The 144,179-nt window shown below is 39.9% G+C and overlaps 5 protein-coding genes and 1 long non-coding RNA gene across 8 annotated transcripts; 3 read left to right on the forward strand and 3 right to left on the reverse strand.

Annotated features, from left to right (window-relative positions):
• The first annotated feature begins 359 nt into the window (after positions 1–359).
• Positions 360–31,560, forward strand: ipmkb (inositol polyphosphate multikinase b). Its single transcript, XM_042397975.1, has 6 exons — positions 360–1,741; positions 14,848–14,933; positions 16,634–16,730; positions 19,065–19,237; positions 23,156–23,237; positions 24,247–31,560. The coding sequence occupies exons 1-6, from the start codon at positions 1,504–1,506 to the stop codon at positions 25,038–25,040; spliced, it is 1,470 nt and encodes a 489-aa protein (XP_042253909.1). The 5' UTR covers positions 360–1,503; the 3' UTR covers positions 25,041–31,560.
• A 3,818-nt stretch (positions 31,561–35,378) lies between these two features.
• Positions 35,379–44,429, reverse strand: naglu (N-acetylglucosaminidase, alpha). The gene is made up of 6 exons (XM_042398373.1): positions 43,931–44,429; positions 40,435–40,582; positions 39,972–40,118; positions 39,592–39,677; positions 38,570–38,826; positions 35,379–38,330 (listed from the first exon to the last, which is right to left on the reverse strand). Exons 1-6 carry the CDS (start codon positions 44,341–44,343, stop codon positions 37,126–37,128), a joined length of 2,256 nt encoding a protein of 751 aa, XP_042254307.1. The 5' UTR covers positions 44,344–44,429; the 3' UTR covers positions 35,379–37,125.
• A 4,121-nt stretch (positions 44,430–48,550) lies between these two features.
• LOC121886746 lies at positions 48,551–50,526 on the reverse strand. The gene is made up of 2 exons (XR_006092829.1): positions 50,293–50,526; positions 48,551–49,865 (listed from the first exon to the last, which is right to left on the reverse strand). It is a non-coding gene; the product is annotated as an uncharacterized LOC121886746 (long non-coding RNA).
• A 2,083-nt stretch (positions 50,527–52,609) lies between these two features.
• Positions 52,610–59,147, forward strand: tfam (transcription factor A, mitochondrial). Its single transcript, XM_042396989.1, has 7 exons — positions 52,610–52,871; positions 53,889–54,031; positions 54,260–54,330; positions 54,542–54,691; positions 55,463–55,558; positions 57,343–57,399; positions 57,490–59,147. The coding sequence occupies exons 1-7, from the start codon at positions 52,786–52,788 to the stop codon at positions 57,763–57,765; spliced, it is 879 nt and encodes a 292-aa protein (XP_042252923.1). The 5' UTR covers positions 52,610–52,785; the 3' UTR covers positions 57,766–59,147.
• A 1,830-nt stretch (positions 59,148–60,977) lies between these two features.
• Positions 60,978–69,455, reverse strand: zgc:171971 (uncharacterized protein LOC569690 homolog). Of its 3 annotated transcripts, XM_042396986.1 has the most exons (11): positions 69,347–69,455; positions 69,151–69,255; positions 68,816–68,923; positions 68,510–68,732; positions 67,678–67,724; positions 67,398–67,552; positions 67,166–67,290; positions 64,331–64,430; positions 63,963–64,249; positions 62,529–62,681; positions 60,978–61,483 (listed from the first exon to the last, which is right to left on the reverse strand). In XM_042396986.1, the coding sequence occupies exons 4-11, from the start codon at positions 68,696–68,698 to the stop codon at positions 61,343–61,345; spliced, it is 1,197 nt and encodes a 398-aa protein (XP_042252920.1). In that variant the 5' UTR covers positions 68,699–68,732; positions 68,816–68,923; positions 69,151–69,255; positions 69,347–69,455; the 3' UTR covers positions 60,978–61,342. The 3 variants fall into 3 exon arrangements, with proteins under 3 accessions (XP_042252920.1, XP_042252921.1, XP_042252922.1); XM_042396987.1 differs by having other exon boundaries at positions 68,510–68,717; positions 69,151–69,436; XM_042396988.1 differs by lacking the exons at positions 68,816–68,923; positions 69,151–69,255; positions 69,347–69,455 and adding an exon at positions 68,253–68,344 and having other exon boundaries at positions 68,510–68,600.
• A 20,342-nt stretch (positions 69,456–89,797) lies between these two features.
• LOC121887483 lies at positions 89,798–97,017 on the forward strand. The gene has a single exon (XM_042398279.1). It carries the CDS (start codon positions 90,985–90,987, stop codon positions 95,749–95,751), a length of 4,767 nt encoding a protein of 1,588 aa, XP_042254213.1. The 5' UTR covers positions 89,798–90,984; the 3' UTR covers positions 95,752–97,017.
• The last annotated feature ends 47,162 nt before the right edge of the window (positions 97,018–144,179 follow it).

The following is a 144,179-nucleotide window of genomic DNA, read 5'->3' on the forward strand; positions in this document are numbered from 1 at the left end:
GTGCTGTTTAAATAAAAAAGAAGTTGATGAAACGAACAAGTACTGTGTGCGGTCTTCCTCCAACATGTTTTTGGAAATTATTATATTGTTCCTAATTTCTTTTCCTTTGTTTCTTGTAATGATGCCCTTAATTTGATCATTTAAGTGTATCTGATCTCACAAGGTAGGACGAAATATTACAAATGAGTAGAATGGAAATACTGGACTGAACTGTCAAGGTAACTGAGGGCACACAATGCATCTCTATTAATCTCTATTTCACACATATACGCTCGCTGGGTCATGACATAAGCACTTTACAACAGTGGCAAACCCAAATCCCAAACCAATACAAGAGTGCTGAAAAGTGTTTGAAAAGGTATGTTTTGCGACAGTAATGGGAAGTGTCGCAAACGTGTAGGAGGCTTTGTGCGCTGTTCGTTACGTAGAGAGGTAACCGCCTACACTGACCTGGATATCTGTGGCTGAGGAGGACTCCACCGACCTCTTTTAATATCATGGATTTAAAGGCAACAATATGTCGGTTTTGTGCTCATCGTCAGTGGATAGGTCCCGGTTGTACGGCGTGTGTGATGTCCCGGTGCTTTGCGATATTGTGACGCGAGGAAGAAGGGCTTGTTTAGCAACTAAAGAGACAGTATCGATAAGTTAGCAATCAAAACCTGGACTGGATAGCTTCTGTATGCAAATTCGGTATTTAATTGTCTCCGTTCGCCCCGCCTGCTTCTGCATTTGCTGACTAGAACTGGATATCTCTCCTGACTGTGTCGTAACATCAACATTACTAAGAGACAACAGTATTTACTCCTCTGAAGCGAGGAAGTGCAGCTGCGTCAAGGTAGCTGAACTGCACGAACATAAGACCGGAGGTTGGATGATTTCCCTTCACAGTGAAGACGCCAAATATATAAGTTTTGATTTGAAATAACCATGTGTTGGGTCGTATTAGTTAGTAACTCTAAGAAAAGACGACAGCTGAGTTATTACTAGCAACAGCATTCTCAGTCTTTAGCATTACCGTGGAACGCTGCATTATCTATACGGCTCAGTCGGTTTTATTTTGGAATATGTGAACGGAAATAGGGCTTGGCTCTGCTGGTTTTGACACTGGTAGGAAGTGGGATGTGGCCAGGATGTATTTATGCTGCTGTTCAAGATATGAAAATCATTGAATTAGCGCTTGTTCGGGAGCTCTGCTTCACCGCCGTACACAGCGGGCGACACGACAGCGTGGTTGTCCGTCAATGTGCTGGTTGTCGTTGGTGGAAAACAGCGAACACTAGCGAGGCTGCTGTGCTGCTTTCATCTGGGTTGAACCATTTCCATGAAGGCTTCTCAACCTCACGCCCAAACAGTTTGTTGAATTTGTCTGCGGGGCTGCATTCTCTGCTTACGTAATAACAGTATGTGAATCGATACAGTCACATCATTTACTTTATTATTTTATATTTTTCTTGGACAAAGACTTTGTGCGTTTTTTGCCCCCTTTTAATTTAAAAAAAAATGTCAACAACTCAGCATCAAGTGATGATGGAGTCCTCTCTAGCTCTCGGCAGACTGGAACTGACCCCCAGCTCTGCCGCTGTTGGGGTCAGCCTGACCTCGCGGCTCCCCGGCGGCCCCCCCGCCAAAGAGAAGAGCGACCAGCGACCTCAGGGGCCACAGGTCCAGGCTCACCTGAACGGCTGCGTCCCGCTGTCACATCAGGTGGCGGGTCACAAGTATGGAGTGGATAAAGTGGGTAAGTAAACTGGACAAGACTTTTGTGACAGAAGCTTCTATCAGACCTCCTGTCGCAAAACATGACTTCCTTTGAATCTGGCAACTGAATGTGCGTTTGCTTATCACGCCTACAGATGACTGAACCCACCATTCAGTTTCTTATCTATATAAACACACAACCTTTAGCATACTGTTTGTTCCGTCCACCCATGGTGTGTAATTGGAAAGAGGTTGTGGGAACCTAAAAATGAATTATCAGTAAGCTCTACTGTATGATACATCTTGAACCAAACTGTGGGTGACAACTTATCAATTTAGAAAGTGTTTGTGCTCTACCAGATATGTGTGCTGTCAGCAAGAACACTTTTGGAGATTTTTTAAAAATGAAAATTCAGTGTGATGATTTTTTTTTCATAAATGAGGGAGCATGCATATGATGTAGGTTTCATGCAGCTGTGAATATGGGCTAGGTTATCTTACTCTGTCACTCTCAGTAACGATAACAATGTCACTACTTAATGTACACCAACTACCTCCTCCCGTATTAGTCCGTGCACTACATCTACAGCTCTTAATTTGTGCTCATCTGTGGATCAGTGGCTGTTGAATCCCTGCTCCATGCTCTTTCTCCAGTCTTCTCTCACGCACGCTCACGCTCGTGCGCACTGTACACCTGATGTTATCAAAGCCTCCATTCTCTGTTATCAGGTGAGATGTTGAGTTGAATTGATTGTGCATGATAAAGTTACAGTGCAGTCTCAGATGGATGAGTCATTGCTGGTCAGTCAGCTGCCTTGATGACTTCCCTGCAGTCAGTCAGGACAAAACTGTCCCTCCACAGAAATGTTTTGGCCGAGGTCTTCTCTTTTTTTAGCAACCTTTTAGCCTCCTCTGTAGTGTATGCATTGTTTTCTATTGTGTGAGCTAAATTTACTTTCTTTGCATTTGGTTCATCTGTATTTACTGTGTTTAATTACAGGCCTACCAGCACTTAAAATCAAGATTATGTGAACTAAGAAGTAGCTTGTTTATTTGTCTGAATTTTGGTATTTGCCATCCATGAGGTCAGGCTGTGGCTTTTGGTGTGGGAGGGAGTCAGAATACGTCTGTCTTCAGCATGGTGAACAGAGGGAATCAAACTCCAGAGTTCAGGTCCAAACATGCTTGGTGTATACAACCATTATATAACTTAGTTATTAAAAACTTATTAACAAATATGATGGTAGTATCCATTGTCATGCTGCATTTTCCGGCTCCACGGTTGGTGATCATGTCTTGTTCAGTGTGGTTCAAACAAAAATCCAGCTGTGTGTGTGAAAAGTGAACTCTGCTGGGTCTCAGGTGGCTTCCAACCAAACTCTGGTGCGGTTCGTTTGTGGTGTGAAAACAAAGTAGACCACAGGATTGTGTGTGTGATAGTTCTATGTTCTAGCATGAATTCAAAAGATGCACTACCAGTTAATCCATGTACTGATCATGAACTGTTAAAGAAGTGATCTGATTTAGCACTGCTGCTACTGTATATATTCATGTAAGATCATATGGTAACCACTGTAGCATAACCGCGTCAGCACATGAGTTTGGGGATTTTCCCCGACACATCAGAAAGTGAAAATCAGCTGAAGTGTAACCCACTTCTCTTGCTCAGTGACATCCCCTGGCCGGAGAAAAATGATGATAATAATAATAATGATAATAATAATAATAATAATAATGATGAGAGGAAGACAACCAGTGTGACAACATTTAATCAAGCCAGAAGTCATTTTTAAATCAACCTGTCTGTGTTTAACTTGGATAATTTTCACACTAGTTCAGTAACCGTTCAAAACATGCCTGTTCCGAGTGGGCAGATTTCTTATTATTTCTTGAGAACTATATATATATATATATCAATCAATTAAAATAAGGATTTGATACATTAAATAGTTTAAATCTAGACAGAAACTTCACCACTAAGACTAAAATGAGGTTGAACTGTATAAGCAGTTCATGGTCTTCCACTGGTTGATTCTGCTGCCAATTAAATTTGTCTGTGCTTCTATTGGCTTTTTTTTTTACTGCCTGCGTCTCTGTTTTTTCCTCCTGTGTGTGCGCTCGTTCTTCTCTCTCAGGCAGTTTTAATTGAGGGGGATTCATCACAGCCCAGAAGCCCCGCCCTCCTGTGCTGTGAAGGTGTTTGTACCAAAGTCCCCGCTGCACTCAGACACAGAGACGAGCAGCTTGCTGTTCACTTGTTTATTCGGAGTTTATTAAATGTGTCTCGTGTCCAAATAACTTCACACTCGACACCGCGCTTCCTTTGGCCCTCGGCAGTACACCTGCCAATTGTGGAGTTGAGTCTGAGCCTAGAAGCCCCGCCCCGCTGTGATGTGATGGTGTTTGTATCGCTGCACTCAGACATGGATTGAGTGGCTTGCTGTTCGCTTATTCATAGCTTATTAATATTAAACGTGTCGCATGTTTGAAATTACACCAAAAGAGCATGTGTCTCCACAGTAAACCACCTGTTGAGTGTTTGATGGTTGTTTATTTGTGCTTTAGAACATGACCACTGTGAAACAATCAGAAAATAACGTATTTCTGTCAATCACTAGCTTATATATTTATCATGCCACATGTCCAAATTGCCCCAAATTCAACACAGCACTCCGTTTTCTCCCCAGCGATGCACCTTCCAAGTGTGGAGTCGATGTGATGAACGGTTTAAGAGATGCGAAGGACACACAGACATACAGATAGAGATTCCTTCCTTTAATGGATAGATGAAGACAGTTTTGGTTTCAGCAGCTAACAGCAGCACTGACCTGCTGGAGGAAATCTCTCCATCTGTGACTGTTCGCTGTGGAGCAGAGCTGCAGAGCTGTGGTCCGCTGCTGCTCATCAGTGGACAAGTTCAGTAACGGTGCACGTGATACAAGCCCACAGAACATCTACGAGCGGAAAAGCATCCTCACAAGAGAACATTTCTGCTCTGTGTGCACAACTGTGGTCCCATGAGCACAGGGCTGTGACGAGCACAAGCTCAACCCTCCCCATGCGCCCGCAACTTCTCAACGCTCGCTCATCAGGCTGACTTTTGAGACTTTGGAGGCAGGGATAGAATAGATGGTGGCTGTTTGATCAGATTGGCTGTTTGGTTTTATCACTGACACAGTTGAAGACAACTGATAACTGCAGGAAAAGACAGCCGCAGAGTTAAAGAGCTGTGAAAGGTGAAGAGGATTTCTGTTTTTTGTGGCTGCCAGCAGCTCTTCCTCCCACAGACAGTCACAGACAGAGTCTCTCCAGCAGGTAAGTTCTGCTGTTAGCAGCTGTTAGCTGCTGAAGCTAAAACTGTCTCGATCAGTATATATTTGAAAATGAGTGCAAGCAGGCTAGGCGGTTTCACAGACTCTTCACACCCAAAGGTGGAGGCTGGGAGAGGTGGGCGTACCATCTAGGCTATATAAATATCATGATGTAGAGAACTCCCAAATGGTCCACTCCACGTCAGCATTGGCCCCGCCTTTTCAGGGATGATTTAAAACAAAAGATGATAGGTTGAGCCATTTTTATAATAGAGCACCTGAAGTACCTCAACTTGGGGTATCTGCTGATACAGAGTACTGACCATGAATGCAACTGATAGCGGAAACACAGAATTTAGTAATGACACTGACAAAGAAACTATATATAATGTGGTTCAGTCATGTCATGGTTGAGACCTGCATCCATACCAATCCTGTGTATTGGATCGGTGCATCTCTAGAGTAAAGATGGGAATCAAGAGTCACTTGAACTAGATTCTAATTGTCTAGTTACTCAAAATTGTTGGACTGCACCACTCTCAGTTCTTCTCCTCATGCCTGCCACTAATGAATTAGTTGATAGACAGAACTTTAATGTAAAATTGGCAAACATGCTCAGGCTTCAGCTTCTCAAATGTGGGTGTTAAACGAATTTCTTCTTAATGACCTTTAATAATGGAGACTGGATCTGAAGTGTCAAAGTTTAAGTTGAATTTATTTTCTTGTACAAGAAGGAGCGTTTCACAGTGCAACACACAAGTGGGGTTACATAGAAAAAGGCTCATCATAGAGCATTCACAGTTGGTTTATATATCTTACAAATGGGCGTTTCAGCTTTCTCTTGTTGCTTACAGACATATTCCACAGATAACGTCATGACATTTTCTCACTTCTCTAATTTGGTGGCCAGCTGAGGATCCTCAAATTAAGATGACACCCTTCTAACCTGTCTCTAACCTTTATTCCTTTCTGATTTCCTCTCAAGTATACAGTACTGGCCTCCAATTGTTAGCTTTACATGACTTTCATTTGGCATACACTTTTTTCAAAGCAACAAGTAAAATGACAGATCACAGCTTGAAATGTCTGTGGACCCCTGCATATGCTGTAAGATCCCCTAAATAAAGCAGTTTACTGTAGTCGGCTGTGGCTCAGGAGGTAGGGTGGGTCATCCACTAAATGGAAGATCAGTGGTTTGATCCCCATCTCCTCCAGACTGCATGTCAAAGTGTCCTTGGGCAACATACTGAACCTCAAATTGCTCCCGAAGGCTGTGCCTTTGAGTGTGTGTGTGTGAATGTCCTGATGATGCCATGGCAACCTCTGCCATCAGTGTATGAATGTGTGTGTGAATGGGTGAATGTTGATATGTAACCTAAAGTGGTCGGAAGACTAGAAGGGCACTATATAAATGCAGTCCATTTACCATTTTTACCATTTACCATTTTGCTTAACAGAAATTAAGCAATAAAATGTCATTTCCAGTACAATGATTCGTCAGAAAGTTTTTGTTAAAGGAATTGATAAAGAATCAAAATCATAAACCACATCAATAATCTGAATGTGTGCAATACTGGCAAGGTATCTCTATAATCCATGAATATTTCTGTGATGATGTTTTTGTCTGAATGTCTCCTCCCAAATGAAAGTAGAAAGAAGCATTCAGTGAAGCATTGTTACAGTATTTCTGACAGTAATGTTGAATGATCTTATCTTAGTTTCTCTCTGGGCTTGGTAATGACTAATCATTAACACAGGTTGCATCAGTTGAAGCTAACAGGCAGGAAAAAGTAGTATTGACACAGTATTGAGACTCAGCCAGCAGTAACTTTTAATCTCCACAAAGAGTGTGAACATGCTCTGGAATCCTGTTCAGCTTGTATTGCTGCTGCCTGAAAATGATCCTTCTCTCTTCTCCTCCCCCTGCTCTGTTTGAGCGAAGCAGGAAGCTCCAGCTCTGAAAAGTGAAGCCAATGCGAAGTGCCTTAAACCTGCACTCTAACTGCCAGCAGGGGGCAACTCCACTGGTTGCCAAAAGAAGCGTGATTGTATAGAAGTCTATGAGAAAATGACTCTACTTCTCACTTGATTTATTACTTCAGTAAACATTTTCCCAATAAGTTTATGGTCAATCGCTAGTTTTAAGTTTTCTTCAATACAGCATGATGTTCATTTTATAAATTACGGTCCCATTTAGAGTAAAATAGACGATAAAGCAGCGTATGCTTTAGTGCGTGGCTACCTTGTGATTGACAAGTCGCTGCCACGGCGACAATGTTGGCTACGTTCGTTACATATCATAACCCTAGATAAGGAGTATAGACGTAGCTGTCACTAGTTTAGTGTGTTTTCAGTTGATGAAAGTTAATTGTAAAATTTTACTAGGTTAAAAAAGTCTTGTTCAGTGTTTGGTTGTACTAAAACACCCTCTAAGGACTCAGATGTTTAGTTTTTCTGCTAAGTATATTTTGTCTTAAGCCTGTTTTTGCTAGCCAAAATTAACATTAGCATTATCACAGTTAACCATAGGCTGTAAATGCACTGTGCTAACCAAGCTAGCAGCTAACGCTAGCAGCTCCACCCTCTTGTCCAAATATGGTTAATTTCTGGCTCCAAAAATGGCAACGGCCAAAATGCCAAACTCAAGGCTTCAAACCAGTGGGTGACATCACCGTGGATACGTCCATTATTTTTTTTACAGTCTGGTTTACACAGGCCTACAGAGCAGTTCAACACAGTCTTGCTCTCTTTGAGCTGCCTGGCTTCACTGAGCCTAACGTCAGTGATCCAGTATCATGAAGCTGGTTATCAACTGGTTCTGTTAACTCTGGGTTTTTCCAGTCCAGCTCTGAGCACACTCATGTAAAAGAGGCAGTTCAAAAATACAAGCATTATCATTAGAATCATGAGCGGAGTACACAATACAAGATGAAACTCTGATAACTGTGGATAGGGCTGGGCGATATGGCAAAAAATATGATCACGATCATTTTTTCCATATTGATCATTATCGATATTTATCACAATATATAATTTGATAATGCTGCCAGTTTGAAGAGTATCCTGATAATAAAACCAGAGGGTTCATTAGTTGAACTTTAGAGTAGTAAACATTTAACTTTGCAAACATGCTTTATCTGTATAACCTACAATAACAAATTAGCTTGCCTCGTTAAAACGTTTTTATTCTTTTCCAGAGGACATCCTCTTCATTTACTTTGCGGTAGGAAATGGGCGTGTACTTTGATGTGCAAGCCAAAAACTGCAGACTGACTGGCTTGCTGTCGTGTTTATTTCTGCTGTGTGATAGGCTCTTAGATCTATCCATATCAAGTTAAAAATGTCCTTTATCATTGTAATCAACATTACTTTCACTGTTATCCCATATCGAGATCATTTTATTGCCCTGCTCTACCTGTGGAGAAATTAGGTATTTACAGAGTTAAAATACACACAATCTAATCACACATCTAGATTAGATAAGAGGCTGTAGAAACTGAAATAACATCCAAATATAAAAGTAATATAAGGTGTGAAAATGGTGTGAAAGTGGTCATATAAATAGATAGGTGTGAAAATGGTCTTATATGTCTTTTTAAATACATGTGGCATTTTCAACATGTTCAAGAGTATTTGGCTTTTTGTGACTCATGGTAAAAAAATCTATTCTGAATATGTGATACACATAAAAAGTAATGTAAGTCTGTTTCTGCCCCTAAAGTAGAGAGGATATTAGAGAGGGGAAAAGTAGTTAAAGGTTTACCTGACCTAAATATTGCTTTTATAAGTTACTGAGAGCCTTTTTTCTAATATAAGACAACAGTATGCATACATTTTAGTTTCAGTTATCATCACAAGTTGCCACACGTTATGAAATAAGAGTGTAAAGGCATTTACACTGTCAGGAATCCTGTCGGGAATGAAAGAAATGCAGCTATAATCTCCATTCATTATGTGCTTAAGATGTTGCTTTGCCACATTGTGCCCTCTGTCTTGGTCAGTGCTAATAAGCAGGTACACGTGTGGGCCGCTGCAAGCTGTGGTCATGGTCACAGTTTAGGCACAGCATGGCGTTCTCCAGAGTAGTGCTTAAGTGCTACTTTTACTTCCTACGAACATGGTTGGGTAAAATTTGTTCTTGTCTTATTGAGTCTGAAAAGAAAGAAAAACCACCATTATTTCATGATCTAGACTGACAAAAACATCTACTTTATTTTCTTAAAATGAGGCATTTTGTGATATTTCTTAGTGAAAGGTCAGATCAAAAATGATGTTGTCATGTACAATATGTTTTAACTTATTTTTACTGGAGTTAGACACATTGACTGATACTGTTTGGTCATGTTAGATGGACTCTATGCATTAAATTCTATTAGTGCAGTGATTACACTTTGCTCTACTGTACTTTGTGAAGGTTAGCCCACTTTTTGGGTGTTAGCTGTTGGACGTGAAGGACACGTATGGAGGTGTACCATGAAGTGAGTCCAAGTTAGTCTTTAGGTTACCTGGCTTCACACAGCCTAACACTGGTGATCCTGGATAACTAACATCACAAAGCTGGTTATTGATTAACTCAGCTAACTTGATTTTCCAGCTATGAGCCTGTTCACATGAAAGAGGCAGGGTTCTTAACTACAAGCCGATCACATGCACCATGAGTGGAATACTTTAGGTTCTAGCATGCTCCCTGTGGAAATCCATACACCATCTCCCCTGCAGGTGTGTGCACACTGTCATGTGTGTTCTTGTAATCATTTAAGTAATCAAAACTAATCAAATGAATCACATTTAACACCATACTTACTAACTCATGCATGAGCGTGCAAGAGGACTGTAGGACTTGCAAATGTTAGATACTTTTTGACAGTCATTTGTGAAAAGAGATGCACAGTTGGTGATCAGTGTGGAAGCAGTTCTTGCAAATTGCTTTTGTGAGATGGGCCCCTGGCCCCTAGCTGAAGCTCAAGTGTTAGATTTAATTGCTGAGATAATTAATAGTGTGTGCTGACTTCTTCTAATAAAAGGTTACAGTGGCTATACTTATTATTTGCACTGATCTGATTGGTCAATAGTTAACATGTTTTGATCGGGTGTTCTGATTTGAACCTGCTCTGGTGCTGGTTAGCCACAGCATAGGTTACCATGGTGATCTACCCCAGTTAATAGTGAGCCAACTTCATGATACCAGAAAACCCACAGACACCAAGCTAACTATTACAGACCCCTCAGATATATTTTAAATATTACATGTGCATCAGTGTGTGTGTGTTTATACTCAACTTGAAAAGCTATTTGATCATTTTTAATTGTGGGCCCTTTTAGATAACAAATGTTTTAAGATAAAACTATCACCTTGGGTTTAATAAGTTAGAAAAGGCCCAGTGGTTATGAAACTCAGTCAACACTGACTTGAAAACTGTTTCCATAGGAGCACTGTTCTGCACTGGTCTGCGTGAGCTCGGATCATAATGTAGTTATAGTGTCTGATGCAAGACAGAAAGGCAAAGGTGAAAGTCCGGCTTTGTGCAGACCTAACCTGTCCGCTGCTTCATATTGATTCTTCATGTTGAAGGCGGGGCATGACTCCAAGAGGTCTACCTGGAAGCTACAATTTTCAAAATAATTGCCAGTCAGTTCTGCATTAGATTCTAAAAGAACCTGCAAAGGATTGTTGGCTGTGGTTTGAATGATATGGGCTGGAAAACCAGTACTAATAACGTTTGATTTTAATAAACACATAACATTTGATAAGGATCCCTTTTAATTTGGTTCTTAAAGAATAATAATGAAGACATATTTTGAGCAGGACGTTTTTACAGCGTTGTATCAGCCTGCTGATTCATCAGTTACACTCTAGTACAGTGTTGTCAGAAGCAGTAGAAAAGATACAAAGATAAAACCCAACCCAAACTATAATTATCCTTTTACTGGTGACCAGTGCTGGTAATAAAATCTGTTAAATCATTTTTTTCTATATTTACAATTCAATTTAACTTAACTGTGCCATCATAAAAGTTCCTTATATTATATATCTAGATATGTAGGATAAACACAGACACTCCCATCACTTATTAGATATAGTTATATACATATAAAATACCAAGTTTTCATTCTGTCTCTTTCATGTCATCAATCAGGACTAGAGTCTCATCAGGTCAGCTGACTGTGTGTATGGTTTGTCACAAGTGACACCCACAGCGTGGTTAATTGACAAGCTGGTCAGCTGATGATCTCTCTTGCCCACTGACTGGCTGGAATGAGCAGGAAGTTGAATGACTTACTTATTGTCTAATCGGTTGAGTTTATGTTTACTCATAGGCTAACTCATCCTTGAAGGGAAATTACTGTCATTGCTGTATTTACCATAAATGCAGCTCTATAGGTCATGCTAACTCTTATTTATTTATTTAACTTGATTTCATCAGGTAGTCTCTCATTGAGATTGAGACCCGAGAACAAGAAACATCCAACCACACAACCAGCATTCAAAAACAACACAAATAAGGCCATAAAACCAGAATAAACTTTCGTTGTAGAGATTTGGGGAAACAAGGAAAGCAAAATGATCAGGGCCGAGCCTCATGCAGCTTTCCAAATAAACATGATTCATTTTGATAGAATAGTGTTGACGTCAAATTCAGTTTTATATTTGGATATATTTAGACTGGGGCAAACTATCCAACACAAATGTAACTCTTTCTCTCAGCTACCATTGTAATGTGAGATCACAGTGGGTCAAGAAAAAACATATAAGCAGATGAAAGTCTTTATTGCTGGTGGGTCACATATATTGCAATTCCTCACATAGCACATAGCATAGCATAGGAGAGCAATGAGCACTGGTTTCCTGAGGTATGTTGTCTTTCAGGACTGTGCTGTTGCCTTTGTACCTCAGCCTTCATTTGTGATTTCTTCTCATCTGCGTGCTTTGGTTGGAGTAAATATGGCCAGCTCTCAAAGTGAGCGCTGAGTCTATTTTATTTTTTTTTTCCTCTGAAAGCCATTCACATCACACAAATTTACTTCCCTGTGAACTACATCTACAACAACCTGCTCCACAGTGATACTATTCATATGTTGTACTGTACTGAAAACATGTGTTTTCCATTGAGCAGACTCTGCTGGTATTTCAGGTGAAGACAATTTTTTTCCTTTTAGCTGAACAGCTCTGCTCAACTGCTGCTGAAAGATTAGGAAAGCTCACTGACTCACGTAACTACAAAGCAACAGGGTCAGTCAGAAATTCCTTCAATATTGTTCGGCACCTTTTGTCAGTAAATGAAACAGAAAAATGAGTAAGTGGAGTGAACATGAGTATACAGTATACTTCTGCAGTGGTGAAAATGATTTTAGTACATTTTCAAGTACAGTTTTGAGGTATTAGTACTTGACTTGAGTATTTAAATTTTACGCTATGTCAGCCAAGTTGAAGTTTATTTTACTATCATCATAATAAAAAATAAAAAAAACAGTTAAAATGAAATGTATTTTCTTCAGGACCAGAGTATAAAACATGACAAAATGTCAGACCAAACATAAAAACAACAACATCTTTAATTGTATGTGTACATCAAAACAAGTGCAATAAAAGATCTGAATATATCCAAATAGCCTGTATGTTTCAAATTAGTAGTTCAGTAGTAGTTGTAAATTAGCTCCACCTCAACCTGCAAGAACATGCTTATGTTAATGCATCAATAACAATAATAATAATAATACTTTTACTTTTTCGCTGCTCCTCCTGTCATTTAAAGAGGGACATCCTTGTATTTTAAAGTGGATCTCTATGTTTTTTTTTCCTTCTTCTATTATATTTTACCTGCTCAGTGTTAAATTTGACTTTTGTGTGAAAATGAAGGAAGTCAAAAATGTTTCTCCTGGTCTGAAAGATGGAAACATGCTAAAAAAAAAAAAAATAAAACCATCAGGAGAGCAAGACCTCATAAAAGCTCATCAAATGTGCTGTTGTAATGTCAGCTACAGGTAGGTACTGCTGTTCTCTTTAAGACATGTTACATTTTGGTAAATTGGCTCCATTAAAAGCCTGCTGAATTAGCTATTAGCAGTTCCTGTTCGCAGTGTAGCCATGGATGTACAGACAACTATCACTGGATTACTTTGATACAGAAGAAAACAGAGAAATCTTTCATTTCCCACCTCCCACTGTGATGTCCATCCTGTCTGAATGGGGCTTGTGGATTGGACTGATGGTGGATAGTGTAGTGCTTATGCTCCTGTAGAATTATAGTGACACACACAGGTTTGATCTTCCACTGTCTTTAATAATAATAATAATAATGCATTATATACTTATACTTATATAGCACTTTATTTTGATACCCAAAGTGCTTCACAGTGAAGGAGGGAAATTCACCTCAACCACCATTCATTTAGAAGCATTGCATCAGTAGCTGTACAGTAAAGGGATGGCACTGCCTCTTCATCGGTCTCAGGATTGCGACTGATGACCGTATAGACACAGGCCAGATGTCTACCCCCAGGCTCACATCACCACCCCACCCCTCCCTCCCTTCCTTCCTTTGCGTGCTGGTTATTTTTACGTGTGTGTGTGTGTGTGTGTGTGTGTGTGGAGGTTTTGTATATTGTTAGGCATTTTCATATGTGTGTTTGTACGTCTGTGTGTTCTTAGAAGAATGTAGAGATCAGCCGAAGAGCAGACTAATCCTTTCCACTGCAGGTTCATTCAGTCTATCTGTAATCAGCGTGTGATGATGTAACAGAAGACTCATCTTTTCCTCGCAGCATCTTTCTTTTTACACTCAAAGAAGCCTTACAAGTAAAGGAAAAGATATGGCTAACTTTAGGTGATCTTCCTGAAAATATCAAAAATTTAAACTCATGCCAAAACGCATTCAATAAAACACAAAACAATGAAAAATGAATGAGTTATTGACCATAAATTACTGTAAATTCTCAAATAATGGACAGTATTTGGGTAATGGCTGGGTCTCCATTAAGAATAATAACATGTGGTGTGGCCTGCACAAAGAAATAATTGCATTGCATTTACATTAAAGTCACATCAGCAGATATGTGATATAAGGACTTTATGAGGCAAATCAGAATCCCTCTCTAGGAATCATGCTTTACCTATAGCAAAAACACTCCTAATTCAGTGGAAAATTTTGACTTGTCTGTGTGAAATGAGACTATTGTCCTGTCCAATCACACCTTTTGACAATGCCTATGATAAATATGTGCAGCTTTTTTCACCTGATGTAGTGTGGAACTAAATTAATTGTGTATTATTTTTGCGCTGGAAGCCTGAATAAATTTGGATTTATTCTGCTAAAATTGTTGGTTGTGACAGACTCAAGTCATCACTGTCGAACGTAAGAATGTTGAAATGGTTCTACTACTAGTCCCAGTCAGGAGTAATGTCCTACTCTGAGATACGTGAAATACAGGCCCTGATTTACATGTTCATAAATCAGATTGGATTTGCAAACAAAGGCTGATGTTTGTCCAGCAGTGTAAATGTAGCCTGGCTGTTGGCTAATGACCGCAGAGTTGAATTTCTCATTGACCGCTCATGGAGATCTACAATATATCATTGTCCTATCTACATTAAAGGTTAACTCACTCATATGTCATTCAGTTTTAAGCAATAAAAGACTGGACAAATTTGAAGATCTTCCTTTCATAAGCACAAATGTACAAAGGTACACATACAGTTACTGTGAAACCACTAAATTTCCAAAAATGAAGCGAAATGACTGTGACTGTCCTTTTGTCAGCTGTTATTGTAGTGTTCTTTTATTATTTTAAGCACCAGAATCCTTGTTTTGATCGTCATCTTTGTGTTCGTTTGCAGGTATTTTGCAGCATCCAGATGGAACAGTCCTGAAGCAGCTTCAGCCTCCACCAAGAGGTCCACGAGAGATGCAGTTTTACAGCATGGTAATACACACACATGAGAACCTGAAGCTGTATAGTCTTACACATACTCAACATAGATTTACTTCTAGCATTCTCACAGTATTTATATATTTTACCATGAAGGAGAAAAGAGAGACAAAAGAAAGAAAAATGAATAATAATGAATTTCAACAACAAGGCAGTTCAAAGTGCTTTACATAGAGCATAAAATGCATCAAGACAGAATATAAAAGCAACACGAGACAATATAAAAGACAATTAAATACAATTACAAAGTGTTCAATTGGAAATGCAAAGAAAATAGAAGAAGACAGATAAAACAGGAGAGTAAAAGTTACAGTGCATTGTAAGATATTAACCCCCAAATTTGGTTTAAAAGCAGTGGGAAACAGAAATGAAGTGAGAGTTGCAGCAGACCTGCAGTTTTCAGGGACTTTGTTCGAGATATGTGGAGCATAAAAATTGAACGCTGCTTCTCCATGTTTAGTTTTGACTCTGGGAACAGAAATAAAATAAAGAGTACAGTCTAGACTCAATGTGAAAAGTGCCCTGAGATAACTTCTGTTGTGATTTGGCGCTCTATAAATAAAATTGAATTGAATTGAAGTGTGTAACTGACTTGTTTAACAGCACACTCAACATAAAGTGTAAGACACATTCCGACACTCACATGCCTTTACAGAACCTCAGCACGACCACATACAGTACATACCAAACATAGACTGATATTTATCTGCTGATTTTTGACTTGTCGCTGATAGATTATAACTTAATATGAACTCATATAAATGACAGGTCATGCTGGCAGAAAGTAAAAACACATCTTTAAAAAAAAGAAACGTGGGATAGGCTCTGGGATCTGGTGTCGTCCTCAGGATAATCATGTGTCAAAGACGAATGGATGGAGAAATTCTTAATAATCAGTATAGATATCAGACATGCCGTGTGGTTCTACGCAGGCACACAGAGCAACATGTGTGTCTGCTGCTTTAGAGCTTCAGTGTTTGCTTTACAGCTTAGCAACGCTGTCAGCCTCAGCAACTCTCAAACAAACAGGAGTGAGTCATGGCATCATGTCCTGTCTCTTGACCAAACCAATAAAACTTAATCCCAACACACATCACACACTGACCTGGCACCCCACACAGGGACAAAAGTCCTACACAAGCAATGTATTTATTTTATGCTATATACATAGTTCAGAATAAGAAGACATATTTAACAAATGAAGCTGCCTGTAATACTTTATTTTATGCTGAATATTTAAATTATGATTGCTCAGTGTTTTTAGAATTGTGTTCTTATCAGCTCATAAAGATAAAAAATTAAATCATACTTAATATATCCTGTGTTAGCGCTGAAATTATAGGAATTTATTGATGCCTTCAACAATCATCCAACAAACACCCATCTGTTCATATGTTGAGTGCTTCAAATAGATAATCCTTGCAACTGTAATATCTTTTGGACTGTTGGTCTGACCAAACAATACTTAATACATCACCTTGGGCTCTTGGAAGTTGTGATGGAAATGTTCTGTATTTACTGACATTTAATAGACTAAACAATTAATTGTATAATCCAAAAACTAATCAGCAGACTGAAGAATTAATAAAACAATTGTTTAATAATAAAAAAAATGTATATATATCTACAGTATCCACCTGTATATACATTATAGTTTGATGATGATGATGACTGTGTGTGTATGTGTGTCCTAGGTATATGCAGAGGACTGCTGTGATCCATGTCTTCTTGAGCTCCAGAACCATCTGCCCAAATATTTCGGCACCTGGTCCTCTCCTGACAGTCCCAACGGTGAGAGACTGGACTGTGTGTACAATAAATGTGTGCATATGTAACGGCTATAGTCCTCCCAGCTGTAGAGAAGAGAGAATAAAAAGAGTATGTTGGAGTCAGAAGTATTTCCAAACTGACGTGTTCAAAGACAGGTAGGTTAGTTGTAGTGTATTAGCTCTATGTATGCGGGATAGGTCCAGCCCCTGCAGCTCTCCAGGAAAAATGATTTACAGCCCCGTAGATACACTATAAGGCAAGACGGGGACATACATTCATCTGTAAAAGCCAGACACCATGATGTATTGTTATTTCTCCTAAATCAGAGGTTTTCAAACTGTGAGGCACGATTTACGTTAAAAATCACACTCCCTTGAGTCATAACTCAGTCATATCTAAACACACACAGACATGATACATGTTTTTAGATGCAGTGTAACTCCCCTGTGACATCATCAACGCTGATGTGTATTGTGAATAAATATCCATAAATCTGCTTAGAAATCTTAGAAAAAAGATATCAAAACTTTCCTGAGAATAATCAGGTTTTTCAGTTTGGGTTTTATCCAGTGATAGTTGTCTCTACATCCATGGGTACAATGCAAACATGAACTGCTACTAGCTAATTCAGCATACATTTAATGGAAACAAAAGGGAGATATAGCCCTTTTAACATATAGTGCCAAAAGTTTAGGGCTTCAGATGTCAGCATTGAAATCATCATAAATGCCAGTGTGCCAGTTCCATTGGCAGCCATACATGCCTAAGCTGTAACATAAGCAACGCCATGTTTGACAGATGAGATTCTCCACACTTTCCTCTTTCCTCTTTCATTTTGATAGAGGTTTATTTTTATTCCATCAGTCCATAGAACTTTGTTCCAGAGTTCTACCACTTTCTTTTTCTGTCTTTGAGGCTCACCGGGGGTTTGTCTGGTCATCAAATGTTCTCTTGATCGTTGACAAGGAAACATGTCCGCCAACATCCTGGAGAGCATTCTTGACTTGCTTTGCAGTCATTAAGGGGTTTTTCTTCACCATGCAAATTATTTTCTGCTCATCCACAAGGCCTGTGCTTCTCAATCTACATTTTTTCTAGTTTTCCTGTGCACACCTGCTTTTTTAGAACCCAAATGTTGGTTTTGGCAAACCAACTATCTTTGATATCTCTGATAGGTTTTTGCTTTTTTCCAGTCTCATTATTATCTTCTTCACTTGCATGGTCACCTCTTTACACCTCATTTTGACAGACAACTGTCAAAAAGGGGTGGCTGTGGCTCAGGAGGTAGAGCGGATCGTCCACTAATCGGCGGTTTGATTCCCGGCTCTTCCAGTCTGCATGTCGATGTGTCCTTGTGCAAGATACTTAACCCTGAATTGCTCCTGATGGCTGTGCCATCAGTGTGAATGTGTGTGAATGATTAGATTTCCTCTGATGGGCAGGTTGGGACCTTGCATGCTAGCCCCTGTAGCCATTCAGCGTATGAATGTGTGTGAATGTAATTCGTAGTGTAAAAGCGCTTTGAGTGGTCGGAAGACTAGAAAGGCGCTATACAAGTACAGTCCATTTACCATTTACCATATACAACTCCACCTCAATTAAATGTCAACTGTCAACTCTGAGCCACGTGTGAGCTCTTTTGTGCTGAACCAACATTGAAATAACACACAGCTGCCCAACAAACATTTAGTAGCCAAGTGTCAAATTACGTTTGAGGCCCTAAACTTTAGGCACTACATGTTTAAAAAGGCTATATCTCCCACACAGTTCTTCCTATGTTGATGTAAACCCACTGAAATTAAAGCTGTAGTCTCCCGTCTTGTTGTTGATAAAAAAGAGAGAGGATACTAATTAAAGAAAGAGAAGAGAGAATAAAAAGACTTGTGTGTTGGCACTTTAATGTAGTATCCATTATTTTATTTCAAATTGAATGTACTGAAGCAGAGAACCTAAAGATCAAAAGATGTATACCTGTCCAAATACTAACTGTCTGGACTATATTTGCCCTGTGTTGAAACCAGCAGAAAAATACTCAATTATCACAACTCTGAATTGTGCCGGGGATAAATATTATCCAATATTTTGCCTGTATCACACAGAGTGAGGAGGAATTCACTGCAGGTTTTATAGGCTGTTGAGTAAAATCCTCCCACATCACACTGTAAACATTTCTCTGGTCAGACATCTAATGTTGAAAAAAATCATAATTTTCTGAAATACTGCAGTCAAGAAAGAGAAATATGTTGTGGGCAATTACAATTTTGTCATGAAAAGCCAACATCAGTGTTCTATGATCAAGCTAGTAATAGCGACATACCACTCATCATCAGTGTTGTGTCTTTGCCGCTGATTCAGACCTGTACCTGAAGCTGGAAGATGTGACTCGACGCTTCGTCAAGCCGTGCATCATGGACGTGAAACTGGGCCAGCGGAGCTACGATCCATTCGCTTCGCAGGAGAAACGAGAACAGCAGATCAGGAAATACCCACTGATGGAGGAGATAGGCTTCCTGGTCCTCGGCATGAGGGTAAGTGGGACCTGTTGTTGTGTTTCTGTGGATCTGGACACTTGTCTGTGGTCTCTTTGTAATGTTTTAGAAGTTTGATTAATGCCTCTTATTGCACTAATCATTGAAACAGGCCTATATCATAAAGCTCTCTCAGGTGGAGTTGAGCTGTAACCTCAGAAAATATTTTGGAATGTCATTACTTAATTAGCATATATTTCTAAGAAGTATCACATTATAATTTCTTTTTTGAGTTTGATGATTTCAGACCAATTGCAGCACTGAACCACAGCTATTGAGCTGTTCTTCACCTGGATGGCACAGATAGTGTGTAATCACACACAGATAGTGCAGCACAAATTTGTGCTGTAATACTGAATCTCATCTGTATTAACTGAACCATAATCAGCAATATCAATCAATTGTAGAATGGATTTAAGTATCAAACAAAACCTGATGACACAACCGTATACTGTTTTTCCAAAAATTGTATAGACAGCATCATGACAGCAATTGGGGGGGAAAAAAAGTCTGATTAAAAGCTACTGAAATAATTAGTCAATAAAAGATCTGTATGTAAAAATGAAAACAAGTAAAAGAACAGAAAACCGTCAGGAAGTTTAAAAAGCTTATCCTAGTTTTCCCTATGCTGTAAAAGTATTTTTTGTTTTATGAAGTTATATATTTCAGGGTATATTCTCCTCATCATGTATGCTGTAGTGTTTCCTCCCAAGTCTCCCACATGGACACAGGTTAGCTAGTTCCATGTCATCATCCATCAAGTCTAACAATCTGCTTGCTTATTGTAACTAACTGAGATAATATATGATAACATCAAAATACCCTGGTAAGACAGGAATATGAGTGATAAATAACACCTTTCATACACAGAGTGATGAACAAAATGAAATGAGTCGATGTTTAACCCGTGATGTGTTAAATATGTGGTTTACTGAGCATAAAGAACACACACAGGACCGCATCGTCCTGATCTCATTACCATATATGTAGTTTGGGTAGCTAACCTGCCCTGATTGCTCTTAATTATGAAATAAACACACACACACACACACACTCGACCTCCTCCCATGTAAAGAGTTCTTTTACTTACGAAGCTGTTTGTTGAATCTGTTGTTTTCTCCAGGCTGTGGAGCTGTAAACACACATAATGATAGAGTCTCATTATTGGGTCCACATGGGGGAGACAGAGAGAGGACAGGAAAGAGAAAGAGAACGCCTTATCTGTTAGAAAGGAAGAGAGTCAAATAGCGAAACGTTTATCACTTTGATCAGTTTCCATTGCAACCTGCCGTCAACATCATCATCATTAACTGTCCCGACGTGGGTTTTCCTGCCCGCTGAAATACACAAACATGAAACAACAAACAGAAAAAAAAATTTCATCAGTCTCATTTTGTTTTCTATCTATATTCAGAATGGTTAGAAAGTTATCGGTATGCATAGCAATGTGGAAAGCAGGACTAACTAAAACGACTTTAACAAACTCGCTGGCATTCCACCAGTTGAGAGTCACTGCTCTAGGATACTGTGGCCGTCAATTTTCATTGTTTTCTGATGTTTTATAGACCAACAGTTGATCAAAAAAAAATTATTGACAGCTTAATCACTAATGAAAATAATCTTTAGCTGCAGCTCTAGATAAAATAAATTAATCATCTCCAAGGCCTGTTTGTCAAAGTTATCAGAACAAATTGGTAAGACAATCCAGCCCTGGAGTTCCATACTTCTACATTCATCTGTCTGTTCCTGATGCACAAAGAAAGAAGGTCTGTTGATGTTTGGTACAAACCTAAATTAAGAACATCATGTCTGATGAAAACCAGCTACAGTGTGGAGCTTTATGTGAAGCAGTATTTAACCAAAGGCAAAGATCTCTGTGTGCACAGTGAGGTTCAGGACAGGTACTGTAAATTACCATCAGTTATAGAAACAGGCATGATTCATGTATAATGTCTCCCTGAAGAGAAAAGACTCTGATTGCTATGTGAGGTAGGTGAGACTGAAGACAAAGTCCATTTTATGCTTATGGCTCATTATATGATGATTGAAGAACTACACCGTTTCGTAAAATGTCCTTAATTTCTGATAAACTTTTCTGGATTTATAATTATAATTATATTATATTGATTATTACATGGATTTTTATGATTCGTTTGAGGAAATGAGTAAAATATTTATAACTGCCAACTGCATGATGAAATAGCCCATTGACTGGTGGGTTGTCTTATCTCATCCTCAATGTAAATGACAGTCTGTATATGACTGCAGGTCTCCAGCCTTTGCAAACCCTTCATAAATGTACCGTCAGCTTGTGGACTTAAGCTAAGTGCTCTGATGTTTGCTCATATGATCTCTATGGAGACCGGTGGAGGATAATGTACAGCAGGTGAACGTAATGTTTGTAGAAGTTACATGTAACTTAGCATATTAAAACCTATATATCTTTCAAAACTTGACTTTAACCTTTGAGGCTAATAACTGATATCGATATTCTAAAAATAAAAAAATCTGATAATCAGCCAGTGTTCATTTCCTAACATAAATGTATTACATAAACATTTTTGAGAAGGAGTCCTTCAATTTCTTAAAGAATTGGAACCAAGATATTATTATTATAACCTTTTATTTAAACAGGGAATCTCACTAAGATCAAGGTATCTTTTATAAGTGAGCACAGCATAAGAAACTAGAACAGAGATAAAACGGACAACAAAACACTGCCAATCACACACAAGTACATACAGACAACACCAGAAACAACCACAGACATCTATAAAAAGGTACCAAAATTAAATCCATCCAATTATATAAGACTGTCAAGTTTTAAAGTCCTTTGTTTTAGTCCCTTAGAAGAGACAGAGATGCTTCACCAATAGAGTGAACTCTGTAAAGCTGAACTACTTTAATAGAACAGGGGGTCTGGTGATACAGTTTGGTACTGAACTGGGAAAACTCCCATACGTATCTCTGCTATGTGTTTGTTTAGACAGAGAGGAGACTATTTAGTGGTAATGATTTTCTCGATGGAGGAGTGATAGTAGGGGAGGAGAGAGATTAACAGGAAAAGATAAGAAGAAGTGATTGAGGAGAGAATCTTCTTGATAAGTGTGAAACTGTGAAGCCCTTAATAGGATCAGTAGTATGCCCGTCATTTTTAGATTCATATTTTAAATGTTACAAAAGTTCCTTGAACACTCAAAAAGGTATAAAGTGTAAGTATTTAACCTGAGCCTTATTTTGGTTTGGTTGGTTTTTGTTCTCATGGAGATCAGCTATGTTAAAATGTTTCTGTACCTCCATTAACAGGAAGTGCAGCAGTTGATCCAAAAAGTGAATGAAACACATCTGTCGTCCTTGTAGCAGTTACAGGTCTTAATATAGGTGTGATGAACAGTGAGCGCAGGTATCCATCTCAGTCGCCTGTAGTGTTTTGAGTGTATAGTATATATGTCAACTTGTACCATGATATTGCTCAGCATGCAGCCAGGCTTCTATTAACCTTTAACCTGCAATAGTCGATATTCTGGCCTATCTATCTCTTTAGCCAGTACAACAGGAGGTCAGTTAGATGTGGTGGAGGCAGGTGTTGGTGTAAAGTAGCTGTGTTGTTTGGCCACTAGGTGGAGCCAGTGTTGCGGTTCTTGAGAGAGAACCAGCAGTCATTCATCATCATTCTTGGGTTAACAACTATTTTGCTACTATTTATCTGTTGACCTTTGCATTGTGAGGGTTGCTTTTGCTTCTCTTCATCATTAATTTAACAAATCTTCTTAATGAATTTATAAATGCTATGAGGATGTATCAGAGTTGAGCTGGGCAATAGGAGTGGTTTTATTTGCTGTTGGTTCACAGCAAAATTTATTTTCACAAATACAGCCCACACAAACTCTAAATGTTATGTATTTTCTTGTATTTTAGGTGTACAAGCTTTGCAGTGACACATTTGACTCGTACGACCAGCACTATGGCAGAGGACTGGTTCAGGACACTATTAAAGATGGTATGTAATTGTATACCTACTGTACAAGTATAAGTCTCAGCAAGGGGTTAATAAATATACTTATAACTGATTTTTAGTTTTTAGTTCCTTACTTCAAATAGGAAAGTGTGTGGCTGCCAGTATTAAAGTTAAATCATTTAATCAAATAAAAATGTTATTTTCCTTTTATGTGTGCATGATGTATATCAAAATATGTTTTGTTTTTCTTCATTTTCATGTATGAAAATGTATGATTACTGCAAAAATGTTAATAACAACTCAACTAATAACTAATTAATAATTTTCACTGTTCTCCCAAGTGTAACACTGACTGAAAGAGAGATGACTTCACTGGATCCTTCCATTGCGGAACATTTTATTTCAAGCTAAAATCAAAGGTTCCCGACTTTAAATGCAAAAGTCCAGTTTGAAGTTTAATTTTAGTTTTCACATGTCAATCCATTTGAAAATGAAAAGTCACACATTAAATTTCATAATCCTCATGTCAATGTTACGCTTAGGAGTATGCGGAAAATGATTATTCAGTGTTTTCTTTTTCATTCAGGCAGTAATTTCCATTTTCAAACATGAAAATAAAAATTTAATTTTGAAATGTTAGTTTAAATTTTTATTTAAATCACTTGAATGAGAAAGTGTGTCTCTACTTTTGACTGGCACTTTATGTCAACATTACATTATTGTTGTGAGGTAACACACCACACTGTGCTGTCAAACTTCACACTGCACAAAAATAAATGGAAACCAATGGGTGCATGGAACCGCTGCAAAAATGTAGCACACACATTCATAACTGGTCAGCAAAAGTGTAAAGTATACTTTATTTAAGTCAAGGGGCTAAAACCTGCACACATACTGGTATCATCATTTAGGCTTAGACTTATTGGATATCGTATGAAATGCTTTCATAACAGACTTTTTTTAGAAACATCTCTCCTCTCCTCTCCTCTCCTCTCCTCTCCTCTCCTCTCCTCTCCTCTCCTCTCCTCTCCTCTCCTCTCCTCTCCTCCAGGCCTCGCTAAATTCTTCAACAATGGTATTTGTCTGAGGAAGGATGCAGTGTCAGCCAGCATCCGCAGAGTGCAGCGCATCCTCCACTGGTTTGAGTCCCAGCACCAGCTGGCCTTCTACGCCAGCTCCCTTCTCTTTGTCTATGAGGGCCTGCCCTCCTCTTTCTCCTCATCTTCCTTTTCTTCCCTTCTCACCACCCCAACGATCAGCCCGACTGCAGGTGACGGCGGTCGGGGCGGGGAGGAGAAAGGGAGACAGGAAGGGGCGGACCAGAAAGAGGAAGTGGCTGAGTACAACAACAACAATATTCAGGTGGCGGTGCCCTGGGACTACAGCCTAGCCACCATTTACACCAACCACAGGAAAGGTGGCCTCCACCACTGTGCCAAGAGTCATCTCCATGGCAACAGTGGAGACGGTGACAGTGTGGAGACAACAGTGAGCTCAGTTTCTGGAGATAACATATCAGCGCTGTGTGAGGAAGACAACTCCGCATGGAAACGAACAGGTGAGTCACAGCAACCACCGAACGGAAACGGAAACAAATCACAACTGGAAGGGAAGGATGAGGATGGAGAGAGGGAGGACAGCAGCAGCAGCACAAGGAGAGAAGAGGAGGAAACGAAAGGACGAGGAGGCGACGCAACAGATAGAAGCGGAGGAGACGCTGAGGTGGAGGTCAGAATGATCGACTTTGCCCATGTTTTCCCGAGCGAGAGCCATGATCATGGCTACATCTACGGCCTCAAACACCTGCTAACAGTGCTGGAGCAGATCCTCTGTGATGCCACCTAGATTTTGACTTATCCTGACCCTCTCTTTACCTCCTGACCTGCTTAAAGTGAACCACTGTCTCCTCCCTGTCAACACTCCCTCCTTAAAAGACAGAAACCTTAGAGGAGAGAGGGAAGCATCAAAAAAGTGAATATCATCATCATCATCTCACCCGATTGTGATGGTCCATTAGTCGTGTGTGTGTGAGTGTGTGTGTGTGTGTGTGTGTGTGTTTGTCTGTCTGAGTGGAGGTAGTAGAGGCTGACAGCTGTGTTTTCCCTGTGAACAGCAGTACTCATGTACTAATCGATCCATGAAGGCATTACGACCCTGTTAGACACATCTGCTTCAGCTGCTTGGTTTACTGATGCTCATACAAGCTCTACAATGTCACCTGACTACCTGTAGTCCATTTGAAATGATATATTTTTATACCATGTTCACTGAAAATAACTGGAAGGTTTGTGTTAAAATTGTATCTCAGTACACCTGAAATCAGGAGTAAGCCAGAGATCTTTGTATACCGTATATGGGTAGTAACTATCCCTTTAATATCTCTGGTTGTATTGGACCGTTTAAGAGAAATGCTGCAAATCAGTGAGCAGTACAGTTTTATGGCAGTATTAGCTTTACAGGAGTGAGGTGTGATCAAATACTTAATTTTTCAGATGCGATTCACAAGCTGAAAGAAAAGTTGACTATATCATGATATGATATATATAAATATATATACAATTAATACTGTGATACAAGATTTTATTGATATTGCCCCCCCACCACCTTCAGTTCCAGTGCTTTCAACTTAATCACTTCATCAGTTAATAAAATATGTTCAGTTGTCAGGGCGATGGATCTGTTGACATGTAAGCTTAGTAGCTGTTACAGTTTCATCCATAGACATCCAGTCATCCCATTAAAACAAAGGACGATTTTGACAAGCATCAGAAATGGATCTGGTGTTATATGGCCAGTACCAATCCAACCAAAACATTCTTGGATCAGGCCAGGACTCCTGGTCCTGTGGATAGGCTCACTCTCTTCTGCTCAAAAGGTTTTCATCAGCATATGCAGTTTGCTCAGTTGTCAAGGAAACAGATCTGTTGACACGCTCCTTCAGTAGCTGTTATGATTCGGGATTGGGATCATGTTCACAGGTTTTCCCCTGGAGTTTTTTGATGGATGGCGATCCGTTTCCACAGGATCAGGACTTAAGCCGATCTACTGGTTTTATATACTGAAACTCCATTTTTCATTTTCAGTGAATTCAAAATCAGACAGAGTTGGTGCATTTTGGTTAAGATGAGGTGTCATCACATCATCAACTATTTCACCATGCTGTCTGCCTAGAAAACTACCTAAACTTCAGTAACTGTTAGAAATAGCACAATTCAACTTTATTCTGCTACAGCACAAACATTTTTTTTATCTGCTGACAGTCAACCATAGTGATTAACTGGATTCGATTCATTTAGGTTTAACGTACACTGTTAAATTACAAACAAACCAAGACCTGGAAACAAAAGTCCCTTCAGGAGTCCATTGAAAGCAACAAGAGTTAGATAAGGGTTCAGAACGGCCTCTCCAAGCTTAAACTGACACAGATTTGCTGTGAGTTTGTGAGCATCAGGCAAACCAAGACATCTGGAGAATTTAATGTTTAAGGTGGGCCATCATTTTGTGTTTTTGTTTAAACCACTGTCAACAGGTATCTAACTCAGGTAAATTTACTGTAAGAATGAATACTTAATATTACTACTTTTATCCTCTCAGCAAGATGATCCTCATGCTGTCTGGTTGTTAAGTTCAAAAGGATTGTTTTATATAGTCTTACTCAATGTTTATCTTATCTCATGATTAACCTTATCTCATCAATTTTGACCTTCGAGTCATGTTTTTGACCTCTTAACCTTACAATGACCTTACACACATTGTATTGTCTTTTACCATGGCTGTTTTAATTGCTGTTGTACATGTTTGGCTGCCAAATAACCTCTCCTGTCAGAATCCTGTGCTCTTGCTGTGTTCTGATTATGTGATGTCCCCCTCTGTCTGCCCTGGTTTGAGGAACGGGATTATATCACTGATGTCATACCTTGCACTCCCCATTTAAAAAAAAACAACCCTTTATTCATATCAAAAGGTAATACTGCTCATGAGTATGTTGGATTTTAATCATGAGTTATTCTATCATTAAGTTATTGTAATGTAATGTTGATTTGTAACTGGGGAACAGTAGGAAAACTCTGGTGAGTTGACTGTTTTGGAGGTTTTTGGGTTGGACAGAAGTGACATGTTATACTATATGACACATGATGTGCTGTGATGGGTTAATATGATATTATCTAATATGATGCGACTTTTATAACAATTTTAAGATTGTAGTAATAAGAAACATGCTGTTTTAGTGAGAGTCGACTGACAGACTCAGCAGAAAGTGACAGAATGATGAAGAGAAAGACAGCGACTGAATGGTTTTATTATTTGTTTTTTTGGCTCGGTGCAGATGGGCAGAAATGTGAGATTACTGATCGCTAGTAAAACAGAAGTCAGCACATCCGTTGTACACTAAACTAAGCTGGAGACACCCTCAGTAATAGGGTTTTTTTGGTCACATTTGGTAGGGTTTGACTAATATGGGTTTTTAGGCTGATACAGACTGATGCTGGATATAGTCAGTATATATTGCACAATTCTGATATTCTCATACCAGGCATGTCAAAAGTTTAGTGGAATTGTATCATGAATAAAGCTCTCCAGTTAACTGATAATATTCCTGTAGCTTTGATATGATGTATGGAAGCCAAACAGCCCTGGTTGCTACAAAAAATCCACTGTCCTGTCTTTGAGATAGTGACTATTCTCCTTTTCTATATGTTTGGTAATATGCAGCCCTGAAAGACATATAGACTGAACCCTCAGTAGGTTTTACAGTTAAACAGCACTGAAGATGTTTAGATCCTCAGTCAGTCTGTGAAGTCTATATCCTATAATCCTATATATTGGTCTAACCCTACTTTCCAGTGTGATGATTGCAAATGAAATGTTCTGTCTCTCAGCTTTGTCTTCACACTTAAGACAGCGTGTTTTTGATTATTTGAATACCTAAGAGACTCAACTGTGAGTTTTTAAGATTGTTTGCTGTACTTTTTTTTTTTTCATTTATCCTCCTGTAATGGTAAGCAGTTCTTTCTCTGCCACTGTCTGCTCTTAAGGTTTCAGTACCAGTTGACTGACTCCACAACCTGCTCTCGACACTAACGTTGGAGCTGCTTTAACATGTGAGTGTCACTGCCCCAGCATGCCACGAACCATATGCACAGGCCTCTCCAGTTTATGTAGCGTGTAAAACATGAATATAATGATAAAATAATGTAACTCCATTAGATGTATTATGATTTTAATCGGAATCAAAAGAAACTGCGAACTCTTAAAATATAATATTTTCTCTAACATTCTTACTTTTTAATAAACTTGATCGTTTGTTTGGAATAATCAAGGTGAAAGTCTAGTAGAGTCTTTTAAAGGATGTTTACGGGAGTTTAAGGTTTTTTTTTTTTTTTTTTTTTTTTTTTTTTTATCACTGCCTTATTTTCTGTTGATGACTCCATGTTGTCTCTGTGTTTTGAATATTGACTATTGATCATTCTGGCAGCTTTGTGAATCTCCTCGCTGTGTTTCCAGCTCATTGTATCATGGCAAGCTAACAAAAACCATATCATGCATTTTTATACAGGGCATTGTCGATAGAATTGGTTTCATGATTGACTGTCAGTGATGCCACTTTTGACCATTCAATCAGTGTGAGTCAGATAATCAGGACATGTTACTGAGACGTGGAGTTCAAGTGTAGGCGGGCAACAAAATGTTACATACATATACTGGAAGCGGCTGCTTTTTACACAAAAATACCTGACCAGCATTTAATCCATTCATGTTTAACCCATTTATTACAAATCAGCTCTACTTTCCATTACAGCCATCTATTTTATACAGCAGACCACAGCGTTTTACATTGTTCAAAATGTTATTCCTGCTTTTCAGCCTGCCATTGGTATCCATTCCACACCATGTCTGATTTTTATTGTCATTTATAAATGAAGATTGAATTATCATAAAAAAAAATAAATAAATAAAAGCAGACATGATGGTCACTATGGAGTCCTTTACACATTGCTCATATGACATTTCAGTCCTCAAGACTAAAATGTAATATGAGCAATATGTAGAATAATTTTTCCAAAAGATGTAAGGATGATAAATCTCATTATATTAGTGTTGGGCTGATAAACCATCAGAAAAAGACAGATTGATGAAAACACAACATGGACATGCAGTTTCAGTAGAGGTGTAACTGGTTTGGGTGCATCACCTGCTTCTCTGACTTTCCACCACTGATGATCAGAATGCAGAATGTTAGATTGACAATGACAGTGATCAGATGAGATGGTCAAAGTGAGTCTGTGGTAGGTTCGGCTGTACTGTACGTTGCTTTCTATATATACTCTACTAATTTGTTTACATTTCAACTGCTCTCCTCATGGCCAGGAAAGGTCAACTAGAGGCCAGAACATGATTTCTACTCTGTAACTCCAGGACTTTAAGGATTGTTGGGTACTGGGTTAACTTTTTTTCTTTGTTTTTTTTTTTATTGACTATCATGCACTGTAGACTAATGAAATAGCCCATGTATGACATCTGTTGTACACATTTTCTTTCTCCTGAAAACAAAATGCAGGACTAGCTGCTCTTTATTAAAGGACCATAAAGGTGGTTTGACATGTTTTAGACCATTAACTACAAACCATGTGTTCTTTACATTCCCACCAGCCATTTTCAATACATACTGCATCATCTCATAATCAGTTATGTCAAATCCACTGTTTTTATCATCATCTCTATTGTTAAATTGCCTGCATCAGATCTGTTCAAATCATCTAGTTATCATACTCAGAACTATTTGAAGAAAGTTGATGGAGGCTGTTATGTGTCTTTTCATACATGTGTCATGAGAGATCAGGCTGTTTTACTACAGTAATGGCAAAGTGAGTGCAAATCAAGTCCAATCAGACACTGAATATCCCAAGTAAGTTAAAGTAAATGAACAGAAATTAAAATTACAATGTAAAATAAGTTACTCTAAATCAGATGAAGATAACAACTGATAATTCTAAGTTGGATAATTTTTGACATTAAGTTAAATTGTCAATCTTAGTTCCAGAGTGATATGCTCATTTCTTTTCAGTACACTTTGAAAATTACTTCACAGAGATTTGACGTTATTGGGATATAGTCATGCAGTTTGAAGTAGAGGCTCTTTTGTTCTCATTTCTAGATCCTCTACCACAGAAAGGTCTCTGGATGTCAAAAAAACAACATTTTTATGTGAAGAAACATCCAAATTCTCATATTTAACACTCCTCTAAGAAGATTCACAAAAAAGAAGAGCAACCACTGTAAATATTGCAGAAAACTTAAAGTAACTGCAATATAATTGTCATAGCAATGAAGTGAAACCCATGGCTGCCTAATGGGAGGAAAGCCATCTAAAACCTGATGGAATTCTTTTTAAAATGGGCCTCAGTAATGTGAAATCTAGAAAGTTAATGGACTAAAACATGCAAAAGTGCAGCTCCTTAATGGGTACCAGTAAGAAGAAGTGAGGAGGGTTAGGAGGACACTTGTGTCTTCCCAGCCAATCAGAATCATTTGCTTTCAGTTATGACGACAGCTTCATCTGAAACCATTTCACATCCCACTTTGCCGTCTGTTTGGTTTCTTAACGCTGCATTCATGGCATGTGGGAGTAATCATTCACTACATTTATCAGAGATCTAAGCTGCATTCACCAGTTCACAGTTGAGATGACTTCATTTTCAAAAGATCCATACAGTCTTTGACACAAATGCAGTGTTAAGGAAAGAAAACAGTATCTTGCACACATTTTGCTGAAAAGCAACACAAGTCATATTTGAAAAATCCATCTCTGGTTCTGATTGGATGTGATATCTTTCAACCTTTTTCTTCTGGGTGACAACTTTTGATCCACTTAAGTGTCTTCATGTGATGCCTGATTCAGGTGTAACTGTACAGTCAGGATGGCTGACTGGAATAACATTCATGTGTGTAAAGGCTGAACAGTGTGAATGGTGTCGCTGGGCTGCCATCATAAAAACAAAAACTTTTTGAAGGATAGAAATGTGGCAGGTCCAGTTCAGCTTCTCTACCAGTGCTGGATTTCTGTGAAAGCTCGGCTACCTGCTGACAGAGAGATGTACAACTGAAATCCAGCATATGGAGTTGTGTGAGGAACTGAGCCTGCCCTGCTGAGCCCTGTAATGGAACTGAGCTCTTAAAATTCATTGTGGATTTTGAAGAGTGTTTGAATTTTGATATACTGGATTTAATATGTCTTATAAATGAGCCTAAAGCTGAACAGAAATATAATCAGTGTACATAAGGAGAGGAACTCAAACAGTTAAAGTCCCTCTACAACTACAAACCTGATACTCATTATTTTTCAACAATAAAAATATTAATCAAACTGGTTTTTGTCCTTTTGTATGTTTTTGAATGATTTTGTTTTGCATTTCATTTGAAGGTGCTAGCTTTCAAAGATAGAGCCATAGCAAGAATACTTACATTAAATATTAAATAGCACACATCAATAAGTTCCATCTGGATTTATGATAGACACACCAGTCAAAAAACATGGTTAATGTATGACTTAAAACCTGAGAGGGGAGCTATATGAGTGTATTTCATTGCAAAAATAACACTAAACATCATTTTGAGAAATTATAAGTGTATTACTTTTTGTATCTTGGTATGTTGAAGTACCTCACCTTAAATACTCACGCATTATCAATATTCTACCTGGTTGATGTGACATCTTGAAACCTATTTCCCAGTGCAAAGTATGTGCATGTGTGACAAGCATCAATGTAGTCTACTACTGTAGTACTATTGTCACTAATTTAATCACCTTTTTAAGATACTTAACATGTGAGTGAGAAAAGCTATAAACATGTGTGTAAGTTAATATAGAATTAACTGCAGTAGAAGATTCAATAATGTTTTTCAGTAATAAAATGGATTCCCAGTTACTGAGCTGCAATCATTTATTTCTGCTTTTAAAAACAGGCCCATATGATAACTTTGACTGTTAAGTGGATACAGTCTGTAACATCTGAAAGTTCTGCTTCATGCCATCAGTTGATAGAATGCATATGACCAGTTATGTAAAATAAACAGAGGTGGATGGAGCCTCAGTGCAGAATCTTCAGCAAAGAATCACATTTAATTTATTCCAATAAGCATCCAATCATTCCTTTTTAGGAATGGATGATATGGATAAAATCCTTTATAACCATATATGTAATTTCATATTGTGATATATATATATATATATATATATTAACAATTATTACTATTTTATTAGAATATTTCATGCAACATGGCCTTTTTTTGAGGACATTGGAAAATTCCTCTGAACTTCTGTGAATCTAGAACCAAATGCTTATTTTTTTTATTAGCGCAACATCTTATAACATGAGTGAACAAGACAGAACATAAGACAAAGACATGACAGTAAAGACCACAGCGAACGATGTTAGACTAGAATATTGTCTAGGTTAAAACTGGAGTGACAAGAAATGCTGTATTGATGTGAGTTGGGAGGCAAAATATCCTGTGTGCAGGTATATGGGTGGGTGTGAGTGTGTATACATTGGGGAGGTGTGCATTTGTCAGTAAGGGAATTTTATCAAGGTTCAGTATATTAAATAATTTTATAAGCCTTGAAAAGAAAATAATTACAAATAATTCTTTTATATAATTAGAAAATAACAATCGTTGCCTTGGCTGCATCCAGACCCTTGGGAGGAGGCTGGCCAATGGGAGCACCCCATCTCCCATCCTGAGCAGCCTCCAGGCCCTGCTGGGGGGAGCCAGGGCCCGTATGTATCAAACAGCTAAAAGAAAAAAAATTGGACTTACGTGAATGATAAAAGTAAAAATCATTACTTTTACTCACAAACTTAATAATAAACACTATTCATCAAGCTCCATCAGTATTTGAAAATACTGCAGAAGTGTGTTCAGTTGGTTCAAAGTAGATCCTAGATGACTGCAGTGCAGAAACTCTTGTTTTCTGTCTGATGGGACTAAATATAAATGGTCATGATCAGTAATATGTTATTGAAGCTGTAAGCCAGAAGTTTTGAGGTCCCTTCCTTTACAGAGGTCGGGCATGGTCTGGCCTATGGGCAGCTAACTTTTATTTTCCCTCCGATTGAGTGCCTTGGAAAGAATTGCTTGTGAGTAACAAAAAGACATATCTGTCAAATTGTATCTCAACATCACAGCATCTCCCCTGATGATGTGTTACTCATTAGCCCAGATCTGAACAAAAGTTTGCTCTCTTTCTGTTGAGCTTCAGTTCACAGACGGATACCTTGACATTTTCCTATAGAATGTGCTGGTACAACTCAGAACTCATAGCTCGTTCAATGATTGCAAGCCATCCTGGTCCAGAGGCAGCAAAGCAGAACCAAACCATGATAATGCAACCACCATGTTTCACAGATGGGTTAAGGTTCTTATGTTGGAATGCAGTGTTTGCTTACACCAAACTTAATTCTTCTCATTCAAGCCAAAAGGTTCGATTTTGGTCTCATCCATCCACACAACATAGCCTTACAAACCATAGAGAGCAGCAATGTTCTTTTTGGAGAGAAGTGGCTTTTTCCTTGCAGCTCTGCCATGCACACCATTGATGTTCAATGTCCTCTTGATGGTGGACTCATGAACATTTACTGTAGCAACTACAAGAGAGGCCTTAAGTTTCCTAGACGTTACCCTGGGGTCCCTTGTGACCTGCCAGAGTATTACCTCTTGGTGTGATCTTTGCTTTTGATCTTTCCAGCCTGGTGAGTATCAACAACTCTTCTTCTAAGGTCCTCAGAAGTATCCTTTGTTTGAGCCATGACACACTTCCACAAACCGATGTTGTGAAGCTCAGACTTTGATAGTGAAGACCCAGATTTCTCTTCTTTAAATAAGGCAGGGCCTTCCAGACTCACACTTGATTGTCATCTCATTGATTGAAACACCTGACTCTAATTACCCCTTCAAATCAATTGATAATCCTAGAGGTTCACATACTTTTGCCACACACAAATATGTAACATTGGATCATTTTCCTCAATAAATAAACAAACAAGTGTAAGGTTTTTGTCTCATTTGTTTAACTGATGTCTCTTTATCTAGTTTTAGGACATGAATGGAAATCTGATCACGTTTTAGGTCATATTTATGCAGAAATAGAGCAAATTCTCAAGGGTTCACAAACTTTCAAGCAGCACTGTATGTGTCAGCTCTGTAATAGATTGGTGAGCTGTCCAGGGTGTATCTTCTTACTCAAAGCATCCTGGGATAGTCGGTTTAGAAAATAGATAGATGGATATACTTATCAGATGAATGCAGTGTTAATATCATCACTGAGCACACATACAACAAAGAGGTGGAGAATGAAATGATTGTATTAGTCACATAGCCTTAAGACTTTTATGACATGCCTGAGTTCAAGAATCATACATTTAATGAATCAAAATACAAAAATATCATTTATACAATAAAGAAACTAAATATTGTGCAACATAGAATGTTTGTTGGCACAGTATGAATTTCAGCTGTGCTCATGTAATGACTAACACACTTAAAATATAATCATTATCTTCCCAAAATATTTCAATTGTCCTTGAGTAAAACTACATTTATCAAAAAGGGAAATCTTATCTACATTTTATAGTCATTCAAAACAAAACCAATATAACTCATAAAAATAGACAATATTTAAAGTGATTGCTGTACATGTGAAATGTCTGAGTTTAACACCTATGAATTTTCATATAAAAATAGATTTTTAAAGAAAAAAACCCTAAAGGGACAGCAGGAATTACAGTAAAGGTCCACCATGAGCCAATATGTCAGTGTAATTACTCAGCACTAAACAAATCAATGTTCAGAAAACTTTTACAGAAACACATTGGGCCTCATTCACAAACCTGTGCTTAAACCGTACGTACAAACGTTTTAAGCACAAATCTGGGATTCATCAGTATGTTCTGATCTGAATTTGTTCTTACTGTGCAAAGAAATTTAGGACCTCCAAATTTAGACCATGCATACACACAAATCATAAATGTGTAACAGTCTTAAAAAATAATAGTCAATATTTATTCAATTTAAACAATACCTTAAAACCACAATTATTTAAAAAATGATTGGGCCTAAATATACATTTAAAAGTGTAAGATTGCTAATAATACACAATTTATTTACTAATTATAAAATTAATAGCTAAGACATTGTAATCCATAAATCATCATCATAAATGTAAGAAAATTATTAATATATTAAAATTGTCCTGTTCCCACTCCTAGATGGCAATGGCTTATATATCAGAATTTCCATACTAGAATGTGACATCGATTCATTTCCCCCATCAGATCTGGTCGTGATATATACAGCTGGTTAACCAGCAGCCTGTTCAGTGTTCCTTTCAGCCTGACAGTTTAGTAGCGGCACAGGGAGGGATACTCTGCTTTCAGTACATCACGGTCTGTTATAGACAGAGATGAAACATGATGCACACCTGGTGCAGCTGTAGAGATTTATTTAGATCAATTTCACAGATCTACATATTTACCAACTTTTTATTTTGTTATGGACACACTGCATGGTAGTGGTGCAACAGATGTGCGGGCTGTATACAGGCTTCACAATCAGGCTCCAAACGGTTGTGTCAATGACATGTTTACCAGCCAAATCTGCCTTTTCTGGCCTCTACTTCTGAAACTATTGTTTGCATTTCACTAGCAGTAAAGTTTTCCTACATTTTTACCATCATGGCCCTCTTTACAATGAGTGACAGCTCTCTCCATTGCTGCACCACTCCAATAGAGCTTTCCTTATATAGAGAAATGGGGGGCACACGCCTTTCCATTTAGAACGATTCTGATTAGCTAACATAAGCGTGGTAGTAGGAACAAAATTGGCCGGTGCGCACGTGTCATGAATCCAACGTTAATTTTACGGTAAGATCATTTCTACAGACATATTAGTGAATGAGGTGTGTAACGGTCCAATTTCACTGACCACATGAGCATGAAATTGTAAATTAAGTAGAGAATTGTTATACAAGATCAAAACCATCTGAATTGTTTGGTAACTGTGCTGCTAGCCTAGTTGTTCTGATGCTACTTAGTGCATTGTCTAAAAACATAAAGTATGGTCAGTCACTTTGAAGAGTAAGGCACAATATTCATATTTCAAATGTATCTAATTAATGAATACATGTTCCCAGATGGCCAAACATTTCAATATCCATCTACTACCTGCAGTTACTGTACAGTGCAGTGCCTGTAATTTAAAGGAAATGTTCAACATTTTGGGAAATGTGCATATTGCCTTTCTTTCTGAGTGAGGAGAGACGATAGATACTTATCTCCACAGTCAAGACATGGTTAGCCTAGCTTAGCATAAAGACTGGAAGCAGGGGGAAACAGCCAGCATGGCGATCTCAGTAAAATGGGGTTTTCTGTGCATCCTCCAGCAATGTTCAGCTGGATCAGGGGTTTGGGGATAGCAAACTTCAGAGAGAAAAGACTGGAGAAGAGTCTTCATCAGAGTCAAAAAACTCTCTAATTAACACATTCTATCTTGTGGCCACAAACAGAACTCCAAATGCATACTAATTTAATGTTTCTCTGTCTCTGCTGGATGTGTTTCCCAAATTGTTGAACTAATCCTTCAAGACTAAATCAACATGTTCACAGTCATCTGTGAACTACCAGCATGTCTTCATTGCCTTCATACCCTACTTTCCTTCTCCTCATTTATAAAGGATCAGAGTGCATGTTAGGTGTAAATCCATTTTTTCTTACAGTAAGCACAACTTTCCACCACTGATTTTACCACATGTAAAAAAAAAAAACATGATTGTCTTCATTAATGTTTGGGATATCCATGGAAAACTGGAGGTGGAGGAAGACATTCTTCTTGCTGCAACTTGAGTCGGGTTTTTCCAAAATGTAGTCTCTGCTCACTATAGTCTCTTCAAGGCCTGTGGGTAGTACTTTAGGAAGATCCTGCGGGCAATCTCATACATGTCTCCCTGAGGCTCGGTAGGGTACTTTCGGCTGTTGTAAATGAATCCCTTTTCTACCTGGAAAACTGCCTGGTTGAAGGAGTCCTGCTTAAATGGCTGTCCACTGTCCAGACACTCCACCAGTGTGTGGACAAACAGGCCCCATCGCTGGGCGTAGTAGTCCTCCATGAGGCCACCCCACTCTTTGCTGGCGTAGTCAATGATCTCACCACTGGGACCCCATAGAGTGAGCTGGTTTCTGGCATTCATCTCATAGAGCTGTGCCTCCTTCTCATCCAGGGCTAAGGATCGTGCCCGCTCAAGCCACGTCCCCAACAGGAAGTTTCGATCGCTACTCAGCAAACGATTGAGCTCCGGCAAGAGGTCATAGATCAGCACCCCACCTGCAGTTAGCAGCTCTGGCAATTTCTGGTTCTGGAAAGCATTTGCAATATCCTGGTAAAATGATGTTGTCAGAACTTGTAAAACCTGCCGAGTTACATCCACAAGATCATACCGGAAGGTCTCCTTGGACATGAGAGATGGAGCTGCCTCAATAATCAGTTTCCAGGCTTTGTACAAGTCAGCTGTGTCATACCAAAGGCCAGAATTCATGTGAAATGAAGGCCGGCGCACCAATGGGCTATGGTTGTGATTTCGGTAATGTGGCACAGTGCAGTTATAAACGCTGGCAAACAGGAGCCTCCATGCGGCGGTTAAGTTCTCTTGTGTGCTGCCATAGCGGCGTACTGCATACAGTGACACCCACTTGGCCAAGTTGACTGGCTCCTTACGCCAAGCCAGTTCGCTCATCAACTCATATATCACAGGATTCTGTTCAATGCCCTCAGGTGTCATGCCGATGCCGACCATGGTGGAATTTGGGAAATGCAAGGCTTTGAAGGGTCCTGAATTGATGCTCTCCACGGTGCCAAAGAAACCACTGTTGCCCCCAAAGTTTTGCAGCATGCACCAGATGAAGGGCTGTCCATAGAAAGACTCAGTGTAGGAGAAAATTGGCTCGGTCTCTGCAAACAAGTCCAGTACGATCATTCGTCCAAGGGGCACTCCATGTAGTAAGGCCTGAATTTGGGCTGGTTTCCAGAATGCTGCATCACTGAAGAACAGCCAGCCTTGCATCAGCCAAATTGCCTGAGGGTCGACTGAGGAGAAAATTAGACATGGATGAGAGATAAGAAGGGGACAGTTCTCAAACATGGCTGAAAAATGAAAAAAACAGTAGGGAGCTCAAGGGGGGCTGTCTGGGTAAGAGAATTGGACAACAGGTCATCTGTAGGTCATCAAACTGGGGCAATTATTGTACTTGTAACCCAAAATATCAGCATTCAAACAGTTTACAAGCACTGTCGGGTTTAAAACTCAAGAACCTAGAACTTCTCACCTGCAGTCATTGATGCAAAGACAGAGCGACTGACAGCGGACAGGTAGGTGGTGTCAGAGGAAGGTGGAGTCATCTCATTGAAGGTGTCAGTGTTGTAGATGTGGTCCGTCCCAAACTGTTTCACCACCTGGGACAGATAGAGGGATCCGATCTGGAGGAAAAGTGGGTCCTGGGGGTCCAAGATGTAGGAGCACGAGAAGCTGCAGTTGAAATGAGCCCAAGGGCCCAATCTTGTTACATTTGCTTCTGGATACAGCCTGAAATTAAGAAACAAATCAGTGAAGCAAAAGTTTTGACTGAAATATTGCCTTCTGCATGGTTAGCTGAAAATAATCAGGGAGCTGAGACACAGACATAAAGCCATTAGAACATGCGGACCCTAGAAGGAGCCTGAGTTGGAGTCCCAACTTTATTTTCTTGGAAATCTCCTTAAAGTTGCAGTATGCCTGAAACATACTAGTAGTAAAGTGTTGTCCAAACATGTCTAAAGGCAATGTGGATAACAGAGCAAACTTTCACACTTCCACACACTTGGGTAATGTGTGCAAACAGACATTCAATTTGTCAAGCACTTTGTTTGAAGCATACTGACACCTTTAGACTCCTTAAATAGATGAAACCTATGGAAGTAAGCGTAAATGATTATACTAAGAAGCGACCTGCAAACATTTCAGAGCCACTTTTCAAGGGTTGAGAATCTCACACTCAAAAGATTCCCTTAAGATGTATTTTTCACATATGCATTATTTCAATATATGCAGTGAAGTGTGGGGATAGCATACTCTATAGGATGTGCTAAAAGACTAATGTGCAATAATAGATATAGAATATTAGAATAAATGCAAAAAATAAGAATTTGAAAATAAAATATAAAGATAAAATATGAAAAAAATATAAATATATGTAATATAGGTATTAAAATGTCTTAATTATAGTACCATCTAATAAGTACTTTTTGTATAGGGCATAAAAGAAATTGTAATTGCTTCTGAAATGTTGAAACATTGACAATTTTAAGTCACCTGAGGATTCCCTTGGGAATGTTCCCAGAGAAGGCCGGCAGCACTGGAATCATGCCAAAGGATCTCATTCGCTCCAAGATTTTAAACTGTAAAAAGAGAGGAAAGGTTGTGTAGTATCTGAAAGGAGCCTGTGAGCAATTGTAGGACAAAAAAATGTCATCAGTGAATATTTCAAACACACCTATGATTTCATGCACAAAACTAGTGTCTATAAAATGGCCTTTAGACATCTAAAGGAATGATCTCATATATACATACATACTTTCAGCCGATTCATTCTCAGATAAAACCACTAGGGGGTACCAAAGTCAGAAATGTTCAAATTCTATACATAGTTGCTTTATTGCATTGATAAACATAAACATAACACATTTCAGTACTTGGAGGTAGAGCTGGTTCACATGCCAGGACTGTGGCAGAGGTCCACCAAACTTGAACATGTTTCCCATTCGGTTCCAGGCAAGAAACGCCGGGCCAGAGAAGAACTCTTCAATCTCCGACTGGTTTAACCCAAGAGCACGGTAAACCTAAAGAAAAATAAATAAAAAATTAGAAGTCTATAAATCAACGTTAACATACTGCTGCACATATCAAGCTCTGTATCATGTATCTGCTTCTAAGTTTCTCTTCCTGCTCATCTTAATGACTCCATGTCCTCCCATCTCTCAGAATCTGACTCTTCTGAGAATAAAGCATTTGAAATTAATTAATCTCTCTCACTGAATTTACAACAAAACCTAAGTATATGACTTATCTAATTCAAAATCTAGCATTATAGTGAGAAAGAAATATTTTGTAAAAAAAAATATCATCACTTTCAGCCTAACTGCTGTATACTCTTACCTCTTGCCACAAGGCCTCTTGGCCGGTGAAAGCAAGCGGAAGATTGATTCCATTCAGCGCCATCCAATCAATCTCTCTCTCCCATCTAGGCCAGTCCCACCACACAGAGGAATAGCTAAAAGTGCAGACGTTCTGGTAGTAGCGGAACCTACATAAGCACGCAAACATATTGCTTATTGTCAAGATGATAAGACTTAAAATGATATATATATGTCCAAAGGACATAAAATACCAATAAATACCAAAAAACTGAAGCTACAAGACAACAAAGAGAAACTACATGACAAAAAGAAAACATGTCTTTTTAGCATTAGGCTGAAAAATGCAGCCTGTAATTCAAGCAGCTGTGAAAAGTCAAATATACCATTTAAGGGGAAAAAGCTATTCTGCTTTACATGCTGTCAGTTTTGCACCTTGTTTCGGTTTCTGCCACTCATGTATTGTCACAAGATTTGAATCAGAGCATCTAAATTTCTGCTGATCTTTCAAAAAAAACATGAAAGTTGTTAAAGAACACTTCCTTCTGTTTTAAATGTGTTTCCGAGAATCCTCTAAGACTCTCCTGGATCAAAAATTCTTCTGTGTGCTCCATCACTTTTAACCATATTTCACATTTAGTGATTCTATTTCCTAATTCAAATGAATATGTCACATATTTCCCCAACTCTATGGAAGTGCAATACTGAAGCACTAGAGTGCCCTTTAATACTTTTTTTTTTTTTTTTTTTTTAATTATTTTACAAGGCAGGTGTATAGCAAAGGTCCCCCTGTTAAACTTACACAAAGTACAGTCTGAAACTATGTGAAAAGTGAAATGTACTGGAAAAATGTAATGGACTGAAATAAAACAATAACTATAAAGTAAGTGCTGACTTTCAGTTTCCCTCAACTTCCTCAAACATGCTTTCAGCTAAAATCTTAGAAACCTTACTCACGTCACTGCTGCATTTCAAATCTGGAAGTACAGAGACAAAACTATAGGAAATGTGTCATTGTCAAAATATTTACTGACTGCACTGGTTGACTCCATTTGATAAAAGTCACAAACACTTCTCAGTTCCTTATTACATATTTTAATATATAAATATGTGCTTATTGCTTGAGATTCAACCAAAAATACTAAAATACCAGGCATTTTGACCAGCAATTTCAATTAAAACTGTTGCAATATGATGTAGCTAAAAAAAATGTTAAAATGACATAGGTAGTGCTGTCTTTAAACCAGCGCAATCTAAGTTTAGTTACCTGCGGCTGTTAACAATTGAAGCTGCTAACTGACTAAAACTTGCTCTTTACCACTAAGACATAGTTATGGGAAATCCAAACTGTGCCATACTTGCCATGGCTTTTTCAGTCTAACTACTGTGCACATGACATAACTGGGGTGAGCTGATGCGGGTCTAATGCACAACAGATAATTGAAAGGAAGGGTCCTTTAAAGGGCCTGGCCGCAGCACAAGTGTCCATAGTGCTCACAGTAAACAATGAAAAGTAATGTGTGACAGCGCTCCATTTGTCATGCACCCATGGGTTTGGCTGTGCTGTGTTGGAGTGGGAGGAAGCTGGAGGTTACATGCCCCCCAAATACTGCTCTCATAGAATTCAAACACATAGAGATACCATGGAAATGTCTCTCAAAAAGTTTGATAGTGTTGTCATGAAAACGCTTTGTGTTTCATTTCCTGAAACTCACATTTTCAGACATTCGTTGCTGCTGATAAAATCCAGTAACTATCTCTGCCCCTCTATGACTCTTGTGACAACTGGTCATTGGTAGTTGATTTAATAAGGAGTAGCTTCTCTTGCTAGTGAAGCTCCGTGGCAGCCATGGAGAGAGTTGGCACACATCCAATGGATGCCATGGTGAAATGGATATGGTGGGAAAACATGGTTTTCAAAGAAGCTGTTTTGCTGATGTCAGTGAAATTGGACTGTCAGTGAATTCCACTATAAGGAGTTCTATAGGGCATACATACGAGCCACAAAGATGAAGCGCTGCATTTATAAATGCAACAGCCACATCAGTCATCATGTGCCCCACCAGAAGAAGCATACTAACAATGTGACATAAAATGTTGTTTTTTTTTATGGAAGATCTGAATTTAAGGAAGGAGCACAGAGTCGTCATGCAATTATATTTTCATGATTCATGTAACTAATATTTTTATAGCTTATTGCCTTCCCTCTCTTCCAAAAAAGGGTACACTCAAACTTCCAGACAAGAAACAATTGTGGGAGAAATATTGAGATGTTTTACTAATGTATAAGTAGCAGAGCAGCAACAATTAGTAAATTAATTGGTTAGTCTACATATGATGTAGACTTATGTCTTATGACTTTAGATCAATAGGCAACTACTTTGATAACTGATTAGTCATTTAAGTCATTTGTCAACCAAAAATGCCATTTAAAGGTTCTAGCTTCTCAAATGGGACAATTGGCTGGTTTTCCTTAAATTACATTTTAGTAAATTCCATATCTTTGTTGGTCGAACAAAACAAGACATTTGATGACATCACCTTGGGCTCCAGAAACATTTACACTGGCATTCACAGGCATTTTAAACAGACCAAACAATTAATTGAGAAATTAATCTGCAGATGAATCAATAATGAAAAGTGTTATTAGTTACAGCCCTAATGAGTAGCAATACCTTAATGTGAGAATACTTAGCTGACACACTACTCTGTAAGAAACATTTTAACAGAGCTGCAACAATTAATTGATTATTTGCAAACTATTTTGATAATCAGTTAATCATTTTTAGTCATTTTTTAGGAAGAAAATTGACTAATTCTCTGATTCCAGCTGAAACCATTCTGGTTTCTTTAGTCCTCTATGACAGTGAACTTGAGTATCTTTAGGTTGTAGACTATTGGGAGGGACAAAACAAGACTTTTGAGGACATCATCTTTGGCTTTATGAAACAGTGACTGACATTGTTACCATTTTCTGACATTTTATAGACCAATCAACTAGCCTACTTGATTAATTGAGAAAATAATCAGATTAATAATATAATGAAAATGATGATTAATTGCAGCCCTACATTTACATTTTTTATCTGGTCAAAGTAAGCTATTTTATAATATTTCTGTACTGTTGGGTAGTTTAATCTATAGAAATACTTAGGAATATTTTTAAAGCTAATCACAGGTTTTGTATGTAAAATCTTGACCTAAAAAATAAATGTAGCCTATTGTACAAAGCACTTCCTCTATGAAATGTGGCGGAGGAGAAGTAGAATAACTACAGTGGAAATACAAGTAAAGTAGAGGCACCTTAATATTGTATTTAATTACAATACTTGAGTGAGTGTACTTACTTTCCACGGAAACTGAGTTGGCAATGTGAAAAGTTGAACATTTTCAACAGAATTTAAATAAAATACACTCTGACTGGTGTACTGGATGTATGCCGTATGAATGCGTGGATGATAATGGATCTTTAAACCGTGGATATGTCTGTCAGTATGCAGACATTGTGAGTCACTGACCTATGCGGTGTGTTGATGCGCAGGACGCCGGTGAGCTTCGGCAGGGGACGCGGCAGATCCAGCTGGTCACCAGACCAGGAAACATGGCAGTTGCAGAAATATTTCAAATAGTTGTAGATACCAGAAGCCACGGCCACTCCGGTGTTGCCTGTAGCGACAATCTTGTTATTTTTGGTTGACCTGAGCTCACACACATCCAGGCTGTCGTTGGACAGGCTGCTGTTGACTGACACTATGAACTCCGTGGATCTGTTGCCGAGCAGGCGTTTCAACAGCTCGACCACTGCTATCCCCTGTGTTTTGCCGCTGGCTTTCGGTTTGATATGGTCCAGAGTGGGAAACTCACAATGTGCAGTTACACAAAGACACAACGCGACGACCAGAACCAGACTGCAGCCGTTTCTGGGTGGCATTTTGAAGCCAGATTTTCCCACCGCAGCACAGGTTTAAAAACAACTTTATTTCTCCATTTGCAGAATACCAGGAAGCGTTGCGTTACGGAAAGACTGGTGGCCAATCAGAAAGAACGCCGCTGCCTCAGTTATAACTCGCAGCCAATCAGAAGATGTAGTTTCTGTAAAAAAACACACGTTTTACGAGAAAGCATTGTCATGTGATCAGTCTGTCATGTGATGATATCTTGCGAAGTGGCCTGATTTCAGGTACAAGATAATTGTCATATGATCGTGTAATAAAAGGAGAAGTGTTTTTAACTTGGTGAATGATTGACCTCAGTGCTGGAATCAGTTCAGCACACAGGGTTCACAAGTTGGTTTGTGGGTCATTACCTTGTGTTCTGGTGACAAAGACAGGTGACTTGACAATGTTTGCAGTAGTGTAAAAATGAGCATTAGGCTCTTCTGTTTACTGGTGAAATTGTTTTTTGTTTGTTTGTTTGTTTTGGCTTATATCTACTCATTACTCAAAGCCCCCTCATATAATGTGGTCAAATATTCCACAATAGATCTGTAGTGCAATTAATTTCATAAGAGTTTTGCTCAATAAGCACAAAACACTCTTGCATCAAGTGACACCTCTTACATAAAAGCTGATATTACAAGATCTTGTCAGAGGTTGCAGACTAACACAGAGATAATGTCCAGCCCCCCCCCCCCCCATGATAGACTGTAAATTAATTACATTTACTCAAGTAATGCACTTAAGTACAATTTTGAGATACTTGTACTTTTTTCCCCACTAGAGTTATTTACTAACTAGTCACTAGTTGTTTTGCAGATTAAGGTTTTACATGCAAAACATATGATAGCTTATAAAATCTAATGCATTGATTATAACAATAAATATAGCCTACTGATTACACATCAATGCATTAATATATTGTGATGTTGTAATATTCTGACCCCCATGCAGCAGAGTGAGTACTGTTGCTTTTATACTTTCAAGTCCCTCTCCACTCAAAAATGTGCTTTTCGTCTTCTCGTTCCTCCAGTTTGATGTTGTTCTCTACTCTGTGCAGAATGATGTGTACTGCCTGATCGGTGTGCATCATCTGGACCACCTGCTTAAGTTTTCCTGCTGGCTGGCCTCCTGTGGGCCACTCATCTCTTTGGTTCTTCCCTTGGACTGCCTTCTTCTGCCTGACTGTAAGCCTATTTATTTGAACATTGATTTAGTAAAGTCCTTCTCCATCTGTTCTTCCTCAATATCTGCATTTGGGTCTGCATTTGTCAAGTAAATGTAGTGAAATAGAAGTGTTAAGTATTAGAACATGGAAATAATCAAGCAAAGTACAAATACATCAAAATTTTGGGGACCCCTTTTACCCTGATGCCAGCTGTAGAAACCACTGAGACACTGCTGTTATTTAAGTAGCCCTACGACTTACTTACAACCTACTGCCATATTGGCTTTATGTTGACAAAATAGTATATTGCCAATAGCTACTGCTTTACTCTATCCCATTTGGGTTATATTTAATTTAACCAATTTGAAAAATGAAAAAATTAGGAAGACGAGAGACGGTGTTGGTATCTACATTGTTTTTTTCCTGGTCGATATCTGATATCAAATCTGAAGTATGAGAGTTCACCTACCCATCTGTGACTGACCGATGGTCACAGTTTGGCTGTGCTCATGACGTATGTTTGTGGGTTATTATCTGTGTAGATTGCAAAGTGGGGAGCATAAAACAGATAGTCCCTCTATTTTTCACAGATAGCCCACTTCAAAGCAAGGAACACGAGAAACTGCTGGAGTGAAGCCTGTAGTTCTTCTCGACAGGAGAAAAGTCCTTGAACCCTTAGTCTTCCATTCTGGCACTGATACAGCACTGCACCTGGCCCTTGTTTTGAGGCATCAGTGTGTACTACAAAGGGCAGGTCAAAGTCAGTGTATGCTAGTGCAGATGGGTTGGTCAGTGTGTTAATAAGCTGGTAGAGGATACCCTGGTGCTCCACTGATGGATCAAGTCTGATGGATCTCCATTAGCCCCTCACTGATGACTAGCCTCTCCAATGGTAAGCTGTTGAATTTAGATTCAAATAACCCCCATGAGTCAGAGCAATGAAGATCGACTGGGACTTAACATTTGACAGGCAATTTCACCAGAATGGATGATGGCCCCTCTCAGACCGACCTTCACCATAACATATTCTTCCTCAGGTCTCTGGGTCTGCACAAAGCTCACTAGCCTCAGCTTTGATACTGTCCATTTTCATGGCCCCAGCGAAGAGATTTGTGAGGATAGACAGTACTTTGGGTCCACTCTGGTGTCCAATGATGAGCTCTTGAATTACAGTGAATCCAATCAATGGCCTGTCTAGGTGTAAACAGCTCACCAGGAACAGCACAGGAATAGACAGGTCTGGATCATTGTTGCCTTGTAGGTTGACCATTACATTGACCCATTGCATCATAGGGTATTTCGTCTCCTATAATGGCCAGAACATCCAATTCTTTGTCAATGAGCTCACTGAGAGATCAGATATCTTGGCAGGGTAAGTATATTTCTTTCCATGTACGATTAAGGATTCTCACCTTGGCTCCAGTGTCTAATAGAATGGTGACAGCATAGCCAGCCATGCTGCATTTGAGCAGGGATTTAGATCCATTTAGTAGAGCTACTTTGTCTGTGATTGGCTGAGTTTTGTTGGACAGCTGGGGAGAAATAACTGAACTCACCTCAGCAGACTTGGACACCAGGACATCACTGCAGCAGGCTGTTGCTTTTCATATATACTGCAACCTCACACAAACCCACAATAGCAACTGTGGTTGTTAAAACAACAGGATAGTGTCTGGACTAAGGCAGTTAATAATTCCTCTCAAATTCTACATTATAATATGATAAAAATTATTTATTTATTTTTTACAAAAAAGTAGTAGTTTTGACAAATGAAAACCTAATTTGAAAGCATAAATTATCAGCTCTAGAGTCACCAAAATGCAATTTACATCTTGTATTATCACAGCTAAGTGAGCACCAATGACACTGCAAACTCACTCAACTTCCCTCCAAGCGAAAAACTACACTGCACCATTGCTCATATTATTTGTTGCTTATCAATATGCTCAAATATCATTTCATTGGAACTAGAATTCATACTAGCCCAAAAGTAAGCCTACTGACTAGTGATGTAACAGAATGTAGTTGATCCGTGATCCAAACGGATCGCCCCCATGGTTCGGCACGCATGTGAACCGCAGATTAACTGCAAAATTTAATGTCTCATTGGAGACAAAGTAAACGAACTGCTGTAAGTACAAGTCATAGACAGACAGGGTGTTGCTAACAGGGATTTTGAAGAGCAACGACCAAACCAGCATCTAGCGGGTCTGAAGTGACATCTGCAGGTATGTTTACATGCCATTTAACACCTATTCCTAACTGGATGCGATGCGAATGAGTGAGCGAGTGTGCGAACATCACATTGTTTCAATGTTTCCCAAGATGTCTTAACCTGCTCCGTGTGTCAGACTGAGCGACATGTTGCTTGTTTGAAACACTGCTTGCCTTGGCTCTATTTCTGTGCAGTTTCGCACTCTTGTTCCACCTCCAACCTATTTTCATTGGTCAAAATCGACGCTGACATCCTTAACATTTCTGTTTCCATTTTCACTTCAGTGAACAATCAAAACGGATGAAGAGAGGTTCTTATGAGGTTGAGAAACAGCACATTTTGTACGATCCTCAGCACCCTTTTTATTGGTCTATCTTAAAAAAAGATGATGTTTGGAAGGAATTCGGGAAGCTGTTGGGAGTTACAAGTAAACTGTCCTCCAACTATATAGAAACAAGGCTGACAAAAGGTAACTTACCATAGCAAGCTAATGCTAATGTTAGCTGCTTGTTAGCAGAACAATACTAGTGCAACCTAGCTGAGTTTCAGAGGAACACACAACAGTAAAAGGCAATGTTGACAGGCTTTTTCAGGGATTGTATCATTAGTTGACTGAAAAATAGCAGCGTTGGCTAACTAAATAAGCTACATCAACATTTCTGAAACAAAACTATAGTCTCAGAACAGTTTATAACTGTTGGGTCCTAATTTGAAACTTAATAATGTTATGCACAATACAGCACTACACATTGCATTATGTAAGTTAATGTGGCAATTTCATCTTTAAGTTTTGAAAAAGATAACAAAACCATGAAAACAGTTCATGAATATAAGCTTTTATTCTTTAACTGCACAGGCCTATATTTCCTTTGGGGAAAAAAATGGAAAAAACTAAAACAAAGCAAAACTGATGGCTCAACAGCAGAGAAAAAAGGAACAAAAGAACAGTGAGGCAATGGAACCCAAACCAGCTTCCAGTCATGTCCTGATGGAGCTCTAGCCAGTTTCCAGGCAGATTTCAACTGGACATCAAAACTCTGACACAAGCATCACTTCCTCTGACTACTTCAGTCTGAGCAGGAAGAGACATACATCTACACCAGCCATTAATCCAACAATAAGTGAGCTATTTGCCATCCTAAGGAGTTCAATACCAAAAGATGACGAGGACAAAAGCTTTTTGATGAGCTTGGCACCTCAGCTCAAAAACATTGTAACTGATAAAGGACAGCTTAAAATACAGCTGTTAACCCCTATTGTAAACTGGGAGGAACAACAGATGGCGCTCTCTACTGCCTCCTCACAGCGATATGGCCCCAGCAACCAACAACTACCATACCCTCACCACCATCCAACCCCCTATTCTTGGCCAAGTAACCCTGAGTAACCCAAAATTTTTATTCTTTTTATTTCTTTCATTGTTAATATCGTAATTTGGAAAGTATTTGCTTACATTTTACTGATGTTTCAAGAACTATAACGATGATTATACTGTGCCTTTCTGTGTTCTCTCAAAGAGGGCTCTTTGTTTACGTGTTATTGACTGTTTCAAGAAATTACAGTTACTTTAAGTGTTAACCACTGGGTAGCCTAATGAAAAATATATAGCATATGCCGGATGGTTTAAGTGTTTAACACGTTGATTTTGAGAGGTGAGTAATGGAGGATGGAAAGGATTTATTAACATTTTACTGATGTTTCAAGAAGTGTTATAAGATGATTATACTGTGCCTTTCTGTGTTCTCAAAAAGAGGGCACATTTTACTGACTGTTTCAAGAAATGGCAACTACTTAATTGTTGACCAGTGGGTGTCCTAATGAAAAAGATATAGCACATGCCAGAGCAACAGCAAGCCGTTGTTTAGGCTTGAAAGGCTCCCTGAATGTTGTTGTCTGTCTTCTTAAATCCTCCCCAACAAAGAATAGCAGTGTCTCCATCTGGCTAGCACTTATACGGAAGTAGTTTAAGAAAGCTGCCCTGTGACGGTTGATTTCTTGCACTAGGTTGTGAAATGCTCCGTGTTCCTTCCTTTTCCTGTTGATGGGATGTACCCGTATGCGGTGTCTCCTTTGTTGCAGCTGCAGAAGTAGCCATGCAGCGGCTCTCCTGTACAGAGCATGCTGGTATCTTGCTTCTGTTAATATTAGGACACAAATTAGGACACACTGTTGTGCTTCTAAATGGCAGAAAAACAACAGAATAAAAACATTTAATCCTAGAAAGCTGTTATTCCAGGTGAGGTAAGTATAGAGGTGAGTGGACTGTGTTTAGTCTACTGGGCTGGTTGCAGTCCCTTGGAGTAGGCAGCTGCATGTCTGCAGTGTGGGTGGTAAGTTGGACATTCAACTGGAGGAGTTTGTTGTAAAGCTCCTCATAACTGGAAAGCAACCCCTGCATATCAGGCTCATGGGTATTAGCAGCGGCTGTATCAGCCTGTGTGTGTGTCCCGTGTGTCAGTGTTCACACTAGTCATTTCAGTTAGTATTGATCCAGTATTAATACTAGCAGTAGCTCTGTCAGTGGGCAATGAATGCAGGTGTGTTAATCTCCTCAGTGTTTACCTGTTGAGTCACCGGACTCTCGCTATGATTTTCAATGATCCAATCTATGTTATCTTTCAGGCACAGTAACCATGAAATACCCTCATCTTCTAACATCAACAGGGAATTGCTAGACATATAAGCAGACAAATAATCAAAATAACTCTCCTCGTATTTTCATCCAACTTATCTGATTCAAGCTCGTCAACTGGTCCAATGCTTTGAGTGAGATCTCTTCAGCTGTCAGGTTGACAGCTGAAGAGATCCTCTCTTTATCATCCAAACAAGTCTCCTCCTCTTGTTGTCAGACATGCTGCACATTGTCAACTCCCTGGAAACGTTGAGTTGCACTCTCTTGACTTGGATCCAAAGTTCACGGATCACTGGATTAGTATTTGTCAGACCACCTGGCACTGCCAATCCCAGACGAGCCCCCAAAAATCTGTTACAGTTCTCAGTTTGAAAGAGCCCACAGACAGGTGTGAGTGCCTGAGAAAACAGGAAAAATAATGAGGCAGGCATAGGCATTTTCTCGCTGTTCTTTTAAAGTAAAACAGCACACTTGAAAGTTCAACAAATTATCAAAATCAAAGAAATTAATACTCAAATAAACAAAAAAAATGTGGTCATACATTTTGTGTGAATTACATTTACAACGACAGGATAAAGGAAGGAACTTGAACCATAAATCATTTAATAGTGCTAATATTTTGAGTTATGATGATTTCTTACAAATATATAATATTGATTGTTCAGTTAGACAACATTCTTCAGCTATTAAAGCTTTCCTTTTGCACTGATCAATTGACAATATTAACTTCTTGGATATTAAATATAATGTCAAGAATATTTTCTTCTTCCAGTTAAAAGAAATATGTCATTTCAAGATCTTACAAGAGGCGACATTGTCAAAATAAGAACTAGGCCTAGATATTATTCATTCCTTTCATTTCCAAAAATTAGTTAAGAGTTAATTTAAAATGTGTTAGTTTCTGAGAACTAGGTTTAATTTGGAATTTAATGAATGTACATTTTGTGACATGCAAAACAAAGAACTGAAATATTTATGTAACAATGTTGCAATAGCTAAATTCTATATAGCCTAAATACATGTAGATATATGAAGGTTACCCCAACAATTTCAGCCTTAGTAAATGATTTGAGATGTTATTTTACATCTCTAAGAAAACAACAATGGAAATATACCTTAAAGGACCAGTGTGAAGGATTTAGTGGCATCTAGTGGTGAGGTTGCAGATTGCAACCAACTGAATACACCTCCCCTTCCCCTTCCAAGCATGTAGGAGAACATATGGCGGCCACAAAACTCGTGAAAAACGCGAATGGCCTCTCTCAAGCTAGTGTTTAGTTAGTCCGTTCTGTGCTACTGTAGAAACATGGCGGTGCAACATGGTGGCCTCCGTGGAAGAGGACCCGCTCCCAACATAGCTATAAAGGGCACATTCTAAGGTGACAAAAACACAACAAATCTTATTTTCAGGTAATTATATACAAATTAAAACATAGTTATGAATATTACATTCCATTTCTGCCAAGTCTGTTCCACTATATGCCACTATTCTACACACTGCACCTTTAAGATGAAGCTGCTGCTTTCTTTATGGCAAACTAAGAATAACAATAAGGCAATCCATCAACTTTTAACAAGACATCATAAGTACACCTTCTGCCTTATCATATTGGTCCACATATGTTGGAGATATTTGTTGGGAAAGAGTTTGGCTATTGCTGTTTTTTTTTTTTTTTTTTGACTATATTTTTGAAAATATTTCACAAGTTTTATCCTACTAATCAGTATTTGCAGAAGCTCAAGAAAGACGATGATGTAAGTTGTACCTTTTGTGGGAAGCTCAGAGAGCAGAGAGATGGGTACATTTATTTTGGTCCTGCCCACATACAAAACAACTGTTGAATAAATTGTCACGATTTACTCTGTTCGCAGTTTTATTTGATTAAATTGCTTACTATTTTGACCAAATTGTATATTCTCAAATCCAATTCTCACAAAGCCAAACTTTTCAGACCTGACTGTCCATATTAAACAATACATTTCTTCAATATCTGAATGCACAAAAAAAAAGTTGTTGAAACGTAGCACGTATAACCACTGTAAGCTTTAGATATTATTATTTTTTTGTCGCAGCCTTGAGTCCCCCTGGCGTGTTTGCGATCGCAGACTCAAGCTGTAAACACCATAGGCCATGGCTATACACAAAGTACTGTAAACTTGTTGTACACCTCTATCAATAAAGCTGTTTAAAAAAATAGAAGCGGCTGCTTTCTTTGACCTTTTTTTCCCACAATCCACTGGGGGAGGGTGAAGGCGCCTTTTGCAGCTGCTGCATGTCAACAAGGAGAAGAGTCTTTATATACATCTGTGGTTTCAACCAGAAACATCTCATGTGTGATAATAGCGATACGCTTGATTCGTGGGACAATACGTCTGTCTTTCATTACCCCGCTTAACAGCCTTTTACGTGTATTCACGCTGACATGGCTCCGTTCAGCTTAATGACAGCAAGTGTTAGCCTGCTGGCTAAGTCCTTCAATGTCTTCAGCTGCACAAGCAGTCTTGCAAGGTAGCTAACCTAAAGCCACCGTACTGTGTTAGCTGAAGTTGTGGCAGAGCTAAGTTAGCCTGCTATTAGCTTGCTCTCTTGGTATTCTGTATACTGTAAGGTTGCACTTACAAGGACACTTTAATGGAAATGTGTTTTGCAGAGCGTAGCATTAGTTAGCAATTGTGTAGGTCAGCCATAACGTTAAGTAGAAAAGATGAGTGAATTACTGTGCTTTTACTGAGTATTATGCCATATTCAAAGTGGATAACGTTACATTACATTGAAAGTAGTGCACATGTGCTTAGAGCTAGAGGTGGAATAAAAGTTTCCAAAGTTGCTGTTTTATTGTAGAGCTTAAGCCTAAAACTGCAACGATTAGTTTGTAGACAGAACATTAATCACCACTATTTTGACAATTAATTAATTAATTAATTATTTTGCATCATTAAAAAAAACTGCTAAAAGGTTACAGCTCCTTAAATGTGAATATTTACTGGTTTCTTTAATCTTTTTCAACTAAATATCTTTGACTGAATATAAATTGAATATCTTTAGGTTGTGGATTGTTGGTTGGGACAAAATAATATATTTTGAATGGCATCTTGGGCTTTGGAAAAAAAGGTGGTCGACATTTTTCACCACCAAGACTAATCAACTATGAAATGGATTATGAAAATAATGGTTAGTTGCAGCCCTACTTGTGCCATAATATACACAAAAGATAATCCAGTAAGCAGTACTTAATGTAAACAAAACCGATACATTTCCACAGCGGATTATAGAGTAAGAAGATTTAATGAACAAGAGGAAAACTGATAGAACATTTATAGACGTGTGTGTGTGCTATATGCTGAATTCAGACTTTAAAGAAAAGAGATATTCACACTAGTGTGTTGTGTTGCTCTTGTGTGGGCACCACTAAATTGAAGATTTTTGGAAGGAGTATTGTGTGACGTTCTCTCCATGACTGAGAATGGATGCTAGGATTCTCTCTGTATAATATCATGTTTGTGTATATGTGCGTGTGTGTACTAGGTGTACCGGAGTCCTCCCAGCTGTGTTCATCAACTCAGTGAAATGTCTGACCTCTCAGGCTAGCGGCCCTCCAAAAAGGCCTCTCAACGGATACATGAGATATGTTCTCCAGCAGCAGCCAGTCATGACCAGACAAAACCCAGGTAAATCTGCAACACTTGATACTTCTCCAGAATGTAATTCAAGTTACTGATGTCATAAGCTTGCTACATGAACATGGCGATAATAGCTCATAATACTTTACAGTAAGCAGTGTAAAAGAAGGCTATTAAAATCACATTGAAATGTCATTTCTGAGATTTTTTTATCACAAGTAAATGACTAAAATGATACAACTCTGTTCTTAATCATCTTGAAATGGTTTCCTTCAGAAATCAAATCAGTGGATATCATCAGGAAGATCGCCCAGCAGTGGAGAACCTTGAGCCCAGAAGAGAAACGGGTATTTCCATCCTAAACATATAAACCATGTGCTTTCTACCTAAGTTTTAAATAGTGCCTTGAGTGCATACATTGTAGGATATGCCAGTGGCAAATCCTCTCTGGGATAGTGATAAAGTGTAAAACGCATACACAGTGTCCTCTGTTTTCATGCAGTCTTTCCACAGTCTGTTGTTGTGACTATAGCTTTTGTTGGTCTCTGCTCCATAAAGCCATTTGAGGAAGCCTCTCTGCGGGCCAGGGAGCAGTTTAAGGTAGACTTCCAGCGCTACCAGGCCCAGCTGACCCCAGCACAAGTCCAGCAACAAGCCCTGGAGAAGAGGCAGAGGATGGCCAAGAGGAAGGCCATCCGCAAGAAGAGGGTAAGAAAAATAGAAGAAGATAGGAAACAGGTGAAGGCTGGGGTGCTTTTTTGTCATGAGCTTCAAGATACATTTTCATTTCTGTGCTCGTAGAAACTAATCTTAGGCTTGCTATCCAAACTCATCAAATTCCACACACATCAGTGAATCAGATATAAAACATTTTATGACTAACATTACTGCCTGCAACAGATAAGAAAAATATTTAAAGCTGGAGTGTGGGACTTTTGTCTCCCCATTCTGGAAGTGAAAGTAATTACAAAAACACTATCGACACGTGCTTACATCAGAGGCTCTGCCGTGGAATTTGATCCATTCGGTCCGACAATATTTGGAAAGGTGTGTGATTAAATCATTTTATCCCCATTCAAGTTAGCAGAGAACAGAAGTGTCTAGTGTGCATGCTCTGCCCATAGAGCATGTGCAGTATGCATTCATCCAGCCAGCACGGGAATGTCAAACCTGACACCAGACTACAAACTCTGTATGCTGTGAAATGCAGAGAGATTTATCTGGTGGTGTAATCAGCATTGAAGTGTGAACTTGTTTGGCAAGGGCTTGAATGTAACGGACGTAAAAGTTCCGCACTGCAGGCTTAAGACTTTTTATCACTGTCTCATACGGGAATTGACTTCTATGAACATCTAACTGTGGAACTGTTGAAGCCCCAGTCAGCAATCTGAGTGCTAAACCCCATCCAACCAATTGTCACATTGTTGATGGTGAAATGTGTGAACAATATATATATGTGTGTGTGTGTGTGTTATCTAGGAGTTAACCATTCTGGGGAAGCCCAAACGTCCTCGCTCTCCGTTCAACATCTTCATGTCGGAGCACTTTGAGGAGGCCAGAGGAACCACCACACAGGTCAGGAATCACAGCACCGTGACATGACATTTAAAGGGACAGTTCAGATTTGTTGACATAAGGTGACATGAGATGCTCTCTGATACATGGAATGGTCTGACCAAAATCAGTCACACATGGTGTCTTAACAAAGCAATTTAAGACCATATGTCTTATGAAGTCTTATTTTTTAATTATGAACATTTGAATTTTGAGATGATGCCCTATACTTATGAGAAATCACATTAACCCACTAAGATTTAACATTATATCATTGCATATTTCAGTTGTCTCTGGTCTCCACCTAGTGTAGTTTTTTCCCTCATCCCTCCTCCCTCAGCAGATTAGCCCGGTTCCATACAGACTGCCACCTGCTCTCGTGGTTTTCCTGTGGGTAACAAGTAACAGGATTCAGGAAGTAAACAAATAATTTACTGATGATGCTAAGCAAAGCTGAAGACAGCACCAGAGGTCTTCAGGGAATAAGCGAAGACTTATTATATCTGATATTTGTCAAAATCTGGATGTGGATGTTTTAAGATGGTGACCACTTCAGAAGTTGTTTCCTACTAGTTAAAATAGACAAAAGGTTAGTACACATATGGTCACAGCTATAATGATAATACCTTAATACGTTTTTAACAAACAGAGAAAATAAATGTGGAGAACTTGTATTTGGAGACTGAGAGAGACACAGTGAGGGAGAGCTTGTGTAAGATCTGCATTTTACACTCTATAAGGATAACTGGCAGGCAGCGTCTTCAGTGCTGCAGTATCATCATTACCAGGGACAAGCCGCTGTCTGTTATAGTATGTCGTTCAGCTTTCTGAGACATTTTAATGTCCCCAACATGCCTTCTAACAGTGTTCACGTTTTATCAATCAATCCTCACACACACACACACACACACAATGAGATGCGCTACCAAGACTGTTGTAAAGTTGGCAATTTGGCTTTCACAACTTGTCCCCCATTGTTTTTACTTTACTTGCTTCCTTTCAGTGGCCTGACTGTCAGGACATGAGAGCTAGCCACTGGAAACTCCCAGCTGGTACTCCCTAGGGGGCTGAGTAAAAAGACTGCACAGGTTTTCCAGTCCGTCAGTGTTTTGACCATTCCGTTCAAAACATGTTGATTTCTATGCAGCTATGATTTGGGTTTAGTACCCAAAATGCTACATGTGATGAACAGTAAAAGACTCAGAGCTTAAGCCCACCCCGGTACCATCTGTGGTTTAATGGATTTGGTACTTGCTAGTGCAGTGCCCGTTCAAAATGTGATTGCTTGGCCTCCAGCTGCTGCTTCAACACAAAGAAATATTAATACTGTTGATGTGAGGTGTGGATGAGTATCACTTCAGCACCCCGCTCTTTCCTTACTCTGCGCTCAGACACAGCTGAGTGGCTCGCTGTTCGTTTGCTTATATTTATTAATATTATTTGCTGTGTACTTTTCTCTTTTTAGAGCAAATCATGTGAAAATACTTTTCTCTGACTCACTATACAGCCCTTCTCTGCTGCAAAGCTGAGCAGCTCACTGATCGCTTGTCATTCAAAGTTTTTTAATATTAATAATGAATGTGTTGCACCGAATTCGACACTGCATGTTCTTGGTTCCCCAGTAATACACATGCCAAGTGTGAAGCAGATCAGATGAACAGTTCTCAAGTTATGCAAAGGACAAACATACATACTATACATACAGACAGAAAGTCCTTGCTCTATAGTTAGATCATTGTGTGCTTGTACTGTATAAAGAGAATTTCAGTGTCATTGATATAATGTTGATGCTGATGTTAATGCAGGCAAAGATGAAGTCTCTGTTGGAGGACTGGAAGAATATGTTCAGCCATCAGAAACAGGTTGGCCACACATTCATTCCTTATTCTTTCTTCTTATACTTGTGTACTGTTGTATCAATACTCAGATCTTCTCTTTGTTCCACATCTCAGGTCTACACACAACTGGCTGAGGATGACAAAATTCGCTACAAGAATGAGATGAAGTCGTGGGAGGAGCACATGGTGGAGATTGGACGAGAAGACCTGATCAGAGACCAGACCCTGTCTGCCAAGAAAAAACCTGCTGCTAAAACTCCAGCAGCAAGGAAAGGAACAAAGAAGGCTAAAGCGGTGAAGAAGGCTGGTGCGACAACAAAGTCAAAAACAACCAGGAAGACGACAAAAAGTATCTCCACAAAAACTGTCAGAAGTCCAAAAAAGACGTAAGATTACCTACTGAGTTTAGAGGGAAAAAAGTGTGTTCATGACAACTGCAGACCAAAGTTCTGAGGACCCAGGGCTGTGCTCTGCTTAGTTTTTCCCTATGCCTTGGAAGACGAAGTTTTCAGTTGTCATGAATGCTTCTTAGGTTCAACAGGGCAAAAACTATTACAGTATTCAGATCATCTCACAGCATCCCATCAGTGCCTCTGTTCAGTGACAATAACAACAAATCATTGAAAGCAGGCTTTTTACATGGCAAAATATAGGCTTATTCTCACCCTTTCTATAAATACATCCTGGTCTCAATTGGTTGGTTGAATCCCTCACATAATGTCAAGTGGGACTGTGGATTTCAGAAATGTAGACATTTAAATGAGGTGTTAAAGTGACAATAGGAGGCATGGATACTGTTTATGCTTCAGTTTTGCAATGTCTAAAAGGTTTCATAGCCCTGATTGTTACCACAGTATGCTTAAGGGAATGTAAAGGATACTGTTACTGTTCCAAAGATAAGATTGCTGTTCTGTATTTTTCTTGTTGTCAAGAGTTCCCCTGAGAAGACCCACACCAACATGTTTATGTGTCTCTCAATACCTCAATAATTCCCTACACTGTCTCCGTCTCCAAGCCCATTGTTTCCAACTGAAGATGTGAATCTTTAAAAATGGCACAAATATATAGTTTCTTTTTTTTTTAAAGGCTCAGTAATTTACATATAATAGCTGGCCTCATTACTCAAACATTACTCAAACTAAATCCACATAAATCCATATTTGGTAGAGTATTTCTGGCAGCTGGACTGGACTGTGTGTGAGACTGTCAAAATAAACTACAGTCTGTGTATGGTAATGAAAGAACATGTCATCCAGTGCAACAGTGTGACTCACTGATGTCTTTTGAATAGTTTTTGGAGCTGTAGCACATGAAGTACCACAGACAGGGTGGCTATTGAAAAACGCTTTAATACATGTTGGTTTTGGTCTTTTTATGGGATTTGTTGACAGTCAGAAAACTAGAATAACTCCAGCCTTGTCCTTTAGAGTATGTGTGTTCCAAAGTGCCGTTTGTTGGCCAGTTTCCAGCAACTTTCTACTCTGAGAAAAGTGGAATTGATCGCAAATTTACAGACGGCACTTACTTTGCGGTACCCATGAACGCAACCTGACTGAATTCTTTGCATCATCGTTTTCGTTATTACTGTATCATAAGCTTGTACAGTTGCAACCTCAAACTGTGAAATACTGTAATATCAACTGACCTTTTGGTTTTTAAATACTTCAAGTCCAAATTATGCATTGCTCCAGTAAAGCTTATTCTGTCTTTTGTTCTGTTAACAGCTGTAAAAACCCTGTTATAACTGATAATAAAATGAGCTTTTTTCCACAGCGTGTTCATCCAAATAATTATGTTTTGATGGCATGTAAGGTCATATCAAATGCCAGCTGAAAAGGACTGCAGTTCACACATGTGGCACAAAAGAACCTACCTTTATGTGTAAGAAATGTCAGTTAATAATCCTAAAATCCAGTTTTCCTGGTCGTCATGATTGTGAAGTCACAGACCTGTTAGTTATGAAGAACATACTTTTGAGTATTGACAGTTCCTTTTGTTTGTAGAATGTGTAAGTGCTAACATATTTAGACATCATTAACTTCAGTTTGTCTTCTTTGTATTATGTCTTTACTGAATAAACATTTACATACACTTTTCTACAAAGTGACCTATTTATGTTGTCAAAAATCACACACAAAAGCCAAGTTAAGAACACAGAACAAAGTAGCAACACAATAGGCAAACCCCTGAATGTTTTATCTCGGGCACAGAAGCTAAAAAAATATTGTTCTGGACTTCGGAGGCTCTTGCTGTACAGATGCATTAAGATGAGTGAGGTCAAATTAGGGTAATATGGTTGAGATCATTTTCATAATCTGGATTTTTTTCTGATAATCAAAATATAGCACAATATTCAAATTAACGACCTGCATTCTGGTGCTTTAGAGGCTGGAAAATTATTTACTCTTTTTGTTTTTTTTAATTACAGTTTGCTCAATTAATGTGGACTACATAATATTGTAGAACAATAACAAGATCATATCTTCATGTTATGATTTCACAGAAATTCCATCAAAGATCTCATTGCATTAGGTCAGATACTATGGAATAATGACTTCTTGTAGTTCTACTTGGGAGAGTCATCAAGCACCTCACCAAAGTAAAGTTTACTTTGGTTATCCCAGATAAACCTGAAAGAGTTCATCTGTAATATACCATCAGTACAGCATTTTCACCAAAGAGTTACTGAACGCCAAGCTGAAAAGCCTTGTTTCACTAACCTTTTCTGGGTTTTTCACTCAAACCTAATCTTAAAAAGTGCTTTACACAAACAATAAAGACAAAGATACAGAAATAAAATAAAGAAGGCAGAAACCAGAAGAACAGACAGTGCATAAAACACCAGATATCAAAAGGTATAAAAGTGATTGGTATACCCATCACTAAATTTTAGTGATGGGTATTTTTTTAGACTAAATTTTTTTCATTCTAGAGCTGAGGATCTCTGGAGAGTAATATATAACTTTTATACAAAAGTTTCAAATCCTGGTTGGTTGTTAATATAAAAACCTTGACGAATGTGACAACTTTATCTACTGGAGGTCAGCAAAATTTGGATTTTCAGGTGCTGTTAAAATTAAATAATACATATAAAATGTATATAAAGTAATAAAGCAGTAAAAAAAACACAAAGACATAAAAATCTAATAAAAATACTGAAAACAATACTCTGTATCCAAGTTTGCTAAATACTACAAACGTTACAAATTCCAAACTGTCGTGTCCATCATCAGTGCAGTAGCAGTACTTGAGCAGTACAGGAATGTAAATTTGTCTTGCATCTTTTGGTCTCCTGAAGCCAAAACATTAAACAAATGGGAAGAGAGAGGTCTACAAAATATCTCCATATTAAGTGCCACATTACTTTGCACAATCCAGGTGACTTCCAGTTGATAACCTTTGATTCCTTCCCAGTGGATGCTGTGACAGACCAAACCATCAGCTACAAGGTTTCAAGGACCCTGGACCAAGCTCATAATCACGTTGACTGCTGTGCTAGTGTGTATAGTGCTGATGGAGGTGTAATCGGGTGATCAGTGCTCAGGTAACAGTATATGACTGCATCCTTTTGGGTAAGTGGGTTGAGTCAGACACCGTGTAAATACCACATCACAATTTGTTTCTTTACAAAAACACATACCCTCTGTCAGCGTCCTCACTGCTTCACACAGAGACAAAAACAAAATCTTTCAAATTTTACAAGACTGTTTTTCTATCATTTGAATTTCAAATGTTAACAGCATTTAAATGACTTCACAGCACAAAACAATAACAGTAGCTTACTGAAGGTAACCTACCTAGCTGCCTTATAAACCTCCAACCAGAAGTTTGAAGAATAGACATTAGACTATATAGAGTTTGAGCACATTTCCCCCACAGTGATTCTCTGTGCAGTAACAAAATTTACTTGCGTTACAGTTTGTAACTTTCCCCTCTGTTGGGTTTCTGTGCAGTAGATGAGAGATTATCAGGGGCCTTGTTGCTGCTGTGTTGCAGCTTGTTGCAGTAAAGCCTGGAAGTCAGGAGATAAGACCAGTTTGTGTTGGACGTTTCCTAACACCATCATGTCTCCAGTCCGACTATCAGACAGATGCACAGACACCAGTTGCTGCAAAGGAAGGAGACAAGATCGCTTCCATGTTAATAATGGAAGCATGGCTTTGTTGTTCTAATCATATATGAACTCAGTATTCCACACTTTGATCTGCTGTAATGATAATAGTTTGGTGTTGCAGTTTTGTTATCTGTGTTGAGTAGTTTTAGCCTGGAGTCTACACTTGCAAGAATCCTTAATAGCAAATAAAAATACACTTTAGTCAGTTCACATGAGAGTTGTGCTGAAAGAACTACTCAATGGATTGATTAGTCAACTGATAGAAAATGGACAAAAATGTTTAGAACTGATTAATAATTTTTAATTTGTCAAGCAGAAAAGCCATACCTTCATGGTTTCAGCTTTTCAAATGTGAGGATTTGCTATTTTTCTCTTGCATATTAGTGTGAATTGATTAGATTTTGGTCTGTTGGTTGTACAAAACAAGCAACCTGAAAATGCCACCTTCGGCTTTAGGAAACTGTAATGGGCATTTTTTCAATATATTCTGACATTTTAAAGAAAAAAACAATCAATCAAAAATAGTTGATAATAAGAATAACTGTTAGTTATAGCTCTTTCTATAACTAATTAAAGCCCCAGCCCCCAGTGACTGGTATTAAAGTCACTCTATACAAACAATACAAAAGTTATGGATTGACTCTGAGCCATATCTTGTGTGCAAGAGTTTCCAAAATGGAAATTCTGTGGTTCATGTTGTGGGGAGCATGAAATGTGATCGGTGAATGTCATTACAATCTGCCTGTTAGAACTGTGAATGATTGGAAAGTTTGGCCTCATGGTGACATTAGAGGAAAGGTCAGAGGCTCACCAAAACCATTTAAGATCGTCCTCTGGGGAGCATGAATATCCACTGCAAGTTTCCAAATTGCCTTTCAAGAGGCTCAGATGGATCAACTAGTGTCAGTGCCAAATAATCCCACAAAAGTGAACTTTGTGTTATATAATGTACATGGTACACAATGTTAAGTGGTCAAAACAACAATCTCATGCACTCCAACATAAAAATACACATAAAACACATGATCATACAACACACCTGAAGGAAGGAGAATGCAGCTCCCTCAGAGACGTCCATGACAATATCACCCAACTTCAGCTCCACCTTTCCTGATTTTCTGATCTGGAGTTTACCAAGAAGTCCATCTGAGAATTCTGACAGTACAGGACAGCCCTCCTTCACCACAGCCTCCTGAGGAGACACAAAGATACACAACACTTTGAGCTGCGTTTCATGTATGAAAGGTACTACACAAATAAAATGCAATATGATCAATATTATTACACAACCTGTTCATAACTGACTCTTTTGAAAGCTAATGGTTTTGGATTGAAACTGACAACATCTGATATAGTAATTCAAATTTTAACATGTCATGTAATACCAAAACTATTAAAAAAGTTGCTCTAATCAATATTTTTATATTAACAATGGATGGCTAAGGAGGTAGAGCAAGTCATCCACTAATCGCAAGATCGACAGTTTGATTCCTGGCTCCTGCGGTCTGCATGTCGAAGTGTGCTTGGGCATGATACCAATGGCTGCGCCAACGGTGTGTGAGTGTGTGAATGTGCATTAGATTGGCACCTTGCATGGCAGCCTCTTCCATCAGCGTATGAATGGGTGAATGTTGACATGTATTGTAAATGACATGTTGACATGTAAAAGCGCTTTGAATGGTCAGATGTCTAGAAAAGCGCTATATAAATGCAGTCCATTTTACAATCAAAAGACTATGAGTAATGTAAAGGCGTTGCTCCATAGTGATGAATCTACAGAATCTACAGCATGTACGCCTGGTGTGAAGAAACACATTCTGTTTTTATAAATACCAGTTTTATGTGTGGGAAATAGCATACACAAGTTTTATGCTTATGCATCATTAACACATCTGGCCCCTGGACTGTAAACTGCCATTAGCATTAGCATGAAGAGTTAAAAGTAATGCCTGCAGCTGAAGAGTTGATATAGTTAAACAGCTGATGTCACTGTTTCTTCAGCACTTGAACACACAGTTACATTCAGACAACCAAGCACACATGATAAAAATCTCAAATTCCCAAAGGTATTTTTCACAGGATTTGGAAGCAGTTTTAAAAGCATTCACAGGAGATACTTAGATCAGTATTTAACCCTAGTTAGCAGCTCTTTCAGGCAGGATGAGGGAGGTTTCACCGAAGGTTTTACAGACTGAAACATGTTTCTGACAACAAATGTTAGACCAACGTCATTTATACAGCACAAAATATCAAATTTGTCACAGAGGTTTCTACAGTTTAAATCAAGAGTCTACAATTAGACCCTTGACTTGGAAGAGAAAAAAAACTCCACAAAACACCTACAAGAGAGAAAAACAGAAAAGTCTCAAAAGTGCAACAGAGGAGGGATCCTTCTTCCAGGACAGACAGACATGCAATAGGTGTTGCATTTATAAAAAGAATATCAATGTTATCGGTCCTTCTGTTAACTCACTTGTGCTTGCAGATGCACAGGCCTCTTGTCTTCAGACTTGTTGTCCTTCTTGGCAGGTTTCTCTGCTGTAGATCTGAGAGCAGGGTTGGCCTTTTGTGCAGATGCTCTGGCCGGCATACAGTCAGGTAACTGCATGAAAAAGAGCTCCTCTCTGCCAGACAGGCTGAGATCCTGCAGCAGTTCTACCAGGGATGGCTGTCCTTCTTTGGGCAGCTGTGTACTGCTGTGACCTGCTCTACCCTGAGCTCCCCAGGATGGAGGTCTGAACAGAGGAGGGTTCTCTGTACCTGCCAACATGACGATAACAAACACTTAAAAACAACAATGGACCAGCAGCATGAAAGATCATTCTGTGGTGGTTTCCTCACATGTCAGTGTTTGACTCTTCATGAAGCTGCTGGACTGAGACAGAGGCAGCTGGATGGGTTTCAGCTTGGCATCATTCTTCAAACCTGGGTCATCGATAAACTGTAGGTGGAAAGACATACAGTAGTATCAGTTACTGCATTCAAATGAACAAATGATGATGGTGAGGGTGATTCTTATTATTATGGTTATACAAACTCATGCTGTGAAGCCACATATTGTGCAAACCCACAGATGATGACACAAGAATGAGACAAGACAAGAAGAGCTACATTTCACTTCATAAAAATAAATCTCCACCTTCCTCTCTTGAGACTGTCTGTGCTCCGGGTCAACCTTTCTTTTAGGTCTAGAAAGAGACAGCTTGGTGTCAGGTGCACTGCAGTAAATCAGAGTGCAAGGACTTGCAGTGCAGTGAGATTAGTGCGTTATCCAGTTATCTTTGGGCTTAACTTTTTGGCTTTTAAAAACTGGCTACATTTTAAGTGGGGTAGATCACCATGGTAAACTGTTCGTCTGACTACATTTCATTGAAAAAATTGAGTCATCACTCCTACAGGATCCTGGCAGGGACAGTAATTATTACATTTATTAGACAAAATAATAAAAAGCAAGAGAGACATTTTTATCAATGAATAGAATTACTGTGCTTTCCATGATAATTACATATATAGAAGCTTTTTAACACATGTTCATTCTGGGTTTAAAACAAGCTCTCTCACAGAGAGATAACAATGAAAGATGATTAATTAGTTCAGTAAATGTTAAGTAAATGCAAATGCAATCTATCTGACTGATTTATTCATTTCTTTACTTAAAGCCTTTTTTTCCCACAGACTGTCTGTATTTTTCCTCTCTGCTTTGCCAGCAGAAACAGCTTTATGTTACTTTTTACTGGTTCAAAGTGTATCATCTATTCATAATACAGTAGTTTGTTCATCATGAGACTGAAAAGCACAAATGTCACTAGGGGAAAATGGATTATTATATGTATTATATCTACAGTATACAATATATAACAAAATTGAGTACAATCACTAAAATGTTTCCATTTAATACAATTTTGCTTGGTTTTAGACAAAACCCAAGAAGAATTCAGCCAATTCACTGGAAAAACAGAATGTTTGACTAATTAAACTATAATGGAAGGTCCATACTTAAGATCGAACTGCAACAAAAGTCAACAGAGCCTTCATTAGTGAGATTCTGTTCTTTTAATTTTTAATATTTTGTATATTTTGCCTGCTTTATTTTTTTAAGACAGATTGGATCCTCCTGGGCATGGAAGATACCAGTCATATACAGTCATATCAGCACACTCCCACCTCCATGTTTCACAGTTGGCACTATGTAGTCACTGTGGTAGTCCTGGCCAGGTCCACTCCAAACATGCTGGACCCCATCTGATCCAAACTAATTTATTTTGGTTTCATCTGACCAAAGGATATGTCGCCAGTATTCATCAGGCTTCTTTTCATGTTCTTTGGCAAAGTTTAATCTGGCAATTTTGTGCGCAATGGTTTTCTTCTTGAATGTCATCCATAGAGGCTGACTTCATGCAGTGTCCTTCGCACTGTCTGAGCAGTCACTGGAACACCAGTTTGCACAGATAATCCTTGTGCCAAGTCAGAAGCACTTGCCCGTCTGTTTATCAATGCAAGGTTGCGTAAATAGTGAATTGTGCATGCCGTCATTTTTCAAGGACAGCCACTGTGCCTTGTGTTATTGGTAGTATGTGTCCTCCTGTACCTCCTAACCACTGCTGCAGCTGTGTTTTGGCTTCTGTTCAGTAGCCTACTGATGATTTTGTACCCTCCCCCATCTTTATGAAGTCTCACAATCTGGTTTCTTACATGTGATTCCTTTCCATGTGGAGCCATGTTGCATTAGACACAACCCAGGCCAAAACTGAGAAAGTTGTGGTCTTCACAGGTTCTTCTATAACCTTGTTCGGGCAATTAGTCTGAACTGGAAGTCACAGATTTAATCATTTTTGTTTCAGTGGTCACAGGTGTACTCACTTTTGTTGCACTGAGGTTGTACTTTGACACCTGTATTTTCAATGTAGTCTATCTAACCTGTTTGTTTTTAACTATCAATAAGATCAAATACCCTACACATCACCCTAAAAATACTAAAATTATTGAAAGATGATACAATTTTGAATAATTTAATATTTTAGTGATATTGCACAGGGGTGTACTCTGTTTTTTATATACTGTATATTATTAAAATATCTTAATATTAATCCTTCTGTTTCTATGCCTCTTATTCTCTTCTATATTGTATGTACTGTATTTCACTCTGCCGAACATCACTTCATGCTGCCACAATAATCTTATTTCCCTACGGATACCACAGTTTTATATTAAATACAAAGCTCATGGTTCTGTCGATGTTTCATGTGATTATCTTGTAACGAAGACGTTCGCCTGTTTCACATGAACATGCTTATAGCTGGATTGGAAAACCCAGAGTATCACCAGCTTTTTGCCAGTTATCCAGGATCACAGGGTTCAGCTTTATGAAGCAAGGGTTAGGGTTAGGTTAAGCTGAACTTGCTTTGTGATACAGTGCCCCTATTGGTCACAGCTAGTGTTAACATTGCAGAGTTAGGTACAGCCTGCTAAATATTAAATATGAATGGGTTAGGGTTAGGGTTTTTTTTGATAACTCAAAAAAATTAAATTAAATGATAACTCAAAAGACTGGGAACATAAAATAAAAAACTGAACCTGTCATATGTGACAATAATTTCTAAACATGTGGGGGCTTCATGAAATTCTCTCATGGATCAGATTTGATAGTTGGGACTCCTGATCTAGTATGTAACTCACATTATCTCTTTGAAGTTCTCTGAGCATCTCATCTTCATCCTCCTCAGATTCTTTCCTCTCTTTTTTCACAAGTTTACAGACAGGAGAAGCGGTGGAGTCACACAGGTCTGTAGCACCACGCCAACCTGAAGAGAGGAAGAGTTGATAAAGAAATTGATTGATTCATTCATTCACAAATGCATGTTTACATTTTACTGAAAAAGGAAGAATATTACAGAAAAAAGGTCTACACCTGTTTTGCGTACAGTGTCAGCAGGACCCTGCTCAAATATGGAGTGAGACTGGATGGTCTGAGGCTTCTCTCTTCTCCTCCCTCTGTTCTCTCTTCTCCTCTCCTCCCTCTCTCTTCTCTCCTTTTTTGGAGCCACATGCATCTCTTCCTTTAACCTGGAAGAATCAGACATGATGTTTACAATCATTAAACACTACATACGACCAGCACACAATATGTAATGCTTAAAACTTTCATTATGAAACAGGACTCTGGAATTATCTTATGGATAGTCACTCACTCATCTTTGCTTTTCCTCACAGCATGGACGTTTGGCTCAAAGATTTTCTTTGGAAAAAAGAGAACAGAGAGAAATATAAACATAGTTGCACTGTTAATAACAACTATATCTTTATTGACATTAAAAAACTAAGTGCTTACAGATACATGGTATTATACAGTTTATATGCTATAACTATTACATGACCAGAAAACTTGTTGTTACTTGCATGTTAGTGATGATACAGATTTTTATCTTTAACTAGCAGAAGACATTTTTAACTGATATCCTTCATATTAACACCCACATCAAAGTTTCTTACTAAGACCTTGAATTTGAACTTGACCTTAAAGGACCAGTGTCCAGATTTAGTGGCATCTAGTGGTGGGGCTGCAGATTGCAACCAAATGAATAGCCCTCCCCTCCCCCTCCCCCTCCAAGTGTTTAGGACAACCTATGGTAGCTGCAAAACTTGCAAAAGGCCCTCTCTAGAGCCAGTGTGGTTTGTCTGTTCTGGGCTACTGTGGAAGAGGACCTGCTGCCTATGTAGATATAAAGGGCTCATTCTAAGGTAACCAAAACACGACCATTCTTACTTGTGCGTGTGTGTATGTTAACAGTTCAAAACGGGCTGTCATTGGATAACTTGGGCACTGTTTCAGCGTGGTCCTTGTGCATGCAGTTTCTCCTGTTTTTAAATATATATAATGTTAGTTTTCAGACTGTAAAATGTGGAGAGGTCTAATACTGCCTTCTGAAAACATGCAGGGGCCATGTCCCCTGTCCCCTAACACCACCCCCACCCACCCCCTGAAAATTCATATTGAGATTTACACCGTGTAGAATCTCATACCTTTGTTTTTTTGAAGGTTCCCCCCAGTGTCAGGTCTCTGGTTCTAAGGGATGTCAGTCTTCCATGAGGAGTGGGGGAGGACAGGCTTCTGACCCGGCTGGGAAGCCCTCTGCCCGCGGGGAAACCCAGCCCGGTCCCACTGAGGCCGGAGGAGCAAGAAGCACTTTCTCTATCCCCTGAGTCAGTCATTTTGTGACATTAGGTCCTCCTTTTAATATTTACCCTTAATCAAAACACAGTTTTTTGTGCACATAATCAGTACAGATGAGGACACGCTCTACGCTTTTATTTTGGAAGTAAACTCACTACACATCCGGTGGCTCTTCTTCTTGTTTCTTGGCTCTTCTTGTCAGAGTGACTCCTCTTACATCAGATACAGTCCTCCAGCGGTATCTCTACCCGTCTCTGTCCTACCTGTCCAACAAAAATATAATGTAAAAAGTTAATTCACCTTGAAAATCGCGGTGAATACACAGTCCAAACTAAATACAGGTCCATACACACCAGACAACTTAACAACAGCTTATTACCCTCCATCTTGTTCGCAGTAGATAATATCAAAATAGACTGCGTCAGAATGCTAAACTATAGACTCCTTGGGACAAAAATATTTCCGTTTTGGCAAAACAGAAAACCATTACCGGTAGTTATATTCGGTCTCTTGCACAGTATCAGTCCTGAAGGCTACTTAAAAAAAACTGGTTCGTCTTTGACAGTTCCTCTTGGTCGTAACCCAGCGGAGTTTCCTGGCGGTGGTTGTAAAAAACAGACAATACTGAGTTTAAATGTTAAAAATGTGCAACCAGTGACGTTATTCCAACAGTTCCGTTTTGCAACCTGTTCTATTTGGCCAGTTTAAATGGATCGTGTTCCCTTCCGTGCTGTGCTGCTGTTGTTGTTCTTAATAAAACGGTAGTACACATAAGGGACCACCAGAGGGCGATGTTTGTCTGGATTTACAGAGCCCTAACGGTAGGCTTTGTGGTGGAAGAAGTATTGGTCTTTCTTAAATATCCCCTCCCAACATGTTTTAAGCTATATACTATAATACTCTGCTTCAACCAATAGTTTGTGTCTAGTATGGGTTTTCTACAAATACATTTCTTATTTCTTCTTTAAAAATGCTTAAAATTGACATCTCCTCCTTCTGCCTCATTAAAAATCCATTATAAAAATAGTTTTCATTTCAAAAGTTTAACTGCTGGAAACAAAGTGTCTCCTACTTCACTGAAATAGCTATCCATTCTCTGTATGTGAACTGGAGGAACACTGGACCACTTTCTCCAAAATTGTTGTGATGTCACAAATAATGCTGGTACAACCTTAAACTCAGATTTTCAGTGAGCACAAAAAAACTTTCCTCCTTCATCAAGATGAATATGAAAACACACTTCAAGTGTGCACACACATCATTCTGCACAGTGAAGTGGGAACAATTGTAATGTGGTACTTAAGTTTGTACTACTTAACTAGAGTAGTTTTTATTTTATGCTGTTTTATTCTACTCCACTATATTTCAGGGGCAAATACTATACTTTTTATTACATTTATTTGATATCCTAATTATTACCTACTTTGCAGATTAACATTTAAAACATTTACATTTTGCAGCTGAGTGCAATTTGCCATTGTTTTGCGCCTGTTTGAGTGAGCAGAGCCTTAAATGTGTCCGTGTCTATAATTAGCAGAGGTGTGCACACACAGAGCTCTCCAAAATTACAAACCAACTTTCATGTATTTTGCTTCTTTTTCTTCTCTAGTATTGCGTATCTATAACATAATCCACTGAAATGTCCATTAAAATAGGCTACATCTATTAATGTGACTCAGGCAGGTCTGAAACATGTTAGATTAATGTCTGAATGTTACAATAATGATGTTCAGGTGTCACTGAATGTGTCCGAGATCTCACAGAAACATCAGTACTGATGTTCTGTTTGGTGCCCACAGCTGGCTGTGTGTCACAGCTGGCTGCATCACTCAACAGCTGAAACGATAAGTGCGTCTGTGCGCATTTACGCACGCGGCACAGCAGTGATAATTTCATAAACACCAGATTGGTCAGGATCTGATGGTAGTTAGTGTTCTGTGTTTTGCTACACATCTACACAGGGCAACTGTTATACACAGATTCAGATCTATACAGTTGAATTATTTGTAATAAAGCAGCCCTTATGGATGAATCCTGAGCTCCATCAGCTGTCAGGACATTTTTATTTTTTTATTTTTTATCACTCTAACTGTTTGTTGCATTTTGCGCTGGTCTTTGTGAATTAGGTGTTTTTTATTTGTTTGTTTGTTTGTTTTTTCAATTTGGCATGCCAAGTAATAAACTATTAAATCCATTAATACTGAAATAGTCGCAGGATAAACACTCAGTAGTCAAAGAGCTAAAAAATTTTGAATCACAGTCAAACAGCTCCATAAACTTAGTGGTGCTATACATAACGCAGAAACTTGACAACAATGGGCCTGGGCCTAGTGGAGGATGGAAAAAGCTCTCCAGATCTGTGGGCCCGCTCCAACTCAATTTTGCGGTGGTCTATGTGTAGCGTCTCAGACAGCGGCTTCTTCACTTTGTCCTCAGAATCAGACCATTTTTCATTGACTGATTCATTGATGCCATCAATGATAATATTACTTCGTCTAGACTGACCTTCTATATAATCAGTTTTATCATTGAGTGAGATAAGACTTTTGCAGACTGTTTCCACATCATTCTTGGTCTCTTTGCAGGTATCACCCCATGTCTTGCAGTAGTGAATTCCAGACTTACCCTGAGGTCATGAACTTCTCTCAGCAGCTCCCCAACTCTTTTGTTTGAGGAGTCAACAAGAATTTCAACACAAGATTTGAAGTTTTTCTCCTGTTGTTACAGAAGAGTTTTATAAAAGTCCTTTTGCTGCTCAAGTAATTCCCGCACTTGAGCCATGGAGATAGTCTCTTCTGAGTTGTTGTTGGAACTTCCTTTAGGTGGGATGGCAATATGAAGATCAGGTCCAGTGAACCACTAAGACCAGAATAAGGCCTACAAGGCCAAAGACTTGGATGATCCAGGCCAACAAAATTACACGTCCAGAGTTGGATTTCTGGCCCAAATTAATGATAAAATTGGTGAAATCTCTGTTTGACTCTATGAGCAAACCAATGACAAATTAAGGGTTCAAGAAATATTAGATAGATAGAGTCCAGTCAATCTCACAGGAGTCACAGTGTTTTGGACTAAATATTTTACTGGATTGGATCGACTGGATCTTTGCAAATCTAACAAGACCCTTTTTGTCGGAGTTGTATCAAACTTTACAAACTTTGTAATTGTTTGTTTGTTGGTGGTCTGACAGAAGCACTGATTGTACCTGCTGTTGTGATTGTATCTTGAAATAGTTTGCATCAATGGAATCACAAGAATCTTAGCTTTCCAAAGATGTGTGGCATGAGTACCCAATTAAAGATAGGAGTTGTGTACGCAGTGTAGTTGTGCACTTAACAGTGTGATGACCCGTGGATGGGTCGCTGGATTATTTACACAATATTATCATATGTGTAGTATAAACATCATTCAAAAGCAGGAAAAAAGTGTACTCTATATATTGTATAGTGGATATATATATCCACTATATAATATATTCCACTATATTATTAACATGATATCAATATTTTATTTTTTAAATATCACAGTTATCATCAATACCAGTATATTGTGACACCCCTACTGTGTAGTATTCACTGTGATGTGTAAGCTGATCTTCATGTGTGAAATCAGCGGAGTGCCCCTTTAAAAGTGCAGAGTGCCTTGAGAACATTTTCAAGATACATGGCATCATCTGTTCTACAAAATCCCATAATAAGCAAGATCTCACCTCAGACTTATGAGAATCCATGTCATGATACCAAACCAAAAAAAACCCCAAATCACCCATTAGGGCCACAAATGGTAATTGGAATAAATGAGTCAAAAATAAATCAGACTAACAGTACTCTCAAAGGACCAGCAAGCAAGCAACATCACTCCATCACTGAGGTACATGCTATCAGTAGTATGATTTTCTTTGTCTATCCCTTTCAACCTCCAACCCCTAAATTCTCTCTGGTTCTCTCTTTATACCATTTACCATAACCATAAAAGTGTAATATAGATATACTATATGTTCACATAACACATATAGAATTCATAAAAAGTATTCAAAGCATTCTATGATTTCCTTGAGAAAGAGAACAGTGACAGAACTGTTAACTGATTTGACTTTGTCATATATATAATATAATATAATATAATATAATATAATATAATATAATATAATATAATATAATATAATATAATATAATATAATATAATATGATATAATATAATATAATATAATAGGATTCATACAAAGCAGGTAAAGGCACAAATCCTTTCTCTCAAATCTAATCTCTCTAAGAATGAGGTGTAGTATAACTGCCAGCCACAGTAGAGAGACACTCACACTCAAAATGTTTGTACTCAAAATACATGATTTTATCCTGTTTCAGCACAACCCAACACTTAATAGCATTTTGAACTTGACTGATGTGGGACTGATGACTGGTATCGATATATATGAAAGCATATAGTTTTTATTGTGATGCTAAAGATGTGATATCAACTGTAGACTATCACGGGGTAGTCAGTGGATTTTGGTCAAATTAACTGTTATACACACACTCCAGTGTATACAATAGACCTACACATCCTCATAGAGCCTTGCTTATTTTTATCATCATCATCTTCATCATGCTTGTACTTGTATCATGGCATCTGATCACACTGGAAGAATCAAATCAGGTTAAAGGCTTCATACAGTACTAAGCCACAATAGATATGATCAGTCAAAAATCACCATGTCTACGTCAGCCAACAATGAGCAACAATACAACTCACCAAGTATTGGTAGAAATCAGTAGAGATGAGTGATGTCCAGCGACTGACCTGCTTATTACATAAGAATCATCAAAAAACATCAGTTCTTAGCCTGGTCCTCTCCAACAGACATAATTTCATAATCAAAAACAACTGTAAATATGCCACAGCCTTTGTCTCCCATGGTACTCCCCAGGGTTATTTGCTTTGTCCCCTCCTCTTCATCCTGTTCATATCACCTCTTGGTCAGATCTTCCATTGGCATGACCTCCGTTTTCACCTGTACACTGACAACAGAGCCTCAAAGACCCTCTCTGCCACTGTCTGCTCTACACTCACCATCTGCCGAATCAAAGTCCTTAGTAAACTTCAGACCACATTACTCTTGTTCTCCATGACTGTCAAATTCTGAATCAGCTATAAAATCCTCCTCACTACCTACAATGTATTAACTTAGCTCTTTTCTACCTCTCTAATGTCCTCCAACAGTCTACCCCCTCATGTTGCCTCAAGTCCAATGATGTCAGACTCTTACAAATCCCCAGGATCTCTCTGGAACTCTACCATCCCTCTCAACATTCAAATCCTCAAAATCCTCAACTCACCTGTTCTGACCTGTTTTCTCTACCGAGCTACTAAAGTCTATGAGGCTAAAGGAGCATGTGGAGTTATTTTTTGGACAGAGGAAAAAAAGGTTACCTTACAGCTAAATAAACTCATAAATAGGGTTTCCATCATATTTTTCAAGACTGTACAAAGACATACAAACTTTACAACTATCAACATCTGTAAATCAGTTTAGAAGCATAAATCTTATGTAACATTTTGTACTGTGTTTATTTAAGAGATAGCAGTTATAAAGTATCCACCAACCCTCTATCCACTGTCTCTGTAGTAACATTACTTTGCTCCTCCATTATATCCCAGGCCTCTGTTGCCCTCTGCTGCATATCAACTGTAATAACCACTCAAACACTTAAAGAAAATCTGCTCAGATAGCAGCATGTGCAGTTGATATGGGTATGTGCATTTGCATGCTCACACAGTGGGTGTTCAGTATACGTTCCACATGTCCTGATATTCTAATTACAAGTTGAGTGAGAGGAAAAACAAGAGAGATAACTAAGTGACATCCTTCTGTGTGCCCACCATCTGTAACCCCTGCAAGCCTTTAGTGGTGTAATGTCTCACTGTTTTACTACTGACACATTTGCTGCTAGCACTTCTCCTGTTTTGTAAGCCATGAGCAGTTTAATTACCTGCAATTAAGATCCAGCTCGTTAGATGAGGAGGAGGAGGAGGAGGAGGAGGAAGAGGAAGAGAATGCCAAGCAGATAGGGAAAGAGGAGAGAAATGAAGAAAGACTTGCCAGCTGCTGATGGTTCTGCAGTTACACTGTTATTGCTGAGATATACATGTGTTTATTTGTGGGTATTAAGTGCATAAATCTATCATTTACAGTTTTTCATAGAGGCAGCTTCAGTATTAGTATCCATATTTCTATATTTGCCCTTGTGCATGTACATACAAGGGTGGGTTTAGGTATGCATTGCAGAGTAGTGTGTTTGCATGTCTGTAAACATGGGATTGAGTTTGTTGGGTGAGGATGGAAGAGAGATAGAAGATGTGCGTATGTGTGTGTATGTGTGTGTAGGGGGGCTGGTGGTGGCGTAAATCATGTTGTGGGGACGTAAATCTCTTTACACAGTCATGTTGTGGGGTCTCGCCTCCCTTGTGGGGACAAGAAGGAAACCCCTTAACCTAAATCATTAATTTTAGGGTGAAGACTTGGTTTAAAGTTAATGTAAGTTTAGGGTTAGGTTAAGGTTAGGGTAAGGGTTAGGGTTAGGCAAGTAGTTGTTATAGGTATGGTTGGGATAAGTCTCCAGTAAATGAATGTAAGTCAATGTAATGTCCTCTGAAGTGATGGAAAACATGACTCTGTGTGTGTGTGTGTGTGTGTGTGTGTGTGTGTGTGTGTGTGTCCGTCGTAGTCTGGGCTGTGGTGACAGTGATGTATGGGTAATTTAAAAAGTCGTTCTTTTCCACAGAGCAGTTTGCAGTCAGGCCAGCCAACCGCAGCCCATTCCCCTACAGCACTGAGAAAACTCATCTACATCCACCCCAACACACACACACAAACACACAGACATGCATGCACGTACGCACGCACACACACACACACACACACACACACACACACACACACACACACACACACACAGACATTACAGGGTATAAACAAATACACATTCCCACATTTCTCTTACAAACCACTTTTGATTAATTTAAATTTGTTGTCAGATTTTTTTTCTCATGTGTTGGCTGGATATACTGTATATTGGTCTACCAACTAACTGTTCTTTAAATGTGCCATGTGATCTTAGTGCCTCCAACATGGACAGCAAGTGCCAGAGGTCAGCAGCGTTGTCCTGGAAACCACTTTTCTCTTTGCTCTGTACTTCAGCTTCTGGCACTCCAGCCCATTACTGAGGAAGAGGAAGTTTGTGTGTGTGTGAGTGTGCGTGTAGATGGCGCCATATGATTCTAAGGGACTGGCTTAGACATACAGACCAGACTCTCTCACACACACATAGATATCCATTCACCCCATGTACTGACTCATTGTCATTCTGCTTTTTGAAACCCTCACATGGAGTAAGTCACATTTGAGTGAGCAAACATTCATTTTCTGTTGCAGCAAAAACACAATTACAATATTTGATCACAAAAATGAAGTCTTTAAATCATTTGTCAGAAATGTGTGGAAGCTTTGGAGTCCCTAAAGTTCTGAATTATACTAATATTGATGTTAGAGGATAAGGTCACATTTTACAACATAACACACATGTCCATATGAACAGGAACATGGAAGAATTATTGGCCATGATGGTCAAAATCCACAGTCCTTTTTTGTGTAAAAATACAATTGAAGCTAATCTGAGTAGTTAGACAAATCAGGTTTGTATCTCCCAATATTACAACCATTTTAGTGTAAATTTCGCGCTTTTTGTTTCCCCAGACAGTGTTTGTTTGTTCTTTGCTGCGATGCAGGGTAATCACAGTTTCTGCACAGACTGACTGTGGATTGGAATAGTGTTAAGAGGGGACCCTTTTCACAGCCAGTATGGACAGGAGAAACAATTACAGAGACCAGAAACTGTTTCAATGTTCATATGGGCACATGAGGATTGTTTTAAGATAGTCTTGAAAAATGTTCACCTATCCATTACTATGTTGGCACATTCATGAGGTGATCATATTTTTTAGAGTATACAAATTGGATCTTCAACTTACATGAATCACTTTTACAGGCTTATGCAATATTTTCCTACGTTCAAAATGCTGGCAGGCAAAAACAGGCTATTGCTGACAGGCTACTGGTCAGGATCACTTCTTACTGGATCACAAATTCTTACTGTGGCTTGAAATAGCAAATTAAACACAACTGATGTCGGAAAGTACCAAATGCAATATATCATGAAGGAGTTTGTGTTTTCATTACATTTTTTTAAAAAATATTTTGCTCTGTGTTACTACAAATAAGGCCAGAGATGGTGTAAACCAAGTCACTTTTTTGGCACATTTGGGTAACACAGACATTGTTAAGTCTACTTTTGGTCTGGATCTGTTTTTCCTGGTGCAAACTAGGTCCATAAAGTCTGTGAGCCAGGCCTTATTGCCCAACATCAGTGTTGGACTTCAGTGATGCTTGTGTGGCTTAATGGGAGCAAATCCCTGCAGCCAGTTCCACACTCCGGTGGAAAGCCTGAGACCAAAGGGGAGGCTGTTAAAGCAGCAGATGAATACCCATGGGTTTGGAGTGACATGTTCATCTATCACATGTTGCTGGAATGTGCCAATGTACTCATGCTTTGTTCTGAAACACTTGAAATTAATGTTATGCACTCAAAAATTGTAGGGGCACCACCTCCATTGTCTTATATCTGAAAGTCATGAACTCTGAATATAGTGACCTCCATCTCTGTTATAAAAGAATAGACAAATACGACTTGGCTATAAATCTAGAATAGGAAGCTGTATATATATATATATATATATATATATACAGAGAGAGAGAGAGAGAGAGAGAGAGAGAGAAAGAGAGATAGAGTGAGAGCGAGAGTCAATGGCAGAGTAAGCTGTTTGGTGTTGGCAGAGAGGATTTGGCAAATTTTTCATGGGTGCAACCCACATACTCAGCTCTGCTGCTCATCCCACAAATGCATGTTCCTTACAAATGTGGCACCATTTAAGAGGGAAATAAACAGGCTTTCCAATGGTATAAGATTTATTACCAAGAAGCATTGTTACAACAAAGAAATAATCTACCAAACACAAATTTCCTTACTTTTTGTGCGAAGTTTATTTCCTTGGTGATGAAGGGCTGATGATGAGGAACTTCCCGTAAAGTACCAAGTAAGCAGACTCAGTGATCCGAGGGTCGCCAGAGTAACAGCCAGATAAGAACTGTTGCAGTAGGTTCAGTGAAACAGCTTTGGTTCACTGCCTCTCAGGAGACTGAATCCAGTCTCAGACTAGCTGAGGCCATGTAGTGGACATACACACACAATAAAAGCTGGTTGAATTCTCTAAATGCTAAGGAAAGGTGCTTCAGTGCTTCCTTTCTTATCTCCTTTAGCATAGGGTACACTTGAACATCCTTTAAGAAAGGAAAGGAGATAATTCCATCCCACAATTCCTTGCAGCAGCAATATTTAAAACAACCAAGCGATGCATCATTCACAAACTCAAACAAAATGATACGTACAGTAGTAGATTTGTGGGACTAACATTTTATGCCTATCTTGCATACATTTAACACTTATTTTCATACAGTTATTGGGATCCAGGAGAGTAAGCGTGAGCAAGCATTCTCAATGTGACAATTTCATTTCAGTTTTGTGACTGGTAGCTTATATTCCTTTTTAAATTCAATTCTGACCTTGGTAATGAAGTAATATTTTTCACCACAAGCACATAATCACCGCGGGGGATGGGAGTTCATGTATCCCCCCACCTCCCCCAAAATATGACACATGGAGTTTTGACCCCCTCCTAATATTTATAAATGACACAACATCAGATTCCCCCCAAAGCTGAAAGAAAGCTGATTTGTTTCCCTCAATATTCAGTGTTAAACAGACTCCAAAACACACTGGATGTGTATAATTTACAGAAAACCTCATGAGTCTCGTTTGTTTTCATTCTAGCAACAGTGAACACAACAGCGACTCATGAGCGCAAGTGCCATAGTTTTGGGTCTGTTCTCTATTCTTCATGCGCCATGCACAGATCTCTGATCTACACAGGTTCACTCACATGTCTACACAAGTGGCAAAATCTGATATTTAAATGTGGGAGAGCGGAACTTTAGTCTACTTGAAGCCTCAGAGGGAGGGGGAGAAATATATTGCACAGCACATAATAGAGGCACACAGATCATGGATGTATTAAGGATGTAGGCAGCAAAGTAGTAATGGGTGGACCGATTCTTTTTACAGTATCGGTTCCTTCGAGTTGATACATGTAAATGTATTGAACCTTTTGAGTTTTGATACTTTTTGCAAAATATGCCGTCAGTTTCTCTGTGACACTCAGCTATAGTACATGCACATTTGACAGCTAGCGCTGCCTGCCCCACAAAATTTCTCTTCAATGCAATAAAGATAAAATATGAATTTAAATGCATGGATTCAGTATCCCACTTGTATGTAGGTAGGCTATAGAAGCTCAATACAATGTTACAGAAATGTGATGTGACACTGACTAACAATCTGTCAGTCTTTTTGAGGGGCAGGTAGCAGACCTCCTAGTTCAAGAGAGCAGCAGTTCGTTCAGTCTCGTTCAATTTAACCTGCCGTCTGTCTCGACTCGAGTCCGATTAAATCGCTTCTCGTTCACTCATATGTCCTAGTTCGAAAGAACTGTTCATTTGATCTCATTCAGTGAGTAGCTGCCAGGCTGTCTCAACTCAAGGTTCTTCTTGTTCGAGAAAGTGATTCCCACTCATTCATTGGTGCTCATTCATGTTTTGAGCGACTGCACCACCGTAGCAGGCAGGCAGGCAGCGTGAGCAGTACCCTACGAACAGTGAGTGGGTATGGGTGGTATGAGTGGTAAAAGTCATGAGCACACGGTATGTTCGACAGGCTAACTCGGTACATACTGGACAGTAAAAAGATTTGTTCAAAAAGATTTGTTAACTCATTTTTGCCCATCACTACAGCAAAGTTATTTTTACAGCAGCAGTTTCTGTGGCTGTCTCCAGTATTTCAGGATTTTCTTCACATTTCAGCACAGAGATTTTTCCGTAATAAAAAATGCATAGAGCACATATATTAAACTGACAAAGTTCATTAAGGAGCCAAAGTATTGACATTGAGGCAAAAATCCCAGAAACCGAAATCTCCAAACCTGGACAAATAAAATGGAGGTAAGAGAGGGAAAAAAAGGGTGAACTGACCCTTTAAATGGACTGGTATGAAAGCGTAGGTCAGGTGTATCTGAGGAATTAAAAAGTTCACCTCTGTGAAGAACCTACCATTAAGTCCCCGAACACAGTAACACTGAAACTCCTGTCTATGGATAATAGGCTTATCTGTCCAATCAGGCAACAACTAACAACAAAATGTTATTCCTTTAATGGTTTACTTTAAATTAAGTTATTATAACTAAAGTTCAGGAACAAAACCATGCCCCGCTCTCTCTCACAAATTCAAACATCTGTACCTCATTAATCCAAATCACATGTGCCTCTATAAGCCATTCACCTGTGTACAACTATATATGTGTTTCTAAACATTTCCTCTCCCACTCGTATCAGTTCTGTCGACCGTTTGTTTGCACTTTGACAGACACGTTATCTCAAGTTAAGTTACGATTGCTTACCTATCATGGACCATCTTCCGTCCCCCTCTAGCCATATGACTCTCCCCCATTTCACCTTCCCTCAGACAGCAGATATTGTCAGGTAATTATGTTGACCTCGCTCAGCTTCTCCAGCTATCCACTTTCACTACCGCTAGTCCGAGGGTGCTCTCAACACCCCACGGTGCAGCCCAGCTCAGGCGTCCCTCACCATCACGTACCATGGAACTCATAGCAATTGAATTTGCCTTTGCTTTTTCTCTGTAGCGCAACACCATCTGCTCAGTCTTCCCCGACTGCAGGGCCAAGCCTGATGACTACCTGTCTACCATCTTGGATTTGGCTCTGGGGTTTGGTGGCATCCTTCTGCCCCATCCACATGTGCTCCTTTCATCTTTTCAAGACTTGGTCCCGCCGCATCACCACTCCCCATCACTACCAACCCCCTACCAGCTACCATGCCACCGTCAGGCTATGGTCCGACTCCTCATGGGGTTGACAAGAGGGGAAGGCCTGTCCTTTATCAAGGTGGCAGAATGGTCTGCAATAATTTTAATGACCTGGGTCACAACATTTCAAGTTGCCGCTTTCTCCATACCTGCTCTTTCTGTGGTGGTGCCCACACCAGGTCTAGGTGCCCCCAGAACCCCACCAAGCATGCCTTATGACTACACTGATACCTTGAAACACCTATAAACATTCATGCTCTGGAGTCCGCCCTGAGGGACCACCCTGATCACCAGTTCATCCATTTTCTCATTCACAGTTTCACCTTCAGTTTCCACCCCACCCAGGCATCGAGGTCTTCCCCAAATCATCATTCACTTGCCATAACCTCCAGTCCGCCCTTGCTGAGCCCAAAACAGTGGACAAGCTCCTGGCCAAAGAAGTCACTAACAGTTTTATAATAGGTCCATTTACTAGCCCACCTTTCCCAATCTACCGCATCAGCCCTATCGGCATCACTACCAGAAAATACTCTAGCAAAAAGAGACTTATCATCGATCTCTCTTCTACCAATGGCACCACTACCCCTGGCATCAACAGCCTCATCCCCAGTCCTGATTTTTCCATGCATTACGCACCCATAACACACACCACTAACCTCATCTGTCTTGCTGGCCACGGCTAAAGCCGACATCACCAGTGCCTTAAAAGTTTTGCCCAATCGCCCAGATTTCTGGAGGTTCTTTGGAGTTTATTGGAAAGGTCATTACTATTTCGCTGTCCGTCTCACTTTTGGGTGCAAGAGCAGCCCCAAGATATTTGATTCTCTTTCTGAAGAACTCTGCTGGATCCTGCTCAATAACCACAAACTCCTATACGTCTTCCACCTCCTGGACGACATCCTCACTGTCACTCTGCCATCCTCACCCCCAATGTATGGTCTCTCCACCTTCAAGTCTGCCTTTCTCCAGCTCAGCATTCCCCTTTCCCAGGAGAAAACAGTAGGACCAAGTACTTGCCTCAGATTCTCACCTTTCAGGCCTCCATCATGAAGTTCATACACAGACTGACCCTAATCTCAGCCCAGCACCAATTCATCGTCCGTGCCGCCCATGTTCCAGGTTACAAAAATACCATCGCTGACTCCTTTGCCCGTTTTTCATTTCAGAAATTCAAAGTCTTGGTAGCAGATTTGGATCATCATCCAACAATAGTCCCTCCATATTCAGACACAATCTTCACCTAAACCCTCAGCTTCTCCACCTGGTCACCACATCGTAATAAGCAATCATAAATAGTCTCGCCACCAAAACTCTTTCATCATACTATTCAAGATGGAGCTGTTTCAAAACCTTCCATATAGTCCTTTTCCATCCATTGACATTGTAACATTAACCAGCTTCATCACTTAAGCCCACTCGGTTCACAAAGTCAGAACATCCACTATCCAAGTGTACCTGAATGGTATAAACTTCTTCATTAAACTGCTTTCCAGAGCTCCAGCCCCTTCCATTTCTCATGTCAACATGTTAATCAAAGGCTTAAGAAAGGCGGAACCTCAGCTTACACCAAAACATTTACCCCTGACTGCAGACCTCCTCATCCGATGTATCCAAACCCTTTGCGTGGGTTACTTATCCCCATTCACTGACTCAACCCTTGAAGCCATGTTCCTCCTTGTATTTTTTGTTTTTTACGATGCTCTGAATTCATGGCACGCTAGTCTCCCCAACATTTCTATCCACTCACCAGACATCCTCAGATTTAACCTCAAACGAAGCAAAACCGACCAACTTGGTCTCTCTCATCCCATTTTTCTCTTCCATTTAAACTCATACCTGAGCCCTTTAGAACCCAATCAAACTTATATTAACCAGAGATTAGCCCACCATGCTTCTCCCCAAGGCCCACTCTTCACCACCAAATCCAGCAGAGTGGCCACATGCTTCTGGTTCAACCACCATCTCTGCCAAGTTCTGTCCAATCAGGAATTTCACCCGAACTATACTCCGGTCACTCCTTCTGCATAGGAGTCACTTCAACCATTTCCAACAAGGAATCCCAGACCACACAATTAAAATCCTCAGCTACTGGTCTTCCCAATCCTACCATAGTTATATCCATAACCACCTCAGTAGTATCCAAAGAGCCCATTCTCACCTCGTCCAGTGAAGTAACTTGATTAGCTCATCGAGACGTGCCCTCACCCTGGGTCTCCACCCTCAGGTTCCTAGATGCTCCAGCCTTGACTAGACTCCAACCGGCCCTTATTTATCCCCCCCATCCCATCGACCCACTTTCATCTCTCCCCTTGTCCCCTATCATCCCACTGCATATGGCCTCGACCAACTTCCCCAGTGACCGAACCTCTTTGCCCCTCTCCTGAACCCCAAATATCCCACCACAATTGACCCTCATCCTATTTTTCCAAATCTTCTTGCCAATCCCAGTAAACTATTCTGTAAAATACTGCACAAATGGCGTGGTCTTTGTTGGTGAATGATTAGAGAGGGTGCATTCAGTATATGGAAACGCTTCCATGCATGCAGTAATGTCACTACATTTTATTTCTACTTTTATTTCTAAAATTTTAGAGAAAGTTGTTGCCAAACAGCTCACTTCTGTTTGCTTTTCATATGCTTCCCTTAGGTCAGGTTATCAGCAAATTTAGTGATATTTCCTATCACCGTTACACTGATAATATTCAGCTCTATGTCTCTTTGAAGCCTGATAACCCTAACAAACTGTGCTGCACAACTGTCTGACTGCCATTAAGGACTGGATGACAAATAACTTCTAACAGCTTAATACTGACAAGACAGAGGTTCTTATCATTGCCTCTGATAGTATTGCTCCCAAGTTTGCCAAGAGTATTTGGTCCCTTTCCTCAGCTGTTTGGTCTAACTTAAGAAATCTTTGTGTTATATTTGACCAGGCTATGCATTTCGATCCACATATTAAATCACTGATGACTGTTTATCCCATCTAAGAAATATTGCAAAACTCAAGTCTGTCGTATCACAACCAGAGCTAGAAATGGACTATTGTAATGCCATTTTCACCTGTCTCAGCAAGTCATCTCTGAACCATCTGCAAATGGTCCAGAATGCTGCTGCAAGGCTGTTAACCAGGTCCAGCGGGATGACTCACATTACACCTATTTTAAGCTCTTTACATTGGCCTCCCATCCAGTTAATGATTCATTTTAAGGTTCTTGTTGCCATGTACAGCACCCTGCATGGACAGGCACCTGAGTACATCAGTGATCTTCTCCATCCCTATATCGCCAGTAGGTCACTTAGGTCTTCTGACGAGAACTTACTGACTGTCCCTTGCTCTCGACTGAAAACTAAAGGTGATCGTGCCTTTGCAATTGTGGATTCAACACTATGGAACTCTCTTCCTTTAGACATATGGTCTGCATTGTCCATAGATGCTTTTATAAAACAATTGAAGACCCATCTTTTTAAATTGGCTTTTGTGTCACCTTGAGTTGTGTGTGTGATGTGAAGTGATCGTTTGTTTTCTTCTTGGGGTCCTCTGTTGCCTGTGTTTTGTTTTTATGTTAACTTAAACCTGTGGCATATGTTCTAATTGTTTGTATATTTCTATGGTCTTAATTTTAACTTTTATTCGTGTGAAGCATTTTATGAATTTTATTCTGTAAAAGGTGCTATACTAGATAAACTTATTATTACTACAGACATTGCGGTTAAACAGCAAAACTGAAAACTGTAATTACTTGACAGGTTAGAGGAAACCCTACAGAGGAAACCGTGCAGAGGAGAAAGAGTTTAGACTTTTAGCTATTTAAAATAAATATGCCCCAACAGCTGTGATGGACATGAGAAGGGCGATTTTATTACAAACTGTTTCACTGTATAAACCTGGGCATTCATGCCACCTGTAAATCTACAAAAAAGTATAAGTATTATCCTCCTGAGACCCAAGCTTTTGTTTGGTATGCATTTTTAATTTCTCTTAGCTATTTGGGATTAGTAGGACCTGACCACTGAAAACTAAGCATTTTATTTGACCAGGAAGTAGTTTTTGAGAAAAATTATGTCCTCATATGGGGACCATGGGTTTATTTTACTGTATAACACAATAAAGTCACCAGGGTGTAACCAAGTATAAAACTGTTTATTTCAATGCCTGAACATTGCTGTGCAAACACAAAATTGCAAACAATGCAACATTTGTGCAACATTTTGTAACTCTGTATGAATTTTCCTTGCTTCACACTCTCTCATACTCTAAACTGTCTATAGGAACAGTCTATCCAACCTCTTGGCCTGCATTCAGTTTTCAAGCATGGGAATGGTGTGTAACAAAGTATAAAACTGTTAATTGTTCATTGTCACTGTTCAAGTTTAAAACTGTTCAAAACTGTTCATTTCAATGCCAGATCATGGCTATGCAAAAACAAAACTGCAAACAATGCAACCTTTGTAAAAACCTTGTGATTTGTTCTTTTGTACCTTTGTATGAATTTTCCTTGCTTCCTACTCCAAACTAGGAATTTCCTTTTTGTCTATAGGAGCAGTCTGTCCAACCTATTGGCCTATATGAAATTCTGCAAAACAGTTGCATTCAGTTTGCAAGCATAGGAATGGTGTGTAACAAAGTATAAAACTGTTCAAAAACCTCTCATTTCAATGCCCGAACATGGCTGTGCAAAAACAAAAATGCAAACAATGCAACCTATGTAAAAGCTTTGTGACTTTTGTAACTTGTAATTTTCCTTGCTCCATACTCCAAACTAGGAATGTCCTTTTTTCAGTAGGAACAGTCTATCACACCTATTGGCCTGTGTGAAATGCTGCATAACAGTTGCGTTCAGTTTGCAAGCACAGGAACATACTACATGTAACACACAAGATTTCCCAGAGCAGCCGTTTTCTCTGCGACGCATTGGGTTTTTCAGATTGACCATGTCTGGAAGATGTGCAGCAGAAGTTGACATGGGGTACTGGAGTGACCTCATGTCTCTTGCCTTGTTGCGAAAGGTGTGCATTTTTTTCCTGTACATGTTCGACATCAGTGTCACACTTGGTCAAGTATGCCTGAGCCACTGTCATGCGAAACTCAAGGAAGTGCATTATGCCCTTTCTTGGTGTACTACATCCAGTGTTGTCTTTGCGATACAATAGCCAGCTGTTGGCTAAAGCGAGATCAGTGAAGTGCATTAGCATCTGAATAGTCCACTTCTTGGTTCGGACGCTCATTCGGTAGTAACTCATCATCCTGTCTACCAAGTCAACCCCACTCATCCTGGAGTTGTACTCGCAGACAATAGTTGGTCGTGGGACAGTCACATATTGTTTGTCTTTCTTGGATCATCGCTGGCAGGTGTCTTCTGGCTGTTCAGCATGAACAGCAGAAAGCATCAAAATGGGTTTGTTGTCATACCACTTCACAACACATACCTTCCCATCTCCCTTGGTAACTGATGCTGAGGCACCTCTTCCTTGCTGTTTCATGGTTTGGTCACTTGGTAGCTTCTGCAGTGCTTTATTGATACGGTTCTTCATTACTGTACCAGTCAGGTACACCTGCTTCCACAGCATTTGATCCACAGCTTTCATGGTTGTGAAGAACCGATCACAGTATACTTTTGTACCAGGATGCAGAGTTTTAGCCAGATGTTCGATGACCAAGCTCCCAAAGCCAGTCCCTCCGCTTCCTGAACCTGTGAACTCGTTTGCACCTTGATACACTTCAAATTCCACCACAATGCCATCTGCTGAAGCCAGCACAAAGTTCTTCATGCCAACTGGATTGGGCTTTAGTGGCACATTCTGTTGAAATGGACAGGCTCCTGTTACTGGGATTATCTGCTCATCAATTGACACACATTCTGGTCGAGCCTGAAGCAAGCAGCCTTTGAGAATGCGATCCATAAAAGGCCTTGTCTTCCAGACTCTGTCAGCTTTCCTCATGTCTTCTGGAATGTCATCATCAATGACTACTTTTAGATGTTTCCTCAGATTGAAAAATCTGTCATGCCTGATTTTGGCGCTTATGGTAGGGATTCATAAGGCATTAGACCAGAACATTTGTGGGTAAGGCATGCAAGACATCAAAATCATTGCTCCAAAAAAAGATAAATCATTAACACTTCATTTTACGGGTCCGCAAATTTCATGGTAATTAGGTGGTAATTAGCAAGTAACTTCTTTGAAATGTCTTTGAAATTACCCCAAAATTTACCTCAAATTTCATGGTAATTAGGTGATAATTAGCTAGTAACTTCTTTGAAATTACACCAAAATTACCTCAAAATTTGTCTCAACTTTCATGGTAAGTAGATGTAGTAGATAAATATATATATAATAAATAAGTAAGTTACTTGAAATTTTGTTGAAATTACCACAAAATTACCCCAGCATTCACCTCAAGTTTCATGGTAAATGAGTGAGTTGTTGCAGCTTAATTTCCGACTAGTTTCTGTCTAGTTTCTATTGAACTGACCCCTAAATTGAAGTGAATTGTTGCTGCCTAATTTCCAAGTAATTTCTGCTTAACTTCTGGGGATCATACCAACTTAATTACCAACTAGTTTCTGTCTAATTTCTACTGAGTGGAGCCCTAAATTGGAGTGAGTTGTTCCTGCCTAATTTCCAAGTAATTTCTGCTTAACTTCTGTGGATCATACCAGCTTTATTTCCAACTAGTTTCTGTCTAATTTCTACTGAGTGGAGCCCTACATTGAAGTGAGTTGTTCCTGCCTAATTTCCAAGTAATTTCTGCCTAGCGTCTGTGGATCATACCAGCTTAACTTCCAACTAGTTTATGTCTAATTTCTACTGAGTGGACCCCTAAATTGAAATGAGTTGTTGCTGCCTAATTTCCAAGTAATTTCTGCTTAACTTCTGGACCCCTAAAGAGATGCTTTGCATGTATAAAAAGAAGCTATCAAGAAAATGAAAAAGGACAGAATGCCTTTATAAATATATTTTCAATTATTTTTCCTAAGTCAGCGGTGGCCTGGAGGTCTTTTCTCCTTTTAGAGATATTATATTTTTCTCTTTTGAATTAGCCTGTTACTCTATACTATTTTTGAATTTCATGTCGAAATTGGTTTAGCTTCAGTTTAATTTTCAGTAGTTTGTTTTTATTAGTTTTGTTTTTATCACAGATTGTTGGAGAGCTTTTCAAAGACTGTCATAAGATGGTTCCATCCATTATCATGCCAACCATAGGCGACACTTTGTGTATCTACAGACAGGTCTCATACACAACATATTGAGAGAGCCTGGTGTTCTTGTAAAGAGAACATCTACCGCTTCAGGGGGAAGTGAACGGCCACAGCTCTTAAGATGAACCTCAGATTCATCGAGTGGAACCACCAGTTGGCCAAAAAATATGATGGAGTGGTTGGACGCCTTTTTAAAGACATCAGAGTGTTTTTTTAATGTGTAAAAGTAGCACAATACAAATGCTGTGTTTTCATGTCAGAAACTGTGTATTAATTTAATATCTTTGTAAATGTACTGTCTCAAAATATAAAAGTGACATTCGTTGAGTGCCACCATCAGCCACCATTGCATAATTACATAGCCCAGTGTAAGTGCAGTTAGATTCTCTTAGTGTGATAAGTTAAAAGAATGATGCACTAAAAGGACCATACAAGCTTAAAAAGGACAGTACACTTAAAATGCTGTGATAAGGTTAAAAAGATCATAGTCATGAGAAACAATTTATAAGATGTGTTTAAAATGGGTTAAAAAGAAGTAGGAATTCATTATGTCAAAAGAGGTTAAAATTTTAAAAGGTCTTTAATTAATTCATTGTTCATTTCATCCTTTATTGTCAGAGGTTCAGCTATAATTGTATTATCAGTGATCCGCAAAGTAGTCTTAATCCACCAGCGTGAGATCGATTGCTTTTGTCTCCACCCACGTATCCAGGGGAACTCGCGGTGTTTTCTTCATTCGAGTAAACGCTCTCACTGAAGAAATCACTCGTATCACTCTTGTGATTATTTCTCCCCGTTTCAGGTATGTTGTCGGCATTTGACACTATTAAGGTGGTTGTAATAAATTTTCTAATATGTTTTGAGTGTCAAGTGAATGTATGTGTAACATTTCAAGTGAGTTAAAGTAAAGTTTGCCGAGTATGGTAAAGTGTCTGGCGAGCTAGCTCCCGCTTGTTAGCAGAGTTCAACCCGTAACTACGCCAATTGCTTCCGCCATTTTGTGAATCCAATTGTCTATATATGTAAATGTATTTTACACAGTTTTTCTGTATTGTCTATTTAGTAACTTTTATAAGGTTATGAGAGGTTACTGAGTTACAGCAGTATATTATTTACCAGTAACAGTAGAGAGAATAAGAATTATGTCTCAAAGAAATACTGTATATTTGTGTAACTTGAATAGGGTATGTATGCTACTGTAACCAGCCTGTTAAGCAGGGTAGCCTATGTTTATTTGTAGATTGTGTATATGTTCAATTATTCATTCGAGTAAACGCTCTCACTGAAGAAATCACTCGTATCACTCTTGTGATTATTTCTCCCCGTTTCAGGGGCGTAACATTTTGGAGGCACCGCTGGGATTGCTCCTTGGATGTCCGGTGTCCACAACCTGGCGGCCGAATCCTGTGGTAGCTAAATCCCCCACAATACAACCCAGGCAGGTGGTAGTGAGGAACGTGTTGCTGTTTGAGGAGAGCTGGAAGCTGGTGGTTAAGTACACGTCACCTGAGGCCAGTCAGAGATCATCAGGGACATTAAAGGCCATCCAGTTCAGAGTCAACTCCTGCACAGTAAAAGTTGCTCCTGCCCTGTCGACATGATGACAGCCTTGGAAGAGCTACAGGAAGAGGTTGTAGGAGAACTACATACCCTGACTAGAGAAAATTTGCTCGGAGTCTGTGATTTTCTTAACATCTCAGGAGAGCGGAGAGAAAATGTTGAAGGAAAGTCCCGCATATCACTAGTGACTCATGTAATGAAGTATCTTGAAAGAGAAGAAGTGGCAGAGTTAGAAGATGACGGCATGTCAGAATTGTTGCTGCTGAAAGACAAAATTGCAGGTGTGGCCATGGGCACGGATAACGGAGCAGTACAAACTGAGGAGAATGTGGAAAGGGCAGGGACTCAGAGGGAAATAGAGGAGCAGAGAACTGTAAAGCAATGTAAAGGAGTGGAAACTGAGCAGTCCATCCCTGTTAATGCTGCTGGGTATGAGTCTCAGTGCCAGGCCCAACCTACTGTCAGCCCACCAGTCAGTATGCAGCCCCCGGTCAGTGCTCAGCTGCAGCAGCCGAGCCCATGCTGGCGCAAAGATTTCAAAATCTCGGGTCAAATAGGCGAAGCAGGCCAGAAAGATAAATTGACATTTTCTAGCCTCGCTCATCAGATTGAGAATGGACTGAACAGAGGTTATCCTGAAATAGAAATAGTAGATGCTGTAATTAGAGCTATATCTCCCGGCTCACAGTTACGCAGCTATTTGGAAGGAAAGCCCCACCTGACTCTCCCCACACTCCGACGCATCCTGCGCTCCCACTTCCAAGAGAAGAGCGCCACAGAGCTCTACAAGCAGCTAGCTTCTGAAGCACAGAACAGCAAAGACACTCCTCAGACTTTCCTCATGCGAGTTTTAGATTTGAGGCAGAAAGTACTGTTTGCTTCCCAAGAGTCAGAATCAGGGCTTAAGTATGATCCAGCGTTAGTCCAGCGCATGTGTTTACACACACTACTTACTGGTCTCCAGAATGAAAGTATCAGGATAGACATGCAGCCTCTCCTATTAGATACTGAGACCTCAGATGAGCTTCTGCTAGAGAGGTTAAATGTTGCCTGTGCTAATGAGGCTGAAAGGAGAAACAAAAGGAAGCTTAGCAACCAACAGTCAGCCACAAGTGTAAGTGTAGTGCAGTCAGAAGATAGGTCACCTGCTAAGTGCTCTGTGAAGGAAACCAAAACAGGGATTTCCCCAGAACTGTTAACAGAGATACAAGAGCTTAAGACAGGTGTAGCTTCTCTGAAAGGTCTCAGTGCAGAGATAGCCCAGATCAAAGAAACTTTACATCAGACTAGGTTCCAGCCACAGTCCTATGCCCCACCTGCAGTTAGGCCAGATAGGGACCCTCAGCCATCTGTTTCACCGCAGCAGTATTACAGCAGCTACAACCAGCCTCAAACACCTGCTCCAATGCGGCCACAGTATGGACCGAATCAGTACACCAATCACTCTGTCCGTGCTCCACGGAGATGTTTTGTCTGCCAGCAGACAGGAGCGAATGAACGCTGCATGCACTGCTACCGATGTGGAAGTGGAGAACATTTTCAGGCTGGATGCAAAATCAGAGGAATCAGACCATCCAGGGAGGCTCCTTTAAACAGGGAATGGTTACCACCACGGGACGGGTGCTAACCGTGACTAGCAAAGAGTCCCAGAAATGTGCAAATTGTGGCAGTGCAGACTCACCTGACAAATTGAAACGATGTTCATCCTGCAAAGAGACAATGTACTGTTCCAAAACATGTCAAAACCAAAACTGGGCTGAGCATAAAGGAAAATGCACTCACCTGCCAAGCGCCGGTGGAAAGGCTTCCTGCAAAGGGAAAATTGCTGATACTCTGCCCCTCCTACCTCGAGTTGGCCACCCCCGCAAAGTCACCTCGCTAGTTGGCAGGCAGTGTCTTGTTGAATGTTACCTAAATGGCCACCACCTGCAAGCTCTATGGGACACAGGTTCTCAGGTGTCGGTAATTGATGAAAGATGGAAAGAGGAATACTTCCCAACCACAAGGCTGAGAGATGTTTCAGAGATCCTTGACTCACATGATGACTTGACATTGACTGCCGCAAACGGAACTGAAATGCCGTACTTGGGATGGATTGAAACAGTTTTCCGGCTAGCCTCTGAAACTGACCAAGCAGAAGAACTGATCATTCCAGTGCTTATAATGAAAGGCTGGCACCTGTCTCATCCCATCATAGGTTTCAATGTTATTGAGCACATCCTGACAAAGACTGAAAAGACTAAACGGTATCACACAGTGAGGAAAGCTTTCCCAAGCCTCAAAAGAAACAAAGTGAGAGCTTTCATACAGGCTGTTAGCGCAGAGCAAGAAGATGAGTATGCAGTAAAAACGAAGAAAGAGGAGGTTGCAGTTTCAAAACACAGCAGCATCCAAATCAACTGTCGTGTAGCTACACAGCCCTTCAAAGAGAACATGACCATGCTGTTTCAGCCAGACCTGAACCCACAATGGCCAGATGGTCTTGAGTTTTATGACACACTAGTCAGAGTCAGGAAAGGTGTATTCCCAGTCATCACAATTGATGTTTCTAACCCAACTGACCATGACATTGTTTTGCCAGGGCGCACATTAATTGGCACAGTACAAACCATTATGACAGTCCTGCCCGCCCAGGTATTTGAGAAAGTTGCAACACCAGCCACAGTGAGTCACACCAGCATGAAGCCCACAAGTAGTGCCAGTGAACAGTGGGATCCACCAGTGGATCTTAGTCACCTTAGTGAGGATCAGAGACAGGTAGTGAAACAGATGCTCAGAGAAGAGTGTCATTCCTTCTCAAAGTCAGACAGTGATATCGGCTGTATTGAAAAGTTGCATATGACCATTTCCCTCAAAGACACTGAACCTGTCAAACGCACATATATATCAGTGCCTAGCCCCCTGTACCAGGAAATGAAGGGTTACCTCCACGACCTAATAGCACAAGGCTGGGTCAGGAAGTCAAACTCCTCATACTCCTCACCCGTTGTGTGTGTGCGAAAAAAAGATGGCACCCTTCGGCTGTGCATAGATTACAGAGACCTGAACAGGAAGACCCATCCTGATCGTCAGCCTATCCCTCGGGTCCAAGACATCATGAACAGTTTAGGTGGTAAATCCTGGTTTTCTCTCTTAGATCAGGGGAAAGCCTACCACCAGGGGTTTATGTCGGAAGAAAGCAGACCACTGACAGCTTTTGTTACCCCATGGGGACTTTATGAGTGGATTCGCATCCCCTTCGGCCTCATGAACGCCCCAGCGGCCTTCCAACGTTGTATGGAGGAGTGTTTGGAAGGGCTTCGGGATAACATCTGCATTCCTTATCTGGACGACACACTGGTTTTCAGTAAAACCTTTGACAACCATGTGAATGATGTACAAAAAGTGCTGCAACGCCTCAGAGAGCACGGCATCAAACTCAAGCCAAGTAAATGTGATCTATTCAAGCCTGAGGTCCGCTATCTGGGCAGAATAGTATCTGCAGAGGGCAGTAAAGTTGATCCAGCCGACTTCGAAGCTGTTAGAGCACTAAAAGATATCAGACCTCAGACTGTGGGCCAACTCAGGAAAATGCTTGGTTTACTCACCTACTACAGGCAGTACATCAAAGACTTTTCACGAAAAGCCAGCTGTCTATATGAGCTTCTAAAAGCAGACACAGATGAAGTCTCTGTCAACAGCAGAGAAATAAAAACAAGACTAAAGAAAGTGAGTCATGTTGTGCCCTCAAATAAACTGATCAAGTGGACAGATCAGCACCAACAGGTACTTGAACATTTGATTGACTGCCTACTCCATCCACCAGTGTTGGGTTTCCCTGATTTCACTCAGCCATTCATTGTACACACTGATGCATCACACCAAGGTTTGGGAGCAGTACTGTATCAACACCAAGATGGCAAGCTTAGAGTCATTGCTTATGGCTCTCGTTCGTTAACGGCAGCTGAAAAGAACTATCACCTCCATGCAGGCAAGCTAGAATTCCTGGCTTTAAAATGGGCAATCACTGACAAGTTCCGCGATTATCTGTACTATGCTCCAACTTTCACTGTGTATAGTGATAACAACCCGCTCACCTACATCCTGTCGACTGCAAAGCTGAACGCAACCACTTCCAGGTGGGTGGCAGAGTTGGCTGATTTCCACTTTACAATCAAGTACAGACCAGGGAAGGAGAACAGTGATGCTGATGCTTTGTCGAGAATGCCGCTGGATGTAGAGTCACTAATGAGAGAATATTGTGAGGAACTGCTACCTAACACCATCACTGCTGCCATCCAAGCTGTTGAGGTACAGAAAGAGTCCCCTGCAACTTGGTCACTCACGGCTGTATCCATGTCAGTTTCAGCTGGAAGTGAGCCAGCCACTGCATCTATCAGCCCCATACCAAAAGAACAGTTACGAGAAGCACAAGAGTCTGATCCAGTTATCTGTCCTGTGCTAGAGTGCAAACTGTCAGATTCCAAGCCACCAGTTAAGGAGCTGAGAGAGCTCAGTCCAAAGACGAAATGCTTGTTCAGGGAATGGGACAAATTGACAATAGATGATGATGGCGTTCTGTACAGAACTACCACTGCCCGTGAGCAACTGGTCTTGCCAGAAAGATACAAAAGAAAGGTGTTGGAAGAGTTGCACAATAACATGGGTCACCAAGGCGCTGATCGCACAGTATCCCTAGTACGTGACCGTTTCTTCTGGCCATACATGCAATCAGACATTGAGCACTATGTGACTAAAGCCTGCTCTTGTCTAAAACAGAAAAAACCCTGCCATGACACAAGAGCTCCCTTGACAAATATTGTGACAACACAGCCATTTGAGTTGATATGCATTGACTTCCTCCATCTTGACCGATGCAAAGGCGGATATGAGTACATCCTTGTCCTTGTTGATCATTTCACGCGTTTTGCTCAAGCATACGCCACCACATCAAAGTCAGGGAAAACTGCTGCCAACCTAATCTTCAATGACTTCGCCCTGAAGTTTGGCTTCCCCTCTCGCATCCACCACGACCAAGGGGGAGAATTCGAGAATCAGTTGTTCAGTCAGTTACAGAAACTCAGCGGAGTGGCTGGGTCCAGGACAACGCCCTATCACCCGATGGGGAACGGTCAAGTGGAACGTATGAACAGGACATTGTTACAGATGCTCAAGACACTGACTGATGCACAGAAATCAAACTGGAAAGAGTCCTTGAACAAACTGGTGAATGCTTATAACTGTACACGTTGTGAAGTGACAGGCTACTCGCCATACTATCTTCTGTACGGGAGATCACCCAGGCTTCCAGTTGATATGCTCTTTGGACTGCACACAGAATCAGGCTCCAGTGACCAGCGAGACTATGTGGAGAAATGGAAACAAGGTATGGAGGAAGCCTACGCCATTGCTAACAGAAATGCTCAGAAGGCTGCTGAAAGGAGCAAAAGGTACTATGACACGAAAGTAAGGAGTTCAGCACTACAACCCGGTGAGCGCGTCCTGATCAAAAACTTGACACCCAGGGGAGGACCAGGCAAACTCCGGAACTATTGGGAGGACACAGTTCACACAGTAGTGAGACGAATGGGGTCTAACCTGCCAATTTATGAAGTGAGACCAGAAAGGGGTAAGGGATGCTCCAGAGTTCTGCACAGAAACTTGCTAATGCCCTGTGATCACTTACCTTTCGAGACATCACCAGAGTTTACAAAAAATGGAAAAGGGACACAGAAAAAGAAATACCAGCCTGCATCTCAAACTCAGGAATCTGATGAGGACAGCGGGGATGAGTATGAACTCCATCATGAGCCACTCCGAGCCCCCACAGTGCCTGCAGAAAGAAAGGAAACCTTGGGTGAATCGAGGATGGCGCTTGAACATAGGCGCCCACCAGTGGAAGAGAGAATTGAAATGCCAGCTCCTGTTGCACCACAAGCACAGTCTCCTGGGGAAGATCAGCTGGAGGAGTCTAGCACACCTGCTGAAAACCTGCCTGGTGAGGAAATAGACTTACCTGTTGGAAATTTGCCTGATGAACACTCACCACATGCCTCTCCCTCGTCAAGTGCTGCTGAACCTGAGGAGTCATCCTACCAGCTGCCACAAAGAGAGAGACACCCACCGAGACGTATGACCTACGATCAGCTTGGCATCCCCTCTTGCTACAGTATCCAGCCAGCAACTCAGATGTTACCTGTCTACCATGCATCAGGACTGGTCCCATGGCTACCACCCCTTCAGCCATACTACTTCCAGCCCCCCTTCATGTATGGACTCCAGCAAACCATGAGCCTACAGACTTGACTAAGTTTGACGAACACCATGGACAATACATAGACTGTTCACACAGACCGTTGCCATGGACTATTCATGGACTGTTTCAAAACTATTGTCATGGACAATTTGCAGACTGTGTATCATTGCCATGCAAAACTAATGGACTGTTGAAAAACTGCTGATAGACAGTTTATGCATTGGCCAGTCACCGAATATGGACTGTAGCCCTGTGATTATGGACTGTTGAGTCATCAGACTGTGACCTTTGTTTGTGTACCAACTCACAGGAGCCCTTCATTGTCAAGCTCATGAGAGATTGAAAAGAAAAGGAGAGAAAATTGTTTAATTAATTGGTTTAATGTCGGGACGACATTTATTTTGTAGGGGAGTATGTGATAAGTTAAAAGAATGATGCACTAAAAGGACCATACAAGCTTAAAAAGGACAGTACACTTAAAATGCTGTGATAAGGTTAAAAAGATCATAGTCATGAGAAACAATTTATAAGATGTGTTTAAAATGGGTTAAAAAGAAGTAGGAATTCATTATGTCAAAAGAGGTTAAAATTTTAAAAGGTCTTTAATTAATTCATTGTTCATTTCATCCTTTATTGTCAGAGGTTCAGCTATAATTGTATTATCAGTGATCCGCAAAGTAGTCTTAATCCACCAGCGTGAGATCGATTGCTTTTGTCTCCACCCACGTATCCAGGGGAACTCGCGGTGTTTTCTTCATTCGAGTAAACGCTCTCACTGAAGAAATCACTCGTATCACTCTTGTGATTATTTCTCCCCGTTTCAGGTATGTTGTCGGCATTTGACACTATTAAGGTGGTTGTAATAAATTTTCTAATATGTTTTGAGTGTCAAGTGAATGTATGTGTAACATTTCAAGTGAGTTAAAGTAAAGTTTGCCGAGTATGGTAAAGTGTCTGGCGAGCTAGCTCCCGCTTGTTAGCAGAGTTCAACCCGTAACTACGCCAATTGCTTCCGCCATTTTGTGAATCCAATTGTCTATATATGTAAATGTATTTTACACAGTTTTTCTGTATTGTCTATTTAGTAACTTTTATAAGGTTATGAGAGGTTACTGAGTTACAGCAGTATATTATTTACCAGTAACAGTAGAGAGAATAAGAATTATGTCTCAAAGAAATACTGTATATTTGTGTAACTTGAATAGGGTATGTATGCTACTGTAACCAGCCTGTTAAGCAGGGTAGCCTATGTTTATTTGTAGATTGTGTATATGTTCAATTATTCATTCGAGTAAACGCTCTCACTGAAGAAATCACTCGTATCACTCTTGTGATTATTTCTCCCCGTTTCAGGGGCGTAACATTAGCACTGCCCTTGTCTTTTCCTAAGTCCTTATGAATTCTCCTTCACATCTTTCCTTGACCTTGTGACGTTTTCCATGTCAGCAAGTTTTCTAAGGAAAAGTGGTTAGGAAAAGACGATAGGACGTACTTTTTACTTTTCAACCGCAGTCTCAGTCTCAGTGCATTTAGTGGCAGGCTGCAGAGTTGGATGCATGGAGCTCTAAACTAATCAGAAGAGTCCTTGGAAGAGTCTTTAAAAAGTTTAACTACACAATAAAAATAGGAGATTACAATATAATAGACATGTCAAATGGCATGGCTGGGCTTGTGGCTTAGGCATCTTTGCACTCTTTTGCTTCTTAGTTGAGTCTCTTTCTGGAGCTCTCAGCTTTCTGCCATAGAAAAAACACCCACAATGCCAGGCCATCCCAGCTGCAGGGCCAAGAGGAACACAGAAGAAGCAGCAAGAAAAAAAAAAAAAAACAGAAGAGGAGCAACAGCCAAACAGGTCATGAGTGAAGAAGAGGCAGACAAAGAGTTGTAGAACTTCTTATAGTTAGGAGGCATGATTTTGGAGAAAGAGGATCCTTTGGCACCCTTTTGAGGGACTGCATTGATTACTAATTAATTACTTTTTGTGGAGAGAAAACTTCCCTCCATCTTTAAAGGGGAATAATTTTACTCCTATCGGATATCTGAAAATTACGTGCTTGCAAATTGAACACTCACTTGTTCTGTCATCAATGTCAAAAACTTAATAATTGTAATATTGATTAACCACATAGTACAAGTACAGAATAAAATCAATAAACCTTAATTTTCTAAACTGTAATTAAATCTATTAAGGTAGCATTATCCTAGCAATCAAACCATAGATAAATAATACACGTACACTGGTTAATATCAAATAAATCAAATGCAATAATATGTGTGACTTTTAATTAACAAATTTTGAAGCAGAGTTTTAATTTCCATAATATCAATCTAATTAATAGTTCTAAAACAGAAAGTGAACATTGGTCAAGTCTATACATATTGATACATATGTTTTTAGTGGTATCTGACCAATTCAGACACTTACCATAAATAACAGAAAACAGAGGAGGAGAGCAACTCAGAGGAATGGAGCTTCTCCCAAAATTTACGACTTAAGAGATAGGAGCTAGCAGAAGAAGGGAGGGTGGCCCATCCAAGTTTGGATGGTCTGTTTGTATCTGAAAAGAAAAACAAAGTTGCTAATTTCCAAAACTGTCCATTTTCCTCCCATAGCTGGAGGTGAGAAGGCTGGGTTTTTAGTTCTGTCCAGTGTTTCCTTGACATCCATATGCCTTTAACACAGAGGTCATTGGGTCCGTGTGTGTGTGCTTCTGCACCTACACAGACAGATTGTTAGGCCAAATGAAGCAAAATGTTTTCGAAAGAATTAAACTTTTCCTCTTATATTTATGGGTTCGTTATCCTTCATGTATATAGGCTAGCTGACCCTGATGCCTGACACCTGGAGTGGGATGCTCCTCAGTGCAGGAAGGTGTCTGTTCAGGCACACTGTTCAGCATGTGTGGATTCAGCAATAACCATGCAAGTGATGCACTGGTGACAGTCTGCCAAGGTTTCCTCTCTGGGCCTGTCACTACACTGCTTCCACTTTACATTATTAGGCAAAGCAAGGCAAGTTCATTTAGATAACACCTTTTAAAGAACAAGACAATTCAAAGTGCTTTACAGAAGACACAAAAAGGCATTAGCCCAATATGTAGCTTTTCCACATAAAAATGTCAGCCACCAGTAGCAGTGGAGTGGACGATAAGACTGCAGGGCTTCCCTCCTGTTGGGTCTGTGATGGATGAGGGTTGTGTGTGATCACTCCACGATGACACACAACTAATCCTCTCCTCTCTTGTACTCTCCTTCACTACTTCCCCTCTGTTTTCCCCTCCTCTCCTCCATTCCCGTTTCTTTCTTTTCCTTTCTTATCCCTTCTCCTTTCTACCTTTTGTCTACATTTTTCCCAACTCCCTTTATCTAAGCCTGTCTTTAACCCTCTTTTCTGTCCTCCTCTCCTTCTTTCTCTCTCCTTTCCTGTCCTTGCCTTTCCTCCATACTTCTTTTTATTTCAGCACCTCTTCCCCCTGTTTTTTCTTTACACTTCTCCCTGTTTACATCCTTCTTCTTCCTCTCGTCCGCTGGTCTGCTGTCCAGAGGAGTGATAGGGGGTAAGTCTGCGGGTTAATGCTGTGTGCTCTGTGGTGTCAGCATCAGCAGTGACAGATCTTGACAACTGTATTCATGGGAAATGCAGTATGTGTATGCTAATCTCTCCCTGCATCCTAACAACATGTCTGGGAGGTAGAGCTGTCACTGCGCCTGATGAGACACACACACACACACACACACACACACACACACACACACACACACACACACACACACACGTTATTCCAAGTCCTTGGACAATCTTTAAGTGTCTGCATATAGAATGAATCCTGAGTATTCTGCCTTTCCCTATCAGGTGTTATCCTGTTCTATCAGATGCATTCCCATCAAGATGATAGCGTTTGAAGAGTTGGTGCACAGACAAGTCAGCTCTTAACCCAGGTGATTAATGAGCTTGTTTTTTTCCATACCATATGCAAACACTGTATAAGAGAGTCAGAATAACAGGGGTCATACTATGATTATCAGAAACCTGCTGAGATGCCAGTCCTTATTTGCTTATTAGAGTGTACTAAAAGGAGCTCACATCAGTTTGTCAGAAGAACTGAATCAAAATTGAGTTGAGGGGCTTCTGCCACCACAGGTCCGCAGATGGGTTCTGTTAATGCTGTAGAGGGTGGACCGACATTGCCTAAGATTGGTGCACCACATATGGGCTGGTGATGATGTTTCACAGACAGTTGTGCAATTCTCCACAGCTTGTGACAAAACCTTACTTGCTCAGCATCAGTCTTATATTACCACCTCAAAAAACTGCCACAGTGATCCATCTGGGTCCCCACGCATGGACCTTATTTATTAATCTGTGGTTGAAGAATGCAAAACTAGAATTAAAATAGTTTTCTTTCTACATCAAATTGGACTTGTTCTAAACATTTAAATGATTGGTTGTAACCATAGACTGTAAAAAAATATGGATAAGGTCACTTTAATGTCACCCATTGGTTTGTGAACTGCTGTTTTGAAGCTATGAGTGTAGCGATTTGACCATTCCCATCTTGGATTTGACCATCACCATGTTTGATTTTTGGAGCCAGAAGTGACCATATTTTCTTTCTGCAAGAAAACACCTTTCTGTCTCTTCCTGGGTTCAAACCCTCTCTGTAGCAACATGCTTTCAACACCCTTTATGAAAACACTGGACTGGCAAATAGGAGACTTCCAGGCTTTCATACAGTATGTGAATTGAAGCACCACAGTATCTCCATGGGTCTAGAACAGTGACAGTTAAATTTTGGCATTGAAAATAAAATTTGTTGAAAACAAACCTGAGCTGAAAAAGGAAACTGCAAAAAGTTCCACTGAAAAATAAAACACAGGCATTAAAACAATTACAATCTCATTATCTTATTTTATTTAGATATTTTTTGTATTATGATGTGTTTTTCAATGTCAATCTTCAGATTTTTGTCATGTCTGTCTGTCTTTCAGTGACAGTTTTTTTTTTTTTTTTTACAGTGTCAGTTTTTTTCAGTGTCACTGTGTTGTTTTCGGTTTCAACTTTCTGTTTTTCGGTTTCACCTTTCTGTCACTGTTTTGGCATACAGAGGAGGGCCCTTGCTGGGCCTACATTACCTTGCCTTGGGGTCTGACAAAGATAGCTCTGTGTCAATTCAGGGAACACATCCTTTGAAGGACATGATCTACAAAGGTGTGTCCTTTGTAGACTGCAAAGGCCGAACCGAGCGCTGCTAAATAAGACGATCTGGTCTACGGAGAATTTCCTATTTGTGTCTCCAGCTGTTCCCGCCCTTACTATTGTGCTGCAAAGTGCTGCTCCTGTCACCTAGCAGTCTTGACAGTTGCAGTTGGTAATCGGGACACAGCCAGGAGACATGGTGCCAGAAATTTTAATTGTGTTACTTTGGCAGCCCATCCAGGTCCAGCAGCACCACCAGGGACTCCCTGCTCATCTGAACCAAAAATGTACATAAACACATATTCTAAGGCCTAATATTTATAAAATTGAATTTAAGACTTTTTAAGAACCTGCAGACACCCTGTTATTCCACTTCTTATGTACTTTATTTAAGTAGTACAGACCACTGTAAATGAAATAAACAATGTATTTAACAATTACTTTATTTTAATTAATTCATTCAATATTTATTATTTTTCAATTAATCTGTCCAGTAGAGAGAAGAGCCTGTCCATTCTCTATATGCTCTCCTTTCCTCTGCCTCCCTGTGCAGCAGCATACTTGCTGACAGCAGCAGCTCAGCTTCAACACAGACTGTAGTGTGACAAAATAATCTCAACTCAAAGCTCTACTGACACTTTTTTTCACAAAAAAACCCTCATTGACAGAGATGCAGTAAATTGTTATTAAGTCTGTAATGTAGCTATAATAAAAATCCATACTGTTATATAGCTTAATAAAATAAAATAAAATTTAATATAGACTTATCTGTTCATCTTAATACATTTATATTTATTGAAATGTGGTGATATCTGTACATATAGAGCCTCAGAGGCAGCGCTGTTGTTCTGTCTAGTAAAAACATGAAGCTTCTCTTTACATTCAGATAAAGTAATGTGGCAGCTACAGTTGTTAGAGTTCATCTTTGAGACCAACATTTATCTCCCAAAAGGAGTTATATCATATTTCAAAATGCTACTGAGACATTAGAGCCAGCAGTAAATTACCAAAGAGCTGCACACATCAGTTCATGGATGATGACAGATGTTTACCGGCCAATCATCGCAGGAGTCGGGCTGCTAGCAGCTGAGATGACACTGATCTCCCATGGCCAGCAGCTTCCCACATGTCTAAAAATGTCCGATCAGATTTACAAAGACGTTATTTGGATAAACTGACCACATTTTGGGAATCTACATCTTACTTTCTCGCCTGAAAACATATAAAATCTTAATAAAGTGACATATTAACAGTCCTGGAGCGAAAATTACAACAGTCTGACTCAGAATCTCTGCCATGACGCCATCGCCCTTGGACATCTTCATTGGACTGCAAAGCATACTGGGTAATGTAGGCCAAGCAAAGGCCTTCCTCTCTATGCTAAAACAGTGACAGAAACTTGAAACTGAAAAACAGTAATTTCCGACCCCTGTTCCTGTGGCAATACTTGTTTCAGTACCAATACAACTTTTTCCAATAGTGTTTCAATGCCAATGTTTCTTTCTTCAGTTCAGGTTTTGTTTTTAATGCGAAATTTTATTTTTGATGTCAAAATTTAACTGTCACTGTTCTAGCCCCATATATCTCCTGTGTGCAAAATACTCTATGACAAACGTGCTATGAGCAAGTATTAAAGGGAAGATTCACCGCTGTGAATACAATGATTTCTTAAAACTAGGTCATGTCAAGTCAGTTTTATTTGTATAGCACCAAATCACAACAAAAGTTATCTCAGGGCACTTTTCACATAGAGTAGGTCTAGACCGTACTTTTTAATTTACTGAGACCCAACATTACCCCATGTGCAGGCACTTGGCGACAGCGGCAAGGAAAATCTCCCCTTTAACAGTAAGAAACCTCAAGCAGAACCGGGCTCCTGGTGGGCAGCCATCTGCCTTGACAGGTTGGGTTGAGAGAGAAAGAGGGAGGGCGAAAGGATAGAGAGAGACACAGAGAAGCACAGCAACAACAATAATAACAATAACAACAAGAACAATAATAATAATAGAAATATGACTAATAATGATAGCAGTAGCAGTGGGTAATAATGACTAATAATAATAGCAGCAGAGGTGGGCGTCAAGCTGGACAGCAGTCGGGCTGCAGCCACAGGTCTCCTGCGAGATAAGAAAGCACAAAACTATGGAGAAGATGTCAAGTTAGTAACAAGTAATAATGGTACATGAATGTGAAGAGATGGAGAGGGGTAGGAGGAACAAGGAGCTCAGTGCATCATGGAAAGTCCTCCAGCAGTCTAGGCCTATAGCAGCATAAGTAGGGGCTGGTCCAAGACAAGCCTAGGTCGGTGCTAACTATAAGCTTTATCTAAAAGGAAAGTTTTAAACCTACTCTTAAAGTTAGAGAGGGTGTCTGCCTCCCAGACTGAAACTGGAAGATGGTTCCCCAGGAGATGAGCCTGATAGTTGAAGGCTCTGCCTCCCATTATACTTTTGGAGATTCTAGGAACCACCTGTAAGCCTGCAGTCCGGGAGCACAGGGTTCTAATGGGGTAATAGGGTACTCTGAGCTCTTTAAGATGGTGCCTGACCATTAAGGGCTTTGTAGGTGAGGAGAAGAATTTTAAACTCTATTCTGGATTTTACGGGAAGTGTAGTTTTTGTCAGTTCAGGTGCAGCTGCATTCTGGTCCAGCTAGAAAGTCTTTAGAGACTTGCCTGATAATAAGGAACTGCAATAATCCAGCATAGAAGTAACAACTGTATGGACTAGTTTTTCTGCATCTTTTTGAGACAGGATGTGTCTGATTTTTGCAATGCACTTAAATGAAAAAAAAGTGAAAAAAGGCAATCCTTGAAATTTGTTTTATGTGGGAGTTAAAGGATACATCCTGATCAAAGACAATCAATCAATCAATCAATCAATCAATTTTATTTAAAGTGTAGAATCACCATGCAGCACAGTCCCAATACACTTTACAGTAAAAAAGAATACATAGAACAAAACATACAGCAATTAATTTACAATAATAAAAATTAAAAATGCGCTTTGTTCTGTAATTAGACATTTTGTATTTTAGATTAGAAAGACTGGTTGAGCCTCATTCCTGGAGACAGGTTTGCTTGCTTATCAGTGCTGCTGCAACACTTTTGAACTGAGCATTCTTTGGGTATGCTGTGTTGCTATACATGCTCTCTGCCAATCTTTCAAGGATCTCATGTTTTAGCTCTTTTGATACTTTCAGGTGTGTTCCTTCACTCAGATACAGCAAATCTGCTCGCCTAAATCTATACTCTACATCAACAGAAAAAATTAGGATTTCAAATAGTTCTGGCCACTGTTTCCGTCGCTCCTGAGATGTTGTTGAGAAGATCTCTGTATCTGCTGCACTGGATGTGTCACTCAAGATTTCATCAGATGCTGAGACAGGTACCAGCTCAAGTATGGGGATGACTTTGACTGTTGGTTTTTCTGGAAGATCTTCAATACCTGTCAGATTGCATAGTTTGTAATTGAATCCAGGATCTTTGTATTGGAGACTGAAGTTGTAATGAAGTCCCAGTGATTCTTTAAGCTTGCTCATCAAATCCTCAACTGTAGCAGGCCTCGTATTCAGGAACATTTTTATATCCACCTCTGTGAGAATGACCCTCGAAGTCTTCTTCTGGTGTGCCATCATATCCTGGGAATAAAAATAATAATTAGCTATTAGAAATATGCATGTCCTCAAGAACAGTTGGTTGCTGAGCCATTGCTAGAGGGTTGCTAGTGTCACTAGGTAGTAATAGGCTTGTTGCTTAATTTCATTCCGCTTTTTTCTCTTGGGAAGAAGTATGAGAGGAAAGTTACAATACATAAATGTTTACGTGACAGGTGCTGTGCATCAAGAAACAGTTTACAATATCTATGAAAAATTGGATTGATTGCAGCAATCACAATATGACTTTTTAACGCAGAATATAACGCCTAAGTGTCACTATTAAATTGTCTCCAAATCTGTATGCTGCGAGAGGGAAAACATTATTCAGCTCTTTCAGTTGCACAACACACACAGAGGGGTTAGTGCTGTCACAGAGTTCCAAAGATCTGAAATGCTCATGGTACCATGCAGTCATCGCATTGCAGACAAACAGGATCTCTGTGTTAATTGGCAAATCCTGTTTGATCTGCTCAAATTTAGGGAGGCCTGAGAATGAACCAACAGAGAGTATCATATCAGGACAAAATCTACTTCCATCTACAAAGACTGATGATGCAACAAGAACTGTTGCAAGCTGAGGAACTCTAGCAGAAAACATGTTGGACATTCTCATGTGACTGATGCTGTAGTAACCCTTGTCCATTTCAACTGTTGGCTTGAAAAATGAACTTGTGTCTAAATAGTAAGCCATCATAGTCTGATGCTTTACAGCCAGTGTAAGAGCTACATTTTTGAAGTTGTGAGCATTATGAATGCCTTGTTTGAAGAATTTGTGTTTTCCCTCAAAGCACATTGTCCAGATGTCTGAAAGTGGACCAAATGCCTTAATAGCTGGGGATAATGCTAACCGAAGTGGTGTTTTGTACATAATCTGTAATCAAGGAATGTAGTTTGCAACAGTTCTCTGTGTTCTGACACTTTGCAATCAAGGAAATGTATTGACTCAGTGTGCCTTGTTGCTACAGTCAACTCAACAGTGTCTTTGAGGAGCATCAGAATGTTCCATGCATTGTCTCCTTCAGGTACTTTACGGCCAATGAGAAGTGGGAGCAGTCTGATTATGGCCCAGTTCTCATGACCATTTCCACCTATGGTCCATTTGGCAGAGAAGCCATGTGCATTAGGCTGAGGCTGGTCAGTTTTGTCATTAAAGACCAGTGCAATAACTCAACAGGAACAATGCCTTCCAAAAGGTCATGCAGGATGTCAGGAGGGTAATCACGAACAACATGAAGGTGCTGACCTATATTTTGAAGGCACATTAGCTATCACTTAATACACTACACTCATTTTGTGTTTCTTTTTAGATGTCCTAAAGGATTGGACACTTCAAACTCATCTGTGTAAAGTCCAACAGCAATTTTGAACTCCCCTCCTTTAAGGAGGTCATTCTCTTTACAGTATGAACCATCTCTGTATGTACTGTACTCATGTGGCACATGCTTTTGTACTGGAAGAGATTTGTTCAAAATGTTTGCCCTGTTCGACATTTTCTGTAGCGCTGCATGTAGAGGAACATATACAGCACTAGATTTTTTTTTTCTCTATCAATAATATACTCCACTGGTAACCAATGAAAAGATTTTGCTCAAATATGCTGCTCTCCTTTCAGTGGTTGATAAGGAATCATCCTTGCCACAAAATCTTGTTATGACATTGCTCTCTGAGGCAGCCCTGACTAACGCCTGGGACACACAGCCTGCTTGAACCTCAGCAGTGTGTGTGCGACGCTGAACTGCTGCATCTCGCATGCTTCCAGCGTCCACACAGACAGTGTTGCTGCTGCGGCGCTTCTGCTGCCAGCTCTTTCTTTCTACATAGCTTTGGCTTTGATAATGGTCATCAATAATAGCATGTTTCATATCATTCAATTATAATAATTATAATATAATATTAATATAATATTTAGTTTAGTCAGAAAACGATTAAGAAACATGTGCTCAATTGTTAAAAATAAATAAACAATATGTGGCTGTGCTGCTGCTCTAATCTGTTAACATAGGCGCTGAAATGAAAAGCAAGAGGTTCTACGTCGCACACGCGCTGCTCACGCAGGCTGTGTCCCAGGTGTAACTGTCTCACAACTGAATCATCTACATCTCTGTGTTGTCCTTGACTGAATTATGCAGCAGTGCCTGGGACAGTTCACATATCTGTAAAAGCTGTAGCATTTCTTCTTGTATAGAACTTTCTGGAATATGAAAGATGGTTTGCATCTTAAAAAAAAGAGCTGCTAGGTTGTGCTCCAACTGTTCCCCAAATAATGAAGCTCTTCATTGCTGGAATCCTCACTGACCTCTGACTCAGGGGTGCTGCACTACCAGAGGCTTCTGGCTTGAACATCCTCCAATTGTTTGTTCTGTGGTGTTTACTTCTATGTTCATTAAATGTGGAGTACACATTAGTATGAAAGTTATATCCTTTATGTGGGCAGGGTGCAGGGTGCAGAAAAATCACATAACTGACAGTGAAAGGTTTCACACAGTGCATCCTGGGCATCCTGGTGAATCTTGGATAAGTGGACCTTAAATGTATTAATGGAGCAAAAACATTCTTGATGTAAGCAAGGAAAAAGTACAGGTCTACTGTAGGTCCCACGTTTTAACCTGTAATGTTTTAATATCTATATATGATTATATGTTTCTCACATATAAACTCACAATACTTACACTTCCACTGCATTTTGACAAGAACTTGTAAAACAGGACATAAGAAAACTTTTAGCTCAACAGCTCAGTTGCTGTAACATTAACTCCACTGTAAAACGTTAACCAACCTCTGCTAATGACCAACTATGACCTCGTTCTTTGAAAAGTTTGCTAAGTTAATGTTATAAAAGCAACAAATCACTTGTTCAACCTTAACAAACACCATTTTGAAGCGGAACATTACCATGTGGAACAGACGTTAGCTAGCGTTAGCCAAGAGCACCTGCAAACACATGCAAACATTATAAACTGTTAACGGATAGAACAGAAACTAATGTCAGCAAGTTAACACTTATCTAACTTCACTTAACCAGGGGGTGCCAAAAGAAAGATCTCTCTCCATAACCTTCATGGTAGGACGAAATGGCTGCAGCATATCTTTTACCCGTAAGTAGAGCCACACTTTCTATCTACTAATAGCTGGAGGAAAATTAACACATGAGATAGAGGGCACGATGTGTGCCCCTCTCCACACACCAGCACTGAAAAACGGGCCATTTCATGCTTAAGAGCCCATAGTAGATGGAGAAAGTGTGGGATCAAGCCTTCTTGTAGTTTCATTGCAAAAGGCCAAGTGCCAGTTCACAAGCGGAGTACATCACTGAGAGTCCACCTCTACCTGAGACCAATTTATCTCGTTATAACAATATAAGTGTCACGTTATAATTTGAACAGTAGGCTACTGCATCTTGCCCCTCTCTATAGCCCTTTTCACATATGAACTCCACATAATGTCTGGAGAATTGGGTCCGGACATTTTCTGGAGTTGCACTTTCACACATGTATCACACATGTTCTTGCCTACTGGAAACACTACATTTGTTTAGGCAAGGGGTGGCGCCTGGGTAGAGCATGCAGGAGGCAGGACATTATGCAAAAAGTATGCTGTGGTTGTAATTCAGGATTTTTAAGCTTTTCACCAGAAATAAAATGGCATTTATTTTATGAGAAATCACAGGAAGTCCTTTCTCTCATTAGCACTAGCTTCATAGTAAAGTGTTCAGGTCCAGTCAAAACAATGCAGCTTAGCTCGCCTGCTGCGTTCATCCAGTGCCAGTCGCATGATAGAAATGAGATCAACGCACCCGCTCACTCACTGTGAATTCTCTGGAGAATTCACTGCTGTGTTCACACATGGGCTCAATCAGACATTACATGGACTTTGTACTAGGGAGCTGGCAGAGTAAAGTCTGTTTAATGTGTGGTCCGACTGATTCAGACATTTGGTTTCACACATACAGCTCCTCCAGACAATGTCCGGATAACTTCAGGGTTGCAGTGCATGTGTGAAAGGGGCTTGTGACAGCAGGCTTCCAGTTGGTAGAAGAAATATAGAATATATAGAAATATAGAATTACTATAAACATCTTTGCCTTCAGATGTGGTTGGATGACATGTTGTAGGAAGTAGATCGTTTCAAACATTCCTCTGCCTTATATCTTTAGTGGCTCTGAAGTCACTCAATGAACAACTTTTATCAGTCAGTCAGTGTTGAACCTGTTTGTAGATTGTACTTTTTACAGCTAAATGGACACAGTCACAAGATGTTAATTGTGGGAAAGGTCAAATTGCTGTTAACAATATTTTTTACATTGGAATCAGCCAAAACTGATTAATTACCGTATTCTGTCATAGAGTTTAAAGGTGCGAGTTAGTTAAAAGAGTCAGTGTTCCATCACTATACTGTGGCAGGAAAACATCCCACTCCTTTCACTTTGCTGTCTGTCTCCACACTCTCAGGCTCACACAGCGTTATGGATAATTTTTGAAAAAGGCATAAATACCTGTAACAGTGCATTTGTCAGAAGTCTGGTGCAAGATGGTGCAGATCATAATTATAATTTTCATGTGAGTTGTATGCAATCTGCTACAGCTCATTAGCATGAATGGGAATGATATATTTATTGGTTTATTTATAGAAACAGCTATCACAGGGGATCAAAGGTAAATGTAAACAGCTAGAACTGAGGAAGACCAACACCGGTGGCCATTAGTAGACTTACGTTGACATATAAATCTAACCAGCAACTTAAAATTATATCTGCTCCTAGTGTGCAGAAATAATGACTGCTAATGTCAGGTAGGTGCTGCAGGTAGCTTGTAACTTCCCATATATACAGAGCTATGCTGTAAAATGGAGGGTAGCTATTTACATGACATTGTGTGTGAAAAGGGGATTTGAGTGTGTGAATGTGTGTGTGTGTGTGATTGATAGTCCTCAGTCATAGTGTGTGGCAGCTGTGGAGGGCCTGTAAAGGTGTCTTTCTATGAATTAGGGGTGAGCAGCCAGGCCAGCCCAGCCAGATTGATGAGGGGCCAACGCATGGTTAAGTCTCATTTCATTTACAAGGACTGGCTAACCCATACACTGCGGGGGGGGGGTACACGGCTGACAGCTGTGTGTGTATGTGAGTCAGAGAGAGAGCGAGAGAGGGTCAAGTACCCCCCTACTGATCTGCTGGTTTAATAGAATAGTAAAATCCCCTTGGCCATAGGTGCTTTAATGAATAATAGGCTGGTTGACATGGATTGATTGCTGTCCATTGGCAGGCTTGATCAGCAGAGCTTAAAAAGCTTCCTCAGAACACTGTTTCCCAGAAGGCTGTGGGAAAATCCACAGCTGGAAAGAGCCAGAAGGATTTGACAGTATGCTCACGTCCTAACAGAGTCGAGGATCAACACATATACCAAGGAGTTTTTTCAACATTTCACTCAATCCTTTTCAGCGACAGTGGCCTTCAAAGTACCAAGAGGACCAACTAGAATGAAAAATGGGCTAAAGACCACACAGAGTAAAGACTTAAAATCTTCCTACACTACACAAGATGTTAGGGCCCAGGCCAATACAGTCCATTAAGTGTGTAGGCTGACTTTATAGCCTGTTACTTGGCATTCAGACCAAAATTAGCAGCAATATAAACTGTGATCCCACTGACAATGACGAAACCCGGAGAATTTTGAACTCAAGATGAACAGTGAAGCTAAATCTACAATGTATTTGAGAAAAACTAGCTTTACAACTTAATGTTGGCAATCAGAGATGTGGTGCTATGAGGCTGTAAATCCGACACAACAGAGTATGGAAGAGGAAGTGACAGCCAGAGCTACATTACAGTGGTTCTGGCCGGTGGCTTTGCAGTATTCACCAGTGACCGGTGAGGATCGTCAGAAAGAATGGATACAGAACTGAAAACTCTGCTGCACCAAAATTTGCGGTGCTTTGGTAAACCTGACTTTGTTCTCTCACAGAATATTATATCGGACTTAATTTATCCGGCTGCATCCAACTTAAGCATAATTAGGTCCCGGTTCTTTGTCATGCATAGTGATAAAAGAAGCAGTGTTTGGTTGCAGTTTTTCACTGTCTAACATTGTTTCCCAAACCAAGCTGAAATGGAGATGGCAGACGAGGTTTTTGACTATCTACCGATGTGCTCTGACAGCATTCTGGCTTGTGTACTGCTCTGGATAAGTTGGCAATGATCCACATAATTAATTCCAGCAAGCCATTTGTTTTTATGATCCTTGCACAACGGTATGATATAACCAAAAAACGTTTTGTAAATGAAAATAATCCTTGGTAAAGAGATATAATGCTGCTCAATGCTAACTTGTCTCTGCTAACCGGCCACTCTTACACACTAACTCACACTTATTAAATGATTATAGTGTTTGATGTCTGAAAGGCCAGAAAGTCCAGCATGAGCAACCGATACATGAGTTTGTCTTATCAGACACCAAAACACTTCACAGTGGTTTCTAACTTCTATTATAATTAAGGATTTTACTGCTCTGGAAAGTCACAGAAAGTCACAGGGACCATCCTTTTATCTTTCATTGAGGTGATCGCTCAAAAAAACGAATCTACTAGGAATGTGGGCTAGCATGTATTTGGTTGGCTAATGCAGCGTCTTGCCGAATGATGTAGCATTGTGTTCTGGCTAAAGTTGAGCCAGATTCAACTTTTTGTCAGACAATCCTGCATTGGCACCCCACCAGCTATTTCCATGCAGGCCTAAGTTCAGGGTCCACTGTGTCGATGTTTGATTGCTGCTTCCTCAACAGTTCACACAGTCCCACATTACTGCATGGCAGACTGTGTTGCTGTGGTCTCCTTCTCAGCCACATGCCTTAGAAGCCCCTTTCACACATGCAGTCCTGAAAAGTTTAAGAACATTTCCTGTACGGGGTCATGTGAGCAGAGATCGATATTCAGGGAAATCTATACCACCAATTTCCTACCTCAAGACCTCGTAACATTTCAGGGTGGTACGGTTGTGTTGTGAATGAAAGCAGTAACATTGCAGGGACAAGCATGTAAAGGGTTATGTCAGTCAACGAACCAATCACAAGACTCTACTGATGACATATTTGAATGCATGACTTGTTTATGGTTGCCTTTACAATGTTTTTGTTGCAAATGGTGCTTTGTCTTGCAAACTTGTTGAATATTAAATACATTACAAGAACATTGGCACCGGACAAAAACAGCTGGGCAAAACCTGGCCTGCCATGTTCCTGAAAATAATAAGAGACGTCTTCTGCCACGTACACGTATATCCAACCTTGCCGTCTCTTCTTCGTCTGTTGAGTTTATGGCCGTTGGCATCCATAAGTGTTGCATTACCGCCATCTGCTGGACTCTCCCTTGCCCCATCTGTTCATTGCCATGGCATGTGTGAAAAGGCACAAGATGGAAATGTTCCTCAATGTAGCTGCATGTGTGAATAATGAAAATCACTAGCGGTGCCTGAAAGATTATCCCAGTAATTTACTGGGAACTATATGTGAAAGAGGCTTTAGTCACCTGCAAGGCCCTCATAAAGCCTAACTCTGCTGTCAGATGGTTTAAATCAACCCTTTAAGTTGCTGAATAGACCAGGGTTGCCAGGTCTTTGTGACAAAACCAGCACAATGGCCAATCAAAACCAGCCTATTGGCCAATCAAAACCAGCCTATTGGCCAATAAAACCAGCTCAAAAACCAGCACAGTACCAGAACAAAATATGCCTCTTCCAAATCATGTACACTGCTTTTAAAGTCCAACAGCATTGCTATAATTGCCAAATGTATTATTAAATCTACAAAGTAACACCATAAATGTTTAGTGTGCCAGCATTAAAAGCACTTTTCCCTAAACAGCTCTTTCACCTAGGTCCTAAAATGGCCTTGTGTAATTAGATACAGTATATTATCATAAATAACATATAGCTCTGTGCTATAGACCAATTCACTAACACACAAACTAACCTGTTACTTTGTCTATTCGCTCTCTCTCCTTCACCCTCTTCCTCGCTGCCTGGACAACATAAATGTATTGTTTTTACTTCATATCCATTTACTGTAGTTAATGCTATACCTTATTTCAACTGAAACACCTTATCATGTTGACTTAATATATTTTAATCATATACTTATAGCAGATACATGTTTAAATAGGCTATGCATTTACTCTTAGCATTTTTGTTTATCTTATTGCTACTGATACACTTTATCCTGTTAATTCACAACATTTTAATATTATACACACAATACATATATGTGTAAATAGGCTATGTATTTATGGCATTAAAATCATTTCAGCTTACCTGTCTGACTTGTAGAAGGCTGACCGCTTTACAGTAAAAAAAAGAAAAATGAAAACTCCTTGAAATGGAACCAATGTCGTCAGATGCTTTAAGATCCTTTGCCCTCTTGGTCCTTGTCATACATGTCTGTATTGTCTTTCATTTGATTGCACAATTTGGTCTCGATCATATGCATCTCCAAGAATGTGCGTTCCACAGCTGCGTTGCTAAATGGCAATGCCAGAGGTGATAGAGCAAATGATACAAGCCCAGCAAAGTCCTTGTCATGGGCAGCGTCCTTGTGATTTTCCGCCTCAATCCAGAAGTGTTCGGTTTTGCAGTCTTCTGTATTCTGCCATTGGAGTGTGGCCAGTACTCTCTACTGCTGATCAAGCTTGCTGAGGTCTCCTGTGTACAGTTGGAGTACTGATAGATGTAAACTTTTTTCTGAGCACTGAGCATGTAGATGGACTCAAGGCCCTGAGAGACTGGAGTTGCTGCATGTTGGTAGGCAGATATTGTTTCATTTGGTTCGCAAATTCAAGCGGGTATTCTTTGCAACGTTGTTTAACATCCTCTGCTGCTGGTGTGGGAAGATGTGCGTTCTCCAGCTCCATCAGGAACTGAATTGGTATTCAATGGCCCTGTCAAAGTCTATGATCTCTCACCACCTGGAGTTGTCCATGACCACAGTGTTGATTTTTGTGAGTTTGTAGCAGGCTCAGATAAAACCTGATGAGTTTGTGGAAAAGCCTGCATGGATTTGTGTTTTCCAGATGAAACATCTTGTTCACTCAGTTTGCCTCTTGAATGATGGGATGACCAAACCATCCTTCTGTCACAGCCTTATATGGCATAGTCACTGTTTTGCTTTCCTTACTGATGAAGAAAAATGCAAGGCTATTTTTGTTCTTCAAAGACTGAGGTACTTTCATTCTAATATAAAACTGACATTTTTTAGTTACAGTTGTTCAGATATTATTCTAACAGGGACCTGAGGTAGGGGTTTACAAACCTGAGTTAAGACCTTCTAAAATCACTGTTTAACAGGTTTCTGTCTTGCTCTGCTTCTCTCTCTCACACACACATACACACAAACTCACATAGCCGCTTGGTCTAGTCTTAGTATTGAGTGGAGATGTGAGCCTCACGGCTCCCCTGCAATCTACTGACATTGATCTGAGAAAATGATCAAACTCTGGCCAGACACTCACAGGAATCCTGCTTTTCATTAACTGTGTAAATGTGTGTGCACATGGTGGTTGAAGCATGCACATGCCTGTGATGTGCATGTTGGAATTTTCAAGCATATGTAAATATTTTACAATCCACCCCGAGTGAGTATGAGTGCAAATCTGCTTTTGGTAATATTTCTGTGGGGCGCGTGTGCATCAGTGTGTGACAGAAACTCTCTCTTTCCTTGTGTGAAGGGGTGTGTCACTGTGTCACAGTGTGTGCGTGTGTGTGTATATGTGAGTATGGGTCTGTGCAAGTTGTTCCTGAGTGGCACCACCAAACCTGATAGTGGATTGGACTGGAGAGACGGGCAGGCAATCAGACTCCATCCAGACGACCCAAAGCCGCCAGCATCTCCTTGTTTTATCAGTTAAAGGACAGGTGGACAGCTCAGGCACTGGCTCATATACAGCAGGATGGCCAGTGCTTTACATCACAGAGACAGCTTTGAGATGCCAGGATTTTTTCATTTTGTTATTTTGTGTATTAGGACATAGCAAAAGGCATTTCCAGCAATTGGCTAGGCTAAAAACAAGGCTTACCTAGTCTGTTGCAGGCAACATTTTGGCCTTTGTCGTGGCTCAAAAACTGACATCCATAGAAAGTTTTGGTCTCATCTTGAACCGGAGCATCTGGATATTAATTCCATACCCAAAATGTTATGATCCACTAAAGTTAGGCACAATACAAGATGAATAAATCACCCTTTTTGTTATCTTTGCCACCATATTGACTGTAAGGGAGTCAGGATGGACAACTGAATGAGATTCAACTCTCTCTTTGTTTGGGAGGGGAGAGGGAGCTAGGGAGGGATTTCAGTTAGGCGAATCCAGGACACTCAGTTACAATACCATTACACTATTCTATGAATCTTAAAGAAAACTGAGACTGTACTATACAAAAACACTTTATTAAAAACTTTGCATACATCTATTGAAATCTATTTAAAATATACACACCTTACACCTTACCTTACACACCTGGTGAACATCTGCACTCTACTGAGTGCACTCCTCAAGTATTTTATATTTTTTGGTTTAATTATGGCGCCCACTAGCTTTGCATTAATTTGATGGAATACTGTTACACAAGTGGAGTCCTTATTTTGATACAGCAAATCAAACTTTGCATAAAGTAGAAAGGTGGCGTCCTATCATAGACAGAGCAGACGGTCATACTGAGCCTGATAGCATCCTGCTACACAACACATGAGCCATAGACTGAAGAACAACCCACATCAGCTTTCTTTCTTACAAACATGAACACACGTCTTGTCCTGAAACTTAGCTTGTTGAAGGAGCCACCAAACAAACATCCACTGGGGAAAATGTTAACATCAGCTAGCAGGCTAGATAGGTAATTAGCTGCTCTGCTGCAGCACATTAAACAGCATGTTAACATACCTGCAAATGTCACTTTGGACTCGTTAGATGCAAGTGTGGTTCTTACTCTTCAATGCCACTGCAAGCAACACCTATGACTTGTAGCTAGCAGCAGTCTTTTTCAACGAGTTCTCTAAATTAAATGACCAAATACATTGTTTGACCATATCACTCCAGAATGACACTTAGTAGCCTTTCTAATCTTGCGCCCCTATTGGCAGTAATTGGCAGGACAACATCATTTGTCTGCCCTCTCCAAAACCATTACAAATCACTGTTAAAAAATAATGATGTTTTATGATGTGACAATGCTGTGCTCAAAGTCTGGTTAGGTTTAGGCACAAAAACCCCTTGGTTAGGTTCAGGAAAAGGTCATGGTTTAGGTTCAAATCACTTTGTTAAGGTTGGAGAACGGTGTAGATTAAAGTTACTACTACCTTAAAGTTAGGCCACCTTTGCAGTTACGCTTTTGTGTCGACTGTCTTGACTCGTGGTTGGAAACAGGAAATGAACAGTAGTCTCCTGTGGCAAAGTCCAGTGTTTGGTTAATGCCTCCATCCATCCTTCCTCCTCTAAATGAGGAAATATGTCGACATATACATCATCTGAACTGCACCATTACTCCAGGTCATAATTACTACGACTGCTAGACGGCATCTGTCACTCAAACATAACTATAGGTGATTTTTGGGTGACTGACATTATGTCCTATCGTGTCATTTTTCTTGGAAGGACAGTCTCAACACACCACACCACTCCAAAGAAGGTTCCCCAGGGGACACCTACCAGACCCTGAGTATTTAAAACAGCAAATGTGCAAACTTTCATTAATAGACTAAATTGGACCAATCAGTAATGGAGTGGTAAAACTCAAATTGCTACAGACCAACTGTACTTAAAGAAGCATGTGGGTGAATGCAAGAGGAAATAGCTGAACGAGATAGTACTTGTTATGCTTGAAAAGAAAAGGATATACAGTAGGATGCTCCTTTCAGCCTGCATTCTCATTCTTTTCTTTGGTTGTCCCCCCAGACACACTTTTTCTGTCTCCATGACTTACAGATGAGAGACAAGATGATTTTCAAGGTGGTAGAGGGAGAAAGAGAAAGCGAGACTTTAAGCTCAGCCTTCTGTCTAACTCTTTCATATCAGAGAAAAAATGAAGCGATCGATTTTCTGTCTGTTTCTCTCTCTGCTGGGAATATTAAAACAGACAGTGAGGTTTCTCATGTACCCCCACCCTACCCATCGCCCTTCCTCTTCTCCTCCTCCTCTCCCTCTCCTGATCTCCTTCCTTGTGTGGATCCTCTGTGTCACTGATTTCTATGTTTGATCCATTGCCTTTCCTTCTCACTATTCCATAACTCTGTCCATGTCATCTGTGCACTTCCTTAGTCTTCTTTATTTTGATGTCCTCCTGTCCTCCCACACCATCCCACTGTCTCTTCATCCTCGACCAAAGGATCTTCCAGAAGGTCCCTGTGCAAATCGACTGCAGGCCTCCTTCTCCTGGGGTATAAGGTAGAGGGCGGGCTTTGATAGAGAGATGGAAGATAAAGAGGTACATAGATGAAAATTTGAGGAAAGGAGGGAGGGGGGAGGAGGCTGCCGACTTGCTCATAGCCTCAGGCAGTGGCTTGTCAAGTGTGGTGCTCCAAAGCATCGTTTCAGCTTCCCCTCCCAGCATTTGGCTTCACATTCATGCTGATCTGAAGAGCTGGGAAGGAGGGGTAGAGGTCTGGGGAAATGAAAAGGTCTGTGTGTGTACAGGCTTGTGTGTGTGTGTGTGTTTGTGTGTGTGTGTTTCAGTCCTTTGAGAATCAGTTTAAAGGCCCAAGGCTTAAGAATTTAATTCACACTTGTGGAAAAAATCTGCATTCATTTGTTACCTTCCACATTTTTTAGTGAATTATATTATGACAACTATATGTAGCTGTTTTACATCAGCAATTTCCATTCACTGAGGTTGATGTGACATATTGTATGTGAAAAGTACGGGCGTGGACATCGGAGTGTTGTCAGTGCTGGCATTCTTATCTTTGAGACCACATTTTCCCCTAACCAAGCATAATTTCTACATAATACCATTTTCGGTAAGGTTTAATATGAACCTTTGTGATACAGAATGTTATTCCCCACATTACATTTCTCCAAAACACATATTACCAATGCAAAATAGCTGTATATGAACTTAAATCCATAATTGAATTTTGCAACATGCAGGATACATATATGTGACCTGTGACTGAGCTGCATTTGTGAACAGTTGATGACATTAGTTTATTAGTTCATATGCAGTATGTGGGGGGTCAGATGAGAGATTGTGGAATTGACATCATTAGAATGTAGAGTTATAATAGAAGACAAGACGATGTTTGTCCACACAAGGTATGTCTACTTAAAACATGGTTTCACATCAGATTTTCAAGGTGAACAAAGTGTTTCACTCTTACAAGGTATTTTCAATTAAAAAATATCACACAAAAATACAAATACTGGCCTCAGAAAGGGATCACCTGCATTTCAAGCAACCCCATGTGGGCTCCATAAAGAGCTGATGAAGATTCTCAGATTTATGTGAAAGAATAAGAGTGTGAATCTTTTTACATGAGAGTCTTCACAGGTTGAGTATATGCAAGAACATCACATAGTCAGTGATATTAATCATGAATGCTCGAAAACACTGATAACACACAGTGTTTGCAATGTAAACACATAAAACACACTAAGCATGTGTGTCCTTCAGGGGGTTATATAGCAAGAGACTTGTCAAACAGGGATGTCATGACAGTTGTGGAAGAGCAAACAAAATCACAAAGCAGAAAACTTCTTTTGTTGCCTGCTGAAGTGCCTCTTACTGAGAACCTGTAAGCCACACTTTTAAGAATTTCAGGTGACAAAACATGTGACACTGAGTTTGCATGTTAACATATTTAGCCAGGATATATGTTGGCAACCCGTTCTCATTGCCAGGGCGTCAAATACAGACACTTTGTTACACCCCTCGGCATCTAATTCCAACGCACAACGCACCCATTAGTGTCTGTATGAGACACACTGGGATTCCAGCTAACTTCAATGTAAACCCATCCGCATCATTATTAGACACTCAGAGCAACTGCTCCGGCCATCCATTCACTCCAATATTAACCTGACTATGGCACTAGCATCAGTCAGTGGGTGAACCAGAAGACCTGCTGCCTGGAAGTATTTTCCTCATTGTCACTGTGTTAATGTTTTCTTTTAATGATATCTTTAATATTTCTCATCTCATCTCATTTCTTGTTAATGTTATGGCCATCAGTTTTAATTAATCCTCCTTTGATTCTGAGAAATAAAGGGTTTTTTTTGGTCAGTATTTGAAAGTAGTAGGAGGCTCTACACTACCCATAATGCTCAGCCACTGTTGCTATGGAGATGAAGATAAAGCGTTTTGCATTTAGATGGATCTATGATGATGGGAAGCAGAGTCTCTGCTCCAGATCCGCCAGTAGCTTCCAGTCCTGTGCTGCTCCAAGCTCCCTGGTCTCTGGTTTTGAAGTACAGGCCATGGGTTGCTTTGCACCTTCACGGACAAACTCTCTTGCAGATGCAGGATGGAATGACAGGTTCTCAGCTCTCTTTCTCAGGTTCTCAGCTCTCTTCAGTGCTGTTAGCCGGTTCTTGATTTCTGCCTGCAGCAGACCTACTCCCTCCTTCTCCTCCTCAGAGGCTTCCTCCACTGCTTCTTCAGTTGCTCTCTCTCCTTGACCAGTCACTCTATTTCCTGCTGCCTCTTGGACTTAGTTGGATGATGTATTCTTCTTTTCTGCAGCTCCAAAGCATTCAGCTCCATAGTTGTAGATTAGCTCTCCCATTCTCTCCAGTTTCTTCACTGCAGTTCCCCCCATTTTGCTGAGGTCTCTGTTTCCCACTCCTTTTTCTCACAGGACTTTGGCCACTTGATTAGCAGCTTATACCTCTAGATCTTAATCTCGGTTGCAAATTGTAGTAGGCTAGGCTTGTGGTGCTCTGCTGTGCTTGATTCCTCCTGAAAAGGAGGAATCAATCCCCCTTGACAGGGGGATTGATGTCCTGCAGACTTTGGTTTTTGTCCTGCTGCTGAACTTCACTCAACTGACTCGACTTGTGGTAGGTGTGAGGTCCCTGTTTCACCACCTTCAAGCACTTTTTCCTGCCTTAATGTATTCTCAGGCCTGCAGTGGATGTTACCTTTGCCCAGCCACACATGCAACTCTGGAGCTTGTTTCCTGGTGCAGGTGTTGTAGTCTCAGGTATTTTGCTGATCATCATACTCGATGTCTGTTTCATTGCTGGGTCAGTTGTCATGTTGCCTGTCAGTGGTCATCTTCCACCCTCACTCTTGCTGACTCTGGGGGTATTTTCTTCATTGAAGTTTTCGTAGCCAGGAATGGGTGCCAGCTGTCTTTCCAGACTGTCATAAGGTCTTTCTCTAGTTGCCAGCTGCTCTTTCACAGCAGTCACTGGTTGAATCCAGATGATTAGTTCTATTTAGGACTAGATGATACAATCCCTTTTTTGCTTCACATACCTTGAGACCTTGCTGTTGTAAGTGGGAATGAAAATAACATCTCAGGATTTTCAAGTGGGCGTGATATGTCATTTTAAGACAAAATAACATATCATTAAAAGGAAATACTAACACAGTGACAGTGAGGAAAATATTTCTAGGCAATGGGTGCTCAGGTCCTCCCACTGACTGAGGCTCACTGCGTCTTATGGTGCCATGGTCGCGTTAATATTGGAGTGAAAGGATGGCCGGAGCAGTTGCTTGGAGACTTCACCAATGGTTTTCTGTGTGTGCTTGTCTAGACAAGATTTATTACTCTGGAAACTGTTACAGAATAATTCCCAGTTGTGCAGTGAAATGCTTTTCCAAGTAGGATCTTATGGATTTGTGTTTTTCTAAAGGTGGATGGTTCACCCCTCTTGATAAATCCAAGTCAAGAAAAGCTCTCACCACTTGTGGCAGCATGATTTAAATTTGAACTCTCAACTTTCTCAACCCTGGTATTAATTTCAGCCTAAATTACCATCATATTGTGGCACTCCAGTGGTCTGATAACTTTATTTGGGTCCAGAGACACTGCTGTGTGTCAACTCATTTGGAAATGATTCAGGCCTTAGAGTCCTTTCTTGATTACCAATGAGTCTCGCAATTTTGTTTTTGTTCTGTTAAAAAGAAGAGAAGGATGTTAGGAGGTTTTGACGAATACATGATACAAACATATGTCTATACTATACTGAGGTGTTAGGCAAGGCCAGATGTTAGAGTGCTTCACAAATGTAGGTGTTAGACCTATATCTTGATCAAAGACAAATATATCATAATCACAAATATAGTATGTATATTTATAATCTGCAGTGAAAGAACTGCTTGCCTCTGTACGGTATTGAACAGGGTTAGCCTTACAATGTTTGCATACCAGATCTGACTCTGTAACTGCTTTCACCCTCTACATCAAACATGTGGGTGCCAGCTAACATGTCATTAGCATAGTGGGGATAACCATCAGGGAACCCTAAAGGGCCAAGGACATCACATCAATTGCCTCTCTTGGACCCTCAAATCTTCCAGCCAGGTCAAAAAGGTGCAGCTGTACTGTAGCTGAAGCAATCTCTGCTGTACCCGCAGATATTGACCAGTTTCTTTGACACCAATCAGGATATTCTCATCAACGGCATCAAAGTGTGGCGGGAGTTCTGCTTGTGATAAGAACACTCTGGAACCAAAAAAACCTATCAATGTCATCACCATTCCCAAGCTCCTTACCATTGAGGATTCCTGGGGCAAGTGGTGACTGCAAAGAACACAAAATATTGTCGTGGACCCCACCTAATATCTGCGCATGGCAACTAACAGATAGAGTCACAATTTTACAAGTGTGTCTTAAAACAACAGTCAGGTGCCCATGTGAACAGTGAAAGAAGTTTTCCTCGCTGTAATCATCCCTCTTGTTCATACTGACTATTAAAAGATCCCCTTCAAATGTGCTTTCAATGTAAGTGACGGGGCCAAAATCCACAGTGTGTCCACCCAGTCATTTTGTGTAAAAATGAATGTAAAAGTTGATCGGAAGCTTATATTAGGCTTCAGAAGTCTGAGCTAGTCATATCAGGTGTATAGCTGCCACATTTACAGTCTTTTTAGCATCAAAGTCCCTCTTTGCCTGTTGAGCTGTGGTGGAAGTATAGTAACAAAAAGAGGGACTTTGGCACTAAAAAGACTGTAACGTTGAAAGATCTATTTGATATAACTCATTTGGATGGCTGAAGCTTTATATTACCTTCAGATAAACCTTTGAGTACATTTTTGCACAGAAGGAGGACTATGGATTTTGGCTCCATCACTCACTTTGTAAGTGCATTACGAAGAGATCTTCTAATGAACAGGAGGACTGATTACAGCAAGAAGAACCTGTTTCAATGTTCATTTGGGCCCCTGACTATTGTTTTAAGACAGATTTAAAAAATGTGAACCCTTCCTTTAAAGTTCGGGAGGATAGTGGTTATAGCAAATAAAATGTGGTTAAGGCATGGTTAGGCAACTAAAACACTAAACATGCAATAACTACTTTTCCCACACAAATGAGGTGCTAGTCAAACATCCAGCATCCTGACCTCCACCATTCTACTTTTTGCTGCACTTTTGCTACACTGACATACGGGATCCCATAAAATATGATCAGGTTCACCTCTTGCTGGCAGGCGATGGGGTGCTGACATGTGTAATTCTCCATACCCTGATCTCTCCCTCAGGACCTGGCCCGGAAAGAATTAGACCTCCACCTCAGCACATATTTTAGCATTTGACTGACCTGCAGTTCCACAGCCTGGGATATACAGTCAAATTAAGCGCTTTAATTCATAAACACACAGAGGGCTGAAATAGAAAATTAATAATGTGGGGCTGAATGTTGATTGATCAGGATCACAGGCTGATGAAAATTGGGGTAGAAATATTTATTTTGGTCCAGTGGTACTTTGTAGTTCAAGGGAAATGTGACTAATGATGCTCCAGGGTGCTGATGATAATTTGATCATCCCTATAGAGGCAGCAGCATCATCAGTACTGCTGGAATAGTTCTGATAGAATATCACACATACTGTCATATTGTTTGGATGTACAGTATGTATTTGACTGCAGTAACGAAATGTATGGGTGTGAATTGATGTCTAAGTACCTGTGTGCATGCAAATCTGTGTGTTTGTTCTCATTCTGTGTGTACACTCTCTGTTTCCCAATACTGCGTTGTATTTTTGTGTGTACGCCTGTCCAGAGTGTGTGCCTCTGTATTTCTCTGTATATCTATGCTCTTGTCACTCTGTTGTGACGGGCCCGACAATGGAACAAAACTCCAATCAGCCACAGCCGAGATTGCGAGGGGAAGGCAAGAGTGAAGGTCAAGAGTGGGAAGAAAACTGGGAGGTACAAAACAGCAATCTGGAGTGACTTTAGTGCCTTTAGTACCTTTACCACCTGACTTTTAGGCATGCAAAAGTGTGTCCATAAGGCATGTTCATGTCACATTAGCATCTGTAATAATACATTACAGATGTCAGCTGGATGTGTAGATATGTAAGTTTGCTTTGTAGTAATGACCAGATATGTATTACAAACCTATTGATAATGTTCAGCAAGTTCTATGGGGCTCAGATTTTGTGAATTTGTACAAAAATCTCTAAATGTGCCTACAATTTGTACAGAATCTGAAAATATGTACACAGAAACACTGAATGTAAACTGTCCTTTATAATGAGTGAAAAATAAAAAAGATTATCCTCAAGAGCTGGAAAAATGTAGAATTCTTACTTTTACAAGCTTTACTGTTTCAGTATATTTTAAGCTTAAGTGGTGTATTCTTCTAAATAAAATTGTGCTCAATCAAGTTACCACAATCTAATAACTGATAACTAACTAATACAAACTCAATACACAAAGAGTGTGAAAAACAGGGGGTCAGTGGGAGCTCACAGCTCATTTTTGCCTCAGGGTCCCCTAGTCAACCCTAGAAATTACTCCTAGAAATATACAACTAAATTGTTTTCCCAATTACGTTGTGTTGTCAAACGTAATTGCGTGACTGGATTATGTTCACAGGAAAAGCTTTTTTCAAACGTATGAAGCACTACATGAGTATATCATTCTGAAGACAGTGGGAGTTGGTCAGGGTGGATGGCAGGTGTACAGGATGTAGATGTGGGACTCTTCACACCAGAGACCAAAGATCACATCTTGTGTGTAGTTAGCTTTCATCAAAAAAAGCACTTTGATTAAAGTTAGTGAGAGATCATTTTTTGGTTTAAATGTTAATAAACATGTTGCAGACTTTTTTTAAATATTAAATCAAGACCACAAGCTTTCCCTAACCTTAACCAAGTGCTGCCAGAGTCTAAACATAACTAGCAGATATTGTACTGCAAGATTAGATATTTTGGTGGGGAAAAAAAAAGAATGACATTGTCACTAAATATTTCACTCATATGTTTAGTATCAACCTTTTCTAGCAACTTGCCAAATATATTAATTAACAACATTTTGTCATTATGTTGAGAGAAAATGTAATTTATCCAGTATTACATTTTTAACAAAACGTATTGTATATATAATTTCTAGGAGACAGTCCCCTAGTAGGCTGATTTGGCTCTGCATGTGACTTTTGCTCCACTCCTGTGCCTTAGATCTGCAAATGTGTGTGTCGATCTGTCTGTAGCAGGTGAATGTCCTCCTTGATCTTTCTCCATGTGAGAACAATTTGTTATTACCTCTTTTTTTATTGCTTACGTAGGAGGGTGTGTGAATCTGTGCAAAGTACACCTGTAATCAATACCAATTATTGGAACACTCATGTGGGGTTCACATTGGGAGAGGGTTTTGCTTTTCCCTTTTTGCATATGTGAAAGTTTACGAACTTTCTAAGCCTTCACACACTTCTGTCAATGTCAGCCACAAGGGCCTCGATATTCAGTATTCGTCTGAATAAACCAGAAAGCGCATTCTTATTCTCAACCTGCCAGTCCCACACTTCAGAACTCCAACTAGCCTTAGCCACTCTGCTCAAGGTTGTCCTGAGTCCTTCCTGACAGAAATTCCAACACTCAGTACCTATTTCAAATTATATCAGGTCCCTGCCAACACTTGAACAACTTTTCTCCTCTCTTCTATGTTGTCTTTTATTCCCCCATCTCTCTTATGTTCTTTGGGACCATAAATTGTTTTTCGCTGGGGCCACGGCTTCTCCTTGAGCTTGTCATTGGTTTTCACATTAAAGGCGACTTATGATAAAGTTTGGTTTGTGGAGAGGTTGGCCAGCTCAAGTCTGCTAGTTTGTCTGTCTGTGACTGTGACTGTGTGTATGTGTGTGTGTGTGTATGTGTGTGTGTATGTGTGTGTGCCTAGAAGGGTCTCAATGAGTGGGACAGCATGGTTTATCTCCATTACATCTTTTTGGGGAGTTTTGTTGACAGTGTAAAATGAATGTGCTTCTGTCTAAATTACATTGTTGACAAAGCTTGACTTGGAATGATGAACTTGAATGATGCCTTAACATGAGTGTTAGTGTTATATCCCAGTTACACCTTGCATTAACATGGGATCTGTGTCTGAATGTCTCATCTGGATGAGGAAAAATGCATGTTACTGCAGGTGGAAAGGCAGAAAAAACTCACAGATCAGATCTCACAGATTGGATTTCAATCTTATCATTGTTTCATTTATTTTCATTTACTGTATTAGGATCTCCATTAGTTTTATCATAACATCTATCATAATTAGCTTCATCACAATATACAAACTAAACAGACTGAAAGTCTGAAAAATAATAAAATAAGGTAAAATTAAATAAGTAAACAATACAATACATAGCTCCAATAATAGATCACTTTACAGGTGAGTAGAATAATATTGCTAAATACATCATTAAGGGTTTTTCAGTGCAATTATTGAAAGTTTTGGCAATACAACTTTACCTCTACTTGCTTTCCTAGTATGGTAATCATCGTCAAATATAACTATATAAGTAATGTGAGTGCAAACCTGTCTGTTACTTTGAGCCAAGACAAACATTTATGCATGTCACCAACATGTCTTCTATAAGAACAACAAAGAGCTCAATGTGTAGCTTTGTTCTGAGCTATTTGCAGTTTCTTAATCTGAGTGTTGGATGCATTATACCAAACCACAGAACAACAGTCAAGATGTGATAAGATATGACCATCTATTTAATGTTAAGATGTCAGCCAGGTGTAAATGAAATCCACCCAGTGTGACCACACTCCATCATTCACCCTGCAAGGTAAAACATCAACTACACCTTCACCCTGATAAGTAATGATTTCAAAATGAATGACAGCCATCCATAGCATGGCTTCCCTTGACCTGGAACGTGTTTGTTGATGAGTTTGCCAGCCTAGTCTGCCTAACTAATTTGCAAATTGTGATCTCATCTCAATGCAGTCAGAATTGAGATAATGAGATCACCTATTAATACTAGGTGTAAATGCAAAGGTCCGTGGAACAGATGGCATTATCCAGATACAGATTGCATATTAATGGCAGGTATAAATACAGCCTTAGTATAACCACCAGAGAATATGCATGTTAATGTAAAGGAATCCACATAGAAAGTGTTTTTAGAAATGTTTTTGACGACTGCCACTCGTGCGCCTATGGAACAGATACGCTTACATCTTATCAACTGTAATTGAATTTTCTTAACATCTTTTTGTAGATATTTTCCATTATACAAAATTTAGTCATCTTGACATGGGGACACATATACTATTAGTCTAGTCTAGTCTATTATCATCATCATCATCATCTTCTGACATTCCTCAGAGCAGACAGCCAATCGATTAATCAGCATCAATAACGAAAACAATCACCAGCTTCAGCCATACATTGTATTCCAGTTCCAGTTCAGGTTGACCAGTATATGTTTACAGCAGTTGCGACTTATCCATTTAAATGAAATGAAAGACCCTGAACATAACTAATAAACGGAGACCAGGTTTTATCAAATTTTTTGTATGATCCATGTACACCACACTTAATCTTCTCTAACTGCAGCACTGACATCACCCCCTGGATCCATTGAGTAAATGAAGGAGGCCTTTTTGCCTTCCAGTCACACAAAATAAGTTGGCAGGCCAGCAAAGAGGCAAATGCAGTTGCACTCCTATGCTGACCTGAAAGGCCCTCCCCTATTTGGACTATCCCAAAGGTGGCAGTAAGGGAATTAGTTTTTAGTATTTTGTTATATATTGATGAGAGACATTCAAAAATCGAGGACCAAAAGTCGGTCAGTGATTGGCAGGACCAGAACATGTGACCTAAAGAGACTGGAATATGGTGGCAACGAGGACACTCTGGATGAACAGATTGGTAAATTTTAGCCAATTTATCATGGAATAAGATAATTAGAGTAATGTAGTGGATGGAATATTTAAAATTGTATCAGGTTGTGTCTCACACAGAAGGATGAAGAATGGATTAGTGAGATAGTGGTGTCCTGTAGTTCATGTGAGAATTTCTTGCCTATGTCCAATTCCCAAGCAACCCTGGTGTTGCTCCATGTCGGGGAGCATATGTTCTGTATTATAGCCTGAAAGCTTGGTTGGATCTGAAATATAGAGAAGCAGGTCATCTGCATACAGCAATAGTTTGTAGGTAGCTCCATCCCCATCAGTCCCCCGAATCCCCTGATTAGATCTGATAGAAATAGCTGAGGGTTCAATTGCAATAATAAATACACATGGGGACAGACAACATCCCTGATGGGTACCTCTATGAAGGATAAAATAATCAGAAGTAATACCATTGAAATGCACAGAGGCCATAGGGCTTGAATAAATGATCTTGATCCAATTAAGGAAGGCAGCCAAAACCCAAATTTCACCATGGTTATTAGCAGATATCCCCACTCAGTCCTTTCAAATACTTTTTTCTGTATCAAAGAATAATTTCAGGTTGAAGCTCAGAGTTATAAGAATACATAACATTCAATAACCATCTAAGTTGAAAGTTAAAAAAAGTTGAAAAAAGATTGTCAACCAGAAATAAAACTGTGTGGTCTTGGTTGATAATAGTGGGCATTATTTTTTTCCAAACGGTGTGAGAGGGCCTTGGTAAGTATTTTATAATTGCAGCAGAGAACACTGATTGACCTATATGTAACTCAACGGGAAACCCACCGGCAGCAGGAGCTTTTCCACTTTGCATGGATTTAATTGCATATATGATATTGTTTGCTGATATTGGACTATCGAGGTGGGAATGTTGAAAGAGTTGAGAAATGAAATTATTTGGGATGAGTCTGCATCTCTGTTTGAAAGATATAGGTTGGAGTAGAACTGCATAAACTTATTGTTTATGACCTGTGAATTGGAGGATGTTGAGTATAGGATATAGTATAGTGTAGTATATCCTGTTTGACTACTTCTCGCTTTAACTAATGTGCTAATAATTTGCCTGCTTTTTCTCCTGGCTCATAGACTGCTTAGATTTTAGCAGAAACCTCTCCACCTGTGCAGTAGAGAGATTGCTGAATTCAGTCTAGAGCAAGACCTTTTCTTTGAATAGGGCTGGAGTGGGGTAGAGGGCATATCTGTTGTCAATTTTCAGAAGGCACAGGGATATATCTGCAATCCATTTGGAGTACTGTTTGTTCCTGTAAGCATGTATGAAATTATCTGCCTGTTAATATGGGCTTTTAGAGCCTCCCAGACCATGCACTGTGACATTTCTGAGGTGTTATTAATTCCAAGAAAGACATCAATTTGTTTGTTAAGAAACATTTTGAATTTGTGGCATGTAAGCAGGACAGGATCTAAACGCCAACTACGCTATGGCTCTCTATTATCTGGAAAGCATATATCAATTTGTACTGGACTATGATCCAAAATGACAGTGCTGTGGTATGGGCTGTTGCAGACAAATGGTAGCAGTCTGTTGTCTATCAGGTATTAATCTATTCTTGAGTAGCTATGGTGGACTGGGGAGAAAAATGAGTATTGTTTGGTTGTGGGATTTCTTCTCCTCCAAGTGTAAGATAAATTGTATGAGTGTAGAAAGGAGCTGATTATGGATGTGGATTTGTACATGCTGGCGTTTCGTTTTGACCTTGATCAATCTAACTGGGTGTGGAGGATGCAATTAACGTCCCCTCCCAATATTAATTGGTGGGTGTTGAGGTCAGGAATAACTGCAATGAATCTTGATAAAAAGTGTAGGTCATCCCAATTGGGACCGTATAACTTGGGCTGGATAACAGGAATGCCAAAAAATGTACAGGTTACAATAACATAATGACCTATTATTGGTGACATAATGACATAATGATTGGTATCCATGATAGCATTGATGGCCTCAAATGCGATTCCTTTCCTAATAATGATGGTAGTTCCTCTTGCTTTATAATTGAAGTTAGAATGGAAAAACCTGGCCAATCCAATTAGTTTTAAGTCTTGTTTGACTACGGACCTTAAGATGGGTTTCCTGCCGGTATATTATACCTGGATTAAGAGACTTTAACTGTGTAAATATTTTACTGGGCTTGACCATGTTGTTTATCCCTTTAATGTTCCAACTAGTACAGGACATACTACCAGATATTTTGCATGTCGTCTCAGTCATATCTTAATCATATAGAACGGTAACATATGGGCTGGTTGTTGAGTTCAAATGTAGCAGACCGCATTTCACGTTATACAGATGTGTTTGTTGAGTTGTATATAGAAAAAACATATTAAACAAAAGGCACAGAAACAGACAGGGCTAGCCCTAGGACTTTGGTGGCCCTAAACAAGATTTTGTTTGTGGCCCCAAAACACTCCCAGCGCAACACCCAAATCACACACTGCTTATAACTGAATGAACACAAACACACACACACACACACTAAAGATGGACTAATGAATTAATAACAAATCTCTTACTTTATTTGAAAACAATGTCTATTAAAAATATATCAGAATTTGAGAAGAAAACAATTACTAAGTATTCAAAATAATAAATAATAAAGTCAACATATTTATACTGCAACAAACTTGCACATAACAAGGTCTATAAGTAAAGACAATGACAAATGAACACCAATAAAACCAAAAATATTTTGACAAATAAATAGAAATGAAAAAGTGCAAAATATTCAAAATAAAGTGAATACTACAAAATTGTTAACTATTATACAAAACAACAGCTATTGGCTACTGTAGAAACTATAGCTATTCATCCTTTCACCAACATCAGTTAGAAAGTCCTCAAAATCTTTGCCTCCTTGATTTTCTTAAAGCATCAATCATCAATGACATCATCGTATGATACCTGCCTGCCAACCTTATGGTTTATATTAATAATGGCAAGTCCAGTGAGGCGTTCTTGTGCCATAGATGATCACAGGTATGTCTTTATCAGCTTAAGCTTTGAAAAGCTTCTTTCAGCTGATGCCACTGTCACTAGCAGGGTACAGGCAATCCTCAGGGATATCCAAGGACTGGGATATAACTCTGTCAGTTCGTTCCTGTGGACAAAGTCCAGCAGTTAAAATGTAGTCATCTTGTCTGTGGGTAACTGAGGAAGGCTTCTAATTTCCATGGCTAGCTCTCTCCCATCAACGTCAGCTTCCTCTCCACTCCTCAGTGTGTTCTTAGGTTCTTTAAATTGATTTTCCAGTGCTTCATCCTCCAAGGTTGGGAAGTTTTGCAGTACCCCAAACTTGCATTTAACTTGTCCAAGTGTTTCAAACCGGTCATCCAAAGATGCAATGGCAGAGTCAACAACCATATTGAAAAATGTGGTCTCTAGCCTCTTCAGGGCATCCCTGACTGGCTCATCTGGTGCTTCATAGGCAATGCGTGTCTTTGCGCTTCGCAGTCTCTTCTTCTTGAGTACGGTCTCCACGTGCATTTCCTCACATGCATCTTTTGCAGAAGCTTGTGCAGCATCAAACCCATTGCTTCTGTAGCTTAACAGCTGGCTCTTAGTGCTCTCCAGGTGGTTGACTGCCACATCCAACTACATTGTGGAAGACAGCAGTAGCTTGCTGACTGTGTTGATCTTTGTGAGGACGTCATGCCACACAACTGTGCAAATCTGGAATCTGAATGACCCAACCTCTTCTGCCAAAGATTGAGCCTCGATTGTTGTGATGGCATCTGTTGCCTTTTCCCTAACTTCTAACAATGCATCCCTTATGCCAGATGCCTGGTAGCACAAAGGGATGATGCTGTTGAAACTGCTCTCCCACCTCATCTCACTCCAGGACTTTACAGTAATGGTGACATGGGCGGCTGTGGCTCAGGAGGTAGAGCTGGTTGTCCACTAATTGGAAGACTGGCGGTTCGATTCCTGGCTCCTCCAGTCCGCATGTCGATGTGTCCTTGGGCAAAATACTTCACCCCAAATTGCTCCTGATGGCCTCCTGATGGCTCCTGTGCCATCAGTGTGTGAATGTGTGTGAATATATAGATTTTCTTTGATGGGCAGGTTGGGACCTTGCATGGTAGACCCTGTACCCATTCAGCGGGTGAATGTGATGCGTAGTGTAAAAGTGCTTTGAGTGGTCGGAAGACTAGAAAGGTATACAATTACAGTCCATTTACCATTTACATGCTGTTTCAAAATGGCCCATATCTGGGGAGCAGCTGAGAATAAAGTGTAGATCTTCTGAACATTGCCAAACTGGTAGCATCTATAGAGTTCTTGGCAGCATCAGCCACAACAAGATTCAATGTATGAGCCCAACAGGGGACACACATGGCACGAGAGTTCTTCTCCAAAAGTCTTGCCTGCACTCCTTTGTTTTTTCCCTTCATGTTGGCACCATTGTCATATGATTGCCCTCTGCAATCACTGAAGGGAATATTCAGCTCTTTCAGCCTGCTCAAAATAAGATCAGACAATCCAAGACCTGTCAATTTGGGTGCAACCTGGAAGCCCAAAAAGTGCTCCTTGATCTCAGGTGTTTCTTCCAGCTTGACTGTTCTGATCGCAACAGACATTTGCTCCAGGTGGCTGAGATCTGGGGTACAATCCAAAATTATGGAATAATATTTGGACAGTTTAATTTCAGCCACCATTCTCTCCATGATTTTGTCACTGATGCACGTAATCACTTCATTTTGAATTGTTTTGTCTAAGTAGGTGGCATGAGGATTCATTCTACTTTCAACTTGTCTGATGTGTTGCGTCATTACTGGGTCAAACTTGGCTAAAAGTTCCACCTCTGTCAGTTGCTATTATTCTGACTGTACAAAGTGTCAACAGTTCCCCTGAATTATTGTGGCTATGTTCAGTTTCATTCAAAATCAAACACAACTTTAATTTTGCAAAAAAACATGGGCAGGTTGCTGACGAGCAAAGCTAGTCATACAAGGGGGTTATTTGATGCTTAGAATCCTACTTGGGTCATGTAGCAAGCAGTGAAAAAAGCAAGCATGTTCTGATGAAAAACATTTCAGAATCAGCATCTAAATATTATAATGCATTTATTATTTCTAGCCAGCTTGCCAGCTCAAAATGAACTGTGGCTATTTTCTGTTTAATTTGTTCTAAAAACATGACTTTAATGTTGCAAGAAAAACGACATCAGATTCATTCAATCAGATTCAATAAACAATAACATGTCCTGTGTTCTTTTTTCCATCTCCAATTTTCTCTTCTTTCGCCCCTCAGCGGCACTCCTAAATTTTCTTTTAGGAACCATTTCTGTAACATTATTCGGTTAATCTAAATAAGTTGCGAATGGTGATTTACTACCATGGTAAACGCACAATATGTAATTTCAGCCGCTATGGGGTCTCTCAATCAAAACAATAACAAAAGAAGTATCAAGGGATCATGGGAGTTGTTGTCTTCATTGTTAAACAACCAGCCGCACCGGGATAGGATTACTCCATCGTTCAGGATGTTTTTACCGAGAGCCAAATTACCCACAGAGGTCTTCTCCTCTCCAAAACAAACGGACCCAGTGATTACAGGTAAAAACACTGAATAAAGCAGTGTCACCTAAAAAAATCAGTGTTTCTCTGATGATGTTCGGCAAGCACCGGACGTCGGTGGCGTTTGGCAAGGGCTTAAATGTAACAGATGGTCATTTATATGTAAAAGTCTTGCACTGCAGTGACAGGAGCAAGCAACATAGAAAGTCACACTGATCATGTGGCTCCCCCTAGCAGTTGTGGCCCTAAACAACCGCATAGAGTGTTTATGCCAGGGGCCGGCATATGAAAAACAAAACCCCCTAACCCAGGATCATTGAACTGGTCTTCCCCCAGACGGAGACCTAACATTAACATGAAATTCGTCAGAACCTCCCTCTTTGTCACTAACTCGTCAAAGAACTCCACATAGATTATATATAGGTTTACAAACTAGACAAACAAACAAACCTCCCCCCCACATATAATGTCCAGACTAACCCAACTGTATGGGGAAGGCAGATGAGCTCTACTCATTGGGGAGCCATTGTCCAAAAAAATGGTCCAGTGTATAAAAGTTTACTGCTCCAGGTAAAGATAGGGTAAACAGTCCAGGGTGCGCCATAAACTTAGATGTCCACATAAATGGTAGAAATAAAAATAGAGTTCAGATGGCGGCCCAAAAGAAAAAAAAAACAGGTAAACAGTCCAGACTCCAACATTAACTTAGATGTGTCTGTAAAAGGTAGAAACACAAATTGAGTTCAGATGGATGTGTAGCGCGTAGCTGGCTAACTGGGTATTGTGTTTGGCCCAGCCAGAGCACCAGCGGCCTGAATGATGACAGGTTCTCCCTCGCTGCCAAGTGGCTAATGTTAGCAGGTTAAGTTATCATGGCTAGCTGTAATATTTGCATGTGGTTAAAAACAATAGCTTGACTAGTGCTCTAGTCAGTAAAGACCTAAGCTGTGTCTCAAATCACATACTTCTGCTAGTATACTTTCATATAGTACACTGTGTACACTATGTACTTACTGGCGTAGTGCGCAAATTTTGACAGGGTAGTGTTGTCTCAAATCAAACACAGCCGTTGTGCACTTACTGGAAATGACAATCGCAAATTAGCATTAGCTTGGTAGCTTGGAGGTAGTAGAACTTGACCACAACGGGTCTGAGCAGATTATCATCCTTCAGTTTGGGCTGCAGGCTTCTATGAGCACAGTCTAGTGTTGGAGTGTCATCGAGGCCCAGCGAGTCCTGTGAGCATCTTAGCAATAGCATGCTCTGGCCATATATCACTGAAGCCTTCCTTCACGCCAATAATCCTGCAGTTGTTTCCCCGCTGCCTCGTTTACTTAGGAGGTGAGTAATTTGACTTTATTTTCGAGTCTGATGACCAAGTCCAAATAGCCGTTAGCGCCTTCTTCTAGGCTGCTGATTCACATAGCATGTGCATCCAGATCCCCTATTGCTTTGGAGAGTTCAGTGTGAACGTTTGCAATTTCCAGGTGCAGCTGGAAATAGCATTCACACTTTCTGTTTCTGACATCTCTGGAATGCGGCACCAGATTATTTTATATAAACCAGAAGAATGTGTGCATGTGTAGAGTACAGTGTGTGCGTGTTACTTCATCCTCCTTGGTAGCTATGCAGATTTGGCATGAGCTCAGTGCACTCATCTTGTCAGAATTGGGTTTTAATTGTGTGCCAGTGCCAGGTTTATTAGTTGTTATGGAAACAGCAGCCAAGTCTTAAGTGGGCAGTTTCTTCCTGTTTCAGTTTTTTCCTCTCTTTTTCGCTTTCATCTTCTCACTTTGTGTCCACTTTTTGTCATCCAATCCCTGCCTTTTCCCGTGAAGTCTGTCAGTCTGTCACACACACACACACACACACACACACACACACACACACACACACACACACACAAACACATACACAGACACACAAGCACACACACACACATGCACATACAGAGGTCATTTTGTGAGGTGGGACTCCTCTCTTATCCAGCGCACTCCTGGGTTATTGATAAACACTTATTGCGCAGCTGGGCATTGTGAATTGTGTTTAAGTCCTGGCGGAACCTTCTGGTGGCAACATCGTTATTCTTGATGACAGCTCACATAGATGCTGTCCTGTTCTCTGCTTTTCCCTTCCCTTCTTTCTTTTTTTTTAAGCTCCTACCCTTCAAGGAGCAAGCCAGAATCTAAGAAGTGGTTGCCATTTCTGTGTTTTTTGTACTCTCAATTGCCTTGCCTTTTCATTAATTAGCATTAGTGAAATCTGTGATTAGTTCTGAATGAAGGGAGATAAATTGTTGTGTCTAATTTCTGCATCAGATACCACGGAGACCAGGCTTCTCACACTGTGAACCGCAAGCACTGCTAGGATCTCAATCTACCATTGTGAAAAGGGTCATATTTGAGCACAGACTTAATTTTCTGACTCAGTGCTCCAGGTTCCAATGGTAAAGATGGGGTAGGGGTAGTGGGGGGGCACAGACAAGGATCCTGATGAGTGGTGGAACACAGAAAATATATATATATGGTGGATCACAGTTTGAGATGCTCGAGCAAATGGATACAGCCACATCTGTGCAGCACCCGCTGTGGAGAACATAACCCACTGAAGTATTGTGCTGTGGATTTGCTGAAATTTGATTTTTTTATTCCAATACATGTATCAAATCCCATGTCTTGGGATAGAAATCTACTTCTGCTACGCCCCATAATGTCATCAGAGTTGAAGTCACCAAATTACTTTTCAACCTGAATAAAAATCTTTGCAAAACCTGCAAACTTACGCATTGTAATGTGACATTCAACCCCTTAACATCCAGTTTCCTTTAATATGTCATTCAAGTTGATTTAAGGTTTTTAAAATCATCTCATTCCACATCATCTGACAATATCATATAGCTTTAAAAAAAAGAAAGAAAAAAAGGTGTTCACACTTACTAAAATATTCAACCCCCAAACTTAATGTTTTTATTGCTGCTTTCCATCAAATTAAATATCCGACATGCCTTCTGCATAATAACACATTTCTCAAAAATTTCTCAAAATTTAGCTGGGCAACATGATAATATAGACTGGAAAAGGTTACAATGTAATGATCCATAAATGCTTTCAAAAGTGGCAACTAACCCTTTAAAATACTTCTAGGTACACAATAATCAACACACATTTCTATTTATCATCAGTGGCAATCACTCAGGGTTGAGTTTTATCGTCCTGGGGGATTCTTTTTGTGGGTCTTGACATGCCTGAAGAGGCCAGAACATAAACTGTATCACAGTAATGCTGTTCCTGGCACCAGATCAGTTTCCCCCACAATTAACGTGGACTTTTCAAAGTATGTTACCGTAGAAACCGCTCTGAGATCAGTTCTAATTGCAGGAAAGTTAGCTGTTAATTTACTGCAATTGGTAAGTATTAAAGAGGAAGTTTAATACATGCATGATGTGGCTGAAACAAACATTTTGTATCCATAACAAACAAGCTCATTTAACACAGTTTGAAGTGTTGCATGACTCCCGCCAACACTGAACACCACCCCAAAACCCCCTATCTAGAATACTAGCTAAAATATCTGGAATAAACCAATATCTTTACTTTTTCTAAATATTACTTCTGTCTTTCTCCCAACACACTGACTCAGTGTACAAGAAAACCCAACAACGTCTGTTCCTGCTGAGGAAACTCAGAGGCTTCAACGTCAACGTATTTTAACAGCTGTGTACAAATCACTCACTGAATCTGTACATCACATCCTGGTTCAAGTCCATCTCTGTCAAAAATAAATCATAGCTCTACCTGATCATTAACCAAGCAAGTAAAATAACCTGCACAATCCAAGCTCAATTGTCAGTACTTTATACCAGAGCAGTTGAAAGAAAAGCCAACCTCATTACAAAGGATCCCACTCACCCCCTGCACAAGTCTTTCCAACTACTATCATCAGGCCACTGCTATAAAGTCCCTCAGGCCAAAAAAACCCCCACTTCCTTCATTCCCACTGCCATAAGCATTTCAAACAAACAAAATAAGAAAGAACTCTTACACAATGCACAAGTACCACGCATTTTATTCTAAGGATGTATTTTATTCTGTCTAAGTTAAGCTGTGGCTCAGTAGGTAGAGTGGGTCGTCCACTAATTGGAAGATCGGCGGTTCGATTCCCAGCTCCTCCAGTCCGCATGTCAATGTGTCCTTGGGCAAGATACTTAACCCCAAATTGCTCCTGATGGCTGTGCCATCAGTGTGTGAATGTGTGTGAGTGATTAGATTTCCTCTGATGGGCAGGTTGGGACCTTGCATGGTAGCCCCTGTACCCATTCAGCGTATAAATGTGTGTGAATGGGTGAATGTGATTCGTAGTGTGAAAAGCTCTTTGAGAAGACTAGAAAGGCGCCATACAAGTACAGTCCATTTACCATTTAAGTTATTTGTGCTGTGTATTTTATTTTGTTTTAGGAATAGGTACCATATGTCTTAGTCTGAGTTTTGTACAGTACACTGTAAGCTGAGCCACGTCTAAGACGATTTTCTGTTACAACAGACAATAAAGTTTTCTGAATCTGAATCCTACACATAGTATTTACAGAAAATGTGAGAATTTATGTGAAACCTGGTAATGGTATTTATTCAATATTACTATGATAAGTAACTATCTAACAATCAGTAGATAGTTATGGATCAGTAGATAGTTATTGGAGCAATGTATTTCAGTATCTAACAAGATACTGAAATACATTGCTCCAAGTTACAGTTTCAAGGATGTAAACCGCCCTTTGCTTTGTAGCAACTTTAGATGATCCTATATATATATAAATATAAATATATATATATATATTAGTTTGTTGAATCAATGAACTATGGACTATATTTGTTTATGAATCAATCAATCAAAATTGCTGTATTGACAGAGTTATCACCATGTGCTAGGTTGACAGAATAAATCAATACATTCAGGATATATATAGGATATACATTGATATCCTATAATTATTATATAATTATTGCATCTATACTGTATGTATCATTATATTGGTAGAGTCAATCAATTTACATGGTATATAGCTACATTTAAAGAATCCGTAGGATACTATAACGTTACTGTGTTGACAGAATTACTTAATATATATCACTGACAAAGTCATGTTAAACAACATGTATTTGCTGTGACAGCTACTTAGACAGTTCTGTGTTCTTTTTTCTTGACAGCAGAGGTGCATATCTGGTGCATTTTGTTTTATTTTGGTGGCATTTCCTGTCCTGACAGAGGAGCCGTCCCAAGAGTGGAGCCTGCACTAGTAATGGGTGAACCGATTCATTTCACAGTATCCGTTCCTTTGAGTTGATACATGTAATTGTATTGAACCTTTCAAGTTTTGATACTTTTTGCAAAATATGCCATCAGTTTCTGTCAGACACTCATTATAGTACATGCACATTCGACAGCTAGTGCTGCCTGCCCCACAAAATTTCTCTTCAGTGCATTACCAGTCATCATGTATAAGTTTACATTAATAAAGATAAAATATTAATTTAAATGCATTGATTCAGCAGCAAGCCCAACACGATGTTAAGTAATGTGATTTGACTGCATCGATTTGTCGTTCGTCCTGGGCAAGTAGCAGACTTCCTAGTTCGAGAGAACAATTCATTTGATCTCCTTCACTGAGTAGCTGCCAGGCTGTCTCGACTCGGGTCACTCGCTGACGTTCTTGTTCGAGACAATGATTCCTGCTCATTCATTGGTACTCATTCATGTTTTGAGCGACTGCACCACCGTAGCGTGCAGGCAGGCAGTGTGAGCAGTACCCTATGATAACAGTGAGTAGGTGTGGGCAGTATGAGTGGGAAAAGTCTGGGATTCATGAGCACTTGGTATGCTCAACAGGCTGACCCTGTACATACCGGACACTAAAAGTTTTTGCCCATCACTAGCCTGCACCGGAAGCGTTCCCACGTTCCTTTGCTTATCATATTAATTGCTCATCAACAATTAGTGCAGTCGGCCCAGTCCGTCCTGGCTAGTCTGCTCTGGTCCTGGTCTGGATCTGCCTACGACTGAGAGGAGACATGCCCATCAGCTGGTTGTCAGCTGCAGGGGCTCTTGGACTGGAGAGGGGAGCAAGATGGCATCCATCTGCGGCTTGAGCAGAGTCGGGGAACATCCCAAATCCCTTATTTGGTCTTTCCTTGCTCCTCGATTCTCGCTTGACCCAGAAGTTGTTCTGGTCTGTCATCATAAAGGCTGTCTCAAAGCACTTATTCCTGCTCTGAGGAGCGAGGACCAAGGAAGGATCTCTGAGTAGCCATGAATGAGGATACACGAGAGCAGCCTTCATGGAAATCTTTTACCAGCCGACATGCCCCCTTATTGGAAAGCAGTTACTGATGCAGCTGATCGGACTGATCTGATACATCACAACATCACTGTGACAGACAGATTACAGATTAATGTCAAGTGTATCACTCCTAAATTTTATGTTTTATTTGTTTTCTGATTCACCATTTAGTTAAAAATAGCACATCTGTGTTAATTGCAGGTCTGATCAACAAAAGAACCATAAACAACTTCCTTCACTTATTGGACAGTTTTTCTTTTCATGATCTGTTATTTCCCTCGTTAACTTTTATTATGGATCAAATTAAAGTTGGGGAGAGTCTCTCTGTCAGCAATAAATGCATTTAAACACATTTATATTTTACATCATTTATCATCATTTCCATTCAGTCACATGTGAGGCTGAAAATTCCCTAGTGTTGGGTTTGATATGAGTTACATAATTTCAATCAATCAATCAATCAATCAATTTTTATTTATATAGTGCCAAATCACAACAAAAGTCATCTCAGGGCACTTTTCATATAGAGCAGGTCAAGACCGTACTCTTTAATTTACAGAGACCAAACAGTTCCCCCATGAGCAAGCACTTGGCGACAGCGGTAAGGAAAAACTCCCCTTTAACGGGTAGAAACCTCAAGCAGAACCCGGCTCTTGGAGGGCGGCCATCTGCCTTGACCGGTCTTTCAATTTCAATTTTCCTTGAAACATTTAACCTAAGAAATAATTTCCAGTGTTCAAAAGACACCCTGATCATATTCTGAGTTATTAAATAATTAATTCACAATCAGAATATCAATAAATACAGACGCAATAATTATTAAATAACATGAACACATTCTGCCAATAGAAATGGTTCATGTGCCTCTGGGCAAGACACAGTACACAGTATAAACATAGAATACAGGTTTTTATTCATGTACAGACTGCAGAGAGAAAACACTGCTGCTCTGGCAGTGATAACTGTGTACCTTTATTATTAGTATTAGCACAGTGCACATTTGTGCAGATACAAACTCCATTAAAAGCTGCTACAGCTGTTAAAGCCCTCCAAGCTTCTCTAAAAACATATTTCCTCATTTCTGTTCTCCTCACATCTTTTCCTTGCTTCTTTAGTGGAAGGAACTAAGATGCAAGGAAAATACACAAGTTAGGGAAAAGCAGAAAAGTAGATGCAATTTAAGGGAATTGGGATGTACCCACGTACTGAAAGCACATTCTTCCAAAGGGCCGCCCAGACGGTGTTTATAGGTTGGTGAATCATGTCCCTGCAGCAATCAGTGGGGAGGCAGCACAATGATGTGCAGGTGTGTCGAGTCACAGCATGCAATCCAATGTTCACTCTACATGCATCATGCAGTAATAAAAATTGTCCATGACAACACAATATGTTGAAAGCAAACATTTGATAAAAACACCAAAGCACAATATATACACACCATTAAATAAAAACACCGAAACAAAATGTGAACAGATTCCATGCACAATATGCTGCTGTCACTCAGTGATATCCACACAGATTTGCAAATATTATTGCTACAAAATTAGCCCTATACTAAGAATTGTATATTATGAGCAATATTTTTTGAGGATTAGAAATTAAGTTGTTATGGGATGTAACACAGCATGAGATGGGAGTAGGATGTTATTGATTTTTATAAAGCTGCCCAAAGACAACTGAAAACATCCTGAATATGATCCTGTAGTTAAAACAACAGAAGGTTTAACACTGCTATTGCTATTAAGCAGCAGTCAGCCCTGGCCCCTCCTTGGACACTCCATGAATCATATTAGCCAGGACCCCTCCTTCAGGGGAGCACCGGCCCTGAGCAGGGCACAGGGGACACATTTAACGGTGACACACAGCTCATTAGATCACAGAGGTCAGGCACTTTGCGCTTGTTACCGGCCACTTCATCCCTGTAATGGACACTGGAGCATTTGTAGGGTGGTGGGTGGGGCTTGGGGACAGAGATGTGTGTGGCCCTGCAGCGTCTCGTCAATTTGCTCAGGCACGTTCCAATGGGAGTGCTGGAGCTGTCTGAGATGTGATTGGAGGATGACCTTGAGGGTGTTGTTGGCATTTTGGGGAGGAAAGTGAGATTAATACAGAGCTGTTAATGTTTGTCCCTTCCATAGATCTCTTTCTCTGCCTCCCTTTCATCTCTCCATGTTTGCCTCGCTCTCTCTTTTCTCTCTATTTTCCCTGATTGATGGCAGAACCTGGATATCCAGTCTGTTCAAAAACACTTCACCTCACCTGTAAACTTCCAGCCAACTCTCTCGCAGCCAAAAACTTGCAAACACAAAGCAGACACGGCTCAGTTAGTAGTGTTGAGCGCCTCAGAGTTTTCTCATGAGCAAGTTGAGCAAGTTAACTAACTCACCTAATGAACCTGCAGAGTAGCTTTGGCTGGCCGAGGCCTGGTGCTGTGATTTATGATTGGCTAGGGAAGGGATCTCGCAGTGATCCATCATGGTTGAAGTTGAGGATCATTGAGATGAATGGATCTACTCCGGATTCACTCATTATCTCAGTGCCAGGATTTATGCCCGACCCTTCATCTTCAATTACACCAGCACTTCCACACCATCAACATTTGCATGGGCTGTGATGAATAATCATCAGTGGAGGGATTTCTGATTGCTCTTCTCAGAGTTTATTGAAGATTGTTGATTAGAGGAAGTTTTCATGGGGGCATACTGACATCAAATTGTTCTTTGGAGCCTATGTTTTTATAATTATTCTTTATGAATATGCGTGCACTTTTGGTTTTAGATTTATAGGCAGTTGTCAAGCTCAAATTTTCAGGATGCATTCTCCAAAATATGTTTATTAACCAGATAAGTCAGTCTGTGGGCCTAATTGGTGTAGTCACAGCTGAAGCTGTAAAATACCCAGTAAATGCACATCAGTGATGGGATAACTGTTAAGTACTAATGTGCAATGGGAAAATCACTACCCATACTGCTACTTAAGATGCTAATTACATATTGCAACAGCACTTCTACTCCTGTACCATCAAAACCACATTTCAAACAAATGTTAAAAAATCCCCCCAATCCATAAATTACTTGACTGTTGAAAACAGAAGGTGTTCTACACTTCTGCTTGTTGGCAGAAAAATTAAATTACTGATTTCTGGTCAGCTTCCAACGTTGTTTTCTTACATGGTGCCTGACAAATACCGTCTAGCTATTCTAGAATCAGAGAAAGTAATTTTTTTTTGTGTGGCCTACCATTTAATTAATATATGTTTTATGGTAGTTCATGCAATATTGTAGAATAGAATGTGGACAGAGAGGAAGCATTTATGGTTTATTTACCATCTTTCTAAGGAGACACAAGAGATCTTTTGCATGCACTACTAATCTATTTCATGATGACAACATCAAAAAAGTAAATGCATTTTCATTCTACAGTTACTCTCTTTTCTGCTGCTTTGGGAAGACAGTTTGATTTCAAAGCATTGGTGTTTAGATGTCTTCTTTTATCAATTATATACATATAAATGGTTGTCCTCTTTCCTCAGCAATTTCATTAGTCAATTCCCAATGTGCACATTGGTACATATGAACAAAACCATTTGAGATCTGAAGCCATATTCACAAAACATCAAAAGGTTTAGAGAAGCACCTACCTGGCTGATTATCACCAGTAATGAGAGAAGACCCAAGTGTGGGCACTCCAGCCTCAAAAGGATCTTGATGCTTATTTATTCAGTAAAGGCAGGGTTAATAAACAGGGGACAATAAACAACTAAAGGGGTACTGAAGCAATACAAACTACAGCAGAGACAAACTACAACTTAAACTCCAGAGTTTGGCTGCTGTAGTGATGACACATGCTGTTTTCTTAATGGACAGTGAGTCCATGATTGCACATACAGAAGTTGACTGTTTACAATGTAAAGGAGAACAGTTCGATTGGTTTGCGAAAAGCACATCAAAGCAGGACCAAAAGTTATTGGACAAGTTCCTATAAACCTACATAAAATTATCACATTTTGTACTTGGTTATAGATTCTTTGAATTTGATGGCCTTCTGAAAGTTGCTACATATAGACATATTGCTCCACTAGCCTCTCTATCACTCTGCTGGCCTGGTCACTGCTCCACCAACTGGTCCATCCCTCCACTAGCCTGGTCAACTGGCTCCAACTGCTGCTCTATTGCTCATTTTTCTGATAAGTTTGTTTTTAATTATTTATTTGACAATATAGATAGGGGGTCTGATGTCATGATTGACTGCTGTGACAGCCACTCTCAAACCTCTGTTCTGCGGGCGGTCATCCCGCTGCCCGATTCCACTGCGCAGACTCTGGCTCCAAATGACATCACACAAGCAAGATGGCAGCTCCTGGAAAGGAAATATTTTGGCTTCACTGGAGACACATCGTCTATATTTATATACAGTCTATGATTTAGACACACCACATGTGGACAAACTAAATCAGTAAAGGGAGGTAAATATTGGAGTGGCCTACCACTTGCAATAAGGGAGTGCCCCACATATTCCACCTTTAAGTCTCATGTCAAACAATGGCTCAAGGCAAACCAGAACTGTGATAATTTTTAACCAGACGTGTACAATGTATTTCGTCCTTTAATGCTGTGTATTTGTTTATTTGTATTTGTGTGTTGTTATTTAAACTGAAATGATGGCAGTGTCAGGTTTCACAAATGATTGTTGCCCACAAATTGGAGATAACCTTGCCAGTCCTACAGGGTTTTTGCATGCTCATGCATGGGTTGCGAGTATGGTATTTGGTTGGATAACTGAAACTTGTCAAAATGAGAAGAAATAATCTCATGTTGCAAATTGTAGCTTGGATGTTCATTTGCAGTGGAGATGTCTGCTAGATGTGTAACACTGAGAAAAAGCAGATTGCTGAGTCTTTCTTCTACTTGCTTCATGTTGTCTTCACTATCCAAAGTCTCAGACGTAATCAGAAACTTGTAGGAGAAAACACAAGTAGCCCAAGATGACTAAACTCAGTTCTTGTGGTCTCCATATTGTTTCTGCATATCTGCCTTAACCCCAAAGAGTACTTACATTTCTGCTGCTACATTTTTTCTGCTATAGTGTTGCAATACACTATAACCCCTTAGCTCACAACTATAAATCCACTTACAGCCCCCAGAATTCAGTAAACATGACATTTTTAAGAACAAGGTTGTTTTGTTTTCTAGAGGATCTTTCTGCTTGGTAGAAACTCTTGATAGAGTGTGTTTGCTTTTCTGATTCAACAGTTGATTAAATGTAACAGTCTTCTTTAGCTGGAGTTCTAGAGCTTATAGCACCAAGCTAGACAACAATGTGTGTGTGTGTGTGAGTAGCTCTCAGTAGCTTCTGTTTGCACCTGTAGCACCAGCCAGGCAAATAATCACCAGATGAATAGTGTCTCACTGGCAGAGTGCAAAGAACACAGAGGTTTA

This window comes from Thunnus maccoyii, chromosome 20, assembly GCF_910596095.1.
Source record: "Thunnus maccoyii chromosome 20, fThuMac1.1, whole genome shotgun sequence".
In the NCBI taxonomy this organism is placed as follows: domain Eukaryota; kingdom Metazoa; phylum Chordata; class Actinopteri; order Scombriformes; family Scombridae; genus Thunnus; species Thunnus maccoyii.

What these genes read in the sequence shown, in the direction of transcription:
- ipmkb (XM_042397975.1), top strand. Translation starts at nt 1,504, where the DNA reads ATGTCAACAACTCAGCATCAAGTGATGATGGAGTCCTCTCTAGCTCTC. An exon ending in AGATGCAGTTTTACAGCATG is followed by an intron (nt 14,934 to 16,633) that starts GTAATACACACA and finishes TGTGTGTCCTAG; the next exon opens with GTATATGCAGAGGACTGCTG. An exon ending in TCAGGACACTATTAAAGATG is followed by an intron (nt 23,238 to 24,246) that starts GTATGTAATTGT and finishes CCTCTCCTCCAG; the next exon opens with GCCTCGCTAAATTCTTCAAC.
- naglu (XM_042398373.1), bottom strand. Translation starts at nt 44,343, where the DNA reads ATGCCACCCAGAAACGGCTGCAGTCTGGTTCTGGTCGTCGCGTTGTGT. An exon ending in ATTCCCAAGGGAATCCTCAG is followed by an intron (nt 38,827 to 39,591) that starts GTGACTTAAAAT and finishes TCTTAATTTCAG; the next exon opens with GCTGTATCCAGAAGCAAATG. An exon ending in CTTTGCATCAATGACTGCAG is followed by an intron (nt 38,331 to 38,569) that starts GTGAGAAGTTCT and finishes TTTTCTCCTCAG; the next exon opens with TCGACCCTCAGGCAATTTGG.
- tfam (XM_042396989.1), top strand. Translation starts at nt 52,786, where the DNA reads ATGGCTCCGTTCAGCTTAATGACAGCAAGTGTTAGCCTGCTGGCTAAG. An exon ending in TGCACAAGCAGTCTTGCAAG is followed by an intron (nt 52,872 to 53,888) that starts GTAGCTAACCTA and finishes TGTGTGTACTAG; the next exon opens with GTGTACCGGAGTCCTCCCAG. An exon ending in TGAGCCCAGAAGAGAAACGG is followed by an intron (nt 54,331 to 54,541) that starts GTATTTCCATCC and finishes TGCTCCATAAAG; the next exon opens with CCATTTGAGGAAGCCTCTCT.
- zgc:171971 (XM_042396986.1), bottom strand. Translation starts at nt 68,698, where the DNA reads ATGACTGACTCAGGGGATAGAGAAAGTGCTTCTTGCTCCTCCGGCCTC. An exon ending in GAACCTTCAAAAAAACAAAG is followed by an intron (nt 67,725 to 68,509) that starts GTATGAGATTCT and finishes TTTTTTCCAAAG; the next exon opens with AAAATCTTTGAGCCAAACGT. An exon ending in GAAGAGTCAAACACTGACAT is followed by an intron (nt 64,250 to 64,330) that starts GTGAGGAAACCA and finishes TCATGTTGGCAG; the next exon opens with GTACAGAGAACCCTCCTCTG.
- LOC121887483 (XM_042398279.1), top strand. Translation starts at nt 90,985, where the DNA reads ATGTGGAAGTGGAGAACATTTTCAGGCTGGATGCAAAATCAGAGGAAT.